Source organism: Colletotrichum chrysophilum, assembly GCF_026319265.1.
Source record: "Colletotrichum chrysophilum strain AFK26 chromosome Unknown scaffold_96, whole genome shotgun sequence".
In the NCBI taxonomy this organism is placed as follows: Eukaryota; Fungi; Ascomycota; class Sordariomycetes; order Glomerellales; family Glomerellaceae; genus Colletotrichum; species Colletotrichum chrysophilum.
Window position 1 is genome coordinate 30,335 of NW_026517383.1, and position 135,396 is coordinate 165,730.

A 135,396-nucleotide genomic window follows, 5' to 3' on the forward strand; every position below is an offset into this window, starting at 1 on the left:
TGTGCAAGGAGCCCTGGACGAGGCCGAGGACTGGGGGGGATGACTAGGAAGCCTGAGTAGAAAGAAGTCTAGCCACACGGAGAGAACGGGGAAAAGATACACGAGCGATGCGCCGTCAGCAGCGGGCGAAGCAAGTACCTATTGCCGAGCGATACCTGTCCCCAGCTAGGTAGGTAGGTATGGATAGAACACTGCGTCCAGAAGGCAGGTAGTCAATGTTTCCTGGCTCGCGTCGGGTGCAAGACCAAGACCAATAGAAGACCAAGAACAGCGGCAGACCGACTGATCCTGGAAGGCGATGCCCGTGCCTCGTCGGTGAAGTGATGGTCATCAAGACAAAGAATCTCAAAATACCTAACGACAGCTTGCCTACGGAACGCGCTACAGAAGACGATGCAGCGGGAGCCAGAAAGCCCCGCCGATGCTCCCTGGAAGTGCAGGCGCCGGCAACAGTGCAGGCGCAGGTGCAGGCGCAGGTGCAGGTGCAGGTGCAGGTGCAGATGCAGGTCGTGGTGCAGGTGTTCGTTCGTGTGAGAGAACGGTGGGGATATTGCAGCATTGGCGTCTGGAGTCCACAAACGCTAAAATAAGTGAGCCCACTTGGACGGAGAGGACGGGCGAGAAACAAGAAGATACGAACTCTCTCTTTTTTCTTGTTCTGCTTATCTGTACCTCACACTACCTTAGATGGTGACGGTATCGGTAGTTCATAGAGCTGGTTGCCCGCGTGGATGCCGTATAAGGTGCCTATTCTCTACGAATGGTCGCCCAAGTCAAGTACACCATCCAGATGAATCCAGATCAACATGTTGTGACATCTAGAAGAGCATAAATTAGACGGGAGATCCCCGTGTCGGCGTGAGTCGATCTACACACAAGACATGCTATGATTGCTGAGCCTATTAATCTCCGATCTTGGGCGACTCTTGTTTCGTTGCGCTGAGAAACAGTCACAGCCCGACCAGTGCTGACAAAGGAAGGCTCCGAGGTAGCTCATGACACCCGACTCGGTGGAGGAGAGAGGGCTGCAGGGAGGGATGAAGAAGACTTGCTCGGAATGACGCTGTCACAACGGAAGGTTTCAGACGTTTGGCAAGCAGTGGGGGCTGCTTCAAGTGCTGCGTGTGTTGTGTGTCTGGCCAAAAGACGATAATGTCCAAACAGAAACGCGAATGGGAGCAGGGACGACCGCAGATCTCGGTTTTGGGTGCTGGGGCAGACCATGGCGCTAGGGCCCGTACTGGCATAGTGTCGCTTCCTTCGGCACGGGCACTGTGACAGAGCCCAGGTAGGCCCCTGCGCGCTGCTCACTGCGCAGTCGGCCAAGACCGCATCTCAGGCAAATCCTACGACTCTCCAAGAGATGGACCGAAACTCAGAAGCTGGTGGGGCCCGGAGACAGATGTGGTACCTAGCACTGTACCCGGTCACAGCACGTGAGTGCAGATGGTCCAGAAAAGCAGGTAGTGTGGTGACGGGACGTGGACCGGGACTGCTCACTGCAGTCCGCTTGAGAAAGTGGAAGCAGATCCGCCGAACGGCGACTCAACCTAAGGCAGCCCGGTTGCTGACACCCGACAATGCCCGCGATAAAAGATCCGCCGTCACGTACCTGGGCTACTTTAAGGTTACTGTCCCTTACTGGCTCGCTAAGAAATGAACCCTGCTTCTCAAATCGCATCGCCAACGAAGCTTTCCACGTTGCGGACACATAGTACGCAGTAACTAACCAAGGTATGTACATAAGGTCTGCTTAATTACCAGCAAGCAGGATTCAACCAGTCGGGTCCTCGAACGAGTTGGACTCCAGTGTATCCGTACCTACTATGTACTCCAGTCGGTGGGAGAATCCCATCTCATCACAAGTGTGCCCCGTTACCGTCGCCAGCAGCACTACCATGTAATAGTACATCTATTTCACTTCTAACTCTTCACCTTTAGGCACGGTGTAGCGCATCTCATGCTTTAATTCGTCTCAAGCCTCCCCATTCATCACCCATCTAACTGAATGCGCGATGCCAAACGTTCGTGTTACCCCGTCTCACGTCTTGCTTGCACCCGCCTGCTAGCAAGCAGGCGGTTCAGACAGGTGAATGACCTGGTGCTGTTTTGCTCAAATCTGACCATGGCACCTCGGAGACCAACATCGCCGTGGTCTCATTCGCCCGGAAGCCAACATCGGTAAACTTGCGGTGGCTTTGCTGGGGCGGAAGTCCGAACCAAGGCTCGTCAGCGCATGTTGCTTATGGTCTTTTTCGTATGGCTGTCGGAGCTCGTACGCAGCTGTCTAGGTGCACTTTCGCAGGCAGGATGTGTGCTGCGACTGGCTGCCGTCGACGCTGGCGCAGCCCTGTTTTCGTCTAGTGATCCCCCCTTTTCGGCCAACCTACAGCTGCACGTCTAGATGCATCGCGTCTGGCTCACCGAACGCCAGTGACGAATGGTTTTGGCCGGCTACCGCTCTCGCGCTCGCAGCCTCATGTTCACTCCGAATGCTCTGCTCTGTAGTCTACCGGTAGTTGAGTCTGGAGATTGGAGGCTGGAAGGTCGCAACAGCCGCAGGCTGCGATTCCGCTGCCCATATACCTTCGATACGCATTGTATACTACCTTATGTCCGTTTCCCCTGATTTTCCGAGGGCGTACAAAGCAACACAAAGGCAGTAGGTATAATGTCATGTTGCCCTGGCCCCTCTAATATGTATATATATGTGCGACGCCTTCAGCCTCGTACTTGGACAACTAACTAGGGGTCAACACTCGTGCAACTTGGGCGTGGGTAGCCGCTTCATGAGATCTTGATCGGTGTTGCCCAGATATTCTGCCATTCCACATGGTAGGTAACTCGTGTGCACTTTAAGTTGTCTCAAAAGCTTCTGTCGAAACAGCTTTACTGGTCAAACATGTGCAGGGCTGCCGTGGAAGTAGGGCGAAATGGCTGCCTTTTCACGGGAGGGTGTTGTACCCCGCATGAGACACACACAGCAGCGTAGTCCCTCGAGTCTTGGGTATATCACTGGTTCGATCTCGAATACATCTCTCGTCGCCGTGATATGACGAGGTACAAATTACCTCGAGTCCCCTTGCTTTTGCACTTGCATCACGCACTTCAACACATGTGGGCCGTTGCCCCCGTCGGAGCCATGCACCAAGATGAGGCGAGCAGCATCGACCAGCAGTGGATTTGCTCACGGCCACGCTCGTCCCCTCTATCTGCAGTAAGAATGCAACGAGTATTTGAGAGGGCTCTTCCCGGGGTTCCGCTGCTTGTTGCTTGCTTCGTCTCTTGCTCGGTGTTCAGCAAACTCAGCCCGTCTTAGTAAGGGTTTTGCCCATACGGTGCCTCCGGTGCCTTGTCTTCTCGCGTCACTACCTGCCGGCGCACCTTCGTCCCATCCCTCTCTTGCAGAGGTTTCTCTCTGCTGCTCTTGCTCCCGCTCCCGCTCCCGCTCTCGCTTCTACGTGTGATTCTGCTCCTTCTCTTGCTCTTGGTCTTGCCCCCAAAAGTAAAAGTTGGTGCTGGGACGAAGATTCCCAAAGCTCGGCATATCCTGTGCAGGCAGCATGCCCCACTCATCGGCTTCGAGCTCGTCGGGAAGCTCTCGGCCATCCTCGAGATCATCCTCGGCCTCATCCTTGCGCTCGGGGAGTTCCAAAAAGTCGAGATCTTCCCAGGTCTCTCACTCCAATATTAAGAGTGATCACTGGGCCGTATCCTTCATGAAATGGACCACCGGCGCTCCGCTCGGGAAGCCTCTATCGTTGCGAAGAACCAAGGTCCACGAGATTGACGAGACTTGGGGCTTGTACCAGGACGATGCTTCAATCTACAGCGATTGCTCTTACACCCATTACGCGTGGGTCACCCCAAGATTCGACGACAGCATTTCCGAAATAGCGTCCAGGACAAGTAGTCGCTCGTCTGGCCGTCTTCGGAGGGAGCACCGGTCCAGAGCCCCGCCTCGCTTCGGACCGTCTCCCGCCATGCACCCGCCACCTCTCTTCCCGCAACACCCACATCCACCGGGGCCGCCGCCTCCACCCTTCATGCCGCCTCAGCACACATTTCACGACTACCATGGCTACGAAGACGACGACGACGACGACGACGATGTTGAGAGCGGTTACGAAGATTATGGCACAGAACCGCAATTCCACTCACATCCTCACCCTCCTTTCCCGCCAGCGTCCGCACACCCGCCAGCCCCAGGTGGCGAAGCTCCCTTCATCGTTCTGAACGGCGGCGACGGCGGCGGCGCTCACAAATACACGCCTTGGTGATTGAAAGGTTCCGGATTGCATCATTTCGAAACTTTGCTTCGAATGAGTGAAAAATGGTTAGTTGCGTTTCAGGCGGTCTGCTCTTTTGACGGATTGTTGGGTCTCGGCGTACGAAGAGAGACACACCTATAACTTTGACCCCCCTTCACGTACCCAGAACACAGGAGGGAAGAACAGAACCTTCAAGGAGAGGTCGGGTACGGCCAAACAACTTACAATATGTAATTGCAGTAACGTGATTATGATAGTCTGTGAGCGAAGAATGTGTTCGTATAGTTGCTAATATGATGATGAATTGCTGCTTGAGACCATTGCATCCAAGCCTGGTGCCGCGTGAAGTGACCGTACATTAACGTCGTAGGACACAGCTCGAGCCAATGGAAGAACAGGTGGGTATGCGTCATTCGGAGAGCCCGCTGCACAGAACGTTGGCGCATGGCGTGGCTAAGCGCAGAGTCCTCAGCCACAACTTGGGCGCTCCATCTGGCGCACCATCTCCAGGCAACCATCGCACCGTCAACCCCAGCCTCTGATAGAGTAGTTAGGAAGGAATCGGGAACCACAAAAGGACTCAGCCTCTAATGGCTTTACCGGGTGTCGGGTCTTCTCATTCGTTGGTTTCGCGAGTATTCTTTTGCCGATACGTCAGATGCCATTCATCCCACATGATGATATGCAGTCATCCTTTTCACACTTTCCTGGGTCTTGCAGTCAGACAAGGTGCAGCTCCTCTTCTTACTCCTTCGACTAATCCAAACATGGTCCATTTGTTCCACCTGCGGACAGCTAGTCTCTTCGGACACGCAGTTGTGAAGCATAACCTGGCGAAGGCACCGGCCAGCTCGCTGCGGCTGCTTAGCTTCTTCTTGCCCTCACAGAATATCTTCAAAAGATGTCTGTTGCGTCCTCTCGCTGCGGCCCACCGCCCCTAGCCCTTCCGGAGTGACTCAAGTGGATGGATCGTGCCTGGCGGCCTCATCGTCTAGGCAATGTGATTGGCCCGTAGGAACCACAGAGGCAAATGCTCGCCTTCATGGAGATGTCTGTTCATGACTGGCTGGTTCCGGTCACGAACACAGAATGAAAGGCGGGATGGCTGCCTTCTCTGCGAGATATATACCTCAAGGCAGCCTGACCATATTCACGGGTCTCTTCGTTCTGTGTCACCCACCCTTTTCTCTCAAAACCCTCCCTCCGTCCCACATCACTTACAACTCTTAACTGGCCTCCAAACACACAAGCCGTTCGAAGCACCGCAATCATTCATTTCCAAGAGCCGGCCCTCAAAAACAATTCCTCAAACCCCGTAGACATCATGGAAACTTTCCCGCAACCCGCCTCCTGCGCGGACCCCTTGAATACATCCGAGTCCATCGCGGCTCAGGCGCCCCCTCAAATGGCACTGCTGGACTTCTTTTTCCCCGGGTTCAGCGTCTTCTCGACCGCCTTCCAAAAGTATCTAGGCATCGATCTCAACGTCTACATACCCCTGGTTATCCTCTGCGGTGGAGCAACATTCGCATGGCGCTACTTCAGCGATTACCTTTGGGAGAAGATTGATACCTATCTCATGTCCACAGTCGAGGTCCGCACCGACGATGAAATCTACGTAAGTATGGGTCAAAGATTCAGTCGTGATGGGTGACATACTCCATGACCAAGAAAGCTGAACTCGGATAGAACATTTTCATGTCTTGGGTCGCTGCCCAACGCTTTGCCAAGAACTCTCGGCGGTTCGTCGTCAACACAAACCTGAACTCGCGGTCCTGGTTCCTTTGGCGCTGGGATGATGATGACGAGGAGGACAACGATTCTGGGGAAGCGTCAAGCGAGCCGGGCCCGAAGAAGAAGCCCCTGGCTTACACACCCAGCTTTGGTAGCCATACCTTTTGGTACCGCGGTCACCTGCTACTCTTCAAGCGTAGCCAGAACCAGCAACAAGCCTCTTACCTGGTCGTGAGCGAGCGCGAAGAAATCAGTGTTTCCTGCTTTGGCCGTAACCCCTGGATTCTTAAGGAGTTGCTCCAGGAGGCTCGAACCGAGTACCTCAAGAAGGATTCTCAAAAAACAATGATCTACCGCGGTAGTACACGTGCCGGCACGACGGAGCCCTCATGGCAGCGGTGCATGGCGCGCACATCTCGACCCTTTTCCACTGTTATTCTCAATGAAAAGACGAAGCAAGAGCTCGTGGAAGATGTCGCCGATTACCTCTCACCCGCAACCCGGAAGTGGTATTCGAACCGTGGAATCCCTTGGCGGCGCGGTTACCTATTGACCGGGCCCCCTGGAACCGGCAAGTCGTCTTTGTCGCTTGCTCTGGCGGGATTCTTCAAGATGAGGATCTATATAGTCAGTCTGAACTCCATCTCTGCCAACGAGGAAAATCTTGCCACACTCTTCGCAGAGTTGCCACGCCGATGTGTAGTTCTTCTCGAGGACATTGACACTGCTGGTCTTACCCACACGAGGGAGGACTCGACGGCTGAAAACTCCGATGCCAAGGAGGGGTCTAGCGACATGGTACCTGGACAGACCACCCCGGGCAACGCCACAACGACAACGAATTCGAGCAGGCTGTCACTCTCTGGTTTGCTAAACATATTGGATGGCGTGGCAAGTCAAGAGGGCCGTGTACTGATCATGACGACAAATCACGTGGAGAAGCTCGACAAGGCTCTCATTCGACCTGGTCGCGTGGATCTTGTGGTAAAGTTCACACTTGCCGACGAGGAGATCATCGGGTCCATATTCAGAGCCATCTTTGCTCCCCTCGAAGGTGACGAGAACGAAGCCGCCCAGCAGATGCAGAGCCTCAAAGACTCCGAAGACGAGAAGGCTTTGGCCGAGCAACAGGCCATGCGTACAGCTGAGATCAAGTTCAAGGTCGACAAACTATCGAGGGATTTCGCAACAAAGATCCCTGCCCACGAGTTTAGTCCAGCTGAGATTCAAGGGTTCCTTATGAAGCACAAGCGTAGCGCCGAGAACGCGGTTGCAGGCGCTGCAGAATGGGTTGTGGAGACGCGCAAGGAGAAGAAGGAGAAGGAATTAAAAGCCGCTGAGGAGAAGCGGCAGGCCGAAGCTGAGAAGAAGGAGGAAGAGGAGAAGAAGAAAAGAGAGGAAGAGGGGAAAAAGTCGGAAGAGTCGGCGGAGGAGAAGGAAGCTGACAAGGTGCGTAGGAAGCAGGAGAGCAAGGAGAAACGCAACGTTGAGAAGAAAAAGATGAGGAGCAAGCCAAACAAGGAAAATTCCCCCGACTCCTCAAGCGATTCGGAGTCCGGTTCCGGCTCCGATGTGGATGCTACTACCGAGGTTGCGGAGACGGCAGCGGCGAAGGGGGCGGCCGAGGCGGAAGAACAGGTGACAGAACCGCCGGGCCCGTTGACTGATGGAGCGAAAACCGAGGGTGGAGGTGACGAGACCACCCGAAAGAGAGACTCGGGCTACGGTACCCCAGTGGAGATTTGAGTTACATTGCTGGCACTTGAACGAGCTTATTGTGCATTGACCGGCGTTTGGGACTGTTCACTTGTAAATGGGGAATTCCGACAGATGACTACGTATCCATGTCACTGCGCTCGTCTTTGTAAATGCGCATCTCAAGCAGCTGCTTTGCGGAAAACCGCACTAGGACACCTTCTATCAAACCCAACTTTTCGAGTTCGATGATGTCCATAACAATGCGTCTATCGCCACGTTGTTCTTGTGGCCGGCCAAAAAAGCTAGGCATAGTGAACGATGACGCTGGGCTGGGTTGGGTTCGTCAACTTAGTCCAGTGATCGGACTAACTTGGCTGCTGTAATTCTTTCTCGGTTGGGTTAGAAAACCGGCTCACATAGACCAACCGGAAGAAATCCCTACGATGGGTGTCTCATTCAGATGTGTGAGCCAGTGCATATGGAAGACGAATAGCCTACTAGCTTGACCATGACGGCAGTCTGCATAGTGCCTCAGGAAACGGAATATCCACGAGCAACCTCGATTTCGCAGTCTTTGCGGATAAGGGCCAATCAAGGCACCCGAGGCAAGTCCGATTGACGGAAAGGGCACAATAGAGGAGAAAAAGAAGGTCGGGGGTGTGGGGGGGGGGGGAGTGCAGGTGCAGCTGAATCCGAGTTGCGACCTAGGGGACTTGAAGGGCGGTTCAGATTTTGGACGATATTTTGCCTGTGCTGAGACGGCAGTGAGCGTGGGGTGAAGGGCATGTTTTTCATGCTCTCTGAAAGGGAGAAGCCGGAACCTGTGTTCGTAAAGGAGGGGTTTTGAACCATGTGCCAGGGCCAGAGGGCCGATGCGAGCGCGGAGATGTGCGGGTATGGCGATGACGGAGACGACAGGCCAAGGAGAAAAATTTTGCTGGATTTTGAGTCTGGTTACACTCGGTCGAAGAAGCTCGGATTTCGAGCAAGACACGCGGGTGAAGCTGGGATGACACCATAGCCTGGCCAAAGAGTGACGGCAAATGCAGACCCAAGGCGACTTCTTAGTCAAGGGCAAGCCAAAAAAATAAATAAAAAAAAATACCTCAAGCAATGTGGTGTAGACGTTGAGGGAATATAACCAAGTATGCATCGAGACGGGGGGGAGCTTTGCAGGGTGGGTGACTCGGAGCATCAGTGTCGACGGAGGAGGACTCAGATATTAGAAGAGGTTGAGGAGGAGGAGGAGAGCCCACGCCTCTCGGAGGGCCGATGCGGCTTCGATATCGAAACAGATGTGGTGGTGAATAGGACGACTTGCTCAAGTCGAGGTGATCCATTCAGAAGAGGTGGGGAACAAGGGTGGCGCGGCGGCTAAGAAGGAGTAATGGCGACTCTGTTACGTACAGTCCCCGAAGCAGAAGGACCTTGGTGACATCTCGTTGCCCGACGACGACAACGATGATGACCTAAGGTAGCCAAGGCGAGGCAAGATGCAGTTGAGGTTGTCAGCTGCGCAAGGTTTGTAGTTTCGGCAAGGCGAAAGACTCAGCCACAGTCAAGACGCATAATAAGAGTCCCGCGTATGTTTGTGGATAAGTGCCTAGATGACTGTGAAAGCTGTTCAGTCTCATTCGAGTTCGAGGCCGAAGCCGCCACGCCCCGAGCGAAACAGAGACTCGGAACTGCCAAGCCATGCGAGCCGCGGGCTACGGCCTTGGTGTGGGTTTCGTGCGGTCTTTTCCCCCCTTGTCTTTTTCTGTTCTTTTCACACTGGCGCCGGCGTCCGAGATGAAGAAGAAGGAGGGAGGGAGGGGAAAAGATGCGAGAACGGCTTGTCCAGTGGAGCCTCAAGTTCGCAACCCGAAACATGAATGAGAGTTTCTCAAGCATCGCCCACAATGTACAGGCCCTGCTACGTTATCAAGTACCTTTGGACGTCCTTGGCGAGTCCGGTGTGTGCGTGAGTACCGTTCGCTTCCAAGGTCAGCCGCCGTGTCCTTATCCGCTTACCCGTTTTCGCGCAGGCCAAATTGCGATCCCAGGTAATCAAAGAGACAGAAGCAAACAAACTCGTTGAAGAACTGCAGATTTGTCACGTACGTACGGGTACCCAAGACCGCAGCCGGGACCGACGAGCCGGATGGGAGGGGCGCAAAATCCTGTCTGTTTGAGCTTGAAGAAGAGCGTGGGCATCGCATCGCATCGCATCGCATCTTCAGTGACTACCTAGGTAGTATACCTACCTATACCTACCTACCCAAGGTACTTTACCTTAGGTAGGTAGTGTTAGTGTACCCGGGCATGATCTAACCCGCCCACTCAGGTGGATTACTGATTGATAAGGTACCTAAGGTAGGTAAGGTAGTGTACTTCAGTATTCACTTCTCGCAGGTCCCACTCATTGTTCCCGAAACGACCCCACTGGGGGTGTTCCGATACCTGTGACTTTCACATCTTTACGCCGTACATACGCAGTAGGTCCCCTCATCAAGTCTCGAGGCGGGCAGGCGGAGCAGGGTGGCAGGGTATTCAACGTTGAGCGCCTTATGTGTTTTGAGGGCTCAAACTTGGTGGTGAAGGAGGGAGGGGACGTGGATTTCCCGTCCATCTTGCCCACCCCTCCACCCCATCCCCCCACCAACAAAAGACGTGTACAGATACAGGTGCAGGTGCGTATTGCGGCACACACAAAGCAAACAGACACAAACACACATTGCTTCCAACCACTTGTACTTTTTCAACAAGACACACCTCTCTCCGTCGTAGAAAGTTCTCTGCACCTACCGCTACCGCTGCCGCACCCGCAGCGCACCCGCACCCTGCCTGAACTCACGGCCCGCAGCAGCTCAACCTCACCACCACCTACCTAGTATCTCCTACCTTACCTACCTATGCAACACCTAACTTCATCGTTACCCTACCTTCGGGTCTGCCCTGGGCAAGGGTTGCAGGGCAAGACACGATGACAGTTGGCAAGGAATGCTCTGTATCTGTCATGATGGATGCAGTGTTGGCATGGCAAACCACCGCCAGATTGGTCACAAAGGCAAGGGTAACCAGCCGAGCAGGGAGGGGGGCCTGTGATCCTCCGGGTCCGATGCACCGGCCAGTTGAGGGAGGACACAGCACGTCGTCTTTATTTTTACTTGTACTGCGTATTCTGCGAACCCGCCCTCAGCTCTGGCAGCCATGTCCCGCCATGTTGCGGCGGCATGACAGAAGATACCTTGGCAAGCAGGTGCCCGTATCGGGCCAAGAACGAGCGAGGTAGAGGTCGAGGTCGAGGTCAAGGCCGAGGGATTACTTCTGACGCAGAGAAAGAGAAGGGTAGAAAAACCTCGCATGATTCGAACCGTAGCATAACAGGCGTCCTGTGTCCGCTGCCCAACAGACATGAGAAGGCTCCGTACCTTACAATACGAATGCCGGCTCCGGACGGACAAGACCTGGAGGACATGGAAGGCTAGCTGTAGCTCAAGTTGCGCCTTCGTAGAGCTTCTCATGGATACAACAGAGGGGGAAGGTCACGCCATTATTGAAGCGGTCCGTCGCTGGACGCTAGCTTTCGCGCCTTTGAGACTGATAGGGGATGGCTTTATTACTGGACTGGTTAGAATTGGACTGGTAGGTATAGTTTGCCTCCATCATCCGCGCACACTCCCCTCCTCACCTCGTCCGTTACACATGCACACCCGTCACTGGTGCTGTTGGTCCCCTGATTTTCGTTTTTCGTTTTTAATTTTTAATTTTTAATTTTGTTCTTGCTTTCCTCCTTCCTTCATCAGGCCAGGCATCGGAACCTGCATCTGCCTCTGCATTGAGCAAGTCTTCCTCAAGCTTTACCCGTCCCGCTCTGCTCTGCCTCGACTGCGTAGCTGTCTATGTATGTACCTTGTCGTTCTTTAATGCCCCGTCCCCGTCCCCGTCCCGTCCCAATCCATTCCATTCCCTCCCATCCCATCCCATCCCATCCCATCCCATCCCATCCCATCCCCATCCTGGGTGTCCTATCCTGTCCTGTCCTGTCCCATCCAAGTGTAGTGCTATCCATTGATGGATGGATACCTTACTCGACGCCCATTGCACCGCCGTGGTGTGTTGCTACGTCAGTGGGGATTAATATTAAAACACTCCCCTCTCTGCCTTTGCCTCCCGCTGTTAGTCTCCTATCATCTGCAGAGCTGTGGAAAATTAAAATAAAAAAAATCATATCCGTAAACGCCCCTCGTCTCGGTCTCGACACTTCTCTCCGTCTCGTCTCGTCTCTAGGCACACCTTTTTCCCTCTCTTTCCCCCCGAAAAAAATCCTACTTGTACTCTCCGACTGCCACCTGCTACTCCTCCTCTCTACCCTCTTCATCCTCCTTCTCCGCATCCACCTCCAAAGTTTGCGCAATTCATCCGCCCTCAAGCAAACAAACCCGCCTTCCCTACCAATAGGTGCGTTGGGTCTCGCTGCCCCTCCCCCTCTCTCAACCTCGACCACCCCAGCAACCACATGTTGCTGGAGTGCTGAACCCTGGCTCTCTCTTTCTGCATGTTGGGCACCTCTGCGACTGCTCTGTCGTTTTGTTGAAACGGCGGTGAAAGCCCGTCGAGTTCAAAAACAGAGAGAGCTCCTGGCTAACTCTACAACCTGACAGACCATTCCAATCCTCCGCAATCTTTCTCCTCTCCCCGTTCTTCAGCCCAATTGAATCGCTCTCCAAAATGGCTTCCCGCCCTCAGAACGTTGGCATCAAGGCCATTGAGATCTACTTCCCCAGCCAGGTAAGTTGCTAGACACAGAAAGCTCTCAGTCACCCCGGGAAAAAAAACCACTCTCTACCCCGCCGAAATCGCAACCCACCCTTCACCACTCGCTGATTACCCCTCTCCTTGCTCGCCTGCGTCGCTACCCTCGAAGCCCTTTTGTGTGATTTTCCGCCTCAAGGAGCAATTGCTCGCTAATACTCTGCCCTTAACAACCAGTATGTCGAGCAATCTGAGCTTGAGACTTTCGATGGCGTCAGCGCCGGCAAGTACACTATCGGCCTTGGCCAGACCAAGATGGCTTTCTGCGACGACCGTGAGGGTACGCCGAACTATCATAGTCCTGTTTTCGCACAAGTTCGGTTTTAACTCTCCCATCTTGCAGATATCTACTCTTTCGCTCTGACCGTCACCTCCAACCTCCTGAAGAAGTACAATGTCGACCCCAACTCCATCGGTCGCCTCGAGGTCGGTACTGAGACCATTCTGGACAAGTCCAAGTCGGTCAAGACCGTGCTCATGCAGCTCTTTGGCGACAACACCAACATTGAAGGTGTTGACACCGTGAACGCCTGCTACGGAGGAACGAACGCTTTTTTCAACACTGTTAATTGGATCGAGTCATCTGCCTGGGACGGTCGCGATGCTATCGTTGTCGCCGGTGACATCGCCCTTTACGCTAAGGGAAATGCCCGCCCTACGGGCGGTGCTGGTGCCGTTGCCATGCTCGTCGGTCCTAACGCGCCCGTGGTTTTGGAGCCTGGCCTGCGCGGCACCTACATGCAGCACGCCTACGACTTCTACAAGCCCGACCTGACCAGCGAGTACCCTTACGTCGACGGCCACTACTCGGTCAACTGCTACACCAAGGCCCTGGACGCTGCCTACCGCGAGTACAACAAGCGCGAGGCCAAGCTGTCCAACGGCGACGCTGCCCCCAAGGCGGGCCTGGACCGATTCGATTACCTTGCTTTCCACGCCCCCACTTGCAAGCTGGTTCAAAAGTCGTACGCTCGTCTGCTATACCACGACTACCTTGCCGATGCCGACAGCTCCGTCTTCGCTGAGGTCGCTCCCGAGTTGCGTGATATGGACTACGAGAAGTCTCTGACAGACAAGGTCGTTGAGAAGACTTTCATGGCGCTCACCAAGAAGAAGTTCCAGGAGAGAGTGAACCCCAGCATCCAGGTCGCCACCCTCTGCGGCAACATGTACTGCGGCAGCGTCTGGGGCGGTGTCGCTAGCTTGCTGTCTCATGTTGATGCCGCCACCCTCAGCGGAAAGCGCATCGGTGTCTTTAGCTACGGCTCCGGCCTCGCTGCCTCCTTTTTGTCTTTCCGCATCAATGGAGATGTGACTCCTCTCGCCAAGGTCCTTGATATCCCCGCAAGACTGGAGGCCCGCCGCAAGGTGGCTCCTGAGACCTACGATTCTGTAAGATACGATACCTCTCCAGGGTACGAAATTGGATGAGCAGCTAACATATGAACTAGATGTGCGACCTTCGCAAACAGGCTCACCTCCAGAAGGGCTACGCACCCAAAGGTGATGCTTCCACCATCGCCCCCGGTACCTACTACCTCGAGCACATTGACGAGATGTTCAAGCGATCCTACAGCGTCAAGGCATAAGCTGTATCGCAATTGCGAACAGATGCACATTTTCTTTTTCGATCTTGGACTTGCGCACGGATAGAGGCGGATGCATAGGTCTTGCGACATCACTGCTGCAAAAAGCATAAGCCAGCATGAGGTAGTTAATCTGAGAGGAGGAGCAGAGGCGCTACGGGTCGCGATGGATGTGAACCTAGATACGGGGATCATGTCGCGAGGATGTCTCTCGTAATAGTGATTGTATATACCGGGCCAGATGGGGTTATTCGAGCATCGAAATGATGAGGCCAGGGCAAAAGAGAGATATGAATGAATTGAAACGGCTTTTCATGTTAATGAAGTCCTCCAGAGTAACAGCCTGAAAATCTTGCAACCATGAATTCGCGCCTGTATTACCGCGTCCCATGCGCCTACAATGCTTCTTCTTGTCTGTCCACTTTTGATGTTTTCATCTAGCGGCAAAGCCGCCAGAGATGCCACTACCACATCGGTACATGTCACAAAGAGCACAATCTCATTCAATTGTTCGTATGCTCAGTCGTTCGTTTCCAAACATGATGTACTCCAATGCCAAGTTCGCCCGGTTGAACTTGCCTACTGCTCACGCCTGTACTTCCACTCTGCGTGGCGATGCAGGTGGTAATCCTTACTCTGGATAGCTTTCCAGATACCATAAAGGCCGCCGATGGGCGGCTTCGACTTTACAACTTGGCGCCAGTTCTTAAGCTCCTCTTTCCGGGCATCGACATCAACCTTGACCTTGTTGTAGACCGTTGGTAGGGTCGTAGCGCCATACTTGACACGAAGTTCGTCATACCACTCACGATCATAGGCCTGCCAGAATTCGTCCTCGGTGTAGTATGTGTGCGCGTATAGCCACTTCATCCCGCCGAGCTCGCGCAGCTTATGCTCGAGCGCGCGGTTCTTAGCCACGAACTCATCAGGGTTCGCAGGGCCCCAGCCCCATAGACCGATGTTGAGCATCGGTTTGGGCGCGGTAGTGACACTGCTCGAGCTGCTACCGGCTGCCGGTCGGGTCTCAATCTCGCCCGTGTGCGGGTGAAAGGTTGGCGGTGCCGTCTGCTTCAAGGGGCAAAGCCACAGCGGCCAGATGTTGAAGTTTTCGGCAGTGTAGTCCACGAAGCGCTCGGCGTTTTTGTAGGGGAGCGCGAGGTCCTGAACGACGAAGCGTGCCGACTCGCCACTCCCGTGCAGCGCACGATAGAGCATACGCGTGTGAAGAAAGTCGTCGAGAAACCAACGGGTGAAGCGCGTGAACGGCACGTACTTGAAGTAATCAAAGGCAGCAGCGCCGACCCAGAAGCCAGCTCGGTCATAGCGGAATAGATATTCGGCCAAGGGGACGAAATCGATGACAGGGGCAGTGCCTTCGATGGCACCGGAAGAGGCGCCAATGGTTCGGTCTTTGACGTGAAGATAGAACCAGGGATCCCAGGCGCCGCTGAAAGTCTGAGGCTTGCTGTCAGCGGGAATATCGTCCGTCAGCTTGCCGGTGATGATGACGCCGTGGTCCTTGGAGAAAAGGATGCCATCAACGTAGTCGTTTTCCGGGTTCATCGTCTCGGCCTGAACCGTCTCGACAGCCTCGGCGACGCTGTGAGTGCGGTGGTACGTCGTCTTCACGTACTTCTTGGCCTCGATCAGTTGAAGCTCAATCATGGTGGTGACACCTAGAGTGCCGACGGCGCCAGCGGCGCCCCGGAAGAGGTCGGATCTCTCATGGCGGCTGGCGCGGACGACCTCGCCGTTTGCCAGTACAAGCTCGACCTCATTGATGGTATCATCGAAGAAGCCATGCTTGAAGCTCGAGCTCTCGCCTGCGGTACCGGCATAGCCTCCTCCGGCCGTGATGCCGGGAAACTCCATAACGACGGGGGGGATCAGGCCGTGACGAAGGGTGCTCTCAACAAGGCGGTCCATGGGGACATTGGGCTCGACCAGGGCGGTGCGCGCGGCTTTGTTGACCTCGAGAACATTGCCGAGGGCGCTGATATCAACGAAGCGATCTCGGCGGAAGGGACGGGTGCTGTTGGTCGAGCCGTGGAAGATGCGGTAGGGCTCCTTCCGGTCGAAGAACGACCGCACTGCAGCAGCAATTTTGGAGACAGTCTTCTTGTGGCGCTCCATGGTCGATAGTCGACAATCGGCAGGTGAGGTCGCGATTTCCGTAGAGCTACAGGGTGAGATTTTTTTTTTACCCCAAATGCCCGCGCAGTGCCACGTTGGAGTAGGTGAGCCCGGTAGGTAGGGAACCTGAGGTAAAATCAAGGTTCTGACAGGGGTATGTCGGTACACCAATGCACCTCCAGGGCTACCTTATAGAGGGTGAAGTACGGATACCTTGCGAAGTAACACAATAGTGAGATCCATATGTTAAGATACCTACCTACCTAGGTAGGCAACGTACCGCATAGTAAGGTAGGCATTCGTAGCTTGTTAGCCCGGAAGAGAGCCCGGTTAAGTCAAAGCGCCCCGAAGCACAGTGGTCGCTATGCCCCTGCATATCGGGGAATTTGTATGAACGCAGCAGGGCAATCTGCTTATGTCCTCTACCTCTGTGTTATTCCAATTAAGCAACTATATTTCTTCATATCTGTTTCGACGCGCGGCCCTTTTCATGCGGCTCAATATCCGCTTGCCCGACCTTCTTTACATATGTTTTCGTAAATAATTACATGATATGAGTGATGTAGATACCTTACGTTGAACAGCCAGAAATCATGGGGCCGCTTCGATGCCTCAATCCCTTGCTGCTCTCGCCCCCGGTTTTGGCCGGTTACAGTTTTGGGACTGCCTCCGGTGTAGAGTTCAAGCTCTCGTCTTTCTTTTGAAGGACTCTCTTTTGTATCTCCTCGTCACTCAGCGTGCTGAGCGACACGAACTCGCGAGGAACTTCCTCCAATGACTTGGCCTTGACAGTGGTTGCCTTGGACGATATGCTCTCCGGATTGCTGGTAACCGTCTTCATGAAACCAGTCCAACCCTCAAAGCAACGCTTAGCGTTGGGAATCTTGGCCAAGATCAGGGCAAAGCAGTGTGGCATTCCCTCATACTCTTCGAATACCACGGGCACGCCGTCTTCTCTCAGCTTGCGCGCCATGTACCTGTCCTCGTCCGCTAACAGCTCCCACCCCGTGCAAATGAAGACAGGCGGCGAACCTGTCCAGCTCTTGTTCATGACGAGAGTCACGAGCGGGTGCGCGATGAGATCGTCATCGGCATAAATGCTAGCGCGTGGGGGTTTTGCTGGCCAGGCTTCGCACGGCGGTGGGTTGTACTCGGCATATACGGAGGCCTTTGGCAGGTAGTCAAACTCCCAGTTGGATTCCCAGCTCGGGGAGCTTTGCGTGATATCCATCCATGGCGAGTTGAGGGCCAAACCGCTGGGCAGTGGTATTTCGCGTTCCTCCCCAAGCCATTGTATCTTCCGCTTCTGCCTGCGCAACTCCAGCAGCAGCTGCAGCAAGGCTAAGCTCAAATTACCCCCTGCGCTGCCAATTTGTCAGTGCCGATGTCTCGATTTGGTTCATAATGACGACTCACCTGTCACCGGCTACGACGATGTGCTTCGGCTCAACTCCCTCATGATAGGCATCGGGTGGAGGATACAACAACGTCAAGTAAGAGACAAGAGCATCCATTAGGGCTGCAGGGAAGGGATGCTGCGGAGCCAGCCGGTAGCGGACAGAGTAAAGACGCCCGCCCGTCAGCTTGGCTATTTTCTTGGTGGCAGGTCGATGAGTCGCTGGATCGCAAAGATAGTACGCTCCTCCGTGAAGATACAAGACGGTCAGAGGGTTTGTGACCTCTCTCATCAGTTCATCGAACTTCTCTTTTTCTCCGATTGCCGGCGGTTTCGATTCGGAAGTGGCGCCGGCACGGTAGCCGGTCCATTCAGCCTCAACAGGCACAAGGTCTGGCAGTCTAAGATTGATTTCTGGCGTGCCCGGTGTTCGGAGCGATTGTATCGTGCCTACAACCGCGTCGCGGACGTCCGTCTCGGAGGAAGCAGGACTGGCATAAGTTGAAACCCATATTCTACCCTTGACGCCATTATCCCGATTTGCAAGCTTTTGGGATGATGTGATGGATCGCGGTTTGCTGGCCATGAGATACGAGCGGAGGACAGCGACAATGAGCTCACTCCTTAAATCGAGGTATCTGGCGGGCTTCGATAGATGTAGGACGTGAAGCAGGGCCACCCGTGTTATCAGGGGCACCTTTGGCAGAAGTGAGAGCAATAACTTGAACTGCGCAGGGTCCATATCGAGTGGATTTGGGAAGCCCGATGAAGAAGAGGAAGAAGGACTGTTGAAATCGGCAGAAGTAGTCATTGTTCAAGTCGAGAGGATAGTGGAAGAGGGCTTCTAATATGAGTTGTGAGGTGAAGCAGACAGGTGTTGAACTTGAGCCAAGCCGCGTGCTATGCCTGACGTGGTTGAAACACTCTAATAATACGGTACCCTGGAAGAACAGGCTGCTACCCGTTGAGAAAGAGTCGCAACGGTCAAGGGCTCGTGGTCGACAAAAAGTTCAGATGAGAGGGGATTAACTGCGGTCCCTGGACGAAAGAGCCTGATCTGCATGCGTTGTACACCGACTGATGGTCCCGTTCGAGGAAGGTATCCAGAAGCAAGGATGTGGAGTGGAGGAGTGGGAGGACGGAGACGAGGAAGCAGATGAGGAGAGAAGACGAGCTACTGCGTAGCAAGTTTGCGTGTGGCCGGGAAGAGTAGCCGTTTACTGGGGCGGGGGGGGACGTCCTTGTAGACTGGGACGAACGACGATGAATGGGGATGAGAAAATGCAACGCTGGCGGATACTGACAGCCCCGCGTAACAGAGCAGAAAGGAATTGTTGAAGATGAAGGAAGACTACCTTGCGAGATGATGACTTGTAGGCCTGTAGGTGCAGGGGGGTTGATTAATGTGGTGAGAATGAGACAAATCGTGGGAGAGCCTATGACATGCTGCTTGGCAAGGAGCCTCGGTTGTTGTTGATGGGCTGAAGGCTGGGTAAGGTGCCTACCTAGATTGACGAATCGCTTGTGGCCGCCAGACGTTCGTGCAGTACGAGGTGCCTTAGATGCAGTAGTCCACTTGACCAAACGCTAGTTCCCTTGTCAAAATCCTTGCATCCTCTGTTGAAGTATATCGGTGTTATGGAAGACGGCACCAGGTTTGGAGATAAAATGTTCCTCATCATCGTGGCTAGTAAATGAAGTGACATCTGCAAAAGAGGACAAGAAAGGACGATTGCAAAGCCCCGAGAGCCCGTCGGAGCAATTCGTGCCGTGGCGAACCCAATGAGAAGTCGCCGATGAAGAAGGACGGTCCTGCGATCTGAGTGGCCAACGGGAGCGCGTTGCGGTATTCGTATTGAGCATGGTGGAAAGAGCCAGCGTCTCTCGAGACTCGAGAGGCAAGAGCTTCAAGCTTCAGGCGGAATCACGATTGAGATGGCAGATGGATCGCGGGGATGGGCCCTGCAGGTGGCATGTTTCTCCCCACGACCAGATGACAAGGCACCACCATCATTGGTCATCAGCAGGGCGCTCCGTAGCGTCCGGGACAGGGCCGCAACATCGGTCGAAATAGGAAATGGTTGCGGATGGAGACGCTCGACACCAGACTGTTGGCTCTGCTGCGGCCTGGACCTGCCGAACCGACAAATCATCGGCTCCATTGCTTCTAGAACGTGGGATCAACAGAAAGCACCAGGTGGGCATGTCAAGTGCCGTGGTGCCTTTCCTTCCTTAGAAGATATCATACGCTACCTAAGGTAAGGTATCAGACATTGGCACATTGGCATCTTTTCTTCATCTCAAGCCACCCTTCACCTCAGCTCATGCAACAGAGCTTTTGTTAGCTGAGCATAAGAGTGATCTGCACCCATTGCCGAATCAAGGAGAATTTACGAAAATGCACCCTTGGCCCGTCCACTTAGAGAAATAAGAAATGCACCCAACACTGCGGCTCTGGCAATATCGCAAAGCACAGCGCAACACAGCACAGCACACCCAGCACAGTGACAGACATGTGGCCTACCTAGCACCTCGTGCAACCTGCAGTTACCTACGTCGGCCCACGCCACCCCATTTCAGAATCACTTGCGAAATCGACAGATACTTGACCACACTGGGCTGAGCTATTTGCCGCTCGCCTTATTCCCGGCAACTACCAATTGCGGGACAACCCCTCGCCCATGCCCCCTCACACACACCACAACCCGGCCATGAAACGGTCGATCTGAACAATACGACTCTGCCAATCGCCGGTTGAGGGCTCCGCGCCTCTGTTGTGCCATGTACGACTTTGCCTATCGTGTCGCTTATTTTGAGGGCATGGACATTGCCAAACCCTCAACTCCAACTGATCCGGGCCAACATCTCAAGCTCATTGTACCTGCTGGGCTGGCTCGCCTTGTCCTTCCGGGGGTTCAAGGCACGGAGTTGACCCGGCGCCCGCAAACAGCCCTTTCGACATCACCCCCCCTACACGAACCTTCCCCACGAAACTCTGCTTGCTGGTGCTGGCCGCCCACAGGCTGCAACTCAATGACACTGAGCCCGCATGAAACACGTCAAGCGCCGCTCCCTTCCGACTCGCCGCCGGCTACTTGCCTGTCGTCGCGGTCAGCTAGGATGGTTGTCGGATAGCTTTCGCGCGTGGCACGAGAGCCAGGCAAACGGCACTAGTAAAATATCAAACACTCTGGCACACCATTTTGACATTGTATCTTGAATTGGATTGATAGATGCCGGCTTATGCAAGCCCATGACTACAATGGCTCCCTTGCACGAACCTGATTACTGTACAAAAGAGAAAAGAACATCGAAACTACGACAACTTCCGTCACGAGCTCGTGGCCTCTTGTTGCGAGCTACCCCCAGCAGACTCAGCGCCGTTTGTTGTCGTCGACGACGCCGCCGCAGAGTCCTTGTTGGCCATGGCCATCTGCCATGCCGGGATCGAGGCCTTTCCACCAGGCTTGCCGCTGAGCGGAGAGGGTCGGTTGAAACTGGGTGTTGCCGTGGTCTTTGGTGTTTCGACAGTGCTCACCGCCTCCTTGTCCCCGCCCTGGCTTCCGTTGCCGGCAGCCCCAGTGGTGCCAGCAACAGAAGCTACGGGCGCAGCACTTCCGCCATTTCGCAATCCATTCGTGCTCGGGGGTGATGCAGCGGCCGACATTCTCTGGGTGATCAATGTCTTCAGACTGGTGAGTTCTGAATTAACCTCCTTGAGTCTGTTATCGGTAGTATCCTTTTGCGTTTCCATGGCCTTAGGGATCGAAGCCTTGAGAACTTGGACATCGTCCTTGATGCGCTGTGCTTCCGACTCCCTTCGCGCGTTTGCAGACCGAAGCTCCTTGACCACAGACTCAAGTTCCGTGAGCGCTGTATCGAGCTTCTCTGTCCGCTCCTTCTCCGCCTCCTTGAGAGCTTCAGTGTCTTTGGCCAGCTGCTCAACCAATCCGAATGCTTTGTCGAATTGCTCCTCAATGGACTTCTTGTCTTGCTCGAGCTTCTCGGGGGTTGGGGGAGCGATCATCGGATAAACATATCGCTGGGTTCGTTAGTTGCCACATGTTGGACGCGTCTCTACACAGTTCATACCTTGGCCAGAGCATACGCGCCGTAGCCAACGCCTCCGACGACGGTCGCCATGATAAACCAGTCTCTCCAGTCTCTCTTGGGAGGCGGTGGGGGCGGTTGCCATGCTGCATACTGAGGAGGATATGATTGATAGTACTGTTGCGGTGGTTGCTGCTGGGCGACCGGCATCGGAGTTGGGGCGGCAGTTGGGGCCGGTTGCGCGCCAACTCTGGCAAGAGCGGCATCGATCTCCTCTTGTGTAAGGTTCTTGGTTCGCAGGAAGGCCACGCGATTATCAATGGACGAGCTCGCGACACTTGGGTCCTGGAGAACTACGGGTTTATTAGTCTGATGAGTCGCAGTCCATAGGCTCGGTTCGGGTACTGACATTGCGTCTACCTTCAGTTAGCAATCAACAGAGGAAGCAATGGAATCAGGCCCAGCGTACCGCCGACGCGACGATATCCTCTCGAATCGCCATGGTTGTTATTGTTGCCTTACCAGCCTCGCCACATCACCCAGTCGAGGAGGTGTCGTGTGATGGGTGCGACAGAGACAGATGGCACATGTGTTCCTGAGAAGAAGCCGTGGGAAGTCTGCAGCGCAGCTGGCGACAGATACGTAATACGGGGGGCCGGGTTTTGAACCGAGGCTTCGGCGCAGTTCAGCGCGGCTGGGGAACCCGTTAGTCTGGGGTGGCCCCTGCAGGGAAACACCCCGTCAGTCAGATGCAGCCGACGTGACTAAGGTAGGCTTATGTATCTAAAGGTGCTAAGGAAACACCCGATAAACGAGGGAAGCCTCACGTGTTGGGCATCATTTAACAAAAAAAAAAAAAAAAAAAAAGTGGTGGCCCTGGCGCCTGCCTTATTGTTTGAGAGGTGCCTCTTGCAGCCAATCAGAATCGAGTAGAGCATTTTGTTTACTTCCCCCAGGGCAACAACACCGACCGACGACTTCTGCAACGGCTTTCCCTTCCCACCCTCACACCTCGAAACCACGCGCCGCGAAAGCAAAGCTGTCGCGCAAACGTATTCTCTGCTCGACGACTTCGGCGCAACGCTTGGAGCATCGCAAGTCGTGTCGCAAGTCGGTCGGCCGCCATTCGACCCCTTGATCATAGCCGTTCCGCGCCATCCCACCATGTCGCAAGACACCGGACTGTGGAGTGTGCGCAGACCAAGAGAGGTATGTGTCAGTCACACTCTGTAGAGAAGCTCCTCGCAGCGATACTTCTCGTTCCTAAGCTGCCCTCTAACATGATGCATAGACCTTAGGAGGCATCAACTACAACTCAGGCTTACCCCAACCCGCATCCGCAATGAAGCGATCGAATTCAGGCGCAGGTGCGCCCTTCTCGAATAGCCATGCTCGCTCCGTGTCGGGCTCCAGACAGTCTTTGGCCCTATCACGACCGAGCCAACCAATGTTCCAGCGCTCCTCTTCTGGAACCAACTTGGCGGAAATGGGCCTTTCTTCTGTCAAGCGAACGTCGATCCGCGACAAGTCTTTCGCGCCGACACCGGCCCCGGGACGCGCCTCCACGGACGCAGACAGGAGGAGCAGTGTATACCGCGCGAGACCTTCAACAAACGGCCCCATGAGCCATCAGTCGTTTTTCCAACAAGCACCCCAGCCCGCCGGCGTACCGCGAGACCCCCGCCCTCTAAAGGACAGGTCGTACCAGGCCAGGATCGGTCAGGAGCTGCTGGACTACCTTGCCCAGAACAATTTCGAGATGCAGATGAAGCACGTGCTATCCCAGAACATTATCAAATCTCCAACACAGAAGGATTTCAACTTCATGTTCCAGTGGCTGTACCGCCGTATCGACCCAAGCCACAAGTTTCAAAAGAACATCGACCAAGAGGTACCGCCCATCCTGAAACAACTGCGGTATCCCTACGAGCGAAGCATCACAAAGAGCCAAATTGCGGCCGTCGGTGGCCAGAATTGGAGCACCTTCCTGGGCCTTTTGCATTGGATGATGCAACTGGCGCAAATGCTCGATGGCTACGCCTGCAATCGGTACGACGACGCCTGCCTAGAGAGCGGTATCGACGTCACTGGAGATCATATTATCTTTGACTTCCTCAGCAAAGCGTACAGGGATTGGCTTTCCATGGACGAGGATGCGGACGACGAGGACGCTAATCGAGTGCTGGCGCCACATGTGGAGCGGATGGCCCAGGCCTTCGAGCAGTCCAATTCCAAGTACACTTCCGAGCTTGAAATGCTTGAGGCAGAGAACAGCCGACTACTGCGAGAAATAGAAGACCTCGAGAAATCAACCCCTGATCCTGCAGTCCTCGATAACCACTTCAGGATCATGGAAGAAGACAAGGTCAAATTCGAGGAGTACAATGCTCTCGCCATGCAAAGGTCAGACAAATACGAAAACCGCATACAGGTCTTGCAGGAGGAGCTGGACAAGCTCATGCAAGAGCTGAAGGAAGTCGAGGGCGAGCGCCGAGGCTTGCAAAAAGCTGTGGACGATCTGGGTATCAGCATGCAGGATATCGACCGCATGACTGCTGAACGAGAGCGTCTGCAGAAAGGCATCGAGTCGGCGGTGCAGAGGCTAGAAGAGGTCAAGAAGAAGGTAGCAGACAAGGAGATGGATGCAAGCAGGAAGCTGGACGAGCTGGAGCGAATGGTTGACAAGTACAACACTCTCGCGTATCAAATTGCCCTCATCCCAGCGACGGCTGTCAACGCCAAGGGCAAGGACTACGAACTGCAAGTCACAGTCAAGGACGGGCCAGACTTTAGCTCGTCTCAACTCAAGGGCTCCAGCGGAGCTTCGTCTTCGGATAGGTTGCTCGCCGACCCCGTGACTGGGTACCAGCCTGCGCACATTCTCAACCTCGACCTGCGAGGACAGGTGAAGAACAGCTTCCTCGCGCTGAGGAAAGAGATCTCTGAGCGGAGAAGCATTGCGATGGACATGATGATGAAGGATCATGACCTGCTTGACGGCATCAAGGAGGCCATCGAGGACAAACGAAACGAGGTCGAAGCGCTCGAACATCGAGTTCGTGCTGCCGAGGAAGAGTATGAGAAGACCAAAGAGGTAAGTTCATGTATCACGACGAAAGCACATGAATGGCGGCTGACTTTGCATAACAGGTCACAACGGCGCAAAAGATGGCTTCCGACGCCCAAATCGAGAAGATGGAAAAGGAGCTTGCAAAGATGCGGGCTTCGTTATCCGAATCAGTGCAACTCATGGAACAGCGAGAGATGAACACCAGCATCGAGTAAGTGCCGTTAATCAAAGAGATCATTGTGGACACAACTGATAATGTATTGCAGGTATGAGCAGCTTGTGCTTCGTGCCAACTCCTTGAGAGAGGAGCTCCACACGGAGATTGACCGGATGCTCAACGACGTGATCAAGTTCAAGATACATGTGCAGAAGAACTTGGAAGAGTACGAAGATTTTGTCACCAACGAATTGGAGGATGAATTGGGCAGCGGCAGTGGGACTAGGGATGATACCCGGAGCATGGATATGTGAGGTGCTTTACAAGTTCATGGGCGGCTCGGTGGACGTCCTGGAGGAGGACAGTCCCTTGTCAGTTTGCTGAGCGTTCGGGTGCGCGTTTTGTTCCTGTTCTGCTTTGGGTGTTGTTTCTCAGATACCATGATGACGGATAATGACGGTTTGGGAAGACTAGCGCAGTCCCAGGTATATGATTTTGTATTGGCTGTTCTAACTATGCACACTTTCGCGCGGTGTTATCGCCAGTGGGCGCCCAACCCGATCCGACCCATCCACGGGTGAATCGTTTTCCCGCGTTTCAAGGGCCGCCGCCAACTTGCGCCTCCAACTTGATGCAGAGGAGCAATAACCCCATTCTTAGCGATTTCTGTCCAGCGACAGGCCGGACTTTTCCAGCACTCCGCTCCGCGTATGGCAAAATGCAGCCCGTAGGTCAAAAGGTCGGGTGGACGGCGAGTCGGCGAAAGGATAGGGAGCTCCGATGCTGATTCTAGGCTATCAGCGCCGGAGCCGCACTTTATGTCCGATAACTCCACCAAAACAAAAGGTGACGGGTGCAAACGTACAGCTTGTACATGGTGACGCGCAGACTAGGTAACCCGGGATGGGCAGGCAAGTAAGCCGGGCAATGTAATAGGGCACCGCCATCATGCGACACGGGTGAATTTTAATGCCACAATAGACGCGGCCTGCGCAGCCTAGGCGGTTCCTCGCAATTTGTCGGGACATAGCTATATACTAGTCGCCGTAAACCCGACTGAAGGTCGGTTAGTATGTGAACGGAGTTTACGCTGCTTGAGTGCTCGTTGGCCCATTGCTCTGCCCGGCCCGCCCGGCCACCAATAGCATACTTGCTTCTGGAGACATGATGTTTTCTGCGAGAACACCCACAGCTGCTCTATATGTCCCTTTGCTCCCTAGGAATCTTTCCCCAATGCCTTATTAAAGCCATGTCCAGGTTACGACACTTCCTGCGCACGTTCTTTCAGCAACCAACAGTTCGCCTCGGTGCTAGAAAAGCGTCAACCACTCCAACCTCCATCCTTGCCATCTCAATGGCTTCATACACGACTGCTGTAGCCAAGATCCCCGAGCTGGGCCCCTCACCCGACGATGCTTCTTCCAAGCCGCACCATGTGAAGAAGAACGGCGCCACCGTCGGCTTCAAGAATATTCATCCCTCTTATGGTGATGGCGTCGGTCCTTGGGAGCTCATTAAGCATGTCGTTTGGTACGCCCTGCCACGTTCCCAGCCGCCGTCCCTCAGCAACACTGGCTAACGATACCGTGGTCTAGGCCGAGCTGGACAGGCAAGCTGCCGTCTCCTGACACGACGCCTCCAAATGTTTCCGTCATCAAGCCAGACTTCCTGCCCAGCCGTACAGCCTCCGCTAAGCTCCGCGCGACATGGCTCGGCCACGCCTGCTACTACGTCGAGTTTCCCTCCGGGCTGCGCGTGCTGTTCGACCCTGTCTTCGAGGATCGCTGCTCGCCCTTCACCTTTTTGGGTCCCAAGCGATATACTCCGAAGCCCTGCGACCTCGCTGATATTCCCTTCGTCGACGCAGTTCTCATCAGCCACAGTCACTACGACCACCTCTCCCACGAGTCCGTCCTCACGATCCAGAAGCACAACCCGAAAGCCCACTTCTTCGTCGGCATGGGTTTGGAGTCGTGGTTCCAGAAGGCCGGCCTGAAAAATGTGACGGAGCTGGATTGGTGGGAGGATGCGGAAATCACATTGAACGTCGAGAAAGGTACCGCTGACGAGCCCGAGACTATCACCGCCCAAGTATCGTGCCTCCCATGCCAGCACACATCCGCCCGCACACCGTTCGACAAGGACGAGACCTTGTGGGCTTCGTGGGGTGTCAAATCAGGCGCGAAGTCCGTCTGGTTCGGAGGTGATACTGGGTACCGTGCCGTGCCGTACGTTCCCCCGAGTGTCGACGACTACGGCCCGGAATTCGCCTCTCTGCCGGTTTGCCCGCAATTCAAGCAGATTGGCGAGTTCAGAGGCCCTTTCGATCTCGGTCTGATCCCCATTGGCGCATACTATCCTCGGGTCGCTTTCTCGCCGATGCACGCCAATCCTTTTGACTCGGTCGAGATTTTTAAAGATACTAAGTGTCAGCGCGCCATGGGCATCCATTGGGGGACCTGGGCCCTGACTATGGAGGAAGTCTTGGAGCCGCCCAAGCTTCTTCAGCTGGCCATGAAGCGCAAGGGCCTTCCTGAGAATGGTGTTTTTGACGTCTGCGACATTGGAGAAAGCAAAGAGTTCTAACTCAGTTGGAGGTGGGAGTCGCAGTGTACACCTCATTAGTGCTTTCCTTGCATGGCGAGTTGGCGTTTGGTTCTCAAGTCCCGTCAGGATGATTGGGCTCGTGGTTGTTTTATAAGGAGGAATACCATAGATAGCGTGACAATGGGTGCGAATAAGCACTTGGCTAATACTAGACATGATTTTCGTTGCACTGCACCTGTCAGCACCCATAGTACATTTCTCTCCGATGTGGGCGCAGGGCTTTGCGTCGCGTAGGCCGGGCTTGTTGCGACTTTTGTGTACTTGTCACTGTCACAATGGTGGAGTCAGTGTCTTGTTCCAGTAGGCACGAGGTCGAGTAACAACTTTCGGACGAGCGTTTTGTATGTACTCGGCGCTCTCACACGTTCATTCAGACGGAAGGCAGGCATCTCGTCTCGAAAATAGAGTGGTATTCTGCTTGGCCCGATTGTCCGGCAACTTGATATAGCTTACGGGAGTCTTTGACCCCAACGCCTTTTCCAACCGCTGCCACCAATGCTGAGGTGTCGTCTAACCTGGACCAGGGCTCCGCGCAACGCCGAACAATGCAAATCAACATAAGAGAATTTTCAACCTGATTGACACAGAGACTTGTCCTGACTATCCCATCCAAAGTTCACATTACACATGATTGACCCCGTACAGACTTCAAATGTGGTCGGCCAAAGGGGGTTTAGAGAAGATAAAGAGATGAAAGGAACAGGAACGGGCAATCACAATATTCTACTCGCCAGCGCCGACACATCATCCGACTGCGCGAGTTGATCAAACGCCTTGACGAGCCCCATTGCTGCACCAGCCGCGGCACCGCCCACAACAACCATCTCCAGGCCACCGACCACGGCCTGCCGCACAGCGCGGAAGCCTTGCCAGCCAGAGACGATGCAAGTTTTGACGTAACCAAAGGCGAAGAGAGCGACAGCCATGACGGCGACGGACACGTAGAGGGCGAGATAGACGTCCTCGGAGGGAACGAAGAAGTAGGGGAACAGGGGAACAAGACCGCCCAGAAGGTAGCCGGCAGCAATGGTCAACGCCGAGACGAAGGCGCGGTTCGAGGCCGGTTCTTGTTCGCAATGATGGAACTGCATTAGGAAGTCGATGAGACGGGGCGAAGTCGAGAGATGGTCCGTCACCTCCTCGAGAGTGTGTTTAGGGAGGTCGTAGGGTTCGAGAACTTCCCGGACCTGAGCGCGGGCGAGGTTCGGATCATCTTGCGTCAGGCGGGTACACTCGTTGAGGGTTTCCTTGTAGGAAGCGCTGCGGAAAGACAACGTTAGCATCATGTAGGAAGAGGAATGGATATTGTTTCTGGACAACAGGCCGGGGGAGAGCAGGGACTCACGCCTCGCTTTTGGCTCCGAGATAACCACCTAAACCCATGGAGATGGCCCCGGCAATCAGCTCGGCCATACCTCCGAAGATGACAACCTTGGTCTGGCCTAGCGCAGACAGACCAGCTGTAAGGGCAAATGGCACCGTCAAGCCGTCAGACAGACCAATAGTAGCATCGGAGATGACACGGGCATCGATGCGGAAGCGGCGAGAGTCGCTCTCGGAGGCTGTGGAGTTTGTAGATGTGATTGTCGCCATCGTCGCCGTCGATGCTGTCCTGGCACCCAGCAGAGGCTGTCTCTCAAGATCCCCCTCGGCGATGGTATCGTCAGAGCATGTGCTCTCTGCGCGCTCGTTGACCGGTCTGCGGGCGGGAGCCTGTGTGCGCCCGAACAGGAGGTTTTTCAGAGTGACGAGACCCATGATGAAGCTTCGTTCGGCTATCTTTGGCCTGCTCCCAAGAGCGTCCTGAGAAGAGGAGGTCTTGAAGCCAGAGAGTCCAATAACTCTGCTCTCCGTCAGATCCTGAGAGATCGAGGCCTGTCTCTTCCGTCAAGGAGGCAAGATGATGGACGCTTTGAATTTATTGTCCGCCTGGGGTGACGCCAGAAGCTGGCGGCGTCGAGGAGAAAGTCTGGGGTAATAAGACAAGCGGAAAAGCTGACTTGTTTGTTTTCTTTCCTATGCCTTGCTTAGATTCTGTCTGGGGTGTGTGGTCGCGAGTGGTGATCTAGGCAAGTGCCAACAATCTGAGACGAGACAGGCTTCTGGTGTCTTTAATACAAGTCACATTCCTATGCTACATGCTTTCCACAAGCTTCGCTACCCGGGTGGGATATAAAGAAAAACCAGAAGAACCCGGGCAACGAACTGGTAACTTCCTAGCCCCCTGGCAAGCTGACACAAGACAAGCTTGGCCCTTTCACTCACAGACGATTTTTTGGTCTCTTGTTCGTCGACAGGTCTCTCAATGAGACCCTCAGACCCATCGAGGACCTGGGGCCTGGACCTGGTCGTCCCCCATCTGCAGGGCTTGGTGGGCAGCGGGTTACCCTTCAGACGAGTAAGCATCATTAAACGTTCCCTGATTGGCTTGGCTGGTTCTCTAAGCAGAATCCTGAGGATGGTGATTGGGTCGGGAGCGCCCCCCAGCTTCCTCCCACCCCTCTCCTCCGTCACCACAGGCTGCCTTCTCGGGAGCCGACTTGGGGGTCCGCGCTGCGCTTGCGCAGGGCTCGCACGAAGGTTCTGTCAAGTTGCCCCTTTTGGCGTCTGTAGAAGCATGTTGCCTCCCACTGATTGGCCTGCCCAACCCTCCGACCCTCCGGGAGGCCACGGACGGCGTCCCGGCGTTTACTTTTTTGTGGTATCCCCCGTTCGGTATTGGTGCCGAGAGACCAGCAGGCCTGGCCGCCTGACAAGCTCCAGAGTGCAAAGATTTCAATGGAGGTCGGAGGAGGAAACACAAGCAGGATAAATCAGTGACCGCTGAGCAAGGCTGCCGTCTCGATGTCCGACTCCCACGCAGCTCCGCTCGGGGCTCGGCGCGGTGAATTGAAATGCGGCGTGCTTGACTGGCTCACGACCAAAGGCGAACACAAAAACGGCCTTGCACATACATACAGGTAACGCTTCCCTACAGGCTGTCTGGCCGTTAAGGCCGTCTCCGTCTTCTCCGACGCAAAACCCCGCCCAGATCGAAAGCCATCTTGTTACGTGGAGTCCAGGCTTCACAAGGGCTTCGTCACCCTGGAATGACGTTGCTCCAGAAGAGAGACTGCCCATGATGCAATAAAATTCCTTTGCCGTCTTCACCATCGTCACCTGACATCTGATATCTGATGGAGGTGCCTTCTCCTCGATGGACATCCTAAGCACCTGGAACAAGCAAAACTAGACACAGACGCGGAATTCGTCTGCATTTCTTGTTTGGGAGACTGCCTATTTTCCTTTCGCCATGGCGACTTTTTTCCTGTGGCTTCATTTACCCTCTATTGTATTCATCGTGGTATTGGTGTTATTGTTGTCATTTTGCCGTCGTCGTCCTCAAGTATAGACAGGAAATACGACCGCGTAGAGCAGACAACTTCCCTACCTACACAAGTCTCGCAATTGATGTGCAAAATAAGAGCGATTCAAGCATTGCGCTGCTGCTGCGCTTTGACGTCGCAACATTCAATTGCTGCCGGCCATGTCCCTGTGGACAAAGTTTCCATAGCACGCTTTAGCATTCCGCGGGACGCTTCCTGTGTTTTGTCGGAAGCGGCTTGCGCTCCAAACTTGGGTCCCCTAGAGTGAAAACCTGATGAACGGTCCTGGCCCACGGGAACGACAATGACCATGTCGAACCATAGCTACGTCTTACACACGCCCAGTTGTGTGGCACCCACTACGGAGACTGGGGGATGGATGGCATTTCAGTCCTGCCTTGGGCCCAGGCGGGTCGGCGCGAAACTTCGGCTCCGACTCTGGTTGGACGCGAGCTAGGTTGTCATCTCGGTCGGGTGAACCGTTCGCCACCTGCTATTCCGTAATAATGACCCTCGGCCTGCCCTTCTCATTACAAAATATCCGAAAATCCTGTCCAATACACACATCACGTTGTTTGCCATTTGCAGCATTTACCGCCGTCCGCGAACTCGTGCTTTTTGTCGCAACGCATCTTCAATATCATCATGGGTCTTCCCCTCAAGCTTGGCGTTCCCAACGTCCCTGAAGAGTCTTCTTCTCAGCAGCAGTCAAGCCAGCCCGCTGCGGCCCGAAGCCAAGAGGCGTCGCAGGCGGCCACCGGGGCAGGCGCAAATATCGGGGCCGGCACCACACGTCCCAAGACGGAGGCTGAGCTCGAAGCCGATCGACTTTACGAGGAGGCTATGGAGGAAGAATATGCCAAGAGAGATGGTGGCTCATGAAGCATGTGTCACCGGTAGCTTAGGCACAGATGGCTTCAAGGAAATCCTGTACCTGTATTGCTGTTGGGTATTCATTTCGACTAGTGATATTGCACCCCTGTTCGTGATATCTATCTAATGACTGGCCCGCCGCTTCTTTCTGTCAACACCCGCACGCATGCTAAGCCACAGAGAACGGATGGGCCTCCGTGTTGAACACGAACTTGTTGTCCGCCACATCTACCTGCACTTTCGCGTCAGTAGCTTGGATCAAGTAGCTGTACTTCATTACCTCTGCAAACCAGAAGCTCTCCTGGAAGTCATCGAAGGACCCTCCCTTGGGATCGTTCACATTCGTAATGGATGAGAAACCGCTGCCGGCGCTGCAAGTCTTGTTGATGGCAAGGAAAGCGTCCCAGGCCCAGTCCTGATACTTGGAATCTCCAGTAGCGCGGTAGGCGTAGTAGTAGCTCTCAATGACTTCTGGTCGAAGCACATACGAACCACCATCACTCCTAATCCAAAATCCGGCTCGGTTGTAAAACTCCGTGTCGTTGGCGGGTGGTTGCGGGTTCAAGGTGGTGTTAATGCCGGGCTTGTCCTCAAACCAACGGAAGACTTCAGGTCCGATGCGGGTGGCCGTCTGCTTGTACGTCTCACGGCAAGCCTCTGTGAGCTTGATACCGAAATCGACGTACTTCTGTTCTTTGAGAACGAGACCTCCCAAAATGAAGTTGCCTCCATCAAAGCATGCCACTGTCGAGAAGATCAGCAATAGTTGCCCTCGATCGGGTCGAGAAACTCACAGTGTGTCGAAACAAACCTCAGCTGGGCGTTGGTGTAGGCAGCCAAGAACGTCAAGTCAGGACGCGTTGACGGGTTCGAAGCTAAAAACTTGATTGAAGAGTCGGCGGCGGCAATCCAGCGGTCCTTGTAAAGAGAGAAGCGCTTTTGGTCATACACCCACATCTTGATGAGATATTCGTAGAAGCTGTCGGTGCCACCATTCCAACCTCCACTACGATCAGCGAATGTTCCATTGGAGATGAAGACATCCGTGCCTAGCAGACCAGGAAACACCTCTTCATTGGGCTTCAGCAGATAGTCCTCGCCGCGCTGAGACAGGTTGGCGTATTGTGTGTCGCCTGTAAGATCGCTAAGCCGAGTCCACTCTAGGACGAGTGTTCCGATGGTCGCAATGCCGTTGGTGCTAGAACCGTTCTTGCGAGGCTTCGGATCGTAGACAAGAATGTTGTCTGGAACTCCGGACGGGGTATCAAATGCCACCTTGAGGTTGTCCGCAAGTTTCTTCGCCTGGGTAAGCAGCGCATCCACACCTGCTGAGTTGGAAGCAACGTCCCTCAGAACGCCCTTCAGCATGTCGTGTCCTGGACTTTCAGTTAGCCGGGAACCACGCGAGCGGCGATTGTAGAGCTCGGATTTACCTGACAGCAGACCACCCAGATATCGGATGGTTGTTTCGAAAACCGACACTTCGGTGGATGTCACGTCAAAGTTGATTGTCGGTACGAAATCCAGAATTTGCCCAACGATATCTTTGTTCTCCATGATGATGGCCGTACTCAAAGCATCAACAGCACTGGCGCCCCATCCGTTTCTACAGCAGACATATCAGCAACAGTCTTGCGCAGGACTGAGCGCGAGACTTACCGGTCGTTTTCAAACGTGTTGGAGACCGGCTTCAGCGTGTCATTCGGGAACGCAAATTTGCGATAGCCATCCCACGAACGTTGGAAAGCTTCTTTCACAGCGTTGGCTCTGTCTGGTTGGTTCGTATAGTTGGGAGTCGCAGCAGGTTGCACTGAGCTTTGCGGGCTGGCCGACGCTTGGGCAAGAAGCCCGGCGAAGGCCAATATGCTTCCGGAGCGTGAAAGACGCATTGTATCCAAAGAGAGGCCTCTGACGAGTACAGATGATGCCTGGGAACAGTCGCAGTAGTAGCACCGTACGCAAAGTCCAAAGGGACATCCAAGCCAAGGTGAGGTAGGCAACGGACGAAAGTGAGGAGGTAGGATGCGCAGTGGTTGAGGACGCGGGAAAGAGGGAGTCAAGATATAAGACGCACGCGGAGAAAGGGAACCAGCGCCAAAGGAATCATGAGCAGGAGCGCGGAAAGTTAATAAAATTTCGAATGAGTGGCCGGGGCAGGTTGGGATCATGCAACTGCAACCCGCAAGAAATCGGTTGATTCTGGTACACCCCAAGGAGACTGGATAAACTCTGTTTCTCGTCCAGAGTCCCCGGACATTGTGATTGTGCCTACCCTTGTCTCATGGTCTGGACGTTCTGCTGCGCCCCTGCTTCTCCTGCTTCTTCTTCCTGCACGTTGTGGTTTTTGATTGCCAAAGTTCCAATCCCTAGCTAATCAGTCGGGAATCGCTAGCCCGCATGATGGTGCGTTTCTCCAGTTTCTCTGTGTCGTGCATCGGCCGTTCTTCTCGATGCTACCCACCCCTCAACAGGGCGAGGTTGCACGCAGAGCTCCAGATGAACGCGATACATTCGCATCATCCACGCCAGGGTTGCACTTTGGTAGGGCTGCAAAGCGATTAGAGGGTAGTTCGCCATCACGCGAGCCAAGTCCGTCGGTCGGCGTACATGACTGGCAGCAACACGCGCAGAGCAGATCTTGCCGAGTTGGTCGCTCGCCTTGAAGTGAGAAAGTCATCAGGCACGGACTGGTTTTGCTGAATCAGGCACGTGCGGAGCAGTGGTTGAGAAAACCCCCTTGCCAGTGCAACCCAAAGCTAAATGCAGAGTCGCGTTGCATAGAGGACAAGATCGCAAAAGAAATGCAGGTGAAGGCAGGCCCAGCCTAATGCCCGAGCCTCCGAGCCTCCTGTCTCCTGGGGGCCTCACCACCTGCATCGTCCAGTCGCCATCGCCCCAGCGGGGTCCAGTACAACTCCCAAGGCCCTGGAGTTGCAATTGACTCTGGCCACCTTCTTGGCAACAACGGCGAAGAGACAGGACTGCAACCATCCACATGCGCCTATTGCCGTTGCACCCGGCGCAACATTGCCGTTTAACGCCAGAACCCTTGGCTGCTAACCTTCTAATGAACATACTACCAGCTGATTGTTTCTTGGCTTTGACGCATGTTGTGCAACTCTTTTCATGTACGGTAAAGGAGGAGCGACGGCACTAGTTGCTCGCCAGACACCAATATTGCAAAAGCCTCCCACATCACCAGTAAGCGGACGCGGCGTAGCGGCCAGCAACATAACAGTCCGTCAAATATCAACCACTTGACTTGGTCAGAAGGTGCCATTGGAAGAGACATAAGCGCATCTGTGACGATCATCATCTCCAACTTGGTTGAGTTCGGTGCCTGCGGAAGCGTCCTGGCTCCCCCGCATTGGGCGAACAGAATAGAACACCAGACTTCCCCCCACCTGCTCCGTGAAACGTTGTGGATGGCGTGGGATGGTCCCAAGTAGCATCAAAATGTCCCGTCCATAAGTGCAGCGCGTCTCCTGACTGGCCCCTCCGTCTAATGAGCAAACGGCGAGTCGGTTTTGTTATCAGCCTGGCCCTGATTGGCTTGACGACGGGTTCTGGGTCATCTTGTCGTCGTGAACGTTATTTCTCGCCTCTCCCGCTCATCAGTTGGCTTGCATTGCAGAGACGCCGCCGCGAGTCAGGATTTTTCCGGGTTTGATGCACATGAGGATATCCTCTTGCAACGCTAACAAAATGCGATGGGTGGATTTCCCTCCAGGTTCGAACCATGCTTGTGTCAGTCGATTAAGCTTTGCCTTGAATATCGGCAACTTGTACGGGCCGTCCTTGAGGCTTTGGATTCGATGGCTCAGCCCTGCTTTCTCAGCTTGGCGAGCGCAGCCGCTACTCCGTCAGGAAGTGCATCGTTTTTGTTACTTTGACTGGTTGATTGTTTCGCCCGGGTCTGTGCTTCTGCATGCGTCTGCGCAGTCTGCTTGGACTCCTCAATAGCAGCTGCAATCATTGCCTCTTCATCATCTTCATCCGGGCCCGCAATGTTCCTTTGGCGCTGTGCAGGCCGTTTCTCCTGGGCGCTTGTCGATCTATCTGTCGCTGGCGAGCCGAGGGATGAGTCTCTTGTTGACTCCATCTCCCGCAGCGGGACTCTGGCGAGAGGAACGGCTTGGTCGAGTCTAGACACTTGAGCTGGCCTCCCGTTTTCGGTGCTTTCGACCCTTTCCAGCTGGCGTTTGGCGGCTTTTTGGGCTCGGAAAGGTTCCTCTACTGCCTTGATCCATTTGTTCACTTTGATAGCTCCCCATCCAGCAATGATGCCGACCTGTTCAGGATCGGCATTAATGGCATTTTTCAGGCTGCCAAAGTTGCTGACTAGTGCAACGGCATCGGACTTGTTTACACTTCGTGGGACGGTGACGAATTCGACTAGCTTTTCGGCATAACTTGAGGCCTGCTGGCCGCGGATCGCGTTGAAATTGGCGTGTTCGTAGGACTTGTAAAGTTCGAGATAGCGCGCAGCTTCTGCTGCTGACCAACATAGGATGATGGTGACGTTGTTCACGAGTGACGTTTTGGAGAGCTCGCGCAAAACTTCTTCGTGATTGGGTATGTCGACCATTGTCAGCAAGATACGCAGGTTGTATTTTCCTTGGAGATTCCTTATCCTTGTGTAAATGTACTCGGGGTGGAGGCGATGATATTTCAGGCTGGGTGTGGTCAGAAAGATGGCAGCAAGCACGACATGGAATGCGTATCGGACCAACCTCAAGAACAAAGCGCATGTTGTCAAACCCAAAGCGTAGTCAGCTGCAATGTCACTATATTCCCATGGCATGGACTTCAGGGAGGCGAGCACTGGGTTTCCTCTCTGGCGAGGGGATACCATAATGGCAGAGCCCGACCCTCGCTGGGGCAAGGCTTGCGGCGTTGGTTGAATGACCTTGCCATTGTTGTTATTGTTGGACGTATTGGTCGGCGGCGCCCTGTCTAGACGTTGGGGTGTCGGCTGTTGGATCTTCTGGGGGTTATGCTGCTGTACGCGAGAGCGAGTAGGAGCAGGTTGAGACGGAGGGCCTAGGTGTGATCGTGAAGATCCCGAAGCTGAGGAAGCGAGGGCGGCTAGAAAGTCCTCGTCGGCGCCGAAATCGTCGTCCATGTCCCCCAAAGTTTCGTCTGGATGAGCTGCGATTGAAGTGGCGGATAGAAAACCGTCGGCGGGGCGAGGCGGCTATCTACCTAGATAGCTGGTAGAAAAATAGAGATGAGGAATAGTCACGTCACGGCTGATGGCGAAAGTAGACGGCGACGCGTCTCCGCCCCGCTACCTACCACCCTACCTACCTAGGTGGCAGTGGGGGGAATGGGCCTAACACTAGGTAGGTAACCTTACCTAGGAACGTACCAAGGTAAGCCCGGTAGGCAGGTGATGATCCTCGCACGTCCTCGGCACCGTGGGAGGGGGCACTTTGCCCACTAACCCCTCAACTCGGTACCTCCCCTGCGTAAGGTACCTACGGGTGTACATCGACAGCGGGGGCAGCCACCTCATTGCAATGAGCGCGGGGTCATTATCGAAAACTTCGATAGATTGAAGAATTCTAGCTTCATGGTATACATTCATTCGTTGGTGTTCTATCTTCCTCACCTTGCCCAAGAAACTGACAAAACTAAGCGTGTATACTGTCTACGCGTTAATCACCCGTGCTTTGGAATATGCTAGTCCGCGCCTGTTGTTTCATAGTGACTCTGGAAGGAATTCGCGTCGTTTGTGAGCTTGTCGTGTAAAGCGTACAGAGCCGCCAGCCACGTGTCGAACATAGGCTCCAAGTGTTGTGCGCCTTCTTTATCCTTGACCTGGTCTCTTAGTCTTTCATACGCCTCAATCATGACCCATATCTGAAGAGATGAGATATCCTCTCCACTTCCCCGCGGCCGTTCTATCATGACCGTCGAAAGCTCTCGCGCCAGAAGGTCCGTACAGATTTGCAGGCTGAGGTTGTGGTCTGGCGCAGGAAATTCCGAGCTGCGCTGGACGCGGGCTCGGCTTCTTGGTGGTGGAGTTGGTGGCAAGGATGGCGATGACGGTTCAGGAGAGAAAGACATGGGCTTGAAGTATATGGCCTCTTCGTCAAAGGCGACCAAGGTCCCGTCGTCTGACGTCGGAGAGTGTGCCGAGACATGCCGTCGGTGTGTACGGACTGGAGACTGATATACGTCTGGTCTCAAGTCCTCCGAGACCTCTCCAGCGCTGCATGTTGACCGCGCCAACGAAGAACTGGTGTACGAGGATTGTCGCGAGGGCGGCGGATCGGATCGCGTATCGGTGCAGATGGAGTTCGAATCTTGCGACTCAATAAGAGCCTGATATTGCTTGGCAATCAGGTCCACGCTAGACCTGTCGATTACGACCGGATCTTTGGCACCAGGGGTGCTCTCAAGCTGGCCGATGGTGTAGACGGGTGTTTTTGCGCGGCGTCTCATACTGGATCTTGTACTAATGGAAGAAGTTGGCGACGCGAGCGAGCTGTCGAGCGAGGGCCTTGGTTTTGAATTGTTGATGGTGAGATGAGATAACTCTGGGATAAGTTCTGGAACTGCTGCTGAAACAGAAGTGTCGAGTGAGACTTTGGGGTGATGGGGCGAACGTTTTTGTGTGCTGCTCGTGCGTAGGTATTCGTGCCATTTGGAGTCGCTGAGATCTGGAGATAACCGCAAGGAAGGTTGGCCGACGGTTCCGGCTTGTTGAGCGACTAGTCCGACAGCGGTAGTAAGTTTATTTGACGCAGATGAGTCGACAGGCGCGGGCCGACGTAGTGACGGGAACTTCTTTCGTAACCTGTTCCGTAGACGTGGTGGCTCTGACGATTTGATCGAATCGGAGACTGGCGAGACCAGTGACGGCTCTCGTGAGTGGTTCATTTTGTGTGATGTGTAGCAGCTGGAATGCGAATGACAGAACGGTATATGTCACTGCCCTGGACTGGATGGGTGTGGGATGTGGGCGACTGGACTGTTAATAGTTGAAGATCTTGAGAGCGCAGGAAAGTGTTGGCCGAATTCATAGATGGATGCAGAAATCAGTTCATAGCTGAAAAAGTCATGAGTCTGTCCAAAAGGCAAATGACGTTCGCCAACGTATGTGAATGGTGTGTGAGAAAGCATGTCCCATGCACATGTCGGTATGGAGGCGAAGGAAGGATGGTTATAGGTGGTGGACAGCAGGAAAGCGAAGACGAACGAAGGCTCAGCAGTGCAGGTATCCGCGCGTACGGATGACAGGATATGCATGTACAATGATGGAGTTATGTGGATATCCAGGCAAGAAAGCGCAAAACAAGATTTGACGAGAAGAGAGGCTAAGCTCAAATGCTCACATCAGTCAACCTGGGAAACCGAGTGTGGGCGACGCATCTTTGGCGGACAACGCATAACAAGTGGCTCGACTCGACCTGCTGCAGGGATATGATGACAAGCAGGCAGGCCGCAGGCAAGGCGAAGAAGCTCGCACTGCCTTCGCGAGTACTGCGGTACTGCGGTACTGCTTATCGACAGGCCATCCATATGGTGGTCTAGAAGCATGGATAAGCAGCCGAGACATGGTGGATGCATCCTTGTCCCCACGTCATTGTCGCCCACTTGCAGAAGTGACGCGGGGGGGATACAGAGCAAAAAGTGCGTTCGAGGCTCACTTGTCGCCAAGGTTTGCAGGGAAGCAGCGCGTCTGGTGGAGGGGGTGAAGACCCCGATCGCGGACAAGGGTATCTTTGGATCTCCTTGGTAGACAGAGTTCGCACTCGCCCAAAGAAAAGACAGGACGACCTAGCTCGGAGTCTCTGTAAGATGATGGATTGAGTTGGGACCAGACGAGAAACAAGATGCAAGGCGGCTGGCCGATCAGTGTTGCAGAGCAAACAGCATCATCACAGGCCTCTGACGACTAGGTTGGGCGAAGGAAGGATAATGGACGGGGAACATTGAGAGTCTTGCGTGGGAATGTGTCGGAGCTGCACAGTGTCTCCCCGGAACCGGCATCAGGTCGATCTGCGGCCTCACTGGTGAAGGTCGGAACACAATCGATTGGCTCATGTCATCAAGACCCTCGCCTTCTCCGTCTTTTCTCTGTGAAGTTCCCGTCTCAGGTTCCGTCTTCGCCGAGTCATTGCTCCGGGCCGACACCGTCACCGAAGCCGCCAGCGCCATTGGCTCTACAATGTACTGCGTAGTTGTGCGCCAAGAAGTGCAAACAATCGGAGCTTCTTCCGGCACACGCTCTTGCCCTCCCGGCCCAGACTTCAACGAATCGCCATCTCTAAGACAAGGTTTCGAGATCTGCCGCTCGCCCGCCTATTTGCACGGCCTTCCATGTTCTACCTGCCCAGCAGGCTTTGGAGTCGCGTCCGCAGTAGAAGATGGCTCGGTTGATAGCTCAACCCGCCACTTGGCGATTAGGTTGGCTTCAACGTGATTTTGGCAGGTCGCGTAAAGCCACTGGAGATGCTCTGCTAGCCCATCAGAGGGGACGTCGGAGATTAACATGCGCACGGCAAACCACGTTGTCTCCGAGCCTCTCACGGCTATCGTGGTCCTTGATCGTGCAGATGGACTGATGCCAAGTCTACCTAACTTGGAAGTACAAAATCAAGCCAAACTACTATGCAGTACATTCCTGCTTACCTTAGGTACCTGACCTAGTCGATAGTCTCCGAAATGCCGGGGAACAGAGCTGAGTCCGCTTGCCTAGGCGAGAAGACGAAATATTTTTTCCGCAAAATGGTCAACCATCAACACACATCTTCATGCAGAGGATGCCGAACAAGCGCGGGCTGGGGAGGAGACGGAAGAATTGTTCCATCAATCAGAGGCAGCCAAAGCTGGGGGAGCCAGGGCCGGTTCGTTCTGGCGCTGCCCCCGCGCTGGCAGGCGGCCTTCAGGCCGGGGGTCACAGGTGTCTACGGCCAGAAGCCCCACCAAACAGACCCCACGCACCGTTCTCATCTCCACGTCCACGTCCACGACCCCTCCGCCGCGGCCTGCCCCTCCCCCTCTCTCCCTCCAGCCCATACGACCCAATTCCAGACTCGGGGTAAAGTGTCGTGGTCCCTGCTGGTCACCGGTTGGCTAGGTGGGGGAAATTGCTTCGTAGACACTATATAACTCGAGATTTCTCTCTCCCATGGCCTCGGGGTTTGATCGCTTGCTCTGTTGTCCCTCACCAGCTCCCCTCCTTCATCCTCTCCCATCTCAGTTTCCCCCCTAAGCCGCCATCATGACCGAAATTACCATCACAGGCTGGACCACGCGCGATGTGCGCTTTCCCACATCTCTCGACAAGACCGGCTCTGATGCCATGAACGCCGCTGGTGACTACTCGGCCGCTTACTGCATTCTTGAGACCGACTCCAAATTCTCTGGCCACGGAATGGTGCGTTAGAATTATCCCCCCAAATTTCACACTTGGAGTTGAGGGACACAACCGCTGACAAGAACTTCTCTGCAGACGTTTACTATCGGCCGAGGCAACGACATTGTGTGCAAAGCCATTGACTATCTGGTTGAGCGTATCAAGGGCAAAAAGCTGTCCGAGCTGGTATCCAACTGGGGCCAGACCTGGAGATACCTCGTGAACGACAGCCAGCTGAGATGGATTGGTCCTGAGAAAGGCGTTATTCACCTCGCCCTTGGCTCCGTAGTGAACGCCATCTGGGATCTCTGGGCCAAGGTGCTGGGCAAGCCGGTCTGGCGCATCGTCGCGGACATGACCCCGGAGGAGTTCGTCAGCTGCATTGACTTCCGATACATCACCGACGCCATCACACCCGAGGAGGCTATCCAGCTCCTCAAGGAGCAGGAGCCGACGAAGGCTCAGCGCATCAAGGACGCCGAGAACAGCCGCGCCGTCCCGGCTTACACCACCAGTGCCGGATGGCTTGGCTACGGAGAGGACAAGATGAAGGGCCTGTTGCAGGAGACCCTCGGCAAGGGTTACCGCCACTTCAAGCTCAAGGTGGGCAGCAGTGTCGAGCAAGACAAGAGACGTCTGGGCATTGCTCGTGAGGTCATTGGTTACGATAGCGGCAACATCCTCATGGTCGACGCCAACCAGGTCTGGTCTGTGCCTGAGGCCATTGAGTACATGAAGCAGCTTAAAGAGTTCAAGCCGTGGTTCATCGAGGAGCCCACGTCTCCCGACGACATCCTCGGCCACAAGGCCATCCGTGAGGCCCTCAAGCCCTACGGCATCGGTGTTGCCACCGGCGAGATGTGTCAGAACCGCGTTATCTTCAAGCAGCTTCTCATGTCTGGTGCCATTGACATCTGCCAGATTGATGCCTGCCGCATGGGTGGCGTCAACGAGGTCCTCGCGGTCTTGTTGATGGCCAAGAAGTTCAACGTCCCCATCGTCCCTCACTCCGGCGGTGTCGGCCTCCCAGAGTACACCCAGCACCTGAGCACCATCGACTACGTTGTCGTCAGTGGCAAGCTCTCCGTTCTTGAGTATGTCGACCACCTCCACGAGCACTTCCTCCATCCTTCCGTCATCAAGGATGGATACTACCAGACCCCCTTGGAGCCTGGCTACAGTGTCGAAATGAAGGCAGACAGCATGGACAAATTCAGCTACCCTGGTCAATCTGGTGTCAGCTGGTGGACCAGTGACGAGGCCAAGCCTATCCTCGAGGGTGAGAAGATTTGATTCATCGAGGTCTTGGCACACACGGCGTCGAATTCAAGGGGTCAAGTTGGCGAATACTTGTCCGCAGGGCAACGATGGCATCCTGCATGGTCGCTATTTGCTGACCATCCTTCTTAACGAAATAATGGCATGAAAAGGGGGAGGGGTCTGGCCAAGAAGGCCAGTCTGCAGGGCAACGATGGCATCCTGCATAGCCCAAGGAAAGACTTTGGCTGTCCTTGTGCATCAGGCAAGGCAGATGCGTTACTGCGGCATTGAAAAGGGGGTTTGGCGAAGAGGGCCATTCCGCAGGGCAACGATGACATCCTGCATGGCACAGATCATGCCTTGTGACCATCCCGAATAAGCGATTTCTATCCTTGTTTTTATGTTTTGGGAAGATATTACAAAAAAAGGGGGGTTTGGCTAAAGGAGCCATTCCGCAAGGCAACGATGGCATCTTGTATAGCATGAGCGAAGAAGCTCACTATCCCGCAACGATAACGAAATAATGAGCAGGGACTTTGTGTCCTTAAATGACCCTGGCCCTTTTCCCTTTTTTTTTTTCTCTTTTTTTTTGTTTTTGTCCTTGATTGCGACGAATAGTGATCCGTATGCTTGCTGGACTGCACCGCCATACATCGTGCGGTGCGGTCAAGCCACACATAGAGGAACGGTGTGGCGCACAAAAGAAACTGCTGTGAATGAAAGGATGGGCTGAGGAGACGTTTCAAAACGCGCGAGGATAGCAACAGACAACCCCTTCTGCCCACAGCGCATGTCGCATGTCAAAACACGGCCTGGACTTTTTGTGAAGTCTTCGCTCGAGTCGGAGAAGCAGAGAGCTGTAACAGCAGGCTGTTGAATGCCAGATAGTCCTTTTCCCCCCCTGTCTCTATAGGTTTGCTATTGCTGTTCTTGCGCGCTGATTATCCACTGAATCCCCGCTGAAGGTTGCTCCTGTCCCTGAGCTGAGCTCCAACGAAGCTTGACCCCGGACGCTCATCCTCTTCCACTTCCGATTTCATATCTGTACTTTCGGATTTGATCCGACTGCATCTTCACGTCAACCGCGACTCACCTTCTCGCTTCCTTGCTCGCTTTCAGACGGCATCACCAATCCTCGCACAAAATGCCACCGAAACCTAAAGTCTCCGTCGCCGACGACTCCGACGCTTTCACGCCAGAGCGGTTCGAAAAGGAGCTCAAGACATTAGCAGCGAAGGCCAAGGGTGAGACCAAGGGCAAATTCTTCAAGGAGCAGGCTTCCACATACATCAAGACCACCATCCTTCTCACATTGGCGGCTATCTACAGCAATGTCTCTCAGCTGGCGCTTTCTCCCGTCTACGGCTCGATTCCGTCGTCGATATATCATGCGAAACTCGTCATGGTGGCGTGTTTCTTTGGCTGGTCGGGTAACGTACTTCTGAATCGCACACTGCCATTCAAGACAGCAAAACTGCTACCTGTCATTGCTCTCACGGTTCCGACAATCCAGTTTTACCTGTACAAGACCAGCGCAACTCTCACGGCGCATTGGGGCCCTTTGGCCACTGAGGCTGTCACTCTGTTTCCTCTGATCTTGGTATCCGTCAGTTGTGTGGCGACTGAACTGGAGAAGGCAGACCTGTCGAAGTTGCCCAAGTTTCTGGCCGACGCAGGTCCCGGCCTTGGATCATGGGGACTCTTCAAGTTCATGGAGAAATTGTCGGGAGACTATTTGCAGGCGTATATCGGCAAATCGTTTTTTCAGACCCGCATTGGCCTGGAAGCGTTGCTTGCGGCCGCATACTCTGTCTACGCTCCCTCAAAGCTTCTCTTGTTTGCTATTCCGACTGTCCTACACACCGCTGTGCTCAACACCCATGCCCTAACTCCCATGGCAGCTGCCTCGCTCAACAGTACCTTACTGGCAGACGACTGGTTTCTCTTGGACCGTAAAGAATCCATTACCGGATATGTTTCAGTACTCGAGAGTATCAAGGACGGCTATCGGGTGTTGAGATGTGATCACTCGCTCCTAGGCGGTGAATGGGTCAGACACAAAGGACGTATCCTTGCCGAGCCCATCTACGGCGTTTTCGTCATGCTCGAGGCTGTCCGCCTCGTCAAGACCAAGAATCCCGTGCCTGACAACGAGGCTAAGGCTCTCAACATGTAAGTCGCTATCCGCCAGAGCCAACCCCACTTGAAGTTGACCGAGAGATAGCGGCCTTGGTATCGGTACAACCCCCGGTGCTCTGATTGCCCATGGCATTGACACCACAATTGTTGAGATCGATCCGGTTGTTCACGAGTTTGCTTCCAAGTACTTTGACCTGCCTTCCAACCACACTCCCGTCATTGCGGATGCTGTGAGCTACACTGCAAAGCTCGTCGACGACCCTAGTGCCAGATACGACTACATCGTCCACGACGTCTTCACTGGAGGCGCCGAGCCTGTCCCGTTGTTCACCCTCGAGTTCTTACAAGGCCTGAACTCCCTTTTGAAGCCTGACGGTGTTATTGCAATCGTAAGTTTTTCTGCTAGTGCATGATGGCCCGCGTTTCTAAACCCACGCAGAACTATGCTGGAGACTTCCTGCATCCGGCGCCCAAGCTTGTCGTCGACACCATCAGGGAGGTTTTCCCGTCGTGCCGCATTTTCCGGGAATCGGAGCACCCCAGCAAGAAGAAAATTCAGGAGGAAGGCCAGGACTTCACCAACATGGTCATCTTCTGCAAGAAGACTAGCGGCAAGCTGTTCTTCAGAAAGCCCACCGAGGAAGATTTTCTCGCCAGCCGCAGTCGTCAAGTCTTCCTGCAACCCCGCCACGAGGTCCTGCCCAAGCATTTCCTGGATGGCGACTTCGGCTTGCTGAGAAACAATGCCACTGAACAACTGACCAAGTGGCATGAAAAGAGCGCCCTGGGGCACTGGGAGGTCATGCGTGTCGTGTTGCCCGCATTTATCTGGGAGAACTGGTGATCACGTCGGTTTGAGTACATTGGCGAGATTGCTATATTCACGGATACTGTAGATTGTATATACTGTGGAAGCTGTACATATGTTTGTGTCGGGGACATTGCAGGAGAAAGTACGGACGGGTTCACTCATGCGGAAGTCACTGTCCTTTGAATATTTCAACTAGATTGATTGTTTGCTCCCCTTCTCGATAGCCCGGTTGCGCTTGTAGTTCGCGCATTCTCGTCTACCCTTCAGTGTCTCATGCTTCTCCGGGCCCGCCTCTCTTGACCGGAACACGGGCTGCCGCCGATTCAGCAAATTCTCGCGTCTCTGAATTGACACTTTTGATAAAGTCGGTGATGTACGACGGAGGGTCTACAACATTGTAGGGCCCAGATACAGGCTCACCCATTGTTCTATACACAGGCACGACGCCGGTCCAGACTTTGTTGACAGCCTCTGCGTCATCTCTATCATGTTTCTCGTCTCCAGGTGGCCCGAACCTCACCTTGGCACTTCCGGCCTCGATGGTGACTTTGAGCACACTGGTAGATGACAGCTCGGCCTTGTTTGGGGGCACTCTTGTGTTGGACCAAGATCCGGGGATGACGCCGTTAGTAATGAGTTCCATGGCGTACAGACGTTCGGCTGGATCTTCCACCACTTTAGCATGGCCGAAGAGCACAGAGGAGCGATAGTTGTAGCTGTGAGAGTTGGGAGTCAAGGCCATGACGAGACCATCAAGGTGGCTGGCAGCAACGCAGACGGGCATGCCGTCTGAAGGGCCACTACCACGGGACGTATTCATCATTCGCGAGGAGACGTAGCCATGAAGATAAAGGTCGAGGACGTCGCCTTCGTCGGCCGATGGTCGAGTGTAAGACCCCATTTGCCCAAGCATTGGTAGGATGCTGGGGAAGGGACTGCTGATATCATTGAAAGAGACATGCAATATGGGGCTGGTATTTATGATCTTGTGGATCGTGGGAAGTGCGTATGAAGCTGGGAAGCAATGAGTTGATGTCTAAACCACCAAAGCAGATGGGGTGTCACCTCGCGGGCCGTAACGCTTGACAGTGCCAAAAGGCTTCTTCGGATACTCGAGTTCGGTGCGCGGCATGGCAAATATACTGTTAATTACAGAGATGTGGCAAAGTCTAGGACCATCATCGAAGGATGGGTTTCATTGCGTATTTATTATATGGTCGGTTGTACACCTCGTGTAGCGAAGACAGCAGCACCACATGATACCAGCGCTCCTTCGAGCGCCCGCGCGATAAGGCTCTATATCAACTTACGCCCTTTACGCCATGTTGTTGACTCATTGGAGAACAACGCCGGTGAGCCTGCCCATCAACCGTGTTCGGGCCCGGTGCCGAAGAGCCAGGCATGCGGAGTAAGCCGATGGGGATGGGAGGAAAGGTGTGTGACATAACGCCAAACCGAATCCAGTAGGTCCATCCACGAAACCCCTGATTACAGTGGCCAGCCGTTCATCCTTCTTGGGATGCTCAGATTACGACACGTGCGGTTGGTCAATTGAAGCGTAGGCGGAATGAAGCTGAGGCGGGATCGCCGCTTGAGAAGGGGACGCAAACGGCTGTCACTTTTGCTGGACTGCGAAACTGTACGGCTTTCTGCACATCCCCTGCGCCTCTAAGCGTAGGAAGCGTTAACGTTCATGGGCTGCATTGGACTCGAAGGCTTCGTTTAGCGAACCATGGATGTGACTCATTGTCTGGAGTTCGTGGTTCCGTGAGCTCGATTCTCGTAGCCGAGAGGCAGCGGAAACTTCAGAAACGAAGTCCGACCCGGTCGATACTTGGACCGCCCAGACGGGGACACTGGGAAGTAAGTGACGGAGAGAGAACTGAGTGAAAACCTTGACGCACTGCCGGTGACAAAGTCCAAATCGCCGCTGTCTCTTGCGGTATAGGCGGGGTAATGACGACGCCGATCGAGTTCATCCCCAAACGACAGGGCAGCATTCAGACGGCTTAGATATCATTAGGAATCTGGGCGAAGAATTGTCTGACGGCTTCAAAGCCCCGGAAGCACTTCCAACATCACCATTTCGGCGGTCAAGCCTTACCGTAGTCTAATAGGTCGATGATGGATGGATACTATTACAGTATTACAGATGCCTTGCTGGCAATGGATCGACAGAAATTGGTATGCCTTTGGAGGTTTAGGTGACAGTGAAGGAACACGGAGGATGGATGTTGGACGAAGCAGAGAAACCAATCATGTTCCCAGGTTCCGTTCGGATTCGGTAGCAGCCGAAACGTAGAGTCAACCCGGCGGCCAAAGCTTGTTCGGTGAGGTATTCGTAAGGCAGGTAGGCTGATTAGTATTCGGCAGTCTCTGCTGCATGGCTGCAATATGGATGGATGTCTGTTCTTGTTCTCGTGCACAGGGCAGTGAGTGAGGTACTGCGGTAAACAGCAGCAGCGGCGGCAGCAGCAGCGGCACGTCAGTAACCGCCGCCGCCCCTCGTGCTGTGGCAGAGCATGCAGCAAGGGAACCCTCGCCAGGGACATCCGCTACCGAGATGCCAAGAACACCGAAACCCCTGACAAATCTCAGGGACAGCGCTCTTTTCGGAAATGCTTCTCTGTGTATTTGTGTATGTGTGCGTGTGTGTGTGAGTGCGTGTGCAAGCCTTTCCGTTGCGCCCATCTTCCAGACTCAACACTTCAGCCCTTTTCCCTAGCTGCTGCATATTTCCCCTGACTCTACCAGCCTCTTCCTTGTGACCTTCTGCTTATTCTGTCGCACCTCGGGCGGGCTGGCTATCTCTGCATGATGCAAACACATGTCACTTCCTCAGACCGAGGATCCCTCTGGCCAAGTTGACTTGGCTACTATGTATTCGTGCTCACCCTCATTGGCAATTATGGGCCGACTCTGGCTGCGTCAAGACTGCAATAGCCCCAAGCTCCTCTCTTGCAAGTTGCCACAGAGGGCAGCAAGTATCCTCAGCCTCAAGACTCGCCCCAAGACTCGAGGAGACTCTTTACGCAAAGTCTGGCCTCCTGCTGTTCCGACGGCCCCCAACCTAAAAGCGTCCAAAAAGAAAAAGAAAAGCAAAAACCAATGAATACAAAGCCACCGAACAGACAAGACGCAGAGGAGGAAAATAGACGAAAAATCGGGCCCATCTCCCGACACCGACCTCTGGCCGGTCCTCGACCCCTCCATTCCGAACATCGTGGGTTTCGATGCTGAAACAGAGTCGACGTACGCCACGCCGTCCTGGTGGATAAACAAGGTTGCGACCCCTGTCAGCCTTGCAGACAATCCAATCGCACCCCCTGACCACTACCGGCATGAACGACGTATCGAGAGATCTCACACAGCACCCTGCCCAAGGCCGGTTTGAGACCCTCTTGTCCTTTTTTTTTTCAGGATCTTTTACCACTTTGCCCAATTCGCCCCTCTCTTGTCTCTACCGCCTTGGTTGTCCCTGGCTCTGTTCTCGCTTCCTGCTCACCGCGTGCTCCTCCCCTCTGCTTCGTCGCGTCGGACTGGCTTAGACACCCCGGTAGAGTAACACCTGGCTGTCTTTTCTGAGAAAGGTGGCCTGCCACTGCAGTCTCTCGAATTGCCCTTTCCTTGCCCATGATACGTCGTCTCTTCTAGGTTCTCCATTCAAGGTGTCGGTAGTCCGGGACCAGCGCGGCAACCCATACACAGACGCAGACACAGACACAGACGCCCTCGAGAGTCGACCGAGCCTCCCTCCCTCCCTCCTTCGCACAGCCTGCACACACACCCCAACTGTCGTCTGTCGGCTAATGTAGTTTCCTTCCCTCTTCGTCTGTGTCCTCCGTTCAAACTCCACTCTCTTGCGTCCCCGACAACTCGAGAGAAGGGCTGCCAACTAAGAACATTGCGCGCTGGACTCCATCTCAATTTCCTTCATACCATCTATCTGCCACCTCGTGGGGCGTAGCTGGTCATGTTCTCTTCTGCTCAATCATAGGATGCTACCGTAATTCGACAGCACTTCCATGATGATTCGCTTTCTTTCTTAGATCTTACTTCTCGCATTTTCCCATTGACTGGGTTTTCGATTCTATCCCGGCCGGCCCGCGGCGCCGACGACACACGAAATGTTCATTCCAGGAATTGTCCAGGCCCTCGTTGCCGCCCTCACCTTGTCAGTCGCCCGCCTCTCCGCAACCTTGAAGATGGATGTATATGATGGAGGATGGGACGTCATGAATGACCCTTGAGGGGATAGAAAGAGAGAGGAGATCATGGAATGGGAGGACTCGGGTTCAGGAACAGAGGCTAACCCGCAGTGAATAGTGGCATCGTTCTCAACGCCGCGTCCGCCGCCGTCTTTCTTTTCGCAAAGGGCCATGGCTCAAAGATCTTTCGGGACGGCCTGAGGCTGGTCCTCATCACATTCCTTGCTTCCGCAGCCCTGTGGGCTCAAATCGACTTCGCCGCCCTTACTATCGATCCGACTGCGACCTCCGGGTGCCAAGTCGCCGTAATATTTACTACCATTTTCGACCAGTTGGCCCGTTTCGCCATCGAACAATACCTGCTATGGGCAATCAATTCAAACGCCAAGGCGCCGACGGGCGCCATCATTCCCCAGGCGGTCATTGGAACCCGTTTTGTGCTGGGCGCTGTGTTCGTCGGCTTTCAGAAACCACAGATTGCCACCGTCTGCGTGTCCAAGACCGACGTTTTGCCAATCGGTGTTGTCATCATGGTCACGGACTTTCTCATCATCGGTATGCTCGCCTTCAGGGCGAGCTCTCTCGGTCTCATCGCGGAGGCCAAAAGCGGCCAGGCTGGTGCTCAGGGTAAAAAGGCCGTCCTGTGGATCATGGGTGGACATGGTGCGTGGACTGCAGTGAGTAAAGCTTCGGTTGAGAGCATCAAACTCAGATGACTGATCTCATGGTAACAGGGAAGCATTCCTATGCTGTTAGGAGCAGAGTCTATTGAGCTGATCTTCAGAACCGCCCTGCCCGCGACTGCTCTTTCGCTCCTAGTTGGTGAGTGAACTTCTTGACGATCTCCGGTTCTCAGCTGACTTCCCCAGGAATCATCACCGGGTTTTCTGACTCTCTTCTTCCTCCCCGCCCCCACCAGATTACTCACCCTGACGCGCAGTCACCGCGTAACATAAGCTCCAGCAGAGATCTTGGCACCTCCGATTCCGACTACCCGCCAACCCGGTACGAAGATCTCAAGGCCGGTACCATCACTACCGTGACCACCTTCGGACAACCTAGAGAAGCGCCGCGTCCCGAGATCCAGGCAGGCGCTGGTGGTTCTTTGCCCATCATTGCCGGCTCCGTACCTGGCCAAGCTGCTATCGGTGTCGGAGGGGTTCCTGTCCAGGGTCAACTCTTCCCTCCCATACGTGCGCAGACCGCCCCCGTCCGAGAAGGCAGAAGGTTGGAAAACGCACCGAAGCCGCAGTACAAGAGAAGCATCTTCGATCGAGGAGGGCCTGGCGCAAGCATTAAGAACGCCATCTCCAACCCGATTCTTCAGGAGAGCGGCGAGCGCAACCCTCTCAACAAGATCGCAACCATCGACCTGGCGACCGCCGCACAGAATGACCGGGAGAAAAGGGACAACGACATGGCAACTATGCAAAGATTGCCGAGCTTGATTGCACAACGCCCCGCTCCTCAACCACCAGCGATCACGCCAGAGGAGGCCCTCAAGCGAGCCCAGAGCATGAAGCGTAAAGAGGTTGGCCCGACATCGCCCCCAGCGGCGCCTCAGCCCCTCAAGTCTGCTGGATTGATGTCAAATCCTCCAGCGACAACCTCATCCGCTCAGCTCTCTCCAGGAGTTGAGGAACTGAGGCGGAGATCGCCTCGTCAAATGCCGGAGGCTCTTCCACCCAAGGAAGAATCTAGGCCGGTCACGCCGCCAAGGTCGGCAGCTCCTCTAAGCTCCGTTTCTCCACCTCGTCCGCCCCGGCCGGAACGACCCCTCAGTCCCTTTGAGACGATGGAGAGATCTGGCAGTCAAAAAACCACTGATAGGTCTGTTAGTCAGAGAACGATCGACAGGTCTGCCAGCCAGAAATCAACATCCACCACCGTCCAAGCCATGTCACCTCCAACCGCCCTGGTGCCGCCTCCTCCCCCAAAGAGCGCTGCTCGCCTGACATCACCAAAGAAGGACCTCCCGTCAACATGGCCCATCCAATCGTCTGTTGATCCGACGATCCGACCATCTAGGAGCAAGCCGTTGTCGCCCAAGAACCAGAACCAGAACCAGAGCCAGGACGGCTCTAGTGGGCCAGGTCTACAACGACGACCAACGACGACGGGTTTGCCATCCAACCCCAGAGCGATGACGATGCGACCTCTTCCCAAGGAAGCAATGGTGCCAAATGAACAGACGGTCATGTTCGTGAATAACATTCAGTATAATGACCCGACAGCAGTGCAGAACATCATTCAGGGTGCGGTCAATCAAGCCGCCAAGACTCCTCTTGGGTTGCAGTCCCCCGGTTCAGCGCTGAAGTCATCCGGCTCCGTTGTTCATCGACCACGTCCAATTCCAAGGCAACAGGGTAAGGATCGCTCGGTGTTTCCCGCGGAAGATACTCCCAACCACAAGCGGAGCAAGTCCGGAGGCTCCATCATCAGCAGAAAGTCAATCCTGCTGTCAAATCCGGGGAGCCCTACTCAATTGCCTCCTCTCCCGCCCCCGCCTAAGAGTGCCGGCAATCCCATTCGGCCGCTGCCTAATGACACGAAGAGCATGACATTCGATGAGAAGATGGACCTCTTTTTTCCCAGGCCGCCCAGCAGCTCCGACGCTGGTTCCAAGGCCAGGGAATCGGTTCCTGAGATGCCGGTTTTGCCCGCAGCTTACAAGATTGAAAACAACGCTATGGTCGAGGGCAAAGGAGGGTGGGATACAGACAGCAGCCGTGTTCAATCAAAGATGTCGTCTGACATCTCCACCAAGACTTCAGTGCGCACACAGAGTATCCTCGATATTGACGAGCCTCAGCATCCCTTGAACTACCCTCGGAACACGTCTAAGTTCAGTGTCGACACTTCGATTGTCACTGGAAGAGGCCTTGCCGAAGACCGCGACTCGTGGATTCCCGATCTGCCCGTTCACGAACGCGCCCAGGGCAAATCATACGACGGAGCCAAGCGCCAGTCGTCTCCGGTCCTTCCTACTCGAAACCCAAGCCTCTCGGAATTCAGCGAGTCGAGAACCCATGACGAGGTTGCGACGACAAACTGGGGATCAATCCATTCGCCTGTCGCTGCTGTGAACCTTCAAGACGTCACGCACATGCCTAAACCCACCTGGATTCAACCACGCGACGTATCGATGATTAGCCACGGTGACGGCAAGGAGGTCATTGACATTATGTTGGACGCTTCTGTAGAGCACGAGAGAGACTTCGTGCCTTCTATACAGGACGGACCAGCCGATCTCCCTGACGTGAGTGTCGCCAATCGGGGCGCCCGTTGGCACCGTCGTATTGGCGACGAGTGCGTGACGTTCTCGGAGCGTAAGGAGAAGGTCAACTCACGTCGGATGCCACCGCCAACACCACTGCAGCTCAAGTCGCCTTCTAGGAGGATGAATGCTGTGGTGCTGCAGGTGGCGGAGCCGTCTCCGCTGGAGTCGCCGCAACACGCCTACGAGATGATCCAGGCGCAACTCAAGAAGCTCGAGGAACCCAACAGGGACTCTTATGAGAGCCAGGGACAAAGAATCCGCCTCCTTGAGTCTCTCGAAGCTGAAATGGGTCAGCAAGAAAACCAATGGCACGAGATGCAGCATGGCCTTAGCCGCGATTCCTTCTCCACGAATGGGACGACTTCTGTTCGCAACTCGCAGCAAGAGCCGTCGAATGTCAGTGTGCATTCGAGGGATTCTTCCCTGCACTCCAACATTGCGGCAGATCGACGCGCATCGCGTCGCGCTCGGATGCAGAGCGGAGTTAGCCTGAACAAGTCGTCCTACGAAGACCTCAGAAGCGCCGCCTCATCCAGCTCCTCCAACGACAATCGCACTAGCCTCTGGCAACGGCGACTCAACGACGCGCAGATGGAGTATATGGAGAATGCGACCGAACTATTGGCCAAGCGGAATCTCAATTTCTTGTCTGTCTCAAAGGCGCGTGTAAGTGCGCAGTTGGGTAGTCCTACCCCACCGGACACCGACGAGTCCGAGGGCGTCGACGCTCAGATTCTCGCGACGCTCATGCCGAAGGAGCGAGCTGCACCAGAGGGACATCTTTGGGCACCCGTCTCGCCACTATCTTCTGAGCGCGAAACAGCGCTGCTCTGGGCCCCGACCCACGATGTGGCAAGCGAGCCCACTCAAAGCGGACAAGCTGCCGTCGTGCTCCCTGGACTATCAGTCCGCCCTGCCGCGCGCAAGACCTCCGAGCCTCTAGTCATCGAGAGCTTCCAATTATGGCAGTCGGATCACACTGCCGCTAAAAAGCTGCGCATCTCTTTCACCAAGTCCCTCTGGCGAGCTTCGTTTGTTGCTGAGCCTCCCAAGACCCAGGCTCGTCCCCTCACACAGCGACCCCCAAGGCGAAGCAAGCGCATCACCGCCCTTCCTGATATTCTTGAGAACCCCGAGCCGCTTCCAGACAAGCGCGGCACCCTTGGCATCTTCCAGTTCCCTTGGGGCGAGAAGTCAGATACTGCGACTGTCCAACCGCGACCCCGCCAAATGTTCATGGCCATGCCTGGTACCATGTCCACCGGAGGATCAGCAGTCCGCGCGGCTCTGGAGGCTCGCGCGCAACAGCTCCAGGCTCAGGAATACTCTTCCTCGTTCTTCGACGACTATGACGAGGAAGAGGAGGGCGACGATGAGGTGTCGGACATTGACGAGGATGATGAGAGCGACGACGGTTTCGATGAGACCACGCTGTGGGAGATTGCCAGTCTCTTGCAGTCGGACCAAGTTCCCTCCAAGAACAGCCTGCTCCCCCAGCCGCAATACTACCGTCCCGACTCTCTCGTTGAGGACGAGTACGTTTCCCAGGGTTCCTCTGAGTATCCCTCCGAGGACGAGAAAACGGCCAATGATGAAGACGATACCAAGCATGACTCCGTGGTTATTACTGTTGCTGCCGAAGAAGTGCGGTCGTCGCCCGAGACGTCGTCCCTGCTTTGGACCGGGAAGCCCAAGCGTTTCGTTAGTGTCCGTCTCCCACCAGGGCTGCCGCAGCCTGACGCACGTACTTGGACAGCGTATATGGATACGATGAACGCTCCTCCTCGTATCCAGACTCAGCTTCTTGAACCTGCAATCATCCACAGCAATAATCTCTGGATCGCTCCTCTGAAGCTCGTCGAAACACCGAACAGCGGCACCCTCTGGACACGATCGCAGCTCAAGACAATGGCGACGCCGGTGACCAAGCCTCAGACCATGAAGAGCTTGTGGGCCGCTTCTCCTACAATCGTCGAGACGGAGGCCACGGGTCTCTTCAACATTGACTACAAGCGCATCACCTTCAGGACAACTTCTGCGTCTCCCGTTGGCCTGACCGTGTCGTCGACCGCTCGCGTTATTGTTGAAGCACTCCCTACTCTGACCTCAAACAGCCTCTGGACATCGCCACGGACACCAGCCAAGTCTCTCTGGAATGCCCCCGCCGTCATTGTCGAAGTGGTATACGAGGGACTTTTCGATGCCGGCCACAAGCGCGCAACTTTCAAGACTACCTCTGCCTTGCCCATTGGTGTAAGCATGTCTTCGACGGCACGTGTGAGCTTTGAAGCTCTTCCTTCCCTCACTTCCACCAGCCTTTGGGTTGCCTCCCCCACCAAGCCTGTTGTACACGATTGGATCTCCGTTGCTTCAGCAAGGCCCAGCTCACCTTCAAATGCCGGCTCATCTGGCCGATCAACACCCAGCCTGGACACAGCTTCAACGCGGTCAGTTGTATCGGAAGCCGTGTCCGAGTTCGAACCACTACCGGAGGTGCCTGTTAAGAAACCCACCTGGTGGGAGAACGAATCCGACAAGCCCCAGGAACCACTTCGCCGTACTGAAGCTAGCTCCGCAGACTGGGAAGCTGCACTGAACGAGGCTATCGGAGAAATATCAGCTTCGGCTCCTCTTGTCCGAACCATTGCCAGCCCCGCTGAATGGGTTGACGCTCTGAACAAAGCCATCTCTGCCTCTGCGACCCCTGCTAATCTCACCCGCAACGAGGCTAGCCCTGAGCAGTGGCAGGAAGCTTTAAATGAGGCCATCGCTGCATCCGCCTACCCTGTCGAAGCGCCTTTCGAGCAAGAGGACGAGCAGCCTCGATTCGTTGAGCAGTTCAACTTTGAACAACAACCGTATGCCGAGCAGCCCGAATTTGAGCAGCAGCCGTACTACGAGCAGCAACAACTCGAGCAGCAGGCATACGAGCAACAACAGTTCGAGCAGCAGGAGTATGAGCGACGCTTGTACGAGCAACAGCAGTATGAGCAGCGTCTTTTCGAGCAGCAGCAATATAATCAGAGACTGCTCGAGCAACAGATGTATCAGCAGCAACAATACTACCAGCAGCAGCAGTTCGAGCCTCAGTTTGATCCACAGTACGATGAGCAGTATGAGCAGCCCGCCGAGCCGCAATTCGAGCAGCGAGCCGAGCCCGAGATCTTCCTCCAACCGACGCAGTACGTACAGCCTGCGCGCGAGGCCGATACCGAGTCTGAGTATGACCCGGAGCCCGAGTTCGAGCCTGCGCCGTCTCCCTTGCCCATGAGCACAACTACCACGTCTCTGTGGTCCGCGCCCGAGGTGACAACTCCGGAGGAAAACAGAAACATGTGGACTCTGCCCGCGAAGCCTTTCCGTCACTCTTTCGACGCCACTCCCCTGACGCCAGAGGACTCCGAATCTCGCGAGTTGCGTCTCAAGCGAACCAAGGCCCAGACTCGCGCCACCGGCCTCGTCAGCTTTGAGGGCCACTCCATGTGGACGCAGTCCGCGCCTACAACACCCATCGTTCCCATGTGGTCGGCTCCAAAGGTCATCATTCCCAAAGACAACGGCATCATGTGGATTGCTCCCACGAAGCCGGCGCTGCACGCCTACGACTCCGCGCCATTGACCCCCGAGGATTCTGAGTCCCGTTACCTGCGACTCAAGCGTACGCAGACGCGGTCCGCCCCCGACGCTGTGAGTTTCGCGGGTCACTCCATGTGGAACCGCTTCTATGGCGAGGAGCTTCAGCGCGTCGTGCCCCTCGGCGGTGGCCACAACTGGATCGCCGGTGCCCCGTCCAAGCCCGCCTCCTAGGTTGCTTTCCGCTACTGAGCCAACACACACACACACACGACTCCACGGAGGGGTGATCTTCTGCTGGATATCTACTACTGCTATCTTGGGTTATGGATAAGGGGAAAAAAGAAGAAGAGAACAGATGGTCCATGGTTTCAGCGTGATGATGTACGAAGATCAAAAAGGGATCCGAAGAAGAAGGAACAGCGATTGATTTGTTGGATTTAACTGCACTCATACATACCATACGCACACAAAACATCGTGTGTGTTTTCCCTTGTCTTTCTTTTCCCAAATATCATGTCTCTGCTCTTCAGGCTTCAGGCTTCAGGCTCCTCCTACTCCTGGATATACCCCCTGCCTTCTATTCAGATTGTATTGCGCGTGTCATCCGGCATCTCGTGCTGGTGGTTTCTCCCCCATCAGTTGCAGAAAATGAGAACACCGCATCGTACTCCCTAATGTGGCTTCTCGGAGCCCATCCAATCTCTTCAACCTATTTTCCTCGCGTTTTTTTTAGTCCGATCGAGCGGGAAACGAGTAATGTTTCCTCTCATGTATCACTAGGCATAAAATTTCAGAATGTTCATCTGCTTCAGCCCGACCGGCAAGACAGCTGCTAGAAGGTTCCGGTCTTCCAAGTGCACTGAACGGCGTACAATTCAACGTGACGATATTCTCAGCTGCAGACGTGACTTGGACAGTCATGAGAGAGATGAAGATCTCCACTGGGCAGGTGAAGTTGCTTGTTGTCAAAACCTGAAGGTCGATAACGCATTTATGAAGAAGCTACCTATGTGTAAACCCTACCCGCTAGCAAACCTTCCCTTCTACTATTCAGTTCGTCCAGTCCAATCCAACCTTTTTAAGAAACCAATCCCGTATCCCATTCCTTTTCCGTAAAACTATTGTATTAATTTTTGACCGTAATCCCACCTAAGGTCTTTTCGGCTTTTGACGCGATCCCGAGATGTTCCTCCGTCCTGGCAGAGACACATCTTCGTGGGTAGGGATGCAATCTTTCTTCATGAGTGTCAAAGAAACAGAACGTTATCCGCGTGAGGGCCTGGCACGCCCAAGAAATATCTCAAAAAGAGAAAGACTTGCCGCCATGAAACAGAGGAGGCAGGCAAGGTCATGTCCGTCCACTATGTGCTCAGCAGGATAAGAATTGAAGAAAATGCAGCAGACCAACCAACAGCCAAAGTATGTCTCTTTTTGTTGCGTTTCCTGCTTGTCTACCCATTGTACAATGCCAGAGCCAGAACGTCTCAGTGTAGGAAAAGGGCTCGGAGACAATGAAAGCCTCTGTCAACTGGCGATGCGGTTTTCTGCGAGGCTCGCGCATTTTGCGTGTTTGCCCGTTTTCACTCAACCACTCCGCTTCATTCCCTTGTCTTCTTCACATGACCGTCGTTTCATTCCTCCGTGTTGCACCAGGTGGCAGGTATCCTGCTCCGGGGTACACACCCAGAAGCTTCGGATGCGCCTGGCGAGATCGTACATAATTAACGTCGTCGTCAGAGTTGTGTTCGTGGGCAAGGAAAGTAAAAGTATTGGAGGACGTCAACTCTAGCCTCCAACGGGTTGAGCCTGAGGCAAATTGGTTGCGGGACCATGAGTGGCTTTGCCAAGTTACGGGTCGGCGCGAAACACTCCGTGCCTGTCGGTCGAATGGATAAAGGTGGCCGAGTCGTCTTTGTGTTGTATGTCGCAGCGATGGACAGGAAAGATAGAAAAGACCAAGAACCGAAGAAACCCCTAGCCGTCGCTATGCAGACAAGAAAAATCGACAATATTCGTACATGTACAGAGCTTTTGTATGTAGCCTTGGACGGATGAGGGTCATGTTACTTCATCCAGACTTTCGATGTCTTTGGTTGACATCTGATAGGATGTAACCTCAGCTGACAGTCATCATCTGCATGCGTTGCAGACCACTTGATGGCGATGCGTCAACAGATCCCCGGCTGAGAACTGAGTTTGTGCTCCGACTGTGAGGCAGCTTATTGTGCGGGCTCGATGGGGATGGTGTGTGCTCCGGGGTGAACACCCTAGTGAAAGCCGGGCTGTCACTATGTTGCCGGGGCGTTCGCGCAGGGCTGGAGGTTAATTGATCTGCCCGGCGCACAACTTCTGATAGGGTGTCCCGCAGATCACCAGCCCGCTTGACGAGAGCTTTCAGGCTGTTCGTGCCGAAGTGAAGCTTATCATCGCGGGCGGGCTCTGCAGCAGTCCGTTGCTGCATGGCATCAAGCACGGATCTAACGATGTCCGTGACATCGTGTCCTCCCATGTTGATGTTGTTCTCGGGCGTTTTCGGTCGCGGGGGAGGGAGGTCATCGGGAGCCGGGCTGTTCCCGCCAAATATGTCGTCATCAGGAGAGAAAACAGAGCGGCGACGGCCGGCGGGCCGTTCGCGAATAACGGCAGTCTTGGAAACGTTGATCTCGTGAACTTCGTCAAATGGGTCTTCTTTTTCGATAGGAGCGGGTGATGCGGCATCGAATCCTTCCATGAATCGCTCACTCATAACGGACGATGAGTCGACATCCATCCCCTCCAGCTCATCCTCATCGGGAGATGCCAGGGCGATGATACCCTCAGCTTCTTGCCAGAGACCAGCGTTGGGACCGCCGAGCATGTCCAAGTCTTTACCATGGCGACATAGACGCTTAAGATCATTAACAAGCAGAGAGAACTCCCGGATGTGGCCGGAATGCTGCTTCAAACTCGGTTGAGACGCCTGGATAGAGGCAGGCACCACCATACCGAATGCGCTGTCGGTGTCTTTATCCTCTGACTCGTTGCCGCCAAATTCAAAGTCATCGTCCCAGTCTTCGCTGACGGTCTTCGTGCCCAGGCCCCAGGTTCCGAACTTTTGAGATGCTATCGAGGCTGTCTCGGCAGCGTCGTGAACAACGGGTACACTTTGACTGCGAACATGCATCGCAGTGGGTCCTTTCCGGATGGCCGTACGGCCGCCTCTAATATCGAGGCCTTTGCCGTAGGCAGTTTTCGGGCGGAATGAGCTGCCATTGTCGGTCTTGTCGTTGTTTGGTTCACTCCAGTCGAAGATGTTGCTCCGGGGCCTCTCGCTAAGGTCATTTCCGGTGTCGACATTGCCGTTGCCGCTAATGCTAGCGAGAGCCATGCGCAAATTAGGGCTGACGCCGCGCGAATTCATGGAGCTTGGAGGGGATAGTTGATTGCTGTATGCCATCTCATCCTCGTCGCGAGCCCAGTCATCATCGAAATCATCCTCAAGCGACAGACGACCAAAATCCTTGCTCCCGAGGGAGTATTCGTTGGATGGGCGCTCGATGCTGTAGCGCGGCACCATGACATCTGAATCCGGGCGTATTCTAGGTTCGTGATTGACACGAATTGGCGTCGGGATGCTCTCATCCTCCTCCATGATCCTGTCATCAACATCCCAGGAATGGCCTAGAATTTCCTGAATAGATAATCGCTTGGTTTTAGTGGCGACGGCAGTTCCTGGTGGAGATTCGTCGAACATGGATTCTGTCGGAGTCTCCAAGCGGTTGATGGCAGACGCTGCGGTGCGCAGAGAGTCAAACATTGTGTCACTCTTGAAATCTGTGTCGTCATCGTCGCCTGAAATGAAGTCTCTCGCCTCCAGATCGGAACTGTTCATGGTCGAGCTTCGGTCGGTTCCGGCGCTGCGATAGTAAGCAGCGAGAGCCGCGGAGCTCTGAGAACTACCGGACGGCTGAGTAGAACGCGGCGAAGGCACGGGTCCTCCCGATGAGCCAAGTCGGGACACGTCGACGTTGAAACTCGAAAGACGCGAAAGAGGCGGCAAGGGCGACGAAGTGTTGCGACTGCGCGGCTGGAGGTGAGTGGCGGTTGCGGGGTCCAGGTTGGTGGCTGGCTGATTGTTTTGCGCCGGGGAGGTGTTGTCTGCAGTAGGCGCGGCGAGGTCGAGGTCGTCTTGGGTGTGACCAGGGGTTGTCGTCGCAGGTGCAGACACATGCCGCTTGTTCCCACCTTTTGATTCCCCGCGCTTTGAACGCCGAATGCTACCCGCCCGCTGCACCCAGTTCGGTGAGGTGAAATGCATCATGGACCGCCGCGTGCGCTTCGTCGGCGTGTCTCCTGGAGTCGAAGGTGTATCTTGATCGTTTTCGTTTTCGTTCTCCTTCTCGGTCTCCTTCTGAGTAATGGCTTCGTCTTTCAAATCTTCGATTTCCTTCGTCACTTCGTCACTTGTCGGCGTCTCGTTAGACAATGGCGGGACAGCAGCGTCGCCTAGCATAGCACCACGGATTAAATAAATATTATGCGCGTCTTCGCCGGGTACCAAGATGCGTTTGGTCGTCGTTGACGATCTGGTGCTAGGGCTGCGGTCAATTAAGCGGTCGGGAGTGCTTCGCGAGATAACATTGGCCCTGCGAGAGTGAAAAAAGGACGTCCACTTGGCTGACGCTTTTGTTTTGGCCTTGGGCGACGTCTCGTCTTTGTTGCCTTCCTTGGGTGGTCGTGGGGTGGCTTCTGGGTCGGGAAAGTTGTACTGATCGAAGGAGAATTTGGGTTCGGCTATGGGCTCAACAACGTGAACGTCTTGGTGAATCTGGTGCAGAGTAGCGGATCTCTGGTGGCTTGTCGCGGGGCGGCGAAGGCTGGGAAGGTGCGTCCGCGAGCGACGGCGCATTACAGGACCATTTTGGTGCGCTGAGGGCTGCCGCTTGACGAGTTTGTTTGGTGGCAGCTGCGAGGGAATCGAACCGGTAGGAGAAAGAATCGGAGCGGCCGAGGTGTTTGAGAAGGCAACCGACTGGTTGTCAAAACCGAGGCTTGACCGAATGCTTCCGTGTTGTGACAATGGTCGCAGAGACAGTCGCCTCATCCAAGAGCCGTTGGACGAAACGGATTCTCTCGAGTCCTCGGCCAAGGTAGGCGAAGCTGGGTCGCCCTGTACAAGAGAGGCCCTTCTGCTATGCAGGAACGAGGGTGGAAAGTTGAAGTGCTGGCTCAGCGGGCGACTGGGACGCGACGAGGTTTCGTTCGATTTGGAGGCGAAGGAGAAGTTGGGGGAAAGAGTGCCGAAGCGTTCGTCTGGTGCCGGCAGCTGGGCGAGAGAACTGGTGCCGGGACGAGATGAGACAGGGGCGGCGCTGCTCAATGGGTGATTCTGAGGAATGTCTTGGTCTGAGGCTAGTTTCCTCCTGTACGTGGAAAGAGGCTGGGTGGGACTCGCATCATCTGGATGAGCAAAAACCAGACCGAGTGCCGCTCCAGCAACCGCAGTGCCAGTGCCTACGAGCTAAGGATGGGCGCGTGTCGAGTCAGCGGGACGAATTGAAAATAGACAGGCAAACAGAAAGTCAGGGGAGTCTTGTGAAGGCGTGGTGATGGGGATGATGGGTTGTGGGAAATGAAGAAGCCCCCGTAGGCTGGTCGTGTGTCGGATTGAGAGGGAAATCTCGCAGTGTAGCGTCGAGGCAAGAGTTGGGGGGATGCCTGTACGAATATAGGATACGGGATACGGGATATAGGAAGGACACTAGGAGGGTAGGACTAGGACGGTACGGCAAGCAGTCAACTTACACTGGGAACGGTCTGCATATTTGCAGTACGTTGTCAATCTACTACTGGGAGAACCAAGGAGCAAGGCCGGAGACGGGCATGCGGGCGGAGGAGTCGAAGGTGCTCTCGAGGGACGTGGTAAGCATCGTCAAGACATATGGGCCAATCTCTCGGGTTGGGGTTGGTGAGGAATGGGCGCCGGGTCTTGGTGTTGTGGATTCGATTCTTGGGGGGAGGAGGAGGAGGGGGGGGGGGGGGGGGGGGGGGACGAGCGGCGGTCGCGACGTTGACGGGTGAGAAAAACAAAGGCGAAGCGGAAGAGAGGATGCAAAAACAGCGAGAAGAAAGAGTTGACGTGAGACAAGGAAAATGCAGGCCAGTAGAGGTTGAGAGAGGGCGAGTGAGAGTGAGGGCGCAAATAGGTAGGTGACGAGAACAAGCAAGACGGGATGAAGGATCAACAGGCCAACGCGGGCACACACAGACGTCTAGCAGAGAGGGCTCTCGGATGGTGCAGAAGTCGAAAATGGAAGTCGAAGTCGTTGTCGTCGTGGTGGTCGTCGAAGCAATGGCAATGGTATCCCGGGTTTCCTCCCCCTTTCCAGAAGACGAGATCAAGATCGGGCCAGAACAGAAGTCGAGAAGAAAGCAAGCAAGCAAGCAAACGCGGTGGGAAGAGGAGAGGAAGCGCGTAAGTGGGCTACCGACGACGTAAGGTACGTAGGTAGGTCAGTGTGTGTAGTCAAGGTAGGTACGGTAAGGTGAGGTAAGAAGAGGGTCGAGGTCAGTGGGTGGGTGTGACTGGGTGTGAGTGGGTGGGTGTCGGGTGTGTTGTGCCCTGGGAATTGCCAATGGCCGTAGGTCGTGTGGGAGGACGGAGGACGGGCGGAGGCGAGGATCGTTCGCTCTCGTTCGGATGGAGGTCCAGGATCAGCTTCAGGTCCCGGTCGTTCAAGCAAGGTCCACGTCCTGGCCCTTGGCCCCGGTCCAAGTCCAAGTCCACAGTCCACAGTCCAAGTGCTCAAAAGTCTGTGGGATTCCCCAGGCTCCTCTTGCTCGGACGGGGATGGACGGGAGAAATAGACGAAGAAGAAGAACGAGAAGAAGACGCACAGTATCGAAACTAGAGGCGATAGAGAGAGGGAGGGAGGGGGAGAGGGAATGGACGAGCGCGAGAAAGAGAGAGAGAGAGAGAGAGAGAGAATGAATGGGAAAGAGAGTCAGAGTGAAAGAGAGAGAGAGCTGAAGGAGAAAGCAGAGGAGCTGAGCGACAGGGCCGTTGTCCCGGAAGGGAATAGGTGCACAGAATGCAATCGGGGATTTGGGAAGCACTTTGGGGCGTGTCTACACTAGAAAGGTCTTTGGGGCTTCATCTCTGCCGTCCCGTCCTTCGTCCTTCGTCCTTCGTCTTTCGTCTATCGTCTATCGTCTCTCGTCTCTGCAAGGTAAGGCAAGGTATTCGTAGCCCGTACCTTGCTTGCTTGCTTACTTCTGATACCATGTAAGGCATGCAGCGGCATGGAGGAGACCCAGCTCTGCAGATGGGATGCATACGGGGAGTGGAGTTCGGCTGGAGCGCAGGAGATGACTCCTGTGGCATGCCGGCCAGTGAGAGGCCGTCCGCACACACTCAGTGAGTGGACAGCGCCAGTCAGGGACCCCGGGGACCTGACCTGGCCCGGGCGGCTCCCTGCTGAAAGCCCAATAACAAAACCCGCCCGACATTACCTACCTTACCTACCTAAGGTACTAAGGTACGATACCTACCTGGACCTTCCATAGCACCTGAGGAAGAGACCGACACCAACACCAACACCAGCACTGGCACCACCAACCCAACCCAGCCGGTGCACCGTCGTCGCCAGGTCTTCCTTACTTTTTCTTCTTCGTTTTTATTACCGACCTGCTCTAGTCACCCACCGCGATGGCAATAACACCGATGCTAAGCAACACACTTTTCACTCTCTGCAAATCGCTGCTACTATACACAGGCCCTTGGACAGGAAAAGGCAATTCCCCGGGCGGTCCTTCCAGTCCGTCGGCTTCCTGCTGCAACGGACCGCTGCTTCTCTTCCCCTGCTCTTCTTTGTTCTCTACTATGTACCTACCTACCTGGGCACCTTACCGGCACCTTACCTCACCTTCCACTACAATCGGCACACATGGTGAGGCAATGGCAATGGCAATCAATGGCAATCAATGCCAATGCCCGTCATACCGTGTACAAACCTAGGCACCCAGTACTTGTTACTCGTGTGTGCCAGCCATCTTCAACCCGCTAGCTTCGTCTTGTTCCGTCATCTAGAATCTTTCCTTTTGCATTATTACTACGCAGTAGTAAGTGCCATCGTTAAGGTTTCCAAGGTAGCTTCATCGACAAGACGAATCCACGAGGCAAACGTCTTATCCCTTTCTTCTTCATCCAGTCCCCTATGTCTGTGCCAGTCACTCAATCTATCAACCATGCTACGACATCCACTTTTTATCTTTCTGACTCTCTTCTGCCTTCCATCTCACAGGTGACAGTACACGCGCCCCCGCCTCCGCTTATGTACCATCCGGCCTGTCTCCCTTTCGTCATTGCTTCTTTTGTTTTTCTTCTTGCTCGCTGCTACCCAGGTATCATCCACTCTCAAAACAACCTAAAACGGACCAGCTCTACCCACCCGCCCACTGGGGCCAAGCTACCTTGCCATTTCAATGCTTAGCAAGTCCACTGGCGCCCCAGGGCCCCTGGTCTCTCCTTCGTGCCATCCATCCTGGGAAACCCGCCCGCCCTGCGAGGGGGAAAGGCCTGAAATTTGAAAACCACCACCACTTGCCAGACTGAACCCCCGGAGGAAATCGATCGCCCTAGCGCGGATCGGCTGAGACCTGTTATCTCAACCACCGTCCGTCCTTGAGGACCATTACGGATAGGTTACTCTGTATAACAAGACGCCATTCATCCAACCTGCCCTGCGTTCAAGGTGTGTAGTATACAAGTATCCATATCGTCTGATCCTACATGTATGTATGCGGCTTGCGTGCTTCCGTGCTTGCCCGCTTGCCTCCCCAGGTTCCGCACCGAGACGCGTACTGTGATCGTATATACTATGTACGGCCAAGACCCGAAGTTGCAGAAAGTGGGACAGCATCTGCCTGGACTGTCCTTGCTTGTCTCTCGCCTCTTTCGATGACAGACTTATAGGACAGGGGCCATGCCTGGGAGCCCGGGGTAAACTAGCGTCTTGACTCTCAGAAACGCGCAGCTTTCGGATGCGCTTTTCAGCGAGCCTACCAGTGTTAGCGCGGCGGCATCGCCGTATCATGTCTGCCACATGCCCTGAGGCATGGGCATCCCGCCGCCTAATCAGTTACATGCTCAGCTTGTGCGCCTTCACGGCTGTCAATGGCTGCTGGAAAGCCGCACAACGTTGGTACAGCATCAGCCACGCTCGCTTCGCTTCTGACACCTGCAGCAACTCACATGTATCAGATCGACAAGCGGACAATGCCTACAGACACAGGCGCTTGTGTCGAGCTTCCAATTTCCACTTGCCCTGTTCTCGCCCTCGTGTCACTGTCGTCAGTCAGTAGTTGGTCCACACCCCGCTCTCAGCCAGCCAGCCCCATGGCCATCCGCATGTGTTCCTCAACCCCAGTCAACGTTGACTTGCCTCATCCAAAGACATTCAATGACACAGAAACAAAGACGGCGGCACACATGCAGAGAGAGAGAGAGAGAGAGAGAGAGAGAGAGAGAGAGAGAGAGAGAGAGAGAGAGAGAGAGAGAGAGAGACACACACACGTGTACCAGGTTAGCGCTCGTGGCCGTGCTCATTGTCCTCGTGTTTTTTCCTTTTCCTTCTTCCTTCTTATAATTTGTTACTCGGCTTTCCTACGCATTGGGCGTAAGGATCCAACCTTTTCCGTCTATCGGCCACCTGCTTGATGGTCTGTTCCATTGTTGGCGCCAGTCCATAGATGCAAGTCCAAGTCGTAAGCACCGGCATATCGAGCCCGTCTTTTCGCCTAGGCGCCGCGCATCCACAAGGAAGAGCCTTGGAGTTTGGGCAGCTTCAGCATCCTTTGACTGTCTGCTGCCCCTCCTTCTCTCCAAAGACCGTCGCCACCGACGACTGACTTCTGCGACGATGGAAGATGGCTTTCGTAGACGATGGTACCTCCTTCAGATGGAGTTCCATCTGAAGGCTCCAGTGTCGGCACCACGAGCGGAGTGCTCTGCTCTCCGGGCGCCCTTCCTCGGCACCTTTCGTCTAAAGTCCCGGACTGGGGCTGGTTTGGGTTGGTCTGTTCGCCGTTGAGACTCATTCTTAACCTCTCAGTTTTCTTCTCTCATTGTGTGTATGTCTCTCTCCGATCCCTGTGTACCCACAAAATCTCATATATCTTGCCTTGTGTAATCGTGTTGCTGCTGTTTCTACCGCGGGCGATCACTCGTAGAACCAAAACACCTCCAAAATTGTCGCGTTGACTAGGAGGAGCCGCGTGGTGCCGATGCTCACCCCCGACCCGGCGGCCTGGCCAGGCGAGGTGTGATGTGATTGTACCCGTACCTTGGCCATGGCGACGAGGTGGCATGGGGGCATGGGGGCATGGGCATGGGGGGCATGGCCTCCTTGTGGGCCACCTGCTGGCCTGTGTTTTGAGTGTGGGCATCAACAACAACAACACACACACACACACACACGCACAAAAGAAAACAATAAACAAGATACCAAACTCGTCCACCTCACACACACATATACACACCAGATCCCGGAATGCCTGGCCGTTATCCAACCGTACATAATTCTTCAGTTACCGAGCTGTTTTCAACACCATGGTTCCCGTCACAAACATGACCGTCTTGGTTGCACTGCAGATGACTTGCCGTCGTTTCAACTTTTACAACGGAACGCGAACGTTACGTCCTTTTGTCATTTTCAGCCCCGCCGCTCGTGTCGTGTCCGGTTGGGTCCCAGATATGCGCAGGTTGCCGTCGTGCTCGCTGCGTTGCCGTTCCTCGCTCCTACTCCGGTAGTTGCAGGTAGTGATGAGTGCAGCGACACTTGCGAAGTGCGGCACAAAGTAGGCAGGTCAGGTAAGGTACCTTACCTCTTCCCGACCTTACCTGATCAACAAGCTTGGATCCACAAAAAGATCATGTCGCACCCGGCCGCAACAAAGTTGACGATATTTCTGTCACCCGAAGCCTCGCCCGCAGTTGTCCAGTTCCCGCGTTGCCCTATTGTTGTTTGGGATAATTACGCAACAGCTGTTCCGCACCCTCCAATCAACTTGCCCAGGCATCGCAGAGAGGGGAACAAGTCGGCCGAGGCGGTGGATGACCGCCATCTCTGACCGCCAGCCTCGTTCTCGTCTCGTCAAGCCAGCAAGCAACTGTGCCCGAGTGTGTACTTGACGACTTCGTGTCGGTACATTCCCGCTTCCATGCTTTTCCCCTCCATCTTTCTCTAGACCAAACGCCGAATAGCTTTCCTGCTGAGCAGGCTGTCTATTCCGTCTTACCGCTAGAGCGGCTCGTCCATTCGTCAACAACGCACGCTTCCATATTGCGGCGTCGCCTGCCTAGTGGCAGCGTAACTCGGTCCTAGTGTCAGAGAGCGGCGGGTATTCGTTAGTTGGTGGATTCCTTCGAGAAGAACGAACGGGGGCCATTTCGACTTGCGGCCACCCGGCATTTTCGTCTGTCCGGGGCCTTAGACCTTCGATGCTGCCTGTGGGCTACGGGCGCGCTGCATGGGTAGATAAGGTGGCTTTTGGCTGCCATTGTCCAGTGCTCGGTGAGTTTCGCTGGATCAATCCCCGTCTTCGTCCCGGATGATCCACTTTGGGGAACTTGTAAAACTGTGTCTAATCAACCCTGCTGGTCACTGTGTTGAGATCACCGTGGTGAGAGTACATGCTGAGCCTCGAAGCTGGCAGATAATTTGCGGGCCCGAGCTGGTTTCAACTTTTGCCAGTTGCGGCGGATCGTCACTTGTATACTCTGTCGGTCTAATGGTCCCATCTTCGAAGGGAGAGGCAGAGAGCGAGAGGCCCGATCAGCAAAATGAAAGTTCATTTCAGGGTCACGGACGAAGGTTGACGGATCTAACGCTGATTTGGCGCGTTACCATTATGCGACTGGTACTTCATTGAACTCCCAGCCGCCTCTGTCGTTCGTGTCGTCGTCGTACTGTTGTCGTCGCAAGTCGAAAAGACCCAAGGTCCGTCTCCTGCCATACGACGTTGGCATGCTTCAACAAGGCTAAGCTGCCTTTCCGCATGACCTGATTTTGGAAGCGTAGACGGAAACGCCATCTCACCATCAACAGCTAACGAGCTACGGATACACAGTGGCCATGGCCGGGCGACTAAGTCCGTAAGCGATCTGACCGACGAAAGCTGCCAAGGCAATGCTTTGAATTATCATTCCGCCTCTTGGTCGACGCTTTAGTCCAGAGTTGGCCAAGTAGGCTCTCAATTACCAAGTATTCGGCAATGATGAGGGGTCCCGATGAGCCAGGTCATTTGTCCGCGTCAATCTGAGAAGGAAAAAGCATGGAAAAAAGGTCCAGGGTCCGGAGCCAGTCCAGTTGCGTTCCGCCAGCGCGTTGCAGCAGAGGCTAGCTTTTCAACGGGTGCATTCGCTTATGGCCAATCGAAGCCAAGGGAGGCGGCGCACAGCTCTGCGCTCTGGGCTCACCAACGTCCCCACGGACAGTTGCCCTGCTAGCAGAATAGCCGAGTGAAACTTGAAACAACAGTAGGAGCCTCAGTCCGTGGCGCGCGGGTCAAGGAAATCGGAGGAGTCGACGCAGCAGTGGAAACGGGGGCGATGCGAATGCACGAAATCTTGTCCGCAAGTACTCATGAGTGGCGCCCTGCTGATGATCCTGGGTATTCTGCAGACTGTGCATGAGTTTCTGCTCCATTCAACGCTACTGGCGGCTGTCTAGCACCAACGCGCATGTGAACCTCCAGCAACTGTGGTTCCCATTTGTTAGTCGTGAGGATCAACCCCCCGAGTGGTTTAGGCCGCTGTTCGTCATCCAGTCCAATGCGAACCAAATGTCTCTGCAACCCGCTGTCCACAAGGCAAGATGGGGGGTCACTCCGGTACTCCGGATCTCCCGAATCAGACGTCGAATCAGACGCCTAGGGCTCGATGCAAAAGTCTCTAATGATAATGATGAATCCTCAACGACCAAGTGGGCCTGAGTAGCAGTGGGTTTGTGCCTGGCACCGCTCCCGTACAGGACAAGGAAGTTCCAGTATCAAAGGCAGAATGCGCCTTATTTAGCCTTTTGGCCCAGAGAATTTCAACATGGAATAAGGCAGTCAAAGATTGCATCCTTGTTGACGTTTGTTTGGGCAAGCCCGAGTGTCGAAGAGATCTGACCATTGTCCTTGTTACACCGGGCATAACTGTTCGTATCGTTTGGATAAGCTTTGGCCGTTTCTGAGAGGAGTCAGATACCCAGATGGTATATCCCAACTGCCATATCCGCGTCAGATTGCTACTCTCGCTGCGGATGGACGTCGTATTCTTCTCCTCGACAATAATGGACGCCGTCGCATGTACATGGTTGGCGAGGCACCCGGCATGCTGTCTCACCGGTGTCGAGGGTTCTGTATCCGGACGGTGCCCTTAATAATGCGAAAACTTGATTTGAACAGGTGCATCGCAAATAGGTCAAAAAGGTCCAAGGCTCCTTCGGTAAGAGGTCAGGAGCGATACCGACGGTGAGCTGACGTTCCCACTCGGCTGCAGCGTCCGATGTCATCCGGAACGGGGGGATCCCATCCTTCCTGGTTCTGATCCGTCACGGATGTGAGGAGACAATGGACATAACGTGACATGATAGGATGACAGGAATTTTGCCGATGTAGCGAGCCAAGCCCGTCCTTACGTTGCAACAAGGGTTTCTAAGACCATGAGGTGCCGCTCCGGCGCGGCTCATTCAAAAGCCCACAGCAGCAGCAGCTTTTCCTGATGGATGGCAGTCATGTGACGCCATCGGACTCGTGGCTCATTTCGATTCGAGACATCTCGGCCATTTGTCCAGCGAACTTGGGCCTGCTTGCCCACGTATGACCAAGCAGGAAGATGCGAGATGGTTTGAGATGCTGTTCAGAGACCTTGGTCGAGGCGGCAATAACATTGGGATAACGTTAAGTGAAAGCTGGGATCCCTGGACAGATCTTCGGTGCATGGCGTAGCATGGCGCAAGAGCAGCCTGTTCTTTTCATCGCTGTCGGGCTGCGGCAGTGTCTACGCAGGTTTCGATTGGTGGCACAAGGTGTTGGGTTCTCAGGCTCTGACAATTGGCCTCAGATGGTTCCCGGCACGTCTTCGCGTGCTGTTCTGAGCACCACTGCTGGCCCGGGCGCGATAACGAACGATTGACTTGCAGACGCGCAAAGCCTGCGACGCGGTCGTTAATCTCCGCATATCGCCAAATCGCGGTACCCGGCCCGCAGCCAACACTCTTGACAATCCCAATTCGTTCGTGTCGTCCGAGCTAGGCTCTGCAGAGTTGTTCAGCTCGCCTCTACTGGATCGAGACCCAGAGGTTTCATCAATGAGCAGCGATGTAATGTTGGTGACGGCGGTGGCTTTTGCCTCTCGAAAAAGCTGCCCTAGTGTGACAAGGAAGCACAGGCAAATGGTGATCTCGTTCTGATTCAAAGGAGCTCCTTCTGCCCAGATGTCTTGTCCGATTCCATGGGCTCGGGCCAACCGTTCGTTGACTTACCCGCACTGCCGGTGTCGAGATGGCGTGTGTCCGACTTGAAAATGATGCTGAGCTGCGTTGTAACTAGCAGATGCCGCAAGGAATAACATAATACAGAATCGGCAGTCGCACCATCTTTGGCAGAGAAGCAGTGTTCGAAGAAAACCAGAGAGTGCGACGTGCTCGCCACAGGGCCCGGCCGTGGTTGTTTGGCAGCCAGTTGACGCTGCGGCGATACAGACTGTAATTGGCTGCAGTGCCCCCAGCCCACACAATAGCACCTGATGCGGGGTATACGGATACTGAACCTAGACTGAGGTTGTAGGTAGGAGGTACTGCCCGGTTAGGTAGGTACCCAGATACGTACAATACACCCCCTGAATGTTTGTAAGCGTGGTACTTCGGCCCTGTAAGTGCATATTATAAGATTCTGGGGTTTAGTGACGAATTGAATATCTTTCTCTGCTTAATTTCATGGGTTCATTGCTTTTTGAGCTGGTATGGAGGGTAACAAACTTTCAGGGGGTGTATTGTAGGTACCTAAACGAAAAATTTCTCGGACCAAAGTTCTTCCCACATAGTGCGGGTTTCAACCTCACTCACATTGGATCAGGGCCGTAGCACCCGGGTCACATACAGTTCTCAGTCCCACATTTTTGACGCTCTGAGCCAAAGGCGAATTGTGATATCACGAACGCTAGCCAACACAACGCCGAGTCGCTGATTTAGCTTTGACAAGCAAGGAATACTCGACCTAGGCATCTCTGTGACCCAGACCTTGTACGTTCAAGGCGACAAGACAATATCAGGCCAGTTCTCTTGGCGAATCCGTCTTCGGAATTTTCACTCAAGTCAAGTTGCATATCGCGGTCAACCTCTACCCAGCATGGAAGCCGAAATCAGAACTGTCCTGCCCAACATCGACCCGGTGCTCTCCGAGTACTCGGTTGGCTACTTGACTCATGCCTCAACCATTTGGTCAGATGAGGAGGAGCAGTCCGGGCCATCCCCTCTTGCTGAGGCAGCTTCCACGGTTACTGAGCTGTTGCTCTCAGCTTCTGGCAAACCGGATGCTAAACTCCAGGAGAAAATCGAGAAGCTTGTCGAGAAATGGGTTGAAAAGTATAGCGAGGCAAACGGGGCTCAGCGCAGTGGACCCTCGGCTGTGAAGCGCCTCGACCAGACTTTCCAAGTCGGCTCTCAACGCAACATATCTTCCACCCTCGCCGTAGCCACCGGTGCTGTTGATCTAGAGTCTGCCAATGCTCGCAAGGTCGAGTCCAAGGTCGACAGAAAGAAACTCGAGAAGGCCGAGCGCAAGATTGCCGCCAAGCAACAGAAGAAGACGTTCAAGACCGTCGAGTATGAGGCATCCAAGCTGCTGAACGAGCCTGAGTCCACTCAGTCTTACGAAGAATTCTACATGGCAGTCAACCCGCTCCAGCTGGGTTCTTCTGGTGGGAACAAGACGAAAGACATCAAGCTGGATAACGTCGACGTCTCGATTGGTGGCCAGCGTATACTGACCGACACGAACTTCACCTTGGCATATGGTCACAGGTACGGTCTCGTTGGTCACAACGGTGTTGGTAAATCTACTCTGTTGCGCGCCTTGTCCCGCAGAGAGCTGCCAATCCCACCTTACATCACCATTCTTCACGTAGAGCAGGAGGTAAGAACGACCGTGTCAGACGCACCGTGGATGGCCTCTTTCTGACAAGTTCCCAGCTCACTGGCGACGACACGCCCGCAATTCAAGCCGTGCTTGACGCCGACGTCTGGCGCAAGGTCCTTCTCAAGGAGCAAGCTGTAAGTTGCCGGCAATATGGCCGTCCAACCTCTCCCAGGGTAATGGTGCTGACTCGGCATAGGAAATTACACAAAAACTATCAGACATTGAGACTCAGCGAGCCTCATTGGCGGACACTTCTGCAGATGCTGCGAAGCTCGACAGAGACAGAGAGGCTCTGGACAACAGACTCGGCGACATCCAGGGCAAGTTGGCAGAGATGGAGTCTGACAAGGCTGAATCGAGAGCTGCAAGTATTCTGGCTGGTCTTGGTTTCTCCGCTGAACGCCAGCAAAACGCGACCAAGACCTTCTCCGGTGGATGGCGTATGCGTCTCGCTTTGGCTAGAGCGCTCTTCTGTGAGCCCGACCTGCTGCTTCTTGACGAGCCGTCAAACATGTTGGACGTTCCCTCCATCGCCTTCTTGTCGAACTACCTCCAGGGATACCCTAGCACTGTTTTGGTTGTTTCTCACGACAGAGCCTTCCTCAACGAGGTTGCCACCGACATCATCCACCAGCATTCTCAACGTCTCGACTACTACCGTGGTGCCAACTTCGAGTCCTTCTATGCAACTCGCGAAGAGCGCAAGAAAACCGCCAAGAGAGAATACGAGAACCAGATGGCTCAGCGAGCCCATCTTCAAGCCTTCATCGACAAGTTCCGCTACAACGCGGCGAAGTCTTCCGAAGCCCAGTCACGTATCAAGAAGTTGGAGAAGATGCCGGTGCTGGAGCCGCCAGAGACCGAGTACAGCGTCAAGTTCAAGTTCCCGGAGGTCGAAAAGCTGTCTCCCCCTATCATCCAGATGACAGGGGTTACGTTTGGCTACAGCAAGGAGAACATCTTGCTGCGCAACGTGGACCTCGACGTGCAGCTGGACTCCCGTATCGGTATTGTCGGACCCAACGGTGCAGGTAAAACAACTGTCCTCAAGTTGCTGATCGGAAAATTGTCGCCTACGTCTGGACTTATTTCACAGAACCCGCGTCTGCGTGTAGGCTTCTTTGCCCAACATCACGTTGATGCGCTGGACCTCACGATGAGCGCCGTGAGCTTCATGGCCAAGACTTACCCCGGCAAGACGGACGAAGAATATCGCAGACAGCTGGGTGCGTTTGGTATCACGGGAACGACGGGTCTGCAGAAGATGGCTGTGCTCTCCGGAGGTCAGAAGTCGCGTGTCGCGTTTGCGTGCTTGGCCTTGACCAACCCGCATATCCTGGTTCTTGACGAACCGTCCAACCATCTCGATATTGAAGCGATGGATGCTCTCGCGGATGCGCTGAAGGAGTTCGAGGGCGGCGTGCTCATGGTATCTCACGACGTCACCATGCTGCAGACTGTATGCACATCGCTCTGGGTGTGTGATGGCGGAACGGTCGAGAAGTTCCCAGGAGATGTCCAGGCATACAAGAAGAGAATCGCTGCGCAGGCGGACGCTGCGGGTGTCGTCAAGGCCCACTAGTCGTACCAGTCGTCAACATAGAGATGCTTTTACGTCGTGTTGCGATGCAAGTCTGATGCCTGTCAATATGCATTCGGATCTTGAGACCGGAGACCTGTTTTCATTGTGCTATGGCGACTTCTGTATGTAGGCTCCCGTCGGTCTTTCGCTGTCTCTATAGTTATCGTCTGTTGATACTGTCACCACTGTGTTGTCGTGTACTGTCGCCGTTCTACCAATGTCGTCAATTAAGCCCAGGGGACGATGGTTCAAGTCGCGTAGACACAGGAAAGACAGCCATTCTCTAGATACGGTGCCAATTGTGATCGCCCTGGTTAATAAGGCTGGCAGGTTGAAATGGCTCTCAGGTCACACCGGAAGCTCATTTGGAGCAATGGAGTCCCCTGTAAGGCGAAGCCCCACTGGCAATTTAGCGTTTCTGAAGAGCGCTTGAGGCCAATGCCGAGCAATGCCATTCAGAGACTACTCTTTATTGGGCATTGACTTTCGGTAAGCGGCGAGAAGTTGTGGCTGCCCCCAATCGCTCTGCTCAGGATGCTCTCCAGTCTCCAGAATGAACGTGGGTAGTCGGATGCCTCAGCAGGCCTAGTCATCGATGAGATGACGTCTAAACCTACCCATCTCCGGGTCTCGGATCGCAAAGTAACGAATTTAGGTACCAGAGGTTTTTTCTTCAAAATGCAATACCTTAGGTACCTACCTGTAGGTAGGTATGGATACAGCGACCAAAGGATACGTACCTGCCAATTGAGTGCTGCTGCCACCTCAAGTGCACCCCACCGTCAATTGGCTCTGGCGGGTGCCTTGCACTGAGACCATGCCAAATACGGGGATGCACGGGCCCAAGCAGTAAACAAGCGAGCTGCACCCCTTCCCCTCTGGCCTCGCTGGCGTGGTGTCGGACCCGTGGCGGTGAACAAAATCACATCCACCCGCAAACAAAAATCAACAACCTCTTCCCCTACCTATCCTCTCGACCTCATCCACCTCCACCCCAACCACGTCCGACTTGAAGCTTCGCGCGTAGCTCTCAAGCTCTTCTCATCGCCTATCCTCGGTCAAGCCCAGCTCAGTGTATTTCATCATCCAAAATGCGTGAGATTGTAAGTTGCAGTCCATCACCACAATCACAACAACGCTTGCGACGCGTTTATCCGCCTTGCCCCTGAGCGTACCCCGCCGACATTTTTACCCGACTTCTATGCACAACAAACCCGCGACGCCTGTCAATCATCGACTCCCAACTCTGGATTGTTTTGCTGACTGCTGCTTTTTTTCTCTACAGGTTCACCTCCAGACCGGCCAGTGCGTAAGTCTTCCCAAGCCAAATCCAACCGCCTGATTGCGGGGCTAACCTCCTTGTACAGGGTAACCAGATTGGTGCTGCCTTCTGGTACGTGACGAGACCGCCGACGACCCGGCAATATATACTTGCGAGGACGGCAGATGTTGACGATAGAGTAGGCAAAACATTTCTGGCGAGCACGGCCTCGACAGCAATGGAGTGTATGTCATGCCCCTTATCTGGCCACATTGATGGTTGACCGCTAAACTCGAACAGCTACAACGGCACCTCTGAGCTCCAGCTCGAGCGCATGAGCGTCTACTTCAACGAAGTTTGTTACCTTATAGCCCCCAGAGTGCAAGATAAACATATTGACGAGTACTGACCTTCGCTCCTACCCAGGCTTCCGGCAACAAGTACGTGCCCCGTGCCGTCCTCGTCGATTTGGAGCCCGGTACCATGGACGCCGTCCGTGCCGGTCCTTTCGGCCAGCTCTTCCGCCCCGACAACTTCGTCTTCGGCCAGTCTGGTGCCGGCAACAACTGGGCCAAGGGTCACTACACCGAGGGTGCCGAGCTCGTCGACCAGGTTCTCGATGTTGTCCGCCGCGAAGCTGAGGGCTGCGACTGCCTCCAGGGTTTCCAGATCACCCACTCCCTCGGCGGTGGTACCGGTGCTGGTATGGGTACCCTCCTGATCTCCAAGATCCGTGAGGAGTTCCCCGACCGCATGATGGCCACCTTCTCCGTCGTCCCCTCCCCCAAGGTCTCCGACACCGTTGTCGAGCCCTATAACGCCACTCTCTCCGTCCACCAGCTGGTCGAGAACTCCGACGAGACCTTCTGCATTGACAACGAGGCTCTCTACGACATTTGCATGCGTACCCTCAAGCTGTCCAACCCCTCTTACGGCGACCTGAACCACCTGGTCTCCGCTGTTATGTCCGGTGTCACTACCTGCCTGCGTTTCCCGGGTCAGCTGAACTCTGACCTGCGCAAGCTGGCTGTCAACATGGTTCCTTTCCCCCGTCTCCACTTCTTCATGGTCGGCTTCGCTCCCCTGACCAGCCGTGGCGCCCACTCTTTCCGTGCCGTCAGTGTTCCTGAGCTCACCCAGCAGATGTTCGACCCCAAGAACATGATGGCTGCTTCCGACTTCCGCAACGGTCGCTACCTGACCTGCTCTGCCATCTTGTGAGTTGACCCGAATGATTCCTTTTCCGTGATTTTGCTAACTCATTTTCCAGCCGTGGCAAGGTCGCTATGAAGGATGTCGAGGACCAGATGCGCAACGTCCAGAACAAGAACTCCTCCTACTTCGTTGAGTGGATCCCCAACAACGTCCAGACCGCCCTCTGCTCCATTCCTCCCCGCGGCCTCAAGATGTCCTCCACCTTCGTCGGTAACTCCACCGCCATCCAGGAGCTGTTCAAGCGTGTCGGTGAGCAGTTCACTGCCATGTTCCGTCGCAAGGCTTTCTTGCATTGGTACACTGGTGAGGGTATGGACGAGATGGAGTTCACTGAGGCTGAGTCCAACATGAACGATTTGGTCTCCGAGTACCAGCAATACCAGGACGCTGGTGTTGACGAGGAGGAGGAGGAGTACGAGGAGGAGGCTCCTCTTGAGGAGGAGGTTTAAGCGCAGTCTAATAACTGCTTAACGCTTAGTGCCACACCCTCAACACCCACCAATGTACTCCATCCGTGGTGGAATTTCGCTTCGCGACTCTGGCTTTGCCAGAACATGGGCTTCTAGATATACCTCTCTTAGTAGTACGCCTGACGTATCATTCGAGTACGAAGAATCAGACAATGTTCTGTAACTACTGGCCAATATCAACGCCTGTGAATTCCCCCTAATGCCCATGTAAGAAGCAAGGTAAGAACGCGAGTTCTCTCTGTGAAAATCACTTGTTGGCAACCTTTCTGGCGTAAACACCGAAGCTGCGAAGCGAAGCTGAGCTGGTACAGGCCAATTGCAGTAGTTTCTGAAGTGGGTCCTTTGTTGATGACTAAGGCGTGGGAAAAGTCCCTGAAGACCCTCACGACCGTCAATCGAGCAACACAAGCACGCGCGAACTGGGAGGTAACTTGCCATTCGACGACTACAATGCTTGCTCCTAGCAGAGGAACGGCGTTGAGGCAGGCCCTGGCCTCTTCGCCGTCCACGACGGTTCCGGCATTCCTTGTGCCGGCTCTGCAGTCCATGCCCCGACGCCAATTCTCCGCAACAGCGATCCGACCCTCGAAACTTGGCCGGACGCCTCTGTCAATCCCTCCTGGCGTGGAGTTACTGGTTGGCGAACCTCTATTGAAAAAGGACCCGACGAGCTACTTGAAGGTGTACAAGAGGACGGTTTCTGTCACAGGACCTCTGGGTTCGTACTGGGCACCCGGATAATGGGCCGAGCGAAGCCCTTGCTGATCGTGTTCGGTATAGGCAAACTGGAACTCGAGATCGAGCCTTTTGTGAGAATTGAGCAGGATGCCGAGTCTAGCAGAGCGATCCTCTCTGTCGAGGACTCCAACATCAAGGAGCAACGCGAGATGTGGGGTGAGTGGCCTAGTTTTCTATCTTTCCACCTCCACCTTCCTGGGATGCTTGCTTCCCCTCTTGCATGCAGGTATCTTGACAAGCCGAAGAGCGACGGACTGATTCTTTGTTTTACTACTACAGGCACGACATGGGCGTATCTTCAGCGCTACATCATGGGTGTCTCCGAAGGCCACACGGCACTCCTACGTTTAGTCGGTATCGGTTACCGTGCGTCTGTCGAGAAGCGCAGCGGCAAGGAGGAATACAAGGACCAGGACTTTCTGTGCTTGAAGCTCGGCTTCACGCACCCTGTCGAGATGGGTATTCCAAAGGGCGTCAAAGTCACCCTCGCCTCGCCGACACGCATCTTGCTGGAGGGCATCGACCGAGAAGAAATCATGAGCTTTGCTGGAAGGGTTAGAAAGTGGAGGCCGCCCGAGCCGTACAAGGGCAAGGGTGTATTCATCAACGACCAGACGATCAAGTTGAAGCAGAAGAAGATCAAATAAGCGGCTATACTGGTGGCAGGGCGGCTGTTCTTGTGTGTGGGATCACGACTTGCATTACTGCAACAGCAGCTGCGGCGTGTCAAACAATGGGGGAGGCAGGCCAGAGGGCTGCGTATACCTGTACATCACCGTATGGACTAAGGAAGACCCATTATTGTACACTATTTATTTTGCTGGGTCTTGGAGAGGCAAAATTCAAAAAAAACATCTATCCCCGTCTAGCTTGACTTCTGGCTCAATACCTCTTGGACAACCTTCAAAACGGTCTCGTGTACAGCGGCTGGCGCGGCGATCACACCCTTGTTATTTGCCAGCGTCCGGCCGACAGAGAAGTCCAATCTCTTGCCCTGGATATCCGTGACCTGACCACCGGCCTCGCGCACGATGAGATCGCCAGCCGCGTGGTCCCAGATCTTCTCCTGGTATGTCGCCTTGACAGGCAGACGCAGGTAAATATCGCCAGCGCCGCGGGCAATGGAACCATACTTGCTCTGGCTGTCCATGCGGACGCTGGGCTTGGTGATGCCCAACTTCGCGGCGATCTGAGCCTGGTCGTCGTGAGCACTGTGGCCGGCCTCGACGCTCTCACAGAAGGTTGCGGCCGACATCTCGGTAATGGGTTTCATGGAGATGGATGCGCCGTCGGCAATGGCACCGCTCTGGAGGGGACGCGAGGTGGCGCCCTGGCCTTGAACGGCGGAGAAGATGACGCCGTAACCGGTGTTGTCGGTGGCATTGGAGCCAATATCGGCAGTCAAAGGCGCCTTGTCGTCAACGGGCAGGTTGGGGCAGCCCAGAACACCGACCTTGACGTCGCCATCGACCATCAGAGCCAGGCACACGGCGTACTGGCCACCACGCAGGAAACCCTTGGTGCCGTCGATGGGGTCAATGGCCCAAATACGTCCGCTGCTGCCGCCCTTGCTGTTGCCAAGGTCGATGAGGTCGAGCATGCTTTCGGCGGTCTCGATGGGCCCGCCCAGGAGGGTCTCGGCCTGAGCATCTTCGAGCTTGGTGGTGCGCACGAGGTCCCAGATCTGGTCGCGAAGGCCAGCGTCAGAACGCAGCTGAGCCGCCTCCTCCTCAGCGACAATCTCGTCCTGGGGGAAGTGGTGGCGGAGGGCGGCGATGATGAGGGCCTGGGCGCCGAAGTCGCCAATGGTCACGGGGGACTTGTCGTTCTTGTCGACAGTACCCTTGGCCTTCTCGTGGAAGACGCGCTTGGTGAGGATGGAGGCGCGCTGGACAGCCAGCTGGGCGACCTCGAGCTCCTTTGCGTACGAGGACATGGTGGGCGATGGGTTCTTGGCGTTGGTCGAGAAGAAGATGGCTCGTGGGGCAAAGTTTGCGGGGAGGGCGAGGTGGTTCGAGAGGAGGGAGAGCCGGGGGAAGGCTCGCAAAGACAGGATGGCCAGCGTCACGACGATGAAGGAGGAGAAGAGGAGAAAGGGAACGGATGCGTAGCTGGGTTTCTGTTTGATCTTTTGTGGCTCGGGCTTGAGGGGCATAGAATTCTAAGAGGAGACAGACACAAGCTAGCAAACGCGGGATGTGTATGTAGGAGGAAACCGCTTTTCGTCTGTATGTACACTGGACCAAGCTGATACGTCATGTGCGTCGCTCGCGGTGGGCTTCTGGGATGCAATTGTGGGTGCACGGCGAGGAATGCGTACTGAGAAGCCCAGCTTGTACGTCTAGTGTACCTATCATAAGAGGACGATGCGTCGAGTTTTCTCTCCGGTCCTCCACTTGGTGGATGCACAAAGAGAACAAACGACCTGACTCGGAAAGGGGGGACAGTTGACACGCTTGCACGAGGAAGAAGACAGGCTGCGTTACTTGGAGATGCGTTGGAGCTCTGCTGTGACTGAGAGAGGGGCAGAGCTCAAGAATTCAGAAAACCCCTCCATCCCACTCACTGCAGGCTACCTTGGGTATTGAGCTCTGCATAGGTAGGTGTTATAGGTGCCGGTGCCGGCGCGGGGTCGGCTCCCCTCCTTCCTGGGCTGTCATTTCTTTTTCTTTTTTTTTCTTTTTTTTTTTGCCTCCCCGAGTAGCATGTAGGTATGGTAGGTACCTAAGGTACCTAAGGTAGGTACGTCGGGGGCGCCCGTGCCTTCAGCCAGTGAAGCAGCACTCCAGACACAGGGATCCAACCCGTTGAGGCAATCCACAAGCGCAAGGTCAATGGAAGGTAAGCTCCAGCCTACAACTTTTTGAACCCATCGCCAACCTAGAAGCAACCAAAAAATCCTATTCCGTCCACCGCACCGCTACTTGTGTCGACCAACCCGACACCACCCCCGCCCACCTCACCCGTCTTCTTTCCTCTAGGATAGCCAAACACGATGGCTGCTGCACCACGCCTCCGCTCAATCTACCGATCTCTTCTTCGCGAGCTTCCGCCGCGCCCCGTTCTGGCCCGCGAGCGCTCGCCTCTCCATCACCGCCTGCGCGCCAGCTTCGCCGACTCCACAACCAGCCACCGAGCTGAAGCCGACGCCGCCGAGGCCGAACAGTTTGCCGCCTACCTCCGCGCTCAGCGCACCTATGTTACCTTGTTGGAGCGCTACAACCCGGGCATGAACATGGACGAGGAGGAGCGCGTGCGCCTCACAGCTCGGAGGGTGGGCATGGATTTGCCAAAGGAGTTCAAGAACCGCCTGAAATAAGCCGCTGGCCTGGTGACGACGGATCTTAAAAATGCTCTCGGAAAGAGAGACCCCGTCTCCTCAGGGCATGTCACACGGGGTGGCAGGAGAAACGTTCAAGAACGAATAACGTTCCTAATTGGCATTTTGGCCACCATGGAATAGCCACGGAGGTTTCGCCTCAACGGACAGGCATGCCAGACGTACACACAATTCTACGACAACCAAGCGTCTTGAAAGGGTCATTTGAGGCTGATATAGACATGTACAATACAAAAGGCGGGCGTTTAGGTGAAAACATGAGGTAGCGCTTCTCGTTTTGGGAGCAGACGATGGCAGCATATGATTTGACAGGACATATAAGGGGGCGATACGCCGCAACCGCAACCAAATCTCGATCCTCATCTCGTGCTTTCTGGTTTTCGTGTCTTCATGCCGCTTCTAACCCTTCATAAGATCCAACCCAAGAAGCTCAACTATGTACAAGAATCTAACAAAAGTGTCGTAATACGCAGCAAATGGGTATCAACGTCTGTGATAGAAATAATCATGACCCGTCTTCATCAAGTCTCGCGACTGCCGTCTGTGGTTACACACTACCCACGCCTCCTTCTTCTAGCGTCTCATCCCACCCTCCGGTCTGCAGGAGATGTTCTCCCAACATCTGTTTGACGTTCTTGATGTTCTCGCCGAGGGCGCTGTTCCACTGGTCCTGGACAACGCGCACCTTTTCCTTCAAATCATCTGTCAACATCTGGCCTTCCTCCTGGCGCAGGTGCTGCGCTCGTGCTTCGCGCTCCTCGGCGCTGTACTCCCGTCCGTCTGCGTTCTCGCCCTCGCTCTGCACGGCCTTGGCTTTGGCATGCGTAACGGCCTCCTTGACCTCGTGCAGGAGGCAAAGGAGGTTTGTCTGTGATTCAATGAATTGGTATGTACTCTTCTCCGTATGCAGTAGCAGGCTGAAAAGATATTGTAGTGGGTGTGCACGGTACGAGGGGTTCTCCTCGTACTCGGACATCGGTATTTGGATGTTGAAATCATCCAGGTTAGGCGGTATCTTTTCCAGCAGTCTGCGCAGAGGAGGCGCAATGTCCCAGAATGCCGAGAGCTGCACCTCGACACCACGCATGACATTTTGTTCGACAACAGCCTGAAACTCCTGGGTACGGGCCAGGACCTCGTGAGCGAACGCCAGCTCGCGCTTGGCAGCGTCTTCAGCAAAGAAAGCGACAGCGTTCTGTAGTTTCTCCTGGTTGCCGGCGAGCCGATATGGCGTCAGCACGACCTCTCGGTAACGATCGTTGCGTTCGGTGAGCACATCGTAGATGGCTCGGTGTAGCATCTCTCTGGCCTCGAAGATCCATTTGAGAAGCGTTAGCTTCTCGAGAAGCTCAGGCTTGTCGTCGCCTTCTTCTTGTGGCATATCAGCAGTGCTGGAGACATTATCGAACAAGCCACTGGCCAGCTTGTCGAACAAGGTCGTGGCTTTTGCGATGCGGCCAGTGACGAGCTCGTTCAGGGGCATCACAACCTGGGCTTGGAATTGCTCAAACTCTGTCCTTCCAAGCTCTTTGAGCTTGTCCTTCTCCGCCGCCGCGGAATCTTGCTCAATGGCCGATGCCTCCGCAAATGTCATGTTGCCGACGTTAACTTCCTGCTGAAGATTGACTCTGAGGGCTTGTCGGCGCTCGGCTGCAGCTTTGGATGCCTCCTCTCTCTTCTTGTTGCTGGTCACCTGGAACCTTTCCTTTGTAACTCCGACCTCTGAGAGGTCGCTCAGTTGGCGAACGGCAGTTCTTGTCTCTGTCAGTTCAGGATGGCTGTTGTTCACGGCCGGGTGGTGGCGAGGATAGGGCGGCGGAAGGGTGACCAGGCGAGACACGTCCAAATGGGCTGGGTTTGGAGTTGTGGGTGAGCCGGATGAAGCAAGAGATTGTGCAGAGTATCGCAGCTGCTGCGGTGTCGATGCCGAGTCGGGCTCATGCCATCCCATTTTCTCCGGGGGATACTCGCTGGAACTTCGCCCGTCGCTAGGGTTTGCCTGCGTCTGAGGACTGTCCATCCACTGCAGAGCCTCTCGAGCTTCTTTCGGCACGCCCATATACTTGGATTCACGCTTGGATCTTTCGACTAGCTTGCCCGCTGTCCCGGTTGAATCGGCTTCCCACCATCTGCTGGATGGACGACCTCTGGAATCGGCCTCGTCCAGCTTGTCACTAACGCTCATGCTCAAGATTGGGGAGAGCGATGGCATGTAGTTCGAGTTCCAGTTTGCGTTGTTTGGCGGTCCGCCAACAGGTGAAATGGGGACATTTGATGCAGCAGAAGCCGGGGCAGAACTAGACTCCCCTGGAGTCTCGCGATAAATCGAATTCAGCGAGCCGCGGTGAGATCGAGTAGGCTCAGATGATTGCGGCGTCCATTCAGCCTGAGAGGCTCCGGATTCCCGTCTTGTGACCATCGGGCGAAAAAGATCCCTCGTAAGATCGAAGATCTCCGAACCCATAGCCCCAATGGCTGCTGAGTATCTCTCGCGTCTGATGCGTGATTCGCTCGTGATAAAGTCGGCAAACAATCGTACACGGTCGGCATCGCTTGCTGCCGTTGATTCCTTGACAGCGAACGCCTGGAACCGCTCAATCGTTTCATGACAGAATTGATCAGCTGTCTGAGTTATCGCGGAGTGTTTCGTGCTTGAGATGGAAGCTGATGAGGGCCCATCCGCAGCAGGCGTCATAGACCTGAACCTGGTTTGCGAACTGGATGCAGATCGAGTCTGGGGTGGTGGCGTAGGTAGGGCTTTCGGCACCACGCTGGGCGACCCCCCAACCATCGAAGTGCTCTTGACAGGATGAGGCGAGAATGGCGGAGTCGCAGCTTCGAGACGAGAGCGCTGAGCGGAGCCACCCGCTCGAGGTGTCGTTGATTGCTCGTCAGTCCGAGGAGTGTCGTCCGCCGTCCGGCCTCCGCTTCTCGGTGTTGACTTGTTGATGGTCAGTCTACGAGTGAGAGTGGTGTCGTTCGGGACGACAATCTCGCTCAACTGCACTGGGTTGATAGTGCCGTCTATGGAATTATGATGCAGGCTATATCTGTTGCGACTTTCCGCACGGCGCTGGACGATGGTCTTATCGTGACGGACTGCCCTTGCGCGGCTTAGACTTCCAGAGCTGAGTGCAGCTGAGTTGCTGGACTCGCCTGTCTGAACAGAGCTTGCAGCACTGGAGGTGTCGATCGTCAAGCCGGGCGAGCCTCGATTCTGAGGAGGGCGAGCGGGCGTGTCTGGTTGATCGGCCCAGTTGGCTGGCGTTGGAGGTACTGGGCCAAGAGCAGTGACGCCACTTGGGGGTGGTCGTCTCGTTGGTGGTGATGCCATCGGTGTACTTGTTCTATGCATACTCTGAAGACTTTGCGATCTGGACGAGGCCGGAGGCGGGCCAGGGGGCGGTGGCGGAAGCGGCATGCCGGGCTCCCACCTGGTCTGAGATGTCGAGCGTGAGCGGGCAGACGTCGGCGTCTCAACAGCACTGGCAGACGCAGCCCTTCGGGCTCCAGGAGGCCCCGCGGATGAGCCTGAATCGTTACGCTGTGGCACTGGCTGCGGGATCTGGATTTGAAGAGGATTTGGCCTTGCTAATGACGGAACAGGCGGTACTGGCTCGGGCGGACTTGATTCGTGATGCTCCCTGCTTCTCCTCAGAGAGTGGAGACCGAAACGTCGTTCACGGGAGCTCGTTCGAGTGCCAGGAGGTGGAGGAAATGATGTGTTGGTGGCCGGCTCGGGAGAGGGTCTGTGAAGACTAGTCGGAGGGATACGGGCTGCTGATATGTTGGCTGCCGGTGACGAATCGAAGACGCCGCTCTGGGGTCGTTGACTCCGCGGTGGACTATATGGAGGCGGGGGAAGCGGTGATCCTGCAGAACTGTTTTAGCAAGATGAACCTGGGTCAGAGTTGAAGGCTATATTCACTTTGTTCAGGATATTGACGTGGCTGCTCAGCACCAGCGGCTGGCGAAGCAATCCATTCTTGCGGGTTGTAAGGTTGGATTGAGCTGGCGGGCGTGTGGGCTGAATTGAGTTGTGTTGAAGAGACTCCAGACAGCGGGGTGCTGATCTGGCTGTGATAGGAACCCAAAGACTGCGTCAACAATGGGTTAAGCCCCTGTCGCATCCGCGCAGGGTCGCGAGGGTTACTCATTGTCAGCTAGGATGGGGATTTTGAGCAACTCGAGCGGCGTCGGTGACTTGGAAGAAGTCGGATTCCGAAGCCACGCCGGAATGATGCAAGGAGGATGAGGGTAGCTGAGTTGCTCACTTGCACGAGAAGGGAGGTCTCAAGCTAGCCAGCAACCTCGCAACCTCGTTCGTCTCTTCTTCTCGCGCTCTTTACCGGTCCATTCAACTCGATTCGTCGCAGGACAATCTCATGTCGAGAAACACTAGTACCACACAGTTGAAAGGGAGGACGGACAGCCGACAGGTGAATTGTGTCACACCTTCGGGTGGGAGGGCGCGGCTGAAGCAGAGGGAACGAAGTTTGGTGGGAGGATGGCAGTAGATAAAAGCGACGCCCAACGCTAGGCCGGGTCTGCTGCAGTGTGGTCAACCTCCTGCATATGGAGAGGTACACACGTACATGCCACATGCGTGCAGGAGGGTACCGGGGGTGGTGGCTCACACTTTGATCGCCCACCGCAAGAAGGACCCCTGTGACACCCGGTTCTTGGGCGGTGGGTTAAAGACACTGGGAGAGCGGAGAGGAGCCCCTCTGCGTCTGTAGGAAACGAGAGCGGGTTGTAATTCGTAGGTATTTGCACGAGGGAGGACAGGAATAGCAGCCGGGACCCGGAGCAAACGCGCGATGGTGGATCTGATAGTGTAGACTACATGTAGCTTACCGTAAGGCAAGGTATTAGTAGTTGACACTCGACGTCTTAGCAAACAGCTTGCTCGCTCTCGGCTTTGCTGTCGTAGCCATGTACCTGGTGGGGACGAGGGTGGTGGCCAGCTAATGATTGTCGAGGGTCTGCCCAATCTCTGCGTTCGCGTCGGCAGCGAGGAGGCTTGATTGCTCAACTGTAGCATTGGACGAAGAGAGGGCGCATGGAACGGGAAGGCGTAGGAGACATCCAGTGTGGCACCAGGGGGTTGCTACTGCACGACAGGCATGCATGTGCCGGTACGAAACTGCGTCTGCCATCTGGACGGACTGTCTGCAACTTGCAGCTGTTCCCTCAGTTCCGCTCCCGCAATATCTGACTTTCTTTTTCATTCACAGAACGAGGCTAGATTGGTGTGTTACTGACACGACATCTCGTCGGCCGGAGCGGCACACCGCAAGTAGCAAGACCTGGAGAGGGGGAACATCATGATGCCCGAGATGGTAGCATCGCGCTGGCACGGATGGCGGATCTCAAAGACCTCAGTCCAGATGGATAACCAACAGAAAGACAGTAGGGTGGGAGATAGCATTGACAAACCCCTCTAGTGACCTGCCACCGCGCAAGAAGAGGAAACGCGAGTGAGCATCGAGCCAGGACCCCGGTCCAAAATGGCCTGTCTTTTTGATGGAGCCAAGAGAAGAGACTCGTGGGGATGTTGCTGGAGTACGACCTTGATTGGCTGGCTCACTGGTGGGAGGAGACTCTATTCTTGGATCCCACTAAAGACCCCGGCAAGTTGCAAAGAGCATGCTGGGGTTGTGATTGGACGTTTTGTTTGTGAACAGAGGTTGCCGGCGCTTAGCTGCCCTTCAACCTACCAAAGACGCTTCGCTGAAGTCTCTGTCTCGCGGCCGTGTTTCTCTTCCTCGTGCATCCGGTGATTCGGCCCCTGGGTTGCCTGTCTCGAGGAAAGGCATGCACTAGCGTCTCGCAGGCTTCGCTCCTATCGTAGTCAATCGCCAGGCCTCGGGGGCCGTCTTCACCGACTCGACAGCCCTGTTGGTTCTCCTTTGAATGTTGAGGGGCTGGGAGGATGGCTCGCCTACGTAAGCAACAATATCAGTATGAGGTACTTTTAAGGTGTTGTTGTTTGGTTGGATAGAGCTTCAAAGGTAGGGCACACCTACAAAACGTGGTCGTGCGGGGAGAGACCCCAATGAGCAGGCGGAGAAATGTTTCTAATTATTGCAACAATTACCAAGTGGGAGCTGCAATTTTAGATTCCAGTCGGCCTGTACACATCCACAGCGGAATCTGCTGGGCTTGACCTCGGTCGCCGAAGAAGAAATCTTCATCTGGACGTGCTGCTCGACAAGATGCATGGTTTCATTTGTTTCATACATACTCGCTCGTCAACATCGGTCATCAGCACCTTATTTTCGGCTCGGTGGCGTCGTTCGCGGCCTCGGTAGCGATGCAGTTCGTCTTTCCGGCAGGTTTCATAGATCCACATTCACGCAGCGTTGCTCCCGGACTTCTCTCTCATCACTGTGACATTGTGTGGGTGCAGTTGCCTGTGCCATACCACGCCTTACGGGTACTTCAATGGCATTGAGCAAACAATGCTGTGTAGTAAGCATTCTCGGAATATGACCGGGGTGCTAGCCAGCCGACCGGGAGAGTACAGCTCCGGCTTCCAGAAGACAGCTTAGAAGTCATCCATATTAATTGCAATGCAGCTTGGCTTGCAAGCCAGTCGTCTCACCTAAAGTTGAGGTCGACGTACAGATGTATCTAGACAGGTTTCCATGATGTACGTACGTAGGATTCTCAACTCGGTACTTGGGCTTCCCGAAATGCAAGATAGCCGGATCCACGTGGGTATGGCTGCATTCTCTTTGGCTTCATGCTCTGCGATGTTCCTCAAATAGTATCCAGAGAAGACATTCAAGCTACCCATTATCTTGTTGTAACTGCCCGAGCAGGGTCTTGGGAGTAAGCATTGGCAGGCCAAATAGAACGGAAGATGGCCTCTGACCTCGCCAACTGAAGTACGGCTCCAGAGATAGAGACTTTACTTACGTTCATGTCTTTGGCTGAGGTGATGAGTGAGACCCATAATTTTCTTGTGCCAGAGTAACAACTACTTTTCCTCTGTGCTTGCCATCCTTGTTGTCGTTGTCGTTGTCGGCGTGGTTTCCGTCTCTAATTACTGTCATTTCCCTTCATCCTCGATCGAAGTAAGGTTTCAAATCTGCTAGGTGCACAAAAATGTTGCCGCGCACAGTAGGCGTTCTCTAATGAGTATTGTGGACGGATGCGAAGGACAATTGTGAACATGGCGATGTCAGTGTTTGAAACCAAGAAGGCAGACGTGATTAAGGTGCCTACCAAGCACGGGTCAGGGAATAAGCTACCGTACCTTAGGTAGGTACCTTAAGATGAGGTTCGGTGGGTCTCCCGCAAGGCGGCCAAACCAAACGGCCGACAATTTACCGCCTGCCCTGCCTGGTGTTGCTGCCTGCGGATAGCGGAGGGCCGTCAAAATTCTAGAGCTTTCTCTCAAAGCCTTCCGTCGCTCTGATTTATTTCTTCCTTTCCTCTCTTTCCATTCCACAACGTTCCTTTGACATGACAACCCAACGCGCCAATCCACACTGAGGTAAGGCTCCCCCTCCCTTTTATCTACCCCGCGCTGTTTTCAATCCCGCCATCTCTCTCTCCTACATGATGATACGACAGCTGGCACCAGTCATAGAGTGATTTTGTACTCCCATCTTTGATGACAAACGCTGCGGTCTACGACCAAACCCTGACACACGGAGAACTTCGTTGATTTTACTCAACGATACTTTCGCACATCGCACTTCGCAAGCCCAAGCGTATTTCCAGCCGCTAACCAGCAATTGGACATCTAGTCACACGTTTTCCTCCTCACAGCCTTAGATCAGAACCAAGTCACCGCCGACAAGATGGTCCTCCACAACCCCAACAACTGGCACTGGGTCAATAAGGATGCTTCCGGCTGGGCGAAGCAATACCTCGAGGAAAGCTTGACGCAGGTCGAGTCCACAGAGGGCGGTGTCACGGCAAAGATTAGCAAGGTTGTGAGCATGGATGGCGACGTCGACGTCAGCCAGAGGAAGGGCAAGGTCATCACCATTTACGATGTTAAGCTCGTACTAGAATACTCCGGTAGGTCTCTACTGCAATGCAAGCACTCTGTTTCTCCTGTAAAAATGTTCACCAACGGTGTCCACCATTGCTTCTTCCGTGAATCGTGCTTGATTGAGCCTGGCTAACAATAAGCAGGCACCACCTCTGACGAGGCTGAGGTTTCGGGTACCATCACCGTTCCTGAGGTCGCCCACGATACCGAGGAGGACGAGTTTGTGGTGGGTCTATTTTGAAATCTCTGACAACCAAAGACTCCATAGCTAAGCGATCCCTGCAGTTCGATATCGACATCTACTCAGAGTCCAAGGAGAAGCAACCCGTTAAGGACCTGGTCCGCTCCAAGCTTGTGCCTCAGCTGCGTAAGGAGTTCCTGAAGCTCCCCGGCGCTCTGATTGCGGAGCACGGCAAGGACATCCAGCACGCTCCGGGCTCAAACCCTTCGAGCGGCTTCTCCACACCCAAGTACCATCCTCATGGCTCAGCCGCGAAGTCTGCTGCCGAGACTACGAGCGTGAAGAGCAGCAGCGGCAAGGTTGTCAACACTGTCACCCTGACTGATACGGCCGAGTTCCGTACCACCGCGGAGGAGGCGTACCAGACTTTTGTGGATCCTGCTCGCATTGCTGCCTTCACCCGGGCGCCTCCCAAGGTTTTCCAGGGAGCCATTAAGGGCGCCAAGTTCGAGCTGTTCGACGGAAACGTCGTTGGCGAATACTTGGAGCTCGATGCCCCCAAGAAGATTGTCCAGAGCTGGCGCCTGAAGCAGTGGCCGGAGGGTCACTTTTCCAAGTTGAACATCGAATTCGACCAGAATGATGTCGACCACGTGACGCTGATGCGCGTCAACTGGGATGGCGTTCCTGTTGGTGAGGAGGACGCCACGAGACGCAACTGGCAGGAGTACTACGTCAACAGCATCAAGCGCACTTTCGGGTAAGATGATAGATCCCGACTCATATGCGACTAAAGGCTAACATGATTAGTTTCGGTACTATTCTTTGAATGTACTTATGAGCGAGGGAAAGAGCGAGAGACTTGGTGGTTGGTTAGGACACATTAGTTGGCAAGCAGAGCGTGAAGCTCTCGTCAACTGGCTGGCAAGCTTAAGCCAGGGACGGCGCGGGGAGGTCAGCAGCCATCACGAACTCGAAAGACGTCTCAAGGTCTACAGCAGATGAGCAGTCGAGGGTCTTTGGAAGCAGCCTGTGCATGAATTAGATGAGAAACGTTGAAATGAGACAAGATAGAGTACCAACGCTTGCTGCAACGCCAACTTTATCCGGTCACGGTACGAGGTTAAAGTCAAACGTGTATTGATTAAACATTGTGATGCCCTGCATGATACGGTGATAGATAGTAAACATCCGTTCGATGTCTTCCGCCATGGTTTCTCCGAAAGTTTCTTTTGTGAACGACTAAATAGGCGCTCCTCTTGCTGAATGCCTCTGTCGCCCGACAGCCTCAACAGTCGGCTGGTCACGCTTAACATTAAAATTGTAGTCGGGGACGAAGACGTCTGCCACGTTATCCCAGAACCCTAGGTCGTACAGGTTCTCGACGTCTGCCAACTTCCACACTCGCTCCCATTCTGATTGCGTGGACACGTTCGACGGAGGGGGCATGCCGTCATCCGTTCTTGCAAGCACTTGCTGTGATTCGAGGGGCCATCGCGTTCGCTCCGGCTCGTATCGTCTATCCTTTACTCGGTTAGGCAGCAGTTTCCGTTTGAAGGCACAGCCATCATCCATCTCAGCCTTCCAATCGGACCACTTGAGTGATTCGTTGGTAGTGGTGCCACTATAGATGAGCCAAACGTTGTACGCGAACAATCCCCAGACCAATGGCGAGATCATCGCAGCGAGCAAGGTAACTGCGCCCATTCCAACACTGTCCTGGAGTGCCCAATTCCAGATGAGGAGATAGTCCTTGATCTCCATTCCTTTTGGCGGCCACAGGGCCCATGTCGGGTACTCGGTTGCAACATGCTTGGACAGGAGGGAGAAGCCCAGGAAACCACCGTAGGTCGTGAGGAGGGCCGTCGTGGCAAGGAGCAGAAGGAAGTAGTGGTGGTTCTTGTAGCCGACGCAGCCGTTGATGAAGATGCAGTGGTGGTCTAGCTTCGCGATACAACGTTTGCAAATGCTGCAGTGTTTAGAGCGAGGAGGTTTGAGAAAACCGCAGGTCTTGCACTCGTGGCCGGGAAAGAAAATTGACCAGTCGTAGGGATAGAGCGACATGTAGTAGGCATGATTCTCGTGCGTGATATAGCCTGGGTCAGTCATTACCGAAAGATAAAGGAAAAGGTAAGGCAGAAAGATGGCGATGGACCCGGCAACTTTGTGAAAGGTCGAAATTTGGGGCCACGCAGTCGGAAGAAATAGGTACTCCGAGACAGAAAGCAAGACCAAGAAGAAAATCTAATATTGTCAGCATAGAACAACGTCGAACAAGCTCGGTTTGGGACGTGGGCTTGGTGTTTCGACTTACGACCACAGTTGGGTGACGGTCATTCATCATAAAGTTGCCGAACCGCAACATTGAGCTTGAGAACCTCCCTCCCGTCAGGAGCCTGTCGATGGCCAAGAAACCATTTGGGATATGGATCCGCATGATCCTATGTAATGTTGCAACGGGCGTATGCCTGCGAATTGTTAGCCAGAGCGTCTATAATCGCCGTGTTTGGTAACCCGCTGCTTCCAGGTCGCTAAGAGAGGAGCTCAATGATGACTGACCTCAAGGCCGGCAACCTGCCAAAGAACGCCACAAAGACCACGAAGGAGATGGCCAGCACAAATAGCACTGCGTTCCGAAGAAATCCCATGATGATACCAAACTTGTCGTCACCTCCAATAAAGCATTATGTGAGTGGTGAGACACGAGAAGACCACGGCACCGGGTCCTGGAGACTTTTACCCAAGATTCTCACCCAGAAGTGTAGGTAGAAAAGGAAGCCTGGTCAATGCAATAATAACAGTTAAATCAGCCTCTCTAGCGGTGGAGACAGGCCCTTCTAGGCCCACAGCCTCCAGAACACTTGCAAATCGCTTCGGATAGCGAACCGTAGGTTGTGTAAGGTACACGTTTATGCCGGTCAACACTCTTTCTCGTCAATTCGAATGCGCGGCCCGAGAACAAAGCAGACAAAGCGTCAGCAAGGTTAGTGTCGAGATCATTCTTGCCATCTGATATTAGGTACCGGGATATTGTTATAGCCATTATTCCATGGTCATAGCGTTTTCACCCTTTAGCTACATGTATTTTTTTCTGCATAATGCGACCAGATTCAAGCAGCTGCAGGTATCCGTACGCGACGAGCCTTCTAAGAAGCTACGCGTCGGTTCGACATAGATGAGAGCACAAGCAGGGCACGGCACAGCAGCGCTCGAATCCAGGCCACGTATAACCAGACTTATCCAACTCTGAGACGCCATTTCTCGACGCGAAAAGCTTCTCCTGGAGGCTTAGTCGAGTTGTTTGTGGCAGAATACCAGCTCGGCAGGCGGCGACGTATGGGCGAGTTTCCAACACCCACAGCTGACCGTTACACCAAAACATAACCATCAGAATCCGCGCAATCAAGCATCTGTTCGACGCTGAAAACAAAAGGCTGTGGGACTTTGCCTTCTCTCAGTTTTACTCATATTTTTCGGCTTGAACGAAGTGAAACCAAGCTCATCCGGCGAATCAATCAAGATCCGAGATAGTAAGCAGTCACAACGTACCCCCGTCATTGTACTCGAAAGTCAAGCATGTCGACGGCGATCGTTTACGAGGGCGTGCCAGGTGCTCAAGGCACTCTGTTCCAAGGGAAGAAGTTCTTCGTCACGCAGCGTGTGCCCGACAGAACAACGATCTTGGACCTAATCAAAGTAAGCTTGCTACTTCGTTTGACGAATCTCAGAAGCTCATATAACTAGCAAAATGGGGGGAAAATTGTCAAACTGGACAAGCATGCCGACTTGGTGATCGCAGACCACGTCAGAAGAGACTGTCCTCCAGACTCGCTATCGTGGAATTTTATAAAGGATTCTGTCCAGTACGGCGCTATGCAGGAAGAAGACAAGTACCAGATCAACCAATCGCCTATGGCTGCTCGTCCTGTTGGGTCAACGAAGCCTGCCAAAGGTACTCGGACCCCCTTCACAAATGCCGACGACGCAGAGCTTGCCAGGTGGGTGCTCTCAAATACCAAGACGAGCGGAAATGACATATATCAAAAATTCGAGCAAATTGTAGGTTCGCCTGTTACCTGATTTGAGCTCTTGACTGATCCAAGATTTTCCAGAACAATCGTCATACGTGGCATTCTTGGAGAGATCGATGGGTGAAAAAGCTGAAGCTATTACCTTATGATGCCCAACGCAAGTTGGCTGATTCTGCTCCACCCGAGTCACAATCCCCGACAGTGTCTCTGCCCGATGCGCCTCGAACCGGGCGGAGAGCTCAGCCCGCGTCAGACGCTGCCACTGCATCAGCTTCTCGGCATAACGGCCCTCAAACTACACGGTCACTCAGACCTGCTGCGAGACAAGCAGGCGCACATGCGCAGGTGACTGAGGCAACTAGGAATAGGTTCACCAAGGAAGACGATGAGGTATTGTTGCGCAGCGTTTCAGAGCTCGAACAGCGGGGCGGCAGGATCTCCAGTGGTCTTTTCCAAGATCTGGCCAAGAAGGTATTACTGCGACCTCTTTCATGGAAGAATAACATCGCTGACCCGCAACAGTATCCCCGTCATACATCCACTTCGTGGCAGAAGCACTGGGCAGAGTCGGAGCAGCGCTTGAGACAGTCTTTTGTTAAAGCCGAACCCACGCCTGACCTACGATCTCCAGGCGCTAGACCAGCCCCTGGTAATGTTGGTCACGATTCTGCGTCTGACCGGAATGAGAGAGACCCTGAGCGCGCGGCGAGTACCAACGTCGGCAGCAACAAACACACCAACAAGCCATCATCTGCACCCATTGTAGAGGAAAGTATCGTAGTTGGGAGCAATCAACCGCCCGACCCAGAGAGATTAGAAGAAGAACACGACGACGAAGGAGCGGAGCCCCAAGATTTGACAAGAGAACAGTTCTACAAGCGACTTGAGGACTACCGGAATCTCATAAAACAGGACCCAAATACTAACGTATCCGGTCGTCTTGTTGATCTTTGGCTTTTGTGGAGTACCGTTCGGAATGTCTATGCCCGAGGCGGGATTGAGCTCGACTGGGAAGACATAACGGAGGAACTGGGCTTCCCCCGCGACAGTTCTCGACGCCTCGAGGAGTGTTACAACGAGCACGCCGAAGGCTTTTTCAGCACCTTGGACGATGGTGATGATGACGATGATGACGGTTCGGGCGATGAAGAAATCGTCGACCAAGGGGGAGCACATGCCGAAGAGAGAAGACGGCCGCGTACAGAGACTGAAGCTGACGCTGGAACGGATGATGAGATCCTCATTTCACTTCCGACCAACACGCCTGGCGCCTCGAGAAAGAGATCCGCCATCCAAATGGACGGCCTTAGTGCTCCATCTACTCCAAACGGTCGCAAAAAGCGGCATCGTCTAGGCCCGAATGACGAAGTGCCTCCCACTCCCGAAGAGAAGATTGGACTTGCCGGCATGAGTGGGCTTGATATCAGTCCATCACTAAGCGGAAAGGAACCCGCAAGCACTTCCGCAGGCAGACCCGAATCTAGAGAAACCGGGGTCCAAAGGGGGCCCAGAGCCCGGCATGTGGAGCCCGAGACGCAAGACTTTGGCTTCGATGACGAAGACCATGAACGGGCGGATTCTCAGCATGACAGCTTCGACATATCTCCCTCTCAGCAGCTTTTTGATGACTTGGCGGCGGCAACGCCGCTTCCCTCCTCCCTTCAAAATAATGGCTTTCAGTCCTGTCGTCGACAGCCAGGCGATTCTACCCGCGACAGATCTCAATTTTCAGCTGGAGCTGAAGAAGTCATTCATGCGGGAGGTAAAGATGTCCAGCCCGAATCACAAGGCGTTGAGAAAATTGCCCAGCTTGACGGGTTCATTGAAAGCTTTGAAGGGTTTGGCTATCCTCGTGAGGATGTACTTACCGCGCTCATCTCGACGTCCATATGCATGCCGTTGGCTACTGCTGTTTTGAAGCATATGAAACAGCACAAATCTATACCCAGAGATTGGGAAGGGGTCTGGACGGAGGAAGACGACAGACGACTGAAGCGCATTGATCGCAAAATTTCAGAGTCAAAAGACGACTCGGAACGCACAAAGCTGAAGAAGTCGTGGGACTTTTTGGTGAGAAAGCATACCCAGAAGCGGATTGAACAAAGGAGAGAGTTTCTTGACTACCTGGGCGAAGCGGAAGGAATGCTATGAACCAGGTATAGCTCCAGGAGTGGGGTTTCGCGAGAGAGGAACAATGTTTTGATACCCAGGAATATTCAACATTATGAGATCCTATCTCTTGTTCTGTGTCATGAGTCTATCTGTCTGTACCTTGGCCTCGGGTCCATTTAGTCGCCGTCTTCACTCCTTGGTGATTGAGTACCCGTAATGCCAGCCTTCCTTCTGCATGTCCTCTCTCACCTTGTAAGCCCCCTCAGCAACGTCCAGCAAGCCCAGGTCAACTTCGACAATGCTCACAGCCTCCTCTGCGCCCAACTTCCCGATGGATCCGATGAGAGGCATCGCGACCTGGCTGACACCGCAATACCTCAACTGCGACCCATCCCACCTCCTCTCAACCCCGCCCTCGGGCCCGCCAGCATTGACAAGCACCACTGCCGCTGTGTTTTCAAACGCCCTCGCCACAAGCACGTTCTCTAGGAACACCTTCTCCGAATCACGGTTCACCACTTCGCCGGAGCCACCGCGCTTGTACTCGTCCGCCATCCAGAACGCGGGACAGACGATGATCCTCGCACCGTCACGAATCAGCTCCCGGAACGCCTCGGGGAATGCCAGATCCCAACAGACGAGCAGTCCGGCCCGGCCAAGCGGCGTATCAAACGCCCCATGTGGTTGAGGACCCTTGGTCAGATGTGGCCGCTCATTGTGCCATAGGTTCTTTTTCTCATAGCGTCCGAGGATGGCGCCGTCTGGTCCGATGAAGTACGCGGCGTTGATCAAGTCTAGGTCGTCTCCCTCACCTTCCGGCTCTACTATGGTGCCAGGAACAATGGAAATTCTCAGTTCCTTGGCTAGAGCCTGATAACTCCCAAGGTAGGAACCCGACTGCTCGCAGCTCAGCACGAAGTCGGGATGATCCGGCGCCCACGACGTGAGATGGTACTCGGGCAGTACGGCGAGCGCGCAACCCTGCGAGGCGGCGTTGCGTATGTAGGACTCTGCTTTGCGAAAGTTGTCTTCTGGCGAGACAGCCTGTGATGCTTGTTAGAACTTTGTTCATCCATGGCTAGTTCTCACCAGGCACGCGCCACGCGCACGCGAGGGGCGGGGTATGAGAAGATGGCGACCAATGCCGTCGAGGATAAGCTAGCCGCTTCAAGGTGATTCTGGGGATTCCCGACCTTCGGATGCATCTGTATGAGGGCAATCTTGGCCTTGCTCGCCATCGTGACCATGTTCGTCTCGTCTTCAATTAATCCCGCAGATGGTAAGACAACCGGCTGTTGGAGATAACAGCAAACTTTGGTCAAGGTTCGGGGATCAGCTTGTGAGGAGAAAGAGCCGATTGCTACTGGGAAGCCGACTTCTCTTCTTGCACTGCCCCGCTGTCTGCCTTGCGCCGCATTTATTGACGCGGAAGATCAAAATGATAGTGACTGGTTGAAAATGATCAAACTCCATGTGTGTGTGTGCTATGTAAAGTGCCCGATCAGGCGGTCGTTGCTAAGTTCATATGCGAGAAATGATGTCAGAGGCAACCCCATCCCGTTTTTCCGTGAATTGTGCCACCACCAAAACCCAGCCAGCAATTTGTACCCATTTGTAAGGAGGAAAAAACAAAACAGAAAAAAAAGAGAAAGAAACAAACAACGCCGAAAATCCCATACCCGCCTTTTCATCGCATCCTTGAAAGTAGTTGTATATCGATATTTCGAAAGGCTCCGATGAACTCCTTGGGTTACCCTTAGCGGCGGGTTTTGCGTAAATCTGAGGAGAATCTTCGAGTAACATCGTAATCAGCGGGAATAACCTGAAGAGTATGGTTTGATTGCCCATGAGAAGATGGCTCAGACGTAGTGGTTTGCCAGGCGTAAGGGGCGAGCTTGACGCATTCGATATGAGAGATCGCAGCGCCAACAACTTCCCCTGTAATAAATATTAGCATGTGTGAAGCAGGCTAGACAAGCATTCTCTAGCTTACCTATGCCGATGAGTACTAGATTTCGACCGGCGGACGGAGGTAGACCATACGATCCCATGAGAAGAGTGCCTGTGGGACAAATAAGGTATGGTACCCATTTCATCCAGCTTGAAGGGCCCTTCAATGAGCCGCTCATATCAGATGCAGAATTCGCCATCGTGTCTAAGGTTACCAGGATGTCTTCTGACTTTTTCTGGGCATCTGTCAAATGTTCAGAATGGACCTCATACTGTGATGAAAGGTCTTCCGTGAGCTCAAATAGCCTGCCCAGACCCTACAACCGTTAGCTTCAGGGGTAATGCAAGACAGAAAACATTTACTCACCTTTTCAAGATTCTGCTGTCGACCGGCGAGCTCCGTTACGCGAAGGTGTGAAAGCTCCTGCGTCAAAAATTAGCCAAGAATTCTGCACACAGTATAGGTTCACCTACCATCTGGGATTGAAGCGATGCGGAGGATGCAGCGGCTGATGCGAGTGCCGCCATGACAACACCGAGGTCACTTTCAGTACGATCCTTGAAAGCGGTTATGGCAACTTCATGTGATGCTGCAACTTCAGCGTTACTGCTTAGCACAGTCCTGAGGAGAACGCCAAGTAGCTGCTGCAAATTTTGGGCATCTTCGAGTCCGTTCCGCATGGCATGTTGCGAAGCCTTATGAAGTCAGCGAAAACGCCCATTGAATGCGGCCGGCTATAGTATCAAACCTGAGCTGTCTCCATAATCTGTTGGGAAAGGGTTCGATCCATGTCTTGAATGCTGTCGCGCAGTCGGTCGACATCAGGGATAATCCGACGCAGTTGATCGGTCACTTCGGTAGCTCTCGTGTTGATGGCATGCAGATGAGCTTCGAGCTCCTGTTCGACTCCTTCAGAGAGCTTGGATAAGACCTCCGTCAAGCGCTGATGGAGGCGTATGCTTTGAGCTATCGCTGTGTCAGAGCCACTCCTCAAGGCAGAGGGGAACCCATGAGACACTCACCTTTGTCGTTGTCAGCACGGGCAGCTTCGCAGAACCTCAGTGCTTTGTGTCGGTAGCTGACCCAAGTGTTCCATGCCGAATCTGACCTTGCTAGACCTGAGAGACATGAGTCAATTTGTTGGGGAGAGACGTGAAGACGAGGGAACTTGGAATCGGGAATCTGAGCCAAGGAATTCTCTCGAAATGGGGCACAGCCCGATGGTATATCGAAACTCCCTCTTTCGAGATCGCATATAGCAAGGCTGGCGGCGTAGGAGTCGACAAAGTCTCTGATTCGTCTGCCGCTGTCGATCAGTACAGTCGCGTCATCTTTCCCGTCGAGAAGCTGGCAGTTGTTGACCAGGAGACGGGCAGCGATTCGATGGCAGAGAGGCTCGGATTCTAGCTCTTGGAGTTCCTGCATGGCGACGGCATAAATGTTCGGGAGGCGAGACGCCGTCTGAATTCCGATCGTATGACCCGTAGAAACTCTGTCCAGTTTCCGCCCATGGTCTGAATTTCTCTCACCACCATACCAAGAGAGGGCATGGATAGTTGTGGCGCTGCTTAGCATCAGAGCGGCTCCGTAGAGGAGCTGCGAAGTATTGCACCGCATCCTTGCATTGGTATCGCGCTTGGCGCTTTTGCTTCAAGGTAAAACGTCAGTAAAGTGCAAGATTGACGAGAGAGATCGTAGGGAAGATGCGTCCAAGTTGAGGAAATTGTCTTGCGAGGTCTTAGGTCTTGGAGGAACAGAACCAGAGGTAACCGGCTGAGAAAGGGGAGGTTTCGCTGGTTGAAGGTGAAGTAGCTTAGTGGGTCGAAAGGCGCGACTTTACTTGAGCTTCGTGAGGCAAGTCCGGTAGAAAAGAACTGGGCAGAGGCTTTCCTATTTTCGTGCAACGAAATACAGCTGGACGACTTCGAATGACTTTCGAGGTGAAAAAATCAAATTAAGCAGGAGGGGGCCCGTAGTTTTGGATCTGGCAAGTGCAATTTGTGGAAGGAGGCTCTGGGGCAAGGTTAAGTAAGGCAGTTACGATGGGCAAGTTCATCGTACGCCTTTCCTTCCGCCTAAGAACATTGCAGTCACCGCATCCCTTACTTGGTTGGTAGGCAGGATGTTTGAAGGTTGAAAATGGCCGAGACATAGTTATCAGGTCTGAATCTTCATCTAGCACCAGATACTTTTGTTTGAACCTCTCAAGCCCACGACCAGCTCGCCGCATTGCCGCATTGCCAGTTCGAATTGTTAATGCAGCCGAGTTGCCAGCTTGATGAATCCTTCATTGTTAGGTGCCCACCTCTCTCTGTCTAGGCAGTAAGAACAAGAAACCTGATGCCGCCAGAAGTACACATCCCCTTCGGATCAACCAGCATAACCCGGGAGGTGATTTGGCATCGCTGCAAGTATTCAACTCCACAGAACTTGTCTAAGGATTTTCCGCTTGCTGGACTAATGGCTGTTTCTCATGACCCGGACAGAAGTTTACAAAGGCCAAACGACATACTGGTTTGGGTCCAAGGATGACACACCTTCTAGACAAGTCGCTTCTTGATCTGCCAGCATGACGGCGTAGGTAGCATTATCTACCAATACTTGGAAGGTCGAGAAAGCAATTTTCAGCTGTTGATTCCGTCAGAATCATCAGTCAACTTTCTATCAAAAGCAATATCAACAAGACAGAGTTTCCTGATGTGCTCTTGGCTAAGAAGACGACCACCATGTAACCCAACCTACTGGGGGCGAAACGACAGAAGCAAGCCTCGAGGCCTTCCGCCAACGAGTTCACAGAATATACCCGTACATCGCTGCCAACTGTTTTGACGACCCTGCATGAAGTTCGCTGTCCCCTCCACTCGGATGGAGCCCCAAGAGAGACTATTCGCTGCATGGGACATGTCGCGTGCCGTACGCAGTATGCATGTCTGCAAGGTGTGTGACAGACGCTGGCGACCAGCCACATCAGCCCATTCGCGCAGCAGCTCGCGCAGTGGGGTCCTCAGACAGTCCTCGCGGGCTGCCGTTTACCAGCGAGTCCGTCTACCCCTCTTCTCTCTTCTCGCCTGACGGATCTCTGACGGAGAACCATCCACCTTTGCGCAACACGCGCCTTGGGTTGCATTCTCCTGAGACTTTACAGCGCCGCACGTCGAGGGCAGCATGAGAAATAAATGTCGTGACTTACAGGCTGAGTGTCCTGGGAAGATCAGATACCATAGCGAGGTTTTGTGATAGGGCAGACGAGGATTTACCCCGGAGGAGTTAACAGGGGTCCAGGATCGTTGATTGTCACCAGCCTCCCCACCGCTTCATAGTAGTCCTCTCGACATCAGTCTTACGCCGGACCTGGATTTTCTTCCAGTGGTGTCAGTGAAGTCTTCTTCCTCCTCCACCCTACTGGCTTCGTGTATTCGGGGATCTCGATGTCCGCGAGGAAAGAGACCACGCTGTACGATGTCGGTACCCTTACCCACCGCCTTTCCAAACCAATATGAACCGGGAAACCAACGCCGAGCGCCGTTGCCAGCCTGCATGGGGCCGAAAGACCCAGCTTTCGCCGAGTGACGTCGGTTGTGGCTCCCTGAGCAGCGGAAATCACAGGACCTGAAAAAGCACGGCGTCCACTCCTTCCCCTCCTAAAAATCCCCATTGAAGCTGTCAAGTCCATACTGCAGCTTTTGTGATATGTGACATTCCACCGGTGCTCTGCCTTTCCTTGGTAGTCTCGCATCTTGGTACCGGGATATTCGTTGTTTCCAGTACCGCGGAACGCGGCTTGTCGCCCGACAGGGCCCAGATTCCAGCGTACTAGTTGCAGGTCGCGAAATCTCACGTTCCTTCAACATGGTACAAAAGCCACGCGAGGGAGCCTCGTGCTTCTTCTGCTTGATTCTTCTTTCTTCCAAGCCTCTCACAGTGTCTTGATCTTGAACACACGCCATAAACCACTCGCATCTTCGTTCAGCTATCGGCGTCGCAGCTTTCCTGTCCCTCCTACCACGTCAGAGACTCTAACGAAGTTCTCTGTCGCGGGTTCGATGTCTTGAAGTTTGACCCATAGTGTTTGTCGTCTACGCTTCCTGCTGTTATTAGACAGCCTGTGACTTTGAGTCCGAAGCAAGGAGACAGACGCTTCAAAGGTCTATCATCAACTCGGCTACACAGTCGCAGTTCCTTCAAAGAGCTTGGTGCCACTGAGCTGACTTGACATAACTCCTTTACAATCTGTACGGCGAGATCCCCATGATCGACATTACTTGGCGGGAAAAACCAGTGATCAGACACGTATGCTGACGTGAAATGATGATAGCAGTGTGGATGTCACAGGCAAAAGAGACAAACCAAATACGCTTCCAAGAATACCGCCGCCATAATGTGTGTGCAGATCGACAAGGCATATGACTGTGGCCACCATGGCTTCCACAACATCAAGTGGTGCCAAAATGTTGGCAAGGGCTGCAAGGGGCCGAAGCCAAAGCACGATGTCATCGCTTGGCCTGGTTTATGCACTGATTGCGCCAATCGGGCGGCCGACCCTAACCCCCGTTGCTGAGTCCAGCAGTGATGCTGTGGATTGGATGAAGCTGAACGAGTGGTCTGGGTCGTGAGGCATACCTAGGTTGAACCATAACATTATCGTCTGGCCGAAAATCAGCATGTAGCTAGGGTATTGAACATCAGAAATAAGGGGGATAGCATAACGTAACAATAGGGTTAATGTAGGCAGCACGCACTCCGTCCGCTTAGCTGAAGTATCTGCCGGTATAGCCGACTAAGTCATTACATGCGAAGGACAGGCACCCTCACGTTCATGTTCTTCCGCCACCAAAGCTGCTCGCGACGGAGACTTAACGTCGTCTTCTCCTTGCTCCAGCAGGAGCATACAAATGAGATGTGCTGGCATAAATTGCGTTGCGTACACACGCCATTGAGTGACTTTGGAAGGTCCATGTTCTGAAGCTCGTGGTGTCTACATCCCGGCTCAATGACGCTGGTACAGAACTGTCTCTGATCAGATGCTGCGTCGCCGACAGCCATTTGAAGTCCGACAGCACATTCGTCTAGCTCACACGCGGGTTCTGGGGGTGACGTAGCCGCCGTGACAGCTTCAATCTTCGTGGGAAACCCTGCAGTCCTCACTGGCAGCTTGCCCGTGGGCGCGGCACGCGCAAGGTTATGAGCACTAGAGACAAACCGCCGCGACCGTTTGGTAGGATAGGAGGGGAATCATCCTTCTCTTGTCGACAACGTTGTTGGCGTACTGAGATGCGGAAGGCAGCGATGCCGTGGAGCTGAGCTCTCCGCCCTTGACGCAGTACCACTCGCCAGCCCTGACGTTAACATTGGCGCACGTGTGTTGACTGCCATGGCCTGCGTTCATCCAAATGAAATCCAGAAGGGTGATGGAATGCGCATCAGCGATGCTTTGGCAACTATCGCCCGGTTTCGCTTGATAAAATCGGAGGCAGTCGGGGTAGACAGGACCAGCTACAGGGCTTGAGGTTTGAATGAAGTTCATCGGGCCCAGACCGAAAGCCCAAGACCAAAGAATGGCCATAGCAGTCATGGAAAGCTTCATGATGGCGATGTTGTAAACGGTACTGGCGTTGGCTTGCGGCGATGTATCGCGATGCTCTCGAATAAGGGAAGGGGAGATTTTCTGGATATAAGTGCTCAGCGTCAACAAAGGACATAGGTAGCAAGATACTCGCACAACACACATGTTCTCATGACGAAGAGATTTCTTTCATCACTTCAAATCTCGACTCGAAATGTCGCAATCCTGATCATGTTTCCTTTCGTCTGTTCTCCATTACTCGGCTAGTCTGTGACCAAAACGCCACTAGCGTCGTCACACGCTCTCAGAAATCATTGAAGACGAGTATCCTTTGGGGTGGCTATGGTTGCGCCCTGGAAAGGTAAGGTACAATCAAAGAAGAAGTCGTCCAATTAGGCACGATAAGGATGAATGCCCACCAGAACACACTCACGATAGGGTTGGGGCTACCACCAAGGCAAGGGGCCATTTAGCGACGCCCAAGTCAAAGGCATGTGGATAGAGGCGTTTTCTCGCAACGGCGCCAACGGTGTCTCGGTGTGTCTCGACCATCCCACGTGCTGTCCCGCCACCAACGTCCTGGCTGAGGTGTGAACATTCTGGAGTGTTTCGTCCGAAACCGATAGCGTATGGCGCTTCGGCGCGGTGGGGGACGGCGAAAGACGCAGAGGGCAATGAACGGAGTTTTAAAAGGGCACCGTGCCGGAAGCCGGACTTCGCTTCTTTGACGTTGGAGGCCCCGTTCTTAGGTCGTCCCGCCGCACCGATGGTGGACGGAGGCGGCCACCCTTCCAGAGGCGTAACCCCGAGCCTCTTTCGGTAGGCGAACCAAACTTTGACCTCAGCTGTCGACGGCAGGTGGGTGTGTGATGGGACCTGCAATCCATGTCCACGTGTCGGAGCTGGAAAGACGGACGAACCATGACACCCATATCGCATACCGCATGGCGCACGGCATAGTTAGTTGCTGACGAAACGAAGGATGGCAGCGGCTGGAACGCGTGGGTGCACAGCAAAAGTGACGGAACGTCTCTTCAGGTTTGCAAGGCGAGGCGAGGCGAGGGGCGGCGACGTATGGGAGTGGCCGTGGGCCGGATCAGCTGGGCTCGCACTACGCCTCAAAGGGGGAAGAGCGACATGGAAAAGAACATGGGAGGGAAGCAATGGAAGGGAGGGAGGGAGGGGAGAGAATGCCGCACGACCAGAGCCAGAAGCAGGCAGACCCTAACGCAGCGGGAAGTCTATTCTGGGGAAGCTTGGGCCAGGCATGCAAGGCTGACAATCCGGGCGTGTCAAGTGGGGCCGGATCGACACGTGGCCAATCATCAAGCTACGACACCCGGAAGTGATGCACGGCACAGAGAACCTTTTTCTTCCCCTATGGCGGGATTCCACTCATGTCAGGCGCTCAGCCCATTGGCAGCTTTGCAAGAATACTGGGCCAAAAACCAGAGACGCCAGGGGTCCATCAAGGATGGGTCCTCTTATTCGACGAATAAGAGGCGGGCAGCTGTGCCAATGAGTGGAATCCGGAAGCAGAGAGATTTTACAGTACCTTTTAGACTTGGCGGCCATCGCACGACCTCCCCTCCAGCGCCTGAAATATCATACGATTTCCCTACGAAGTGGTTGACTTTTTGATACGCGCTTTCACTGTGCCCCGGTCGCCGCCAAAGCTGGCGAATTCGAGGTCAGGCCATTCCGCCCGTTCCTCCGTCACTCATTCATCCAATTGGCAACCTTTTGCACTTTTTTTTTTTTCTTTGCCCACACACACACACTCACTCACTCTCTGTTTGCGTAGAGTCTGCTTCGGCCGTCCACGGTCTTGTTCCGGGTAGCTCACCGTACGGGATCCGGCGCGGGTCCATTCTGTGTCCCTAAACATCAGTCGACTTTGTCTTCGTCTCTCCGGCGCAATCCATTTCTCTGCTGCTCTATTTGCTACTCTGCCTCGCGCCTCGTGCCTCTCTCCCGCGCCCCTCCCCCAGCGCCAGCCAACTCAACACCGGCTACCTGCTCGTCAACACTCTTCTCCGTTCTTTCCTCTTCCTCCCGTCCCGTCTCGACGGATACAGCTACACACCTACCTGCCGACCGAACGACCTTTCTGCCTGCCGCCTGCCTCCCGTTGCTCCCTGCCGCATACACGTAAGGTGTGACCAGTCATTTTCGTCTCTGCCTCCACAAAAATCTCCCCAACCCTCAACTCTTTTCTTGTCCTTTCCCCGTGTTTGGACGCATCTCGTTGTCGCTTTCCGTACCCGTCGGCCCTCTGCTCTCCTCTGATTTGCCTCCTGCTCTTGTTCCTGCTGTTGCTTCTACCTACCTTACCATACGTCTGCGCATCTGCCCTGCCCTCGTCTCGTCTCCGTCACAACCCGCCTGTCTTAGTCGAAAGTCTCGACCAAGTCCTTCGAGTATTTGGACCTTGGCTGACCTTAATAAGCGAATCCCCGCCTCATCGCCCTGCCGACCTCTCTACTTGAGGTGCCGCACCTCTACGAACCCAGAACCTTTGACGGCCCTTGAACACGACCGACTTCTTTGTCTTGCGCTGCATCCTGCATCTCGATCCATCCCTGCCGACTCCTACGACTTTTGCGAGTTTCCCTTGCCGCCATTGACGACGCTGCCATTGCATTCCGACTTCGACCTGATTGGCTATACGAGGTGGTACGACTGTCCATCTTGAATCGCCAAACTCTGCCCCCCTCCAACCAAGAAACGTACGAGATCTCTGAGTCCTCGCTGCTCAGCACTCACCGGCATACGATCGCGCCGAGCACCCACTCTCCCTTCCACAAAAAGACAATATCGATTTCTAGATCGACGACCGCCGACATTTCGGGGGCCGAAATGCTGGCTTTGTGGTAATGGACCCCAACTTCTTAAAGAACCTCGACTACTTCGCCGTCCCAAACAACCAAACAAATAATTCTGTCGAGCAACCCGCCGAATCTTCGGCCGCAGGGGCTGCGAGAAATGCTCCCGATCCTTCTCTCTGGGAGACCCTAGGGGCCGATCAGAGCAACTCTGAATCGACTTCCAATGGCCACTCCTCAATGCCCTCTTTTGCTCAGGCCTCGCCTGTCAGCACGAATTTCGGCATGGGTGCTATGCCTGCTCAAATGTCCTTTGGACATGGCCAACCCAGAAATGCTTTGCCGACACGCACAGCCCAGAATGCTGGCCAGAGGCGGAGGGACGGTCACGATCGAAAGCGGACCAAGGTGGATTCCGAGGCTGCGGCACTAGAATCGGTCGATTACTGGATTCAATTCGACGATGACGATGAGCAAAAGCTCGGCGGTAGCTTCGAGATCGACTTTTCTAAGCGAAGACATCCGACCCAACATTATCCTAGGTATGCTCTCAGCCGCTCTCAAAAGTCGACGCATCTGAGCGACTTCGCTAACTCTCTCTAGACCACCGGCTGCGAATCGTCTGAATCCCATGTCAACAACCCCGGGCTTGGGCGCTGGACTGTATACAAACCCTGTATTCAAGCCGGAGGACTTTATGGACGACACCGCCCTTGACAACGCTCTCTCGGACGATGAAGAGCTTCTGGAGTCCATGAACCTAGGCGATCAGCTCGGTAAGATCGAATCGCAACCCCCTTCCGAGGTTCCGCCGCGAGAGGGCCTTTATTCGACGCCCCTGAGTTGGGAGAAGCCAGCGCCCGGCCTGCGGATGAACCCTCTATTTGGCATGGGCGGCATGGGAGGCATGGGCACGCCCATGCTCGATCCGGAGCAGCGACGTCTGCTGGCCATTGCCCTCAATACCGGTCGTTCATCAACTAGTCTAGGCGCCGGAATGGGTTTCGGGGTTGGCGCAGACCTGGGCCCCGAGTTTGCAAGTCTCGAGAATTTCGATGCCGGCATGGCGACGGCAAGCATGGATGAACTCGGGAGGGGCCCCGAACAGTCGGGTCTCCACAGTAAGGGGAAGGAAAAGGAGAGAGACAGTGTAGAAAAAGACTCGAAGAACCAACGGCCGCAAGTGTCTCGAACTACGACGGCTGCAACTGGGGCCTCTGAAAAGTCTAAAGACAAGGCGAAGGCTGGCGGCGACCGAACGGCACACAACGACATTGAGAGAAAGTACCGCACCAATCTCAAGGACAAGATCTCCGAGCTTCGCGACGCTGTACCATCACTCAAGTCGATACCCGAGGAGGGAGGCGAAGACGCCGAGGTGGACAGTCAGTCGCAACGCGGGCCCAAAGTCAGCAAGGTAAGCGGTGATGCGGCCATTTAGCTTCACACAACATATACTGATACAGGTTTAGGGTACTGTCCTCACGAAAGCAACCGAGTATATCCATTACCTTGAACGAAGAAACAAAGCCATCATGCGCGAGCATCAGGAACTCGCCAGGCGCCTACAAGCCTTTGAGCAACTGTTGAGTGCAACGGCGCGGCAACCCTTTCCCATGCCGAATTACAGCAGAACCTTGTTCGACCCGAGAGGCTTCTGTTAACATCTCTCCCCTTATCACATTACGCATCATGATTGCGAAACTGTACATATTTTGTTGTCAAGGGCTATCATTTGCCCAAAAATATACGATTGCGACCAATCTACGAAGCATGAATAGGCAGGCATATACAAAATAATTCAAGGTTATCAGACCTTTATTCGGGTTTCTGGCACTATTGGTTAATTCCTCCGGGGATGTACTGAAGGCGATTCTTCTGTTCCGGATGGCATTTTCGGCATGGTTCTGATGTGACAGGTCATACACTGCTCTATGTCTAGCGCATATCCTTTTAGCAACCTAGAAAGGACATTTGGATTCATTGGAGTATTTTCGATGAGCACAGATGTCGAGCTGCGTGTGAGGTCCCAGACACCTCTAAAATTGTGGCGAACACCCTTTTGTTTCAATTGGCGTGCTACCTCAAGTCAGCGGAATGATGATCTCATCTTGGCAACCAAATCGGCTGACTGGCATGACCCCAATGGCATCCTGTTCGTGCAGCTGGTCTACAAGAAACGGGAAACGTCCGCTTGTGGCAGATGAGAAGCCCGCCTGTTCCATGCGGAACCTTCCATGGGGTACCTCCCCTGGCACGTCAAGGGACCCCGAAGACAAGGGTCCTGTTTTGGCATACCGGGAGAAACAACTCTCACAACATTCGTTGTTAGCTCAGCTCGACGGGCAGATACGCCACGTTGAAGGCAGCTCCTGGAGGTTTGCAGAGACACTCAGGAACAAGTGTACGTTGCTTGCATAGCGGACGCTACGCCGTATTTTGTGTGTAGAGACACGACTTCTGTGCCACCCTGGCTTAATAGTGTACACCTTTGATTACAAAATTTTGATCCTTTTCGGTTTCACAGGGTTCAGTCCCTGAGAGCCTCAATATCGACAACCTCCTTTACAGCTTCTGTCGAGAAAATGTACGGTGACTCGGTATCCACACAGACGCTGTCCTCAATCCGAACTGCCATACCGCGGAAGTGCTCCGGCCAACGGTCTGTATCCGGAACATAGATACCAGGCTCGATGGTCACGCAGTGTCCGGCTTTCAGCGGCGTTCTCCTGCCATAGCCAGGAACATCGTGGACATCCAGGCCGACGTAGTGACCAACATGGTGCGGAAATAAGACATCAAGATCGCGGGAGGTGATGTCGAAGCCTAGGCTCTTGAGCTGCTCGAGCAGACCGTTTGCCGTTTGGTCGTGAATGTCGTCGAGGGAGAGATTGGCGTTCTCACGGCAAAGGGACACGCTTGAACGTTGAACGGTGAGAACGGCTTCATAGAGGTCCTTCTGTGCCGCGCTGAACTTGCCGTTTATAGGCCAGGTGCGTGAGATATCAGTGATGTATGTGCCGTACTCTCCGCCTGCGTCGACGAGAACCATCTCGCCGTCTTTCATCACGTTATTATTCACGACGTAATGAATGCAAAGACCGTTTTGCCCGCCCGCTACGACGGGGACGTATGCCGGCCCGTCACAGCCGTCTGCGGTGAACCTGTAATCGAGAAAGGCGTGGAGGTCCTTCTCGCGGGTCCACTGCTTGCGCATGGCGTCGGTGATGACCCGGCCCGAGATCTGTCCAGCGCGGCGCATGTTTGCGACCTCTGCCGGGGACTTGATACACCGTAAAGAGTTCATGAGAGGGTACAGAGGAATCTTAACCGAGGGAAACCATGACTTGTCGCTCTTCATGAGCTGCCATAGTTTGTTCTCTTGCTCGCCCTGCCTCGGTTTCTCGAGGTCTGTGTAGACGCGGCTCGCCGACTTCACGATATCGGGGAGGTACTGGTGGATCTTGTTAATATCGCCCGCCTTGTCGGCGTTGAAGATATCCGTAGCGGCCTGGATGCCATTCCTGGCACCTGACCACTGCTCGGCCGCCGGGTTCTTGGGCTGAGTGAACAGGTGGAACAGGTAGTCGCCGAATTCCTTGCCCGTCTTCTGGATGACAGCCACGGAATCGCCCTCATTCCAGCCGGTCAGGTACAGAAAGTTGGACTCTTGGCGATAGGGGAAGAAGACGGCACCGGAGCGGTACTTGAGGTCGGCGGCAGACAGGACGGCAACGCCACCGTCGGGCAGCTTCTCAGCCAGGCGAGCACGTCTCTCCCAATATTCCTGGGCTGTGATGCCTGGAGTAACTAAACATATAAGTCAGCCCAAGATCATTTTATTCGTGATCTTTACTGAGAGTTTGAGGGCAAAGTATTGAATGCTATGGGCAGTGATTGGATGAAGATTGTACTGACTCTCGCCGGCTTTGAGAATGTGAGGATGCGTCTCATGCACTGGCTGGCCAAACTGGAGATCGGCAGCAGAGACGGCAGCGTAGCGGCGGATCTGACGACTCGATGGGAGTGACGGGCGCCACAAGGGCACGGAATTGCAGCATCGCAGTCTCTGGGCGGCCCGAAGAGCGCTGCTCACTGGACGTGAGGGGTTCATGACCAGAAATGGAGCGATGTGCAGGGGATGTAGGGCGGCAGGTGAAGTTTATGAACGAGAAGGGATGGGTTCTACGATCCGGATGAGGTCATCACGGAAGGCAGTGGAGGTACTGCAATCGTCTGCACTGTACCGGACGGAGCGAGGATGGGCTAAGGGCCAAAGGCTGCTGGCTGACTCGTCAAAGAGTGATTAGTTCAGCGCATGCGGCCTTTCCGCAAGGACTGAGACCGAGACGGGACGGGTGAGAGATGCCCGTTTGGGAATCGGGCCACCAGGACGAGGAGCGGACGATGGGATGATGCAGAGATTTGTTTGTTTGGAGTGGATGTTTTTTATGTATCTAAGGAGTGGAAGAAGACAATGGAGTTGCATGGCGTTTATTGCCGTGGACATTAATGTCGTACATATGTAACTAAGGCAAGTAAATGCAGCAGCATGCAGCAATACAGCATGCAAGTGAAAGTGCCATGTCGAAAGAAACTGGATGCATCCATGTCTTGCCAATTGGGCGGCCCCCCAGTTGCGGCAGGATTTTTTTATTGTTTTCCCACTGCAGCTCCATCCGTCCAATTTCCAGGCCGCCGCCGGATCAGGTCGCTACCAGTTGTTATTATTGTGGTCGGGTGCTAGAATGCCAGATTACAGCGAGCCTCCACTGTAGCACAGCAGCTGTGAACCTACCTAAAGTACCTAAGTGAGAAGAGTCCAGTCACTGAGAGAAGACGCGCCGCTGCGGGTGTGCGGGTACTGTGCCAAGCAAATTTGACCGGTTGCCAGAGAAGGAACTGGTCCGTGCGTGTTTTCCACGCTGCCGAACGGGGATTAGTGCTGTTGTTCCCCCCCCGAAAACCCATCAAGCGCGACTTAGGTGACCGGGTCCCGGACAGGCCCGGCACAGGCAGTGAGTGAACCAAGACGGGGGTGGTCTTGCTTATGGGCTGGGATGATGGCCGGGGACTCCTCCCACACACGCACCGCACACACACACAACACCAACCACTCCTCCTCCTACCTACCTACCTACCTCCATATTAATAAAGCTCTGCCTTGAACCTGCCCACTCGCACACTCGTGTTCTGGCTGCTTCTTTTTCGCTTCACGACGAACCTCCACGACGACTTCCTCTCCTTCTCGCATCTCCCTCCCTCCTCACGGCCGCCTAGCGCATTCGATGTCTTCGTGAACCCACGACACGCTCTTTGTCGGAACGCGTGAGCGACGTGTCAGCCTCCACGTCGCGTGCCCATCCCGTCCCGTCCCGTCCACAGAGCAACCCCCCGCCTCGCTCTCGACCGACATACAAACCCACACCACCACACAAACAAAACAACAACCTTTTCCTTTCCCACGTCGAGCATATTGATTGGGCATTTTTATGGCAGCCATATCCCTATCGCCCACTCCAATCCCTCTCACGGCCATGTCCACTAGACGAACGCCTTTGTCTAGCAACCCCAATGTGGCCAATTCGCCCTTGAGATCTGCTTCTGCTCTGGCTCTCGCCAAGCAGAGGCGTTCTCATGCCAACATCCAGAGAGAAGAGCTGTACGGCCAGCCGCCGCCTTTGAAGAAGCAGGTCGTCGAGAACACTGCATCCCGCCACCAACGCTCCCCGTCCAAGATCGCCAAGCCTTCACAACTGCCCCAGCGTGTCGCCCGCCCCGTAACGAAAGAACGCTCCACCCACCATCACGATGATGCGAACGTCGACAAGATCCGACAATGGCAGGCCGAATATCGCGGCCGCTTCCCCAAGATGGTCTTCTACTTCGACAGTGTTGCCGAGGACCAGAGGGCCAAGCTTTCCCGCCATGCCATGTCTCTTGGAGCTGTATGTCGCAGCACATGTATTGAAAATACTGTTTGGTCACTAATATGTCACGTGTAGAGAGACGAACGCTTCTTCTCGAGCAGCATCACTCATGTCGTGACCGCCCGTCCAGTTCCTGCACAGGAGGAAGTGCACGCCCCTGCACACCAAGACCCCGAGCCCGAAGAGCAGCCACAGACCATCAACCCGTCTCTTCTCGACCGGGCCCCCGATGCACGAAGACGTTTATTGTTTGATCACCCGTCGAGACGGACTCACACCCAGCCGCAGGATGACGGAGTCAGGCGTGCGCGTCCTACGCGCAGCAATGATGTCCTGCACAAGGCTCGTGACATGGGAAAGAAGATTTGGTCGGTCGAGAAATTCCAGAGGATGTTGCAGTTTCTGTTGGAGCCCGATCCGCACGTTGTCGCCCAAATTGGCCACAAGGGCGATTCCAGGAGCTTGAGCACCAAGAGAACTGCAGACGAGCCAGGCCTGATGCAGTTGCTGCAAAAGGAGAGACTCAATGGTCCTTCTGACGCCGTCACGAGCCGGGAGATGATCAATTTCAAGGGACCGTATATATACGTCTACGACATTGACGAGAAGCAGAAGCCCATTATGGTGCGGGAGTACCCTAAGGTCAACAACAAGTACGACGGTGAATGGCCCCAATTTAGGACTGTCACGGATGGCCGCTGCCCTTTCGTCGAGGAGCCGGAACAGGCTGAGCGACCGAGCCGTAAACCACAACCACAGCAAAAGGAGCTGAAGGAGCCCAAGGGCGACAAAGAGCGTGTTACGAAGCCTGTGGACGAGGAGAGGACGTCTCTTCAGCCCCCTGAGGTGCCTGCGCCCAAAACTGTCATTGGCAAGCGTACCCTCGCCGAGATGCAAGACGGCCAGAACAAGGACAAGGCTCCAGTGAAGCCCGTAGAGATGTTCAACCCACCCAAGGTTGTTGCCTCTAATCCTATTGACTTCCGACCCCAGAATGCCTTCACCAGCCGTGCCGGTACGGCACGTTTCTTCGCCGGCGAGCCTGTGGCCTCGGGTCTTCAGCCGTCGAATGTTACTTCGGCCATTCGCTCTCAGATGATCTCTTCTACTTCGGGTGTCAATGGAGCAAAGGCCGGCACCAGCAAGGAAGTCCATGGTCTGCAGCGCAAGGTGCTGCAGAGAGGTGCCCCAGCGCCTCACGATCCCAGCTCTCGTCGACTGACTGAGATGAGCTTGGATGCGACGTCTACCAGATCTACCAGCGTTTCCAGGACCACCAGCAGACGGATGGAGCTCATTGAAGAGGATGCTGAGAAGCAAACTGCCAAGCTTGTTCGAACCAGCTCTAAAACTCAGGCGCCGCCTGCCAAGAGCAAGCGTGATCTGAAGCCAGGTTACTGTGAAAACTGCCAGGACAAATTTAAGGACTTTGACGAGGTGGGTTGATTGTAGCGCTCCACAGTCTACGAAGTTTGCTAATCATATGGCAGCATATTCTCACACGTAAACATCGAAAGTTTGCAGAAAACACCGACAACTGGCTCGAATTGGACGAACTACTTGGCCAGCTGGGCCGCATGCCCAAGGGCTATGGCGACTACAAGTACCGCGCCGAGGAAGTGTCCATCGAGGACTCATAGAAAGTTTCGACTCGACGAACTCGTTCCGCATCATGGCACCCATGAGAACCGATTCTACCTCACTCAAATATGGTTTTTGATTCCCCGATTTCCCGACGCTGTGATCCCAGGAGCATCACGCACGTTCGCACACACACACACACACACACACACACACACACACACACACACACACACACACATACATACAAAAGCTACGGATTTGTTCCACACACATGGAACCAATGATACCAGTAGACTGACCAGAAGAAGTCGCCCGCGCTTTCCGGTCATGTTTTTCTCTTCGTCTTTCTCTAATTGGTCGGGCCGCACTGAAAGCATCGCATGCACAATGGCGTTCGGCATGGAGCATTTTATACCACCACGGCTAAGTTTTCTCCTTCGGCAGGCAGGTTGGGAGGCATTGTATCGTCATCCAGAGGCGGGATTAAGTACGGATGAAGAGGGCGAAGGCGAGTCATAATGAGCATGGTGTAGATATCATTGAACAGTCTATGATTGTGTATACTGTACGTTGAACACGAAACACTTATTGGTTTGGGAAGCCAAGGACTGCTGTGGTTGTGCTGTGAGCCGCACAGTCATGGCAGAGGCGTTTTGGAGCAATTGAAAGCATTTCCCCTTATGTCCATCTGGAAGAGTTGTGAGATGAATGATGCGCAGCACACAACAAGACGCTCGAGAATGGCAGACAGCTTCTGCGTAGTTGGAAGGAAAGTACAACGTGAACAGTGTTCGCTCTGCTGCTGCTTGGATCGAATGGCTGGGGATACGAAGCGGGGAGAGGTAGCATACAAAACAAATGATACTACAGGCCTGATACTACAGGCCGCTTATATGAGGCCGATGTAAACATCAAAGCCAGCAGCACCACACCCCGTCTCAAACACTACCTAGGTTCCTCGAAAGAAAGCCCCGCACCGAACCGTGCCGCCCCTCCACACCTGTCCATTTTAGGACAGGCGCACGGATGCCCGCATGCAAGGGCGCTTCTTACGTGGGTCCAAGCGTAGCAAAATCTCCATAGTGATCAAATTGACAGGATTGTTTCATCCAAGTCTTCGTGGCTCAGTCGGTAGAGCGTTGGTCTCATATAACTATCAATATGACTCCGCCGTAGGCAGAGACATCCAAAGGTCGAGAGTTCGAGCCTCTCCGAGGACAATCCTTTTGCCTTTTGCTCCTTTGGTCCCTGGGATCATGGCTTCTTTGTAAGTCACAATGCTCTATGAATTATTCTTCTTGACTGCAGTTGTTCCTTCGAGTCGCGTCAAGTACGTACAGGCTTGTTCGACCATTTTGAAGTCGCTTTCTTTCCCCTGCCAGAGAGCCTACTCATACTTGCAACATCGCATCACTAATACTCGGAAACTTCCAAGAAGTCAACTGCAGGAAAGCAAGGGTTGCTTGCTATGTTGACGTTTCGATCTCGGACAATTCTATTTCACATTGATGGAGAGGAATCTCGACATCTACAGCATCCGTGAAACTTCCGTAACCATTCCTAGGATCCCACAGCCCATCCGGAGCGTCCCAATAGCACCGTCATGGCTGCTGATGGGGGTGTCCATCCCGTTCTCTGGGCCCTCTTCGGCGCTGTGACCGAGGCATCCCATCAGCGCTGGTGTTACGAAACCTTGACGAATCTCTTCGTACACCAAAGACACGTTTACACCGATCGTGCTTTCTTGCTTCGCTCTGAGGCCCTGATGGAAGGAAACTCCCAGTCTTCCGCGCACAATGTCGTACAGCACAGCCGAACCTGCTCCAAGTCCGTCCAAATGTGCTATAGTCTTGTCGTTGTTCATCCCCGGGTGGTTAACCTTGGGATTATTGAATGGGTCTAGAAGCCACATTTCCATGCTCTCTTGGAATTCCCTTTGGCAATCCAAGACGCCGCTGAGAGAGACGTCGTGCATCTTCTCTTTACCCATGAAGTCCAAAGTATGTGCTGCGAATTTGGAGGCCACCACCGACCAACGCTGAAAATGACTGACCTTGTTCGCCTCGTACCACCAAACCCTTACCAATTCGTCGAGGCCACTCGTAAGTCTCGTGAGCTGTGATTCGTCCAGCCCGAGACGAGCACGGTCTAGGCGTTTGGACAAGACGACAGAGCTGAGAAATCGCTCGTGGTAGTCTCTGAGGTCGATCGCTTGGCAGCATACATACAGATGAGCAGCGCACATGTGCGAAAGAACATCCACAGCCTCCATAGTTCGCCGACCTGTCAGGAAGGCAAGAGAGTTGATGCCTTGGTTGTGCATCTCGGCCGAATGAACATGAGCAGATACTGGGTGTGCGAGAGACGCCAGTTCCGACATGTAGGCACTCATGTTGACATCGATACCCTTCATCGTGTAAGATTGATCGGGATCACCAAAGACGAGATTTGGGTCGAGGCCGTTATTCGTCGCCGGGTTGATCAACTCAGAGCACTGAGAGAAGAGCATTCGACCAATCATTTGGAGTGCGTTCCTTGTCTTGTCCATCGCGGATGTGATGGCAACTGCTTGAAAATTGCCTCCTGAATAGACCTCTCCGTCAGAAGGATCATTCCCAGGACCAGCATTAATCACTGGGTTGTCCGACGTCGAGTTGAGCTCAACCTCGATTTGGCGCTGGGCCAGCATGAGGTCTTCCAGGTAAGGACCAATCCACTGCGGTGCTGTCCTTGTAGAGTACCGATCTTGCCAGAGACCTCGACCCGTCCTCTTCTTCGTCTCTAGTCCGATGACGAAATCAGAAGGTCTCAAAAACTGTCTGATGTTTCAAGCTGTTTCGAGCTGACCAGCGTGGGGTCGAATTCTGTGGATGAATTCATTTGCCCACTCGACATTGCCTCTTAGACACTCTGAAGTAAAAGCTGTCAGAGCTTGGGCGAGAATCGCAAGCTGATTGGCCTCGTAAATGACCAAGCTGGCCAGAGCAGCTGAAGGAGCGGTCCCGTTGATCAAGCCAAGGCCCTCCTTTGGTTGCAATTCGACAGGCCTGATGCCGCATTCCTTCAATGCATCACGGGCGGACAAGATCTTCCGGCTTACCCCGGATCCGATTCTTACCGTGATGTTGGGGTCTCCGATCAGAGTCCCGGCGATATATGACAGAGGCATTAGGTCTCCCGATGCCGAGATCGTTCCTCTCAGAGGGACTAGAGGCGTGACGTCGTGACGGAGAAGTCCCAGCAACGTATCAATGACCTCTATCCGGACTGCGCTATGGCCGCGTAGATTTTGGTTGGCCCTGATAACCATGGCTGCCTTCACCCATGCTAGGGGGATGATGTGAGACTTCCCGTCTTTGTCGGCTCGAGAATCGTCTCGATCGGCGGCAGTAATGACGGCACTTTGGGTGTGTTGGAGCAAAGATATCTGAAGTTTCTTGAGCTGCTCCGTTCGAGAGTCTGCGCTGCCGCCAAAGCCCGTGTTCACGCCATACACCACCCAACCGTTTTCTATGTGATGGTCGAGAACTTTGATACTCTGGGCGATTCGCTGGTCGATATCCGAACTCCCATTATTGCGGTAAGCTCCATTGGCCGTCTCGTCTGCTTTGGTAGGCGGGTAGCCCTTTATGCGCGGCACGAGTCCGTGACGGGCAACGGCAACGACTGTGGCGATGTCGAGTTGCTCACCATCTAATGCCAGTTCGGGGCCAGCTTTTGTCACATCGTGAACGGTCTTCAACGTTTTCTGCATGCTTGCAGCGTGCGGGGATTCCGAGGATGGTGTTGATGCCATAGCATGGAGGCTACTGTGCGAGGACTAGATCTTTCGTCTGAGCAGCTCAAAGAGGGAGCGTAACCGAATTAGAGGACGGTATCTCACGAGGGAGGGTCTGCGTAGGAGTCGACGGGTAGAGATAACAGAGAAGAGTACTTGGAGGAAAAGGCTGCTAGGAGGGCGATAGAGATGTTTGTTGAGGCAATAAGCAACAGTCAAGGGCGATCGTCCAAGTTGTCACTACTGCAGCTACCTCGTGGCTGCAGGAGTAATATGCATTGTGCCTACCTGGCCTTACCTTACCGTACCCTAACCTACCTTACCTCAGGTCTCACCGGCCACTGCCTCGCCGTTTCCTTCCCTTCTGTGCCTATGAAGGTAAGGCAGCAAGCAGGAACGCCTTCCATGACATGCGCATCTTCCACCTAAACCGGAGTAAGCTGTCGCAGCCGAAAATACGGTGAGGATATGAAGGAGAATATGTTTCAGCGCCACTCGGTGAGTCGACGAGATGCGGTGTCCATTTCATGTCATGACGGCAATATTTCGCCTCACAAGCAGCCTAGATTTGTGTCAGGTCGAAGTTGTGGTGCAAAGGGGCTTAAATAACGGAGGTATCTTGAACATTGACGTTCTCCTGGACCCCGCTGTCCGCGCTCAGGTGACCTAAGGTACCTACCTAGGTAGGTAGTTAGCACGCCGCAATGGCTCCCGGGATAGGTACCTTAGGTGGATGTCGGATTAGGTCACCTCACTGACCATTCACCGACTACAGCGACATACTGCGTGGGTAAGTAGGTAGGGGGTTAGGGGTTACTTACCTAAGGCAACTGGCGACGCCCCACACACACTGCCCGGGCACACCTGAAGTGTCTACCTAGGCATGTAGTGGTGGGTGACTTGCATCCATGGATGCCTTGACCTTATGCGTACCTTAGGTTGACAAAAGCCAGCCTCTTTCAACGTCCATCCTCGTGTTCATCGCCGTTTCCTGACATCTTACTCCTCTCGCTTTGCTCGACCACAGCAAAGACCGACACGCAAGGAGGCTCCCAAATCCCTGGCACAAGGTTTTTACAAGCACCGCATTACGCCACCTAGTCCACTGAAAATGGCGGACAGCCCTGAGTCTCCTGGTATTCCCAGGTCAGACTCGGCGTCGCCAACCCCGGCCACAATTCCTGATCGCTCAGCCTCTCCGGAGATACCGCTCACCATGTCCGCTTCAGCAATTTTGACGGCTCAGCCGCGGGATGTTGCCTCAGCACTCGCCAGTGCTGGCGAGTACGCCTCAGAGAAGGTTGTTGTTAAGTTCAAGCCCGTGGGAAACGCTCCCGCTCTCGCTATGGCCGTAGCCAAGATATCCTCCACTCAAACCTTCTCCACCGTCATCTGGTACCTTCGCAAGCGATTGAAGCTCCGAGACGCTGAGAATATCTTTTGTTACGTCAATGACTCCTTTGCGCCCTCTCTCGACGAGATCGTCGGCAATCTACACAATGTACGTTGCTCGCGTCAACTTCACACATCGGAACTGTTGATGTTAATCGTGTAGCAGTGTTTCAAGGACTCAACAGGCCAGCTTGTGATTTCATACGCTATGAACCCAGCCTTTGGCTGACTACAACTATTCTATTAAATGGTATCAAATATTCAAGGGAGAAAAAAAAAGACGGCAAATGCCTCAGCCACCGAGCCCTAACACGGGTAATGCAGCCCGAACGCGATGCAATGCAAATGCTTCAACTGCTGACTGTTACAGCCTTCTACAACTTCTCTAGCGTACTGGAAAATGCCTCAAGCTCTTCCTTGGAGATGGGATAAGTATGTTCAGGGCCAGGGTATTGTCTGCTCTTCACGTCGTCGCGGTAGGCTTCGATGGCCTTCAGACTCTCGCCCCAAACATCGCCATACTTCTTAACAAACTTGGGCAAGAAACGGCCGGGAGGGAAGTTGCCTGTCATGTCGACCTGCACCAAGACTTGTCCAGAGCAGCCGTTGCCGGCACCGATGCCGATGGTCGGGATGGCCAGCTTCTCTGTGACGAGCGCAGCAACCTCTGCAGGAACAGCCTCGAGGACAACCGCGAATGCGCCAGCTTCTTGCACGGCAAGTGCGTCTTCGAGCACCTTCATGGCGCCATCCGAAGTCTTGCCCTGGACTCTGAACCCCCCGAGGGCGTTTTGGCGCTGCGGTGTCAAACCAACATGAGCAAGTACGGGAATGCCAGCAGTGGTGATCTTCCGAATGGTAGGGGCCATCTCCTTTCCACCCTCGAGTTTGACACCCTGAACTCTGCCTTCCTTGATGAAGCGGATGGCAGTCTCCAGAGCCTGTTCAGGGGCAATTTCATAACTGCCCATAGGCAAATCGCCAACCTATGACTGGAATTAGTCTGAAGTTCATGTGTTTGATATCCAAGGGTCAACTCACGGTAAAAGCGGACTTGGTGGCTCTTGCGACAGAACGACAATGCAGTAACATCTCTTCAACCAGAACCTCGCTGGTATCTTCCATGCCAAGTGCAACCATGGCAAGGCTGTCACCGACGAGGATGATCTCCATGCCAGCATGGTCTGCAACGTGGGCGCTGGGGAAGTCATGCGCCGTCATGACTGTGATGGGCTCACGCTTCTTGTGAAGGTTGCGCAGTGTAGCGACGGTAACTTTCTTTCTAGGGATTGCTGGAGGCGTGCCCATAGGAGAGTGCGAGCTGTACCTTGGCTGGGGTTGTTGCAGCAAGGCAGGATAGGCGGGCCGCATATGGAAGGTTGCCGACGAGGGTCGCGTGCTGCGCAGGGCAGAGGCACACGACCTCAGACAGGTACTTCGGATAATATGGGAAGACATGTGCAATGACAAGTACCTTTTTATTGAAGGGCAAGCTGATGCAAAAGTGTAAGGTTTTCGCGCGGTAAAAAATGCAAATGATGAATTGCGAAATCAGTGGTTGTTCTTGCGGTATGGCATGGAGGAAGAAAAGTTTTGGATGGCGGTGTTTAGGCGCAGCGCAAGTTTTATTATCCAAGTCATGATGGTTTTTGCTGCGTAGAATTGAGTATCTCCAAAAAATACCGGTGGTGTTTCGTTCACGCCGCCTCAAAGGGAAGAAAAGTGGGGCAACATGGCCGCTGGACGCCCGTGGAACCCCCAGAAACGGGGTCCGGTCCACCGCAATGTACCCCCGCCATTGGGTGCGCCGAGGCACGGCCCCTCCCCTCCCTACCGCAGTACAACTGACAAAGTGCCGTTTGCTCGGATGTATACCTCCCCAGGGATTCTAAATGTTAGCGTCGTCCCATACTAGCCTTCTCTGGTAAGAATATTCATAATTTTCAGAGCTCTTGACAGGGCTTCAAAAGGTGGCCTATAAGGCCGAATCTACTACGTCTTTTTTCTAGAGTAAAGGTCTAGAAAAAAAGAGATATTATCCTCACCTGAATTTCTATAAGCGTAACATACTCCAGTACTTCTAACCAGTAGGCGTTTCTCCCGAAGCAGAAGTCACGCGCTAACATTTAGAATCCCTGGGGAGGTATACCTCCACGTCCTGACTATTACCTAGGTAGGTAGGATGAGGTGGGCAGGATTAGTGAGCGGGTGCCGCGCTCTTACAGGGCTTCAGGGCCTCCTGTGCTGGTGTCTACTGCTACAGCGTAGGTATTGTACTTCACGGCTGTGCTGCTCAACAGTACATGGCGTCGCGCTCAGCCAAGACCGACGCAAAACAGCCTCGGGCCCGGCGGATCTGGTCTCGGTCCTCCGCAACGGCGGCAGTAGCTAAGTTTTGGCACCTAGCCCCCAAGTTTTCCTTTGGCCCTGATGATAGAGAATACTAGGGGATAGGCATAGTCTCTGACTGCGTATTATCTGGCCTGCCGCTGGACGCGGTCATCGCAGAACTGCACCAGCCGACACCGCTCATTGCAAGCAAACATTTCCAAAGAAGGAATGCCCCAAGCGATACGAGAATCTCAAAATGGATGCGATTACGGTGTCTGCTTACAACTCAGTGACAACATTGCCTTGTCTTCAGTTTTCGTCTCCAATCCTATTGTTGCTCTGCAACAGCATGTTCCCTGCAGGCCTGCCCCGAACATACCATGTACTCGCGGCGGCGAACTTGCACGGAACGGCCCTGACTCTTGCTGTTGCCGTTTGCCGGAGCGCCATCGGTTGCATCATCTGAGTCTCTCATACCAAATTGATCCAGGGCCTTGCTGGCCATGAGGACGATGCTTTGAGTCCACCGTCTACTTGCCAGCAAATACAGCCCGGGCTACGTGTACTCTGCTGAGCAATGGCTGGAATGCCCAGCCTCTCATGTGCCAGCACTACCTTGCACCGCATGGTATTGTTGGTCTTTGCGACTAAGAAAGTTCGCATTGTCTACCTTCCCCAGGTAGGCAAGGTGGATTTATAGATGGGTGATGGCTTAGCGCTGGGGTCAAGATCCCACGCTGAATCTATCCGCTTAATCCTCGGGCCCACTTTCCTTATCGTGGCACTTATCAGCTGTGGTCCGGGATCGCCCACATCATCATCGCGCGTGACTTGGCGTCAGGAACCCGAGCCAACTTCTCCCCTCTTTACAACAACCAACATCTCCTCTCTCTCGATTCAGCCAACACGATCGCGCTTTTTGTAGAAATTCAAGCCCATCCGAGTCTAAACAGCAACTCGATTCAACAGACATACTGTTTCAAACTTAACGTCCAACTAGCTGTCTAGTCCATTTCCGCCCGCCGGTGCTTTTCTGCCATCGTCCGAACCCCCCGCGCAACCCTCATCATGAGTAGCCCACGCAGGAGAATTGAGACTGATGTGAGTCTGCCTTGCTGCCGCTTTCTTGGTGCTCAGAGGCTACCAGAAGACTGACGTTTCTTTTTGTTTGTTAGGTCATGAAGTGAATCGCCCAAGATCACGCCACGATGATGCTACTTTGCTAACATGGCCTAGGATGTGCGGCTCGCGAATCCACGGCCTCTGTTGCTTGGACTGACATATGCAGGTTGATGAGTGACTACGAAGTCACTTTGGTGAATGACAACAGTAAGCTTGCATTCCGTTCACCAAGATACTCAAGCCTTGAAGTCAGCTGACAACGTTGCAGTGTAAGGACCAAACCCCACGCCCAACGACTTCCATTCTAACGACACCGACCCAGGCAAGAGTTCTACGTTCGCTTCAAGGGCCCCGCCGAGAGTCAGTACGCGCGATTTCCGGACAGTGCATAGTCAAGCTAAATAACCGTAGCCCCGTTCGAAGGCGGCGTCTGGAAGGTCCACGTCGAGCTCCCCGATCAATACCCATACAAGTCGCCTAGCATCGGCTTCGTAAACCGTATCTTCCACCCAAACATCGACGAGCTGTGAGTCATGGGAACTTTCATAAGAGACGGATAACGTCCTGGGTTGCATCCGGAGCGAGGAACTGATGGGGGATACTGCATAGGTCGGGTTCCGTCTGCTTGGACGTCATCAACCAGACCTGGTCGCCCATGTTCGACATGATCAACATTTTCGAGGTCTTTCTTCCCCAGCTCTTGCGATACCCGAACCCGACAGACCCCCTGAATGGCGAGGCGGCCGCCTTGATGATCAGGGAACCCAAGAGCTATGACGCCAAAGTAAAGGGTGCGTAAGACCAGCGCAGGCAGGCGCACGCAGCTTGACAGCAGTTATCACTGACAATAGTGCAGAATATGTGCAAAAGTACGCGAGCAAAGATGCCGCCGACGAGAAGGATGGCGAAAGCGAATCCGACGACGCCATGTCCTCAGTTGGCAGTTTTGGGGATGACGACGAGGAGCCCGCCGGCCGCCTCGACGACGTATGAACGCAACGACCTTCGAGAAATCTGTTAGAAGCATTCATGGAACTGGCGTCGATGGACACTTATATTCCCCGGGCTCGATTGGTCTTGCATTCTGTACTCCCACTCTTTGCAACACCTCTACGACCAGGGGTTAGCAGCTGGGGGCATTTTCTTTGCGTTTATGGATAAGGAAGGCATGTATGGGATCATTTTCGGAGTTTGCAACAACACAGGACGGCCTGAATTACGAGACATGCCTCGGGAAGACGACAATGGCTGGCCGACGGAGACTGGGGCATGCTCATTGTCACCCCGGATTGAATCTTTGGTCGACATTCGATCAATACGGTCCATTCCTTCAGGGGCCTCCCATAGTTGCCAATGATTATATACTGATCGAAACTAGCCGTCACAAGTACCTTGGCTCAGAAGGTCTGGGGTTTTTGTGTATCTGCACAGCGACCGTGCTATTCAAATAATGTGGCCAGCGTTGCGCGGCAAGCCAACCAGTTTCACTTATTTATTTTTTGTTTTTTGTGTGTAGAAGGCACGCGATGAGTCAAATAATGTCATGATGCATCGCTCATCCCGAACCATATATAGACAATACTTAAAATCCCTGGGTATCACAAAGTGTGCCTCTCAAAACGCCATGTCGTAAAACTTGGGGGTTACCTCATCCTGAGTCTGAATCGTAGCCCACTAGAGCTTTGGAAGGCAGAAACTTCGGCCCGTCTTCAATCGTCTTTGGATCCTCAGCTTTTGCGTCCCGTTTCCTCTTCAGACCGGGTATTCTCGGTGGTGTCCGCTCCGTCCGCGCATCTAGCAGGAATGGGTCTTGCGACATGCGTGTATTGCCTACAATCTCCGACACAATATGATGCCTTCTCTTTGACGCCAACAGCTCCGCTTTTGGCGTGCCCTTTGGAGCTTCGGCCTGAGCTTTCCTGGAGCTGCCCGCAGAGCGAAACAAGGGCTTCGCCAATGCTTTGCCGACTCTTGTGACATCATCGTCGGGTGCGAAGTCCACCAGTGCCGCCCGTTGCGCATCTTCTTCCGTCCCGGGCACGAGATCGATGCCCAGACTCATTTTATCCTTGAGCGCCTCGCCCACCGCAGCTTCCTTCTCGCGCTCCTTTCTCCCAACCCGAAACGATTGCCTCAGGGCCTTGTTGCGGGAGTACGGGTCGTCCCACTGCCGCTTCGAAACGTCCTCCAGCTCGTCGATCCTCTCCGTCGCCTGCGCGAGCAATTGTCTGTCCTCGATCGTCTTCTCCAAGCTCGCAAACGCGTTGCTCCGCAGCTTCTGCCTCTCCTCGTCCGTCATAATCACCATCGCGCCCTCCCTCGGCACCGCGCCGGCCGCGGTGTCGTCCTCGCCCACGTCCCGCTTCTTCGCGCCGGACACGACCACGTACGCCGTGCTCTTCGGGTCGGTCTTGATCTCGATGGCGCCGCCGCAGTCGGCGTGGCGCATGCGGAACTGCCATATCGGCGTCGAGTAGTAGCTGCCGACCCGCTTCTTCTCGGCGTTGAAGCGCACGCCCTGGCCGATGATTGTGGGCTTCGGGCAGGTGGAGCACCAGATGGCGTAGGGCATCTCGAAGCGGACGGTGAGGATGCCGGAGGACAGCTTGGAGGCGCGCGCGCCGAGGGCGTGTTTGCCGTGGAGCTTGTTGCCTGACGTCGTGCCCTCGACGTCGGGCGGGACGTAGCGTCCCATGTTGAAACCCTGCATCTTGGATGGATGTCTCCGTGAGGGCGCTGATGTGTGGTTATGGGTCGCGCATTGGTGGAGTGGGTTTGCGACGGCTCGAGGTCGTGGTGGTCTCTGGTTGCCTTGATGATGACGACGATGGAGAATGTTCAACCGCGTCGGACATGGTGGGGTGTCACTGTGTGTGTGGCATACTGCGGGGCAATTTGCTTATATAATGGGGATTGAGGAAGTACGTATCGCCCCGAGGACTTCGCTTCATTTCTTCCCTTAATTGTCGCTTGCCTCCCACGGACTGGTCCAGTAGAAGTCGGCTCTCGCTCGTGTATATGCATAGTAATACAAAAGGTACATTCGCCACAGGATTATACTGTCAGACCCGTACTATTGCATGTGCGGATGTCGTCCTGTTGTCGTCTGTCGATATGCACGGTTACCGCCATTCAGCAAGGCATCCAACCGTCCAAGTCTGAAGCTTCAATACGTATTGGATGGCAATTGGTTATGCCTCTTACTCAAGATCAACCAATGTCTTGAACTTAGCCGACGGTTGCCGCTTTAAGGATGAATGCCGTGTAACGGTTGGTCGAAGGCGAGGCTGATGGGCAATTGTCACCATCGATTGCGTGCTTTGGCTGGAGGCTGGATACATGAGGCGGCCCAACCCACCACGACTCTGTTTCCAGACTCTTGAGCTGACTCTTCCGCACATACCGTGCTCTTGAAACTTCAAGCCGCTCGTGTCTCTTTAAAAATCCCTGGCGAGATTACTTCACCATTGTTCGTCGTCCAACCTTCCCGCACGCATCAACGATGCCATCCCGTCATCGACTTACACGAGTATTTTCGTCATCAAAAGACGTGAAACATTCAAGATGAAGTAGGGCTGCCTCTCGATGGTCGGCCAGCTTCCTCAGAGCAGCAATCAACGGTCTGAAACAATCAGGAGTGCCAAACCTAGAGCTTCTTCAATCGTGAGCCCAAGAAACACGGCTGCAGAACAGGAGAACATCAGTATTTCCTGAGTCTGTAAGAGGCACAACGAGATCGAGTGACTTGACTTTTTCATTGACTAGACAGTGGCAGTCTGGCGATCTCGCCAGACACAGCCCACCCGTCGTGTCAGTCTTCGTCATAAGAATAAACTCCATCGGGCAACCTGGAAGGGTATTAGGCTATTGTCGAATCCTTTCTCGTCCAGCCCAGGCTCGAATGGCTCACTTTCGCCACGCGGTACAATCTCATCTGAGCTTGGGAAACTCCACTTTGGTAACAGAGAACCTACCTTGGTTGCAAACTCACCGTCCTGAGCACCAGTTTCATTCACCCGAACACCCAACGGCCACGCTCCTACCCGTGTCAGCTGCTGGCTCGCCCATCGACGTCAACAAGCACACACCCTCACGGCTTCTCGGTTGGCGCAATGGTTAGCGTTCTGGACTTTTAGGAAATACTGAAATCCAGGGGTTACGGGTTCGAGTCCCGTACCGGGAGAAATTCCTTTTGTAGGTCTGATTTATCGTTAACTTATGCACCTGCTTACTTGAAGGCAGGGCTATCGCTTAACAGAAGAGCAAAAGCTACCTCAGCCTCAGCAGCTACTAAACACGATTGCAGCACTATTTTCCGTCATTATTTCAGTGTCTGAGTGGCATAGGACAGCAAGATTCTAGACATGATCGGGGCTCTGGTGATTTTCCTCCGACGCCTCCTGATGGCTCCACCCACCAATACGAAAACGTCGGGAAACAATCAGTTGCAACTCGTTGGTCGCCGTCTACGTGAAGCGTTACTTCGCCAGTCACTGACAAATATCTAACAGCAATAGTCAAGGGAACCGGGGCCATCAAGGTCTATAAGCCAAAGCAGGACATCAAGGTATATCATTTCACATCCAAATCTCAATCTATGCTAAGTATGGATCGCTCAACATCCAAAGACGATGCTATTTTCTACCCCGCTCAAAAATGACGGACGGTATAAACCCCCCAGAATTGCGCCGGCACCGCTGATAGCGTTTCGTTCCCGTTGCGTCGTCGATCCAAATCAAAGTCCAAATTTCATAAAGATGGGAGGAGCCAGAGGCAGCGGCCAATATCATCATCCCCTCCTCTGAACCCCCTCTTGGGTTGTTGTCCGTCGCCCTAGCACCCGGTGGTATCCCGCAGATCATTATGCACTTCCCCCTTTTACCCAAACAGCGAAAAAGTTTGATCCTCCTACAGAAAGCGCAAAACAACAGGAAGCATCTCTTAGAGGGTATGCTTCTCTCGAGGGTATGCTTGCTCAAGTGAGCGTCTCGTCTCGTCATAGTGTCATTATATTCCGACTTGCAGCTCCGAGCGGAGCTGCTGCAACCGTCAATCGGCCATGTTGGCCATGCCTGCCGTCGGGGCAAAGGTCTCGTACATCTCGTCGTCGCTGCTGTCCGCGCTTGGACTACGAGGGCTCTGGGCATTGCTGACGTCGGCACTCGGCAACCCGCTGAAGTTTCCGAAAGTCATGGTAGGAGGCGCACTCTGACCGAGTGCTAGGATCCCATTGCTCCCAAAGCTGCTGCTGATGCCTCCAGGCCCCATGTCGACGACGCTCCCACTGCGGCTCATCGATGGCTTCTCGGGGAGCTTCTTAAGCAGACCGGTCGAGATATCGAGCATCGTCATGGCGAAGTTGGTTAGTCCTCTGCCTTCACCAGGCTTGGAGCTGACGGAGAGCGTCCAACGGTACTCTCCCAAGCGTCGGCGGTACCAATCAGCCTCTTCCCTGCCTGGAGATGTTGCCCAAAGGAGAGATCCAAAAGTGCCAATGAGGGCAAAGTTGGTCTTGGAAGCAAAGTACCAGAACGAGCGCAAGTGAGATGAGTTCAGGCGGTTGACAAAGTCCATGGCAGAAATGAGACGAGCCTTGGCTGCGCTGCGGCATATATGCTGTACGTACTGGTCGACGGCCGCGCCGGTGGCCTCCAGTGACCGAATAATGCGACGGTGGAGGGTGATTTCGGTGGCGAAGTAGGCGAGATGGAGGTAGCCGATACTCGACAGACGATTCGATGGGACTGTGTTGGTGGTGTACGAGTTGTCCATACGGATCGTCGCGGGCAAGCTGGCGTACCATTCTTTCAGCTTCAGCTGTATCGGCTTGGCCATGGACAAAATCAGGTGGGTGCCTTGTCCGCCTGCATTCGTGATGGTCTGCTGGGCTTGTAATGTGAAGAAGGTATCGAGAATCTCGGCAAGGACTTGCGACAGCTGAACCATTTGACCGAACAGAGTTCGGCCACGCTCAATTTCCAGTTTCTCCTCCACATCGTTCTCGTCCCACTCGACGTCGGGGAAATCATGTTGTGTCAGCGGTTGCACGCCCCAGTTTGAGGAGAAGATATGCGATGGACGGCCGTGAACGAGAGATCCCCATTTATCCTGCATATACAGAGCCCATGCGAGGCGCTTCCGCAGCCCCTTCTCCCAGGGAGGTATCTTCCAGTTCGTGCAGTCGAGGTGCAGGCCAAGTTCCTGGGCGATCGCGACCAGCTGGGCAGTCGGGGCCCACTGGTCGCCCTCGGGTCGCTGCGACAGCAGAAGACCAGCCTGGATGGTGGACAGTTTCGGCCTGTACATGGCGTCGGCGAGTGTCGTCCGGATCAGCCGCTCCATGTCGGAAATGTTTGGTTTCGGTAGTCGGGCCAGGTCCTCATCGTGCTCCCACCAGTTGATCGCAAACAGGTAGACGGCTGCCAATAAACAAGGAGAAAATTCGCGATAGCTGCGCTCGTACTTTTCCAGGAAGACGGTTTTTTGGATGATCGGAAATGCGGGATGAACGATGCGGAAGTAGAGGTCGACAAGCTTGCGACCATGGGGCCGCACGAGGCCCTCTATGGCCTCGACATCCTCCAAGACGTGCTCGTGGCCCGGGGTGTTGAAGTCAGGTAATAGTAGAAAGGTGTCATCGTCGCTGACCTTGCGGAGGGTGCCGCGGGCCAGAAGACTCTCGTCATGGGGATCAAATGGTGAGAGGTTGATGAGAGAAGGCTCAAAGTCGGTGGTCGGACCGATGTACTGGCTGTACCGGTCGTTTTGGAGACCCAGCGTCCGCTTGAGCAGAGTTGGGCCTCCGACGTTCGCCATGTCTTCAATGAAGGAGCTGCTGCCGGTGGTACTGGAGAGGCTGGGCTGGTGTTGCCTTCGCCTTCTGATATCGGTCCTGATGGGCGAGCTATTGGACCAATCACGTGTCAGAGATTAAGGTTCGTTATCAGACGTGACCCCCTTGGCTGCGGCGTGCCCCCATGGCAGCCCAAGAAACATCCAACGGGCGCAGAAAAGAAGAAATGACAAGGGGAAGCGACCCAGGCTAGCGGGGAGCAGGAAGCAGTGCCAGTATTAAGGCCACACGCGCGCGCGGGGGACAGCAGGAGCTAGGAGGAGGAGGAGCGGGAGGAGAGGGGAGGGAGAGAGAAACTAGACGAATGATGTGAGAGGCAATTGGGACTGACCTTCTTTTACCAATGGGGTCGTCAAAGTCGCCGTTCAGCTTTCGTTTCCTCGGCTGAGGGCTGTTGAGCAGGGAGCAATCTGAGCCGCTAGCTTGGCAGGGTATGCAGCTGTCGTCGTCTTCGCTGACAATACACCTGACCCTAGAACGTTGACACGATTCGCACGGGCTGAGAGAACGCGTGGTGTATGAGCCGACAGACTCGGTGATTTCCCGACCAGGCATGCTGCCGCGGAGGATATCGAGGTTCGTGAAGCTGTCCTGGAGATAAGAGTTCTGGCGGCGGGGAGGCTTTGGAGCAATGGCGATGGGAGCCGTCCTGACGACGGCACTTGGGTTGGACATGATGGGTAGGTAGCAGGCGTGGCAGTAGAAGAAAGCTATGTATATACGGACAGGGCTGGGCCGACGCAGGGGAGAAAGACGGGCGGACGGACCCGGTTCGTCAAGACGGGGCCCCGGCCCTGGTCTGGCCTGGAGAACGAGATTTGGGGGGGTGGTTGAGGCGGGTGTGAGTTACTGCTCTCCTGGTTTTCCGGAGATGTGACGGCGGTGATAGGACGATAGGCTTGCCTGAATGCCAGACGGGCAAGAAGGCTGGCACACTTGGCCGGGATGAAAGCTGGGCACGTCGACTGGAGCCCCACGGCGCGGCGGCAGACGAGATGCAAGTGATGTAATGTGCCTGGTGGGAGTGGTCTTGGGGCCGCCACCAGAGGTCGACAGCAATAGATTCTCTTTGGTTGAGTTGAGGCCAGAAACGAGTACGTAGCACGAGATGCACGATCCGCCAGATAGGATTGGCTGGCGGCCGATTCAATGTGCCCTTGCCCTCTCTCTCTCTCTCTCTCTCTCTCTCTCTCTCTCTCTCTCTCTCTCACTCACTCTTACTCTCACTGAAATGTGGCGTGCGAGCCTGTGCTGTAACACAAAGCAGCAGATTGGCCAACACGGGAAGACCTGTAGGATTCTGTCTCTCTCTGAGATAACGCTACCCCGTAGGGCAGGCCGAGGCCGGTCGAGATAAGGGTCCTGCGGTGGAAGCTTGGTAGAGCGAAGACGGACTGAGCGAGAACGGCGGACGGACGTCGACCGGGTGCGATTGCGAGGGTTGACGTGACTGACGGGGGCTGGGGTCGAGACTAGGTCGAGTTGGAGAACGGTGGAACAAAGACCACGCGAGGATTGTGTAAGGTGCAAGAAAGTAACCCAAGGTGTTGCGCGAGGCGAAGAGGTACGAGATAAGCAGCAACGGGAATTGTAAACGGGGACGCTAGAATACCCTCTGGTGCTATGTTAGAAATCGGGGGTGGGTTAGGTTGCAGGATTCCGAGTGGTGGTGGTCGGGGATTTGGGCGGCCGATAGAGATAGAGATAAAGCGGCGCTGCGAGAGTGGGCAAGATGGGTTGATTTGCGCCCGTTTTTGGTGATGGAAATGGATGGTGGTGGTTTTTGTTTTTGGGGGTGCGGATGCAGGGCCGAATTTGGGGCCAGATGCAATTCCTGGGATTGGACGGCTTGCTTTTGGATGGATCGATATCGGGTGGGCTCAAGTGACGATGAAGGCAAGGATGAGATAAGCCTGGCTTATCAGTGTCATTGGGCCCTGGGGAAAAGTATATGTAAGAGGCGATGTCTCTCTTTACTGTTGATTCAAGGATCCGTTATTGGATGCGCCGCACCGGTAATCCTGGGGTGTCGGTTTTTTTTTTTCCCTCCTCCCGGCTTCGTTTGCTCGATACGGAATAATATTATTTAATGGGGAGGGTGGCGAGGATGACGGAGTGAGGAAGAAACGGAGAGAGAGAAATAGAGGAATGGAAAGAAAGAAGAAGAGAGGAAGGGGGAAAGAGTAAGTGTAGAGGGGGGTGTGGGAAAGAGAGAGAGAGAGAGAGAGAGAGAGAGAGAGAGAGAGAGGCCAAGGAGGATAAAGAGCAGTAGGTAAGGTATGGCCAGGTAGAGTCAGAAGGAGGAGACGGACAGAGAGGACGGATGGATGTTTCTGCTCAGGTACCCAGACGCGGCAGACCAACCACAACGAGAAAAAAAAAATATCCGGGGGAAGAATTGCGGATGCGAAATGCAGATGGATTGTCCTTGCGGCAGCCCACCCTCTATCAGCTATTGCGCGCGTCTTCAACCACAAGGAGGATCTGCTGAACAGCATTTAGGGGACGTCAAGCAAGAGAGTCAGACCGCCGGCGAGCGACATGCAGCAACGCAGCATCAGCAGCAAGTGAGAAGCGGTCTCGAAATACGGTCCAATGCCTTAAAACTTCTTCCACGCCCCGAGGCCCCCTTCACTATGAATGGCACGTCTCGTCTTGGTGGATGTCGATACTAAGGGGGCGTATTAGAGGAGGAGGCGAAGGCAGCGAGTGACTGGCCGGCGGGCGTAGACTTGGGTTCGGTGCCAGGCGCAAAGAACGACCGACCAAACCAAGAACAAAACGAGAGAAAGTCCCAAACCTTGGTCTGCTGGGGTATGGGGATCAGGATGGGGTTGGAGCATGGCATGGACAAGGACTCCGTGGACAAGTCCAAGTAGGTAGATGGGACGGGATGGGATAGGACGGAATGGATGGGATGTGATGGGACAGGATGGGACGGACATGGCCTCACACTCTGTCGACCAAGGTCCTTCAGGGACTAGCTGTCCATCTCGCTCTCACCGACCTTGTAATCCATACAGCACTACTCTGTATTTTGCATCAGGCAAGGAACGGGAGTGGCAGCGGTAACGGCAGCGGTAGAGCAGGTGCAGGAAGCATGGCTTGGCATCAAACTCTCGAGACAAGCATGCCGACGTTGAACGGCGGCCGAGTCGGTGACAATGACACAGAAGAACTAGAAAAGTAGTGTAAATCAGGCTGTGCTTCCTCCACGCACAAAGACGGTAGACAGAGAGTGCGCGCGCAAAATGGGGCAGGGCAGGCTATGCTTCACCCAACATGGGGCAAGTGTGCAAAGCCAAGTTGCGGGCGTCCAATTGCGTCAGAAAGAATTACGATTTGGGTTCGAGGAATCGAACGACAAGGCGCGATGCGGTGGTGGAAGAGCAGACCTCGGCGGCGGTAACTGACAGTAGTGGTATGTAACAGAGTGTGGTCAGAGAAAGAAAGAGGTTCCTGAGCAGTATGTAGCCTGGAAGGTAGGCGAGTGACGGCGCGGGCTATGGCGAGCGGCTCTTGTCAGGGTGTATGCTTTGCAGAAGAGGCGCCGTCGGCATGTTAGTCGTGCAGGTCCAGATCTAACTGCTGGGCGGTCGATAACGATTACGTCGCACAGGACCGGGCAGTTTTCGTTGCATTCCCGCCCGAGGGTCGAGTAGTGGAAAAGAGCGTACCTACGCAGTACTTCGCAGTAAAGAAAGAGAGGTGGTGTGTAGTGTGAGTGTGTGGTAGTGTGTGGTGGTGTGTGGACACAGACGAACGACCATGTCCACAAAAGCACATGGCAAAAGGGATGGGTTGGCCGGATGGGAAAGATAAAGCACGAGACATGGGCCGGTGATGGAGGCAGCCTTATCTCTGTCCATTCCCGGCCGGGCGTTGGGTTGAAGGTGCTACGAGACAGAAATACATAATGGCATTTGGGCAAATCACGGCTCATATATTTGACCGTCACTGTTACTGTCGAGCTGCTTATTCAAGGTCAGGCCCATTTGACCAGCGGCATGCATCCATCCACCATTCAATTCTCTTTCGTAAAGGGCCGGCGCTGCAAGATCCGAGTCGGCGGTACTCGGGCGGAACATGGGCCCCACCCGCGCCCACTGCCTGTCTGCAGCTTGATGGCGACTCTGGGGCCCTGGGCCCCTCCCGGCGCTTGTAGCGCACTCGTACCCCGTAAGTGGCTCCTGTTACCTTATGGAAAACGTCGCCCTAGCCCCTTTGGGTCTAGTGCGGCAATACCGATAACGTAACAGTTGAAAATTGCCGAGTCAGGACGGTGCGACCTCCAACTTTTGGTCCATCGACAACCGACGAGCAGAGTGCCAGAGCATAGGTGGTGTTCATTCACACTCTTCACTCTGTGAGTCTCTCTGCAGTCTGGCATCTCTGACCGCAGGAAGAGGAAGCGAGTCGCACGCAGCCCGACGTGCGGCAGCAGTAAGGCCCGCATACAACATCCCATCCCTATCTACCTGGAGGGATAAACCTGCAACGTTGAACGCACCTCACCCAGCATCCCAAGATGCCGTGAATCCTCTCTCCATATGCCGCATACCCTCTGATTACTGCTGCGTACTTTTACTCTGTACGGAGTAGCCTGGATGCCAAATCACGGCCAGTCCGCCGTCGCGTCGATGCAGGGTCCATGGAGGCTGGAGACCTCAGACTGCAGACTGCAGACTCTACGTTGAACTTGTCGGTATCCTATCCCCTGTCTTATCACATTCTCGTTTTTTGTTTTTTTTTGGTGGTCCCCTTGCTCCCACTTACAACATTGAAACGACAAACAACAAAACCCCTCGGTCGAGACTCCGAGCATGAGGCTTCAACGGTCCCGGTTGTGCCCGACGCGCCTCACATTTCAGCACCCTCAGGGCTCAGGGCCTCCAACGTCCAGAGCCAGATCTGGTGGACCAGCCTCAGCTCCTGGTAACGCGGGGTTGCGGGGCATCCACCACCAGGTGCACACCTTTGGTCTCCTGCGAATCATCGGCCCTGTTTCTCTGGCTCGTCACTGGGTTCTCCGTGAGTCCCTAATTACTCAGTGACCATCATTCCTCTCAACACCACCACCATCTTTGTCAATGCCTAGCTCTTGGCCGGCCCTCCACACCAAAACACATACTCTCGTTCTGCCGCCGTGTCGACCAAACAAACGGCTTCATCTGCAACCTGCCTCTTGTCTCTTGGTCTCTGCCAAAAGGTCACACAGCATCCCACTCATCTATCTCATCTGCCAGCTGCCACGTCGGCTCACCTGCCGATAAGCCCCCAAGTGTCCCTCGTGCTCATCTACCTACTTTACTTACCTACAGATACCTCGCATGTCCATCAACCAACTTAAATCTCAACGCCCATGCAAACGCTTAACCTGCCCTTCCCACCATCTTTCGCGGGAGACCCCCACAATCCCTGCATCTCGCGTCTCCCGACCGCTTTTTCTCAACAATACCCAAGTCACTCTCCTTCTCCAAAACCGCGCCTTTCGTGGGGGACCGCTCCGAGTGTCGTGCGGCATCGCGAACTCATCACACACACCCATATCGACCCGACCCCCCTAACCCACCAACTCCAGACAGGGGCAATCCCCTCACGCACATGCCTAGCCGGCTCTTACGTCATTGAGCTCCTAACACCGCTACCGCAGTAGACTCACGATGCACGCCCGGCGGCTCTATCGCTAGCGTTCCGGGGGGCCGTCGGCGGTGCGGAATTTGCGCCTGTGCTTTCCAACCTCGACAACCTGGTCATCGTCTGTAACTACGAAAGGACCGTAGGGAGTCCGCCAAGCGGCAGCTCCCGGCCGGTGAAGATTTACCCGACAACCTCTGCTTCTCGGTCCGAGGCCGCAGCACGATTGACACCATTCCACGCAACCAGAGTGCTTGCAGTCATGTGAAATGCCATCTATTAAATGCCAGGCTCCCACTCGAGTCCGCTCCCCTCAATAGGTCCCTTGCCCTAAGGAAACCTCAAACCAGGCCAACTTCGTGGCATCACGGAACATGACGAAAACAAGAGAAAAGGGGACATGTTTTGATATTCGGCGTATACTAGCCCGAATGTCGTTCATCTCATTACGTGCAAAGTTGCAAGTGTGCAGTCACACAAAGACCGTTCTTCTGCAAGACAACACGCATCTATTACGAGGGAAGCGCGACATGTCCAACCTGGAGTTCCTCCAATTGTCCTGGGGTATCGTCCCCAACCCGCGGGCTAGAACTTCCATAACCGCAAGCTGTGGGCACGGGCAGAAGCCTACGTTTTAGGAAGCGATAAATTCGTGAAAGCAGGATGAATCCCGGGTTGCGGGCCCGCGACATTCGCTTGCGATTCAGGGCTGCGGCGGCAAAATTTCAAGGGTCTTTTCCAACATTACTATCCGCACAGTTCACAACAGAATACGCTAATGCCAACCCAAGCCGGTGAACAGCAACGTTCAAGACCACATGCACCCGATGATCTTAGGAAATGCGATTGGTCATGGAAATCTCTGATGCGTTGAGGAGGGCTGGGCGGTGTTGACCGACGTTGCTCGATGTCCTCCCTTCGAGCCGTTTCAGGCCTGATGTTCA

The 135,396-nt window shown here is 54.3% G+C and overlaps 35 protein-coding genes and 2 non-coding genes across 37 annotated transcripts; 18 read left to right on the forward strand and 19 right to left on the reverse strand.

Annotated features, from left to right (window-relative positions):
- Positions 1–5,595: 5,595 nt before the first annotated feature.
- On the forward strand, positions 5,596–7,751 carry COL26b_009706 (uncharacterized protein; the record flags this gene model as incomplete). Its single annotated transcript, XM_053182425.1, has 2 exons — positions 5,596–5,889; positions 5,961–7,751. 2 exons carry the CDS (start codon positions 5,596–5,598, stop codon positions 7,749–7,751), a joined length of 2,085 nt encoding a protein of 694 aa, XP_053033605.1.
- A 4,665-nt stretch (positions 7,752–12,416) lies between these two features.
- On the forward strand, positions 12,417–14,089 carry HCS1 (ATP-dependent 5'-3' DNA helicase hcs1; the record flags this gene model as incomplete). Its single annotated transcript, XM_053182426.1, has 4 exons — positions 12,417–12,476; positions 12,678–12,780; positions 12,844–13,892; positions 13,952–14,089. The coding sequence occupies 4 exons, from the start codon at positions 12,417–12,419 to the stop codon at positions 14,087–14,089; spliced, it is 1,350 nt and encodes a 449-aa protein (XP_053033606.1).
- A 576-nt stretch (positions 14,090–14,665) lies between these two features.
- On the reverse strand, positions 14,666–16,219 carry COL26b_009708 (uncharacterized protein; the record flags this gene model as incomplete). The annotated part of the gene is made up of 1 exon (XM_053182427.1): positions 14,666–16,219. One exon carries the CDS (start codon positions 16,217–16,219, stop codon positions 14,666–14,668), a length of 1,554 nt encoding a protein of 517 aa, XP_053033607.1.
- A 649-nt stretch (positions 16,220–16,868) lies between these two features.
- On the reverse strand, positions 16,869–18,357 carry COL26b_009709 (uncharacterized protein; the record flags this gene model as incomplete). The annotated part of the gene is made up of 2 exons (XM_053182428.1): positions 16,869–17,583; positions 17,636–18,357. The coding sequence occupies 2 exons, from the start codon at positions 18,355–18,357 to the stop codon at positions 16,869–16,871; spliced, it is 1,437 nt and encodes a 478-aa protein (XP_053033608.1).
- Positions 18,358–20,946: 2,589 nt separating this feature from the next.
- On the reverse strand, positions 20,947–22,167 carry COL26b_009710 (uncharacterized protein; the record flags this gene model as incomplete). The annotated part of the gene is made up of 4 exons (XM_053182429.1): positions 20,947–21,657; positions 21,708–22,018; positions 22,075–22,081; positions 22,135–22,167. 4 exons carry the CDS (start codon positions 22,165–22,167, stop codon positions 20,947–20,949), a joined length of 1,062 nt encoding a protein of 353 aa, XP_053033609.1.
- A 662-nt stretch (positions 22,168–22,829) lies between these two features.
- Positions 22,830–25,206, forward strand: NDC80 (kinetochore-associated Ndc80 complex subunit ndc80; the record flags this gene model as incomplete). The annotated part of the gene is made up of 4 exons (XM_053182430.1): positions 22,830–22,874; positions 22,957–24,759; positions 24,816–24,946; positions 25,002–25,206. 4 exons carry the CDS (start codon positions 22,830–22,832, stop codon positions 25,204–25,206), a joined length of 2,184 nt encoding a protein of 727 aa, XP_053033610.1.
- Positions 25,207–26,246: 1,040 nt separating this feature from the next.
- COL26b_009712 (uncharacterized protein) lies at positions 26,247–27,478 on the forward strand (the record flags this gene model as incomplete). The annotated part of the gene is made up of 2 exons (XM_053182431.1): positions 26,247–26,422; positions 26,488–27,478. The coding sequence occupies 2 exons, from the start codon at positions 26,247–26,249 to the stop codon at positions 27,476–27,478; spliced, it is 1,167 nt and encodes a 388-aa protein (XP_053033611.1).
- Positions 27,479–28,212: 734 nt separating this feature from the next.
- COL26b_009713 (uncharacterized protein) lies at positions 28,213–29,257 on the reverse strand (the record flags this gene model as incomplete). The annotated part of the gene is made up of 2 exons (XM_053182432.1): positions 28,213–28,759; positions 28,845–29,257. 2 exons carry the CDS (start codon positions 29,255–29,257, stop codon positions 28,213–28,215), a joined length of 960 nt encoding a protein of 319 aa, XP_053033612.1.
- A 2,649-nt stretch (positions 29,258–31,906) lies between these two features.
- Positions 31,907–33,294, reverse strand: COL26b_009714 (uncharacterized protein; the record flags this gene model as incomplete). Its single annotated transcript, XM_053182433.1, has 3 exons — positions 31,907–32,481; positions 32,532–33,113; positions 33,171–33,294. The coding sequence occupies 3 exons, from the start codon at positions 33,292–33,294 to the stop codon at positions 31,907–31,909; spliced, it is 1,281 nt and encodes a 426-aa protein (XP_053033613.1).
- A 2,263-nt stretch (positions 33,295–35,557) lies between these two features.
- Positions 35,558–36,862, reverse strand: COL26b_009715 (uncharacterized protein; the record flags this gene model as incomplete). Its single annotated transcript, XM_053182434.1, has 1 exon — positions 35,558–36,862. The coding sequence occupies one exon, from the start codon at positions 36,860–36,862 to the stop codon at positions 35,558–35,560; it is 1,305 nt and encodes a 434-aa protein (XP_053033614.1).
- A 560-nt stretch (positions 36,863–37,422) lies between these two features.
- COL26b_009716 (uncharacterized protein) lies at positions 37,423–38,187 on the reverse strand (the record flags this gene model as incomplete). The annotated part of the gene is made up of 1 exon (XM_053182435.1): positions 37,423–38,187. The coding sequence occupies one exon, from the start codon at positions 38,185–38,187 to the stop codon at positions 37,423–37,425; it is 765 nt and encodes a 254-aa protein (XP_053033615.1).
- A 2,785-nt stretch (positions 38,188–40,972) lies between these two features.
- On the forward strand, positions 40,973–42,400 carry LGD1 (L-galactonate dehydratase; the record flags this gene model as incomplete). The annotated part of the gene is made up of 2 exons (XM_053182436.1): positions 40,973–41,128; positions 41,204–42,400. The coding sequence occupies 2 exons, from the start codon at positions 40,973–40,975 to the stop codon at positions 42,398–42,400; spliced, it is 1,353 nt and encodes a 450-aa protein (XP_053033616.1).
- Positions 42,401–43,511: 1,111 nt separating this feature from the next.
- Positions 43,512–45,350, forward strand: COL26b_009718 (uncharacterized protein; the record flags this gene model as incomplete). The annotated part of the gene is made up of 3 exons (XM_053182437.1): positions 43,512–44,539; positions 44,592–44,895; positions 44,946–45,350. 3 exons carry the CDS (start codon positions 43,512–43,514, stop codon positions 45,348–45,350), a joined length of 1,737 nt encoding a protein of 578 aa, XP_053033617.1.
- Positions 45,351–45,588: 238 nt separating this feature from the next.
- Positions 45,589–46,101, reverse strand: COL26b_009719 (uncharacterized protein; the record flags this gene model as incomplete). The annotated part of the gene is made up of 2 exons (XM_053182438.1): positions 45,589–45,704; positions 45,738–46,101. 2 exons carry the CDS (start codon positions 46,099–46,101, stop codon positions 45,589–45,591), a joined length of 480 nt encoding a protein of 159 aa, XP_053033618.1.
- Positions 46,102–49,444: 3,343 nt separating this feature from the next.
- On the forward strand, positions 49,445–56,612 carry COL26b_009720 (uncharacterized protein; the record flags this gene model as incomplete). The annotated part of the gene is made up of 3 exons (XM_053182439.1): positions 49,445–49,491; positions 49,644–50,202; positions 50,445–56,612. The coding sequence occupies 3 exons, from the start codon at positions 49,445–49,447 to the stop codon at positions 56,610–56,612; spliced, it is 6,774 nt and encodes a 2,257-aa protein (XP_053033619.1).
- Positions 56,613–58,600: 1,988 nt separating this feature from the next.
- Positions 58,601–61,269, reverse strand: COL26b_009721 (uncharacterized protein; the record flags this gene model as incomplete). The annotated part of the gene is made up of 2 exons (XM_053182440.1): positions 58,601–58,648; positions 58,726–61,269. 2 exons carry the CDS (start codon positions 61,267–61,269, stop codon positions 58,601–58,603), a joined length of 2,592 nt encoding a protein of 863 aa, XP_053033620.1.
- Positions 61,270–71,756: 10,487 nt separating this feature from the next.
- On the forward strand, positions 71,757–74,127 carry COL26b_009722 (uncharacterized protein; the record flags this gene model as incomplete). The annotated part of the gene is made up of 3 exons (XM_053182441.1): positions 71,757–72,542; positions 72,599–72,679; positions 72,742–74,127. The coding sequence occupies 3 exons, from the start codon at positions 71,757–71,759 to the stop codon at positions 74,125–74,127; spliced, it is 2,253 nt and encodes a 750-aa protein (XP_053033621.1).
- Positions 74,128–75,218: 1,091 nt separating this feature from the next.
- On the forward strand, positions 75,219–77,052 carry TUB2 (beta-tubulin; the record flags this gene model as incomplete). Its single annotated transcript, XM_053182442.1, has 7 exons — positions 75,219–75,230; positions 75,413–75,436; positions 75,495–75,520; positions 75,592–75,633; positions 75,689–75,743; positions 75,815–76,605; positions 76,659–77,052. The coding sequence occupies 7 exons, from the start codon at positions 75,219–75,221 to the stop codon at positions 77,050–77,052; spliced, it is 1,344 nt and encodes a 447-aa protein (XP_053033622.1).
- Positions 77,053–77,523: 471 nt separating this feature from the next.
- On the forward strand, positions 77,524–78,458 carry COL26b_009724 (uncharacterized protein; the record flags this gene model as incomplete). The annotated part of the gene is made up of 3 exons (XM_053182443.1): positions 77,524–77,791; positions 77,854–77,967; positions 78,091–78,458. 3 exons carry the CDS (start codon positions 77,524–77,526, stop codon positions 78,456–78,458), a joined length of 750 nt encoding a protein of 249 aa, XP_053033623.1.
- A 218-nt stretch (positions 78,459–78,676) lies between these two features.
- Positions 78,677–79,966, reverse strand: COL26b_009725 (uncharacterized protein; the record flags this gene model as incomplete). The annotated part of the gene is made up of 1 exon (XM_053182444.1): positions 78,677–79,966. The coding sequence occupies one exon, from the start codon at positions 79,964–79,966 to the stop codon at positions 78,677–78,679; it is 1,290 nt and encodes a 429-aa protein (XP_053033624.1).
- Positions 79,967–80,806: 840 nt separating this feature from the next.
- Positions 80,807–81,130, forward strand: COL26b_009726 (uncharacterized protein; the record flags this gene model as incomplete). Its single annotated transcript, XM_053182445.1, has 1 exon — positions 80,807–81,130. One exon carries the CDS (start codon positions 80,807–80,809, stop codon positions 81,128–81,130), a length of 324 nt encoding a protein of 107 aa, XP_053033625.1.
- A 568-nt stretch (positions 81,131–81,698) lies between these two features.
- COL26b_009727 (uncharacterized protein) lies at positions 81,699–83,336 on the reverse strand (the record flags this gene model as incomplete). Its single annotated transcript, XM_053182446.1, has 1 exon — positions 81,699–83,336. The coding sequence occupies one exon, from the start codon at positions 83,334–83,336 to the stop codon at positions 81,699–81,701; it is 1,638 nt and encodes a 545-aa protein (XP_053033626.1).
- Positions 83,337–88,965: 5,629 nt separating this feature from the next.
- Positions 88,966–90,107, forward strand: COL26b_009728 (uncharacterized protein; the record flags this gene model as incomplete). The annotated part of the gene is made up of 3 exons (XM_053182447.1): positions 88,966–89,188; positions 89,306–89,388; positions 89,448–90,107. 3 exons carry the CDS (start codon positions 88,966–88,968, stop codon positions 90,105–90,107), a joined length of 966 nt encoding a protein of 321 aa, XP_053033627.1.
- Positions 90,108–90,585: 478 nt separating this feature from the next.
- Positions 90,586–91,407, reverse strand: COL26b_009729 (uncharacterized protein; the record flags this gene model as incomplete). The annotated part of the gene is made up of 2 exons (XM_053182448.1): positions 90,586–91,283; positions 91,347–91,407. 2 exons carry the CDS (start codon positions 91,405–91,407, stop codon positions 90,586–90,588), a joined length of 759 nt encoding a protein of 252 aa, XP_053033628.1.
- A 4,268-nt stretch (positions 91,408–95,675) lies between these two features.
- COL26b_009730 (uncharacterized protein) lies at positions 95,676–96,724 on the reverse strand (the record flags this gene model as incomplete). The annotated part of the gene is made up of 2 exons (XM_053182449.1): positions 95,676–96,530; positions 96,680–96,724. 2 exons carry the CDS (start codon positions 96,722–96,724, stop codon positions 95,676–95,678), a joined length of 900 nt encoding a protein of 299 aa, XP_053033629.1.
- A 1,455-nt stretch (positions 96,725–98,179) lies between these two features.
- Positions 98,180–98,862, reverse strand: COL26b_009731 (uncharacterized protein; the record flags this gene model as incomplete). The annotated part of the gene is made up of 2 exons (XM_053182450.1): positions 98,180–98,403; positions 98,460–98,862. 2 exons carry the CDS (start codon positions 98,860–98,862, stop codon positions 98,180–98,182), a joined length of 627 nt encoding a protein of 208 aa, XP_053033630.1.
- A 7,203-nt stretch (positions 98,863–106,065) lies between these two features.
- On the forward strand, positions 106,066–107,266 carry COL26b_009732 (uncharacterized protein; the record flags this gene model as incomplete). Its single annotated transcript, XM_053182451.1, has 2 exons — positions 106,066–106,367; positions 106,429–107,266. 2 exons carry the CDS (start codon positions 106,066–106,068, stop codon positions 107,264–107,266), a joined length of 1,140 nt encoding a protein of 379 aa, XP_053033631.1.
- A 1,089-nt stretch (positions 107,267–108,355) lies between these two features.
- COL26b_009733 (uncharacterized protein) lies at positions 108,356–109,939 on the reverse strand (the record flags this gene model as incomplete). The annotated part of the gene is made up of 2 exons (XM_053182452.1): positions 108,356–109,635; positions 109,744–109,939. The coding sequence occupies 2 exons, from the start codon at positions 109,937–109,939 to the stop codon at positions 108,356–108,358; spliced, it is 1,476 nt and encodes a 491-aa protein (XP_053033632.1).
- Positions 109,940–111,362: 1,423 nt separating this feature from the next.
- Positions 111,363–113,395, forward strand: COL26b_009734 (uncharacterized protein; the record flags this gene model as incomplete). The annotated part of the gene is made up of 3 exons (XM_053182453.1): positions 111,363–111,773; positions 111,831–113,192; positions 113,246–113,395. 3 exons carry the CDS (start codon positions 111,363–111,365, stop codon positions 113,393–113,395), a joined length of 1,923 nt encoding a protein of 640 aa, XP_053033633.1.
- Positions 113,396–114,452: 1,057 nt separating this feature from the next.
- COL26b_009735 lies at positions 114,453–114,559 on the forward strand. The gene has a single exon. It is a non-coding gene; the product is annotated as a tRNA-Met (tRNA).
- Positions 114,560–114,867: 308 nt separating this feature from the next.
- COL26b_009736 (uncharacterized protein) lies at positions 114,868–117,093 on the reverse strand (the record flags this gene model as incomplete). Its single annotated transcript, XM_053182454.1, has 2 exons — positions 114,868–116,158; positions 116,228–117,093. 2 exons carry the CDS (start codon positions 117,091–117,093, stop codon positions 114,868–114,870), a joined length of 2,157 nt encoding a protein of 718 aa, XP_053033634.1.
- A 1,240-nt stretch (positions 117,094–118,333) lies between these two features.
- COL26b_009737 (uncharacterized protein) lies at positions 118,334–118,738 on the forward strand (the record flags this gene model as incomplete). The annotated part of the gene is made up of 2 exons (XM_053182455.1): positions 118,334–118,618; positions 118,676–118,738. 2 exons carry the CDS (start codon positions 118,334–118,336, stop codon positions 118,736–118,738), a joined length of 348 nt encoding a protein of 115 aa, XP_053033635.1.
- A 145-nt stretch (positions 118,739–118,883) lies between these two features.
- Positions 118,884–119,880, reverse strand: COL26b_009738 (uncharacterized protein; the record flags this gene model as incomplete). Its single annotated transcript, XM_053182456.1, has 2 exons — positions 118,884–119,495; positions 119,551–119,880. The coding sequence occupies 2 exons, from the start codon at positions 119,878–119,880 to the stop codon at positions 118,884–118,886; spliced, it is 942 nt and encodes a 313-aa protein (XP_053033636.1).
- A 2,028-nt stretch (positions 119,881–121,908) lies between these two features.
- On the forward strand, positions 121,909–122,955 carry UBC8 (Ubiquitin-conjugating enzyme E2 8; the record flags this gene model as incomplete). The annotated part of the gene is made up of 6 exons (XM_053182457.1): positions 121,909–121,941; positions 122,129–122,136; positions 122,285–122,322; positions 122,374–122,488; positions 122,572–122,753; positions 122,819–122,955. 6 exons carry the CDS (start codon positions 121,909–121,911, stop codon positions 122,953–122,955), a joined length of 513 nt encoding a protein of 170 aa, XP_053033637.1.
- A 655-nt stretch (positions 122,956–123,610) lies between these two features.
- Positions 123,611–124,672, reverse strand: COL26b_009740 (uncharacterized protein; the record flags this gene model as incomplete). Its single annotated transcript, XM_053182458.1, has 1 exon — positions 123,611–124,672. One exon carries the CDS (start codon positions 124,670–124,672, stop codon positions 123,611–123,613), a length of 1,062 nt encoding a protein of 353 aa, XP_053033638.1.
- Positions 124,673–126,060: 1,388 nt separating this feature from the next.
- Positions 126,061–126,145, forward strand: COL26b_009741. The gene has a single exon. It is a non-coding gene; the product is annotated as a tRNA-Lys (tRNA).
- An 866-nt stretch (positions 126,146–127,011) lies between these two features.
- COL26b_009742 (uncharacterized protein) lies at positions 127,012–129,490 on the reverse strand (the record flags this gene model as incomplete). The annotated part of the gene is made up of 2 exons (XM_053182459.1): positions 127,012–128,866; positions 129,147–129,490. 2 exons carry the CDS (start codon positions 129,488–129,490, stop codon positions 127,012–127,014), a joined length of 2,199 nt encoding a protein of 732 aa, XP_053033639.1.
- Positions 129,491–135,396: the final 5,906 nt, after the last annotated feature.